The sequence below is a fragment of the Lissotriton helveticus genome, chromosome 12 (genome assembly GCF_964261635.1).
Source record: "Lissotriton helveticus chromosome 12, aLisHel1.1, whole genome shotgun sequence".
Lineage (NCBI taxonomy): Eukaryota > Metazoa > Chordata > Amphibia > Caudata > Salamandridae > Lissotriton > Lissotriton helveticus.
In genome coordinates, this window is record NC_136073.1 from 288,670,226 (window position 1) to 288,814,404 (window position 144,179).

The 144,179-nt window shown below is 43.6% G+C and overlaps 1 protein-coding gene across 2 annotated transcripts; it reads right to left on the reverse strand.

Annotated features, from left to right (window-relative positions):
* Window positions 1–1,555: 1,555 nt before the first annotated feature.
* Window positions 1,556–79,695, reverse strand: SIAH1 (siah E3 ubiquitin protein ligase 1). 2 transcript variants are annotated; one of them, XM_078671216.1, is made up of 2 exons: window positions 79,551–79,695; window positions 1,556–4,006 (listed from the first exon to the last, which is right to left on the reverse strand). In XM_078671216.1, the coding sequence occupies exon 2, from the start codon at window positions 4,002–4,004 to the stop codon at window positions 3,156–3,158; it is 849 nt and encodes a 282-aa protein (XP_078527342.1). In that variant the 5' UTR covers window positions 4,005–4,006; window positions 79,551–79,695; the 3' UTR covers window positions 1,556–3,155. The 2 variants fall into 2 exon arrangements, with proteins under 2 accessions (XP_078527342.1, XP_078527341.1); XM_078671215.1 differs by lacking the exon at window positions 79,551–79,695 and adding an exon at window positions 55,153–55,790.
* Between the last annotated feature and the right edge of the window lie 64,484 nt (window positions 79,696–144,179).

The window sequence follows — 144,179 nt, forward strand, 5'->3', positions numbered from 1 at the left end:
GCCACATCCTCTACCACGGAGGGATCAGGGCTCCTGGCCCTGGGCACTGCAGAGGCGCGGACTCCGGCGCGCCATCGTCGCGCCCGCTGCGCGCACGAGGGCACATCGCGTTTTAATGGTGAACACCCCCGAGCAGCTGGACCGCTAACTGCGGTCCAAGCAGCCTTCAGGCTGCACCCAAAATGGCGCCCGCCCTCCATTCAATCGGCACGAACAGCCGTGGTGGACCGGGGCTGGGGAGGTCACACAAGAGGTAACAGAGCACAAATTATAATGTTTTTAAAAGCGCAGCTTACAAAAACAAATCACAGATTAAAAGAAAGTTCGGCGCCTGCATCTAAATCATGCAGGAGCGCCGCTTATCATTGATTAAAATGCACAGTAGTAATCACTGCAGCCTCTCGCTGTCACAATGCCCCCAGTGAGGAACAGGAGCTGCCACCACCTGCAAAACCCACCATGATGAATGACAAAAGAAATGTTAAACTTTACTGTGTTTTGGGGCAACTGGTAGACATACCGAACATGTACAGAGCCCATCTATTCCACTTGTTGTATACAAGGAAATATTTGATATAGTTCCAGCATTTCAAATACCTTTTCACCCATTAGTTTATCGTTCACATATTCAGAATGATCAACATGTTAAAGTCTATGTTCTGATGTGGTAGGCCTCCATGCTGAAGTTAACAATGTGAATACTATGAAGTCCATTTTCCTCATGTTAATACCAATATCTGCATCACCATTAGCGTGCAAGAAGCAGAATGATGAAAATGCATAAGGAAGTACCAACAGTGGCCAGATGTGATTTTAAATTCTTAAATCTGCTATGCGGAGTTTCAATGGAAAAAGCTTCATCAGCATACAGCAAATGATGGAAAAAATATGCACCGGAATGACTATACTCTTAAAATTAGGGCACAAAATTAATTTAAACAAATTTAAGAATGTGCATTTGAGGTAGCCTCTTCATTTGCAACCTGCCAAACACAGGTTTCATTCTACAACAGACCCACACAATCTCTGGCAAAGTGCACAAAATAGAATAGCCGAGATCAGATACAGGCTATCATCAGATACAGGCTGTCATTTGACAGGCACATTCCAGTATTTAGTGTCATGTCCGAATGTACATGATCACTAGACAGATGTAACATTAATAGCTACATACATATTGCAACACTAAATTTGATATTGTGCAATTACTCATTTTGGCTAAGAGTAGACTTTTCCTGGAAAGGAAAGTGAAAAATGCTCAGAGAAATGTCAGTGGCTAAAACGTAACTGATCAATTATAACAACTGGAGGGGGGAGTGGACTGAATCTCTCACATTCTTTCAAGTAGAACAATACCTTTAGCGAAACCCATCAGATTGGAGAGAATAGCACCATGGGTTCTGCAGGATAGTGGTATTTTTACAAAGAATCTGAAATTTCTAGAAAACTCAAATTTACTGCAAAGTAATTTGAACGTTTTGTTTTTAATACAAATGAATAGCAGCCACCACTGGCAGCTAACTGTTTAAAGCCAATAGAGTAAGAATGTACTTCATTTTTAGTTAAATATGTAAAACTAGCTTTATTTTTTACAGCTTAAGATCAATCCCTGTACAAACCTTTGGTTCTTTGTACACCAGCCATTACAATATAACGTAGAAAAGTAAATAAAATCAACATTCATTCATGAAAATCCATAGAATTAATCATACAAAATGGTAAACTAATTGCTGGTCTGGTAGACCATGAACAGTCGTAATTAAAAGCCTGTGTCTTGTGCTTGTGGAGAGTTCAGAAAAATACCTTGGGAAACAAGATCTGGACATGGGCTAGGTAAAATGAAATTCCAACCATAATAGACTTCAAATAAAGATGTATTTAAAAAAAAAAAAATAATAATCTTAGATCCACTTTGAAAAAATAATAAACATTTACAATGACAATTATAATTGCATTATTAGTTATATACCAAGGCAAACTCAATATGCAACGTGCTAACAAAAAAGGTGGCAGTTTCAATAAAAATAGCAAATCCGAAGAACTGTTGCTTTGTTTTTAATCAGCGTAGTGTCGCTTTGAACAGCTTTTTTTAAGTTATGGTAATGAAGTGTTTAGGACTGGCTATAGAACTTGATATTGTACAAACTACTTTGTCGTAAATAACTCAAAGCTAAGAGGTAGTTTGACAGGTATTACTTTAATGACAAATATAAAAGATGTATTAATATATCTCACTTTTGAGACTTGATTTTTGATTCAAGAAATGTGGAAAGCAACGACTTGTACTGCAAAGCAATTGATAGAGGAACACAGCTATAATTTAAATCTTACTAAACCTCTTTGCAAACATGCCAGAACATTGTCAACACTTCTGCACAATTGCTTTAAGTTGTGTTTGCAGACAATAGATAACTTTTTTTTAAAAAGTATGGACCATCAATTTAGTTTTGTTGTGGCAATTTATCTGCCCTAGATGCTCAAACTTTCACAAATAACTTAATTTAGAAAAATGAGACTGAAAGGTATCAAATGAAAATAAGATTCGACTTCACCACAAGATATAGTTGATTACGAGGTACGAAGAACAAATCTTTGTGTGAAAAACCTGCAATACAGACAAGTCAAATTTACTGATGAAAAACTAGACGTTAATACAAATTAGAAATACACAGATTTTACACAAAACAGCAGCAAATACTATGTAGTGAATTACAAAAAAAAGAGAAGAAAAAGCAAATGGTTAGAGACCACTCATAATGGCTTGTCAAGGGGGAAAAATAAAAACGCACATAACAGCATCCTTTACACTGTACAATCTACAAACACATTGCAGAACTATTTTACATCATTTTAAGATTCAGACTTCTTTTTAATACAAAAGATGCCCATCTCAGGGTACATATATTTATATATATATATTTAGAGCAATATATATATTTCAGTGGTTTACTGTCGATTTAAATATATTAGTGTTACTACATGCAACTGGTTCCTGTACTTTAACCGTCTTACCTTTATTACCCTTCATACACCAAACGATCTAGCAAAATAGTTTGCGTCTGGCAGTAAATATCAGTAACGGTTAACTTTGTGTCGGTTGCCTTAAATGAAAGCAGTTAAACACTGGCCTGAAAGGAAAAAAAAGGACTGCCATTTCAGCACATGGATATTGTCACGTTGATGCCCAAGTTGCCATTTTCTGCAAAAAGTTGTGCAATGCTAGTATCAAAAACTAGACAGTCACTATTCATAATGGCTGTTGCAATTCCTTCATGAATTGATCGAGGAGTTGCTTCCCAAGTCAATCGTCGCCTATGACCATTAAGTTCCAACCGATAAGCAAAATTTTCAGCCTGTTTTCGTGTTCCTATAAGCTGGACGATGGCAAAAAATTGCTGATGTCCGTCATATTTCTCCTGTTTCTCCAAGACCAACATGAAATGAAAGCCGAAACAAGACTGCATCATAACCCAGTCAACTGCGCCAGGAAGATTAATGTCTGTAGCAAGAAAAACAATATCTTCTCCTTGTAAAGTTGTTATAGACTTATGCTGATGCATAAGATGTGGCATTACAGCATCCAAAGAACCTTGCCACTTGCAGGAAGCACCAGGGCAAGGACAGGAGTAGGGCCTGAACTCGCAGAGCTCTTCATGATCAGCTTTCTCTGTATGGGGCAAGGTCACCTCACATCCAGAAGAGGCATATTTACAAGGAAACAATACAGAATTGGCAACTTTTTCCATAGCCAAATTACGAATTGATCCCAAAGGGCCACGGCAAGTTGGACAACAAGTAAGTTTCGGTCGACAGTTGCTACAAACCAAATGGCCACTTTGACACTGAAGAATTGGAGGCAAGACATAGTCGAAACACACAGGACACTCGAAGAGACTGGCCAAGTCATTGTTGGATGCAGTCGTGCCAGTAAGAGCTGGAACCCTTTGAGATGGTGTACACTTTGAAGTACCTGTGGGAAGTGCAGTAGCAGTCTGACGGCTCATTTCTGTCAAAGAAATAAAAAAAAAACAGAATATGCATTTAATTCATACGAAGTAAAGCAGCAAAAAACATAAGTTAAAGGCACAACAGATTCTCATGGCTTCTGAGAATTGTTAAGAGAATGGAAAAAAAATTCAAACAAAAGATGTACAAAACATCATGTGCCTTCACTTGAACATTTTAAAGAGTTACATATTTTTAGTTAAGTAACAGTGATACTTGAGAATATAGTTGCATGCGTCATGCCCTTTGACTAACTAAAGATGATATAGTTGCATGCGTCATGCCCTTTATTGACTAACTAAAGATGACTAAGTTTTAAAAAGCCTGCTGAAGTTTAGTCAACACTGGGCAAGGATTTCATGGTTTAAACAATCCTTTTGATCAGTTTTTGAGCACTTTTAGGAGGGAGTCCTCTACAGAACACCCAATAGCTCAAATGGCGCAAAACAAGTCCTCACAAAAAAAAGTTATAAATGGATGAAGTATCAATGGAGAGAAATCAAAGTATTCAAATTCTGGCATTCACACAGTGAAAAGTTGTATTCAATGAGTATGCGTAACAGCTACACGCACAATAATCTACTAAACTGGTGTGAAGCTCACTTGACAATCCAGAAACAAGACTGGAGCCACGTCATGGATACACACCCGGACAACTGTATTTAAAAAGGAGTAGTTTCTGTCCTGTAACTCCAGTTCTGTAGTAGGGGTATCTCTGTTATAGTCATAATGTAGTGAATAGTCCCGCCCATGTGCGTGGACCCCGGCAATCAAAAATAATCTCTTAAGTTGTCAGAAAATTGCAGAACTGCAAAGACACTTAAGAGAAAATTTAAAGACTCTTAATGCAGCCTATATCCACAGGCTACACTGTCCAGTACTTCAACTAGAAAATTCCACCAAAAATCCACAAACAGCAAAGCCTGTCCAGATTTCCCTTGCTTTAACAGCAAACACCCTCAGATATGATAGAGAGGAAGGCATGGACAGACAAGCCCCATAGGCTGCCATTATGTGGCTTAAATAGGATACTGTGCCTTTAAGAGAACTTTCCAGAACTTCTCCCAGTATCCCAGAATGCATAGCAGGTCCCTCTCACTTTCAGTTCTTTTTGAAGGCGTAACACGCCAGACCTGTCGCATTCCTTAAAGGAACATCTCTCTCCACCGGGGAGGCGGGAGGGCGCTTATGACTATAACAGAGATACCCCTACTACAGAACTGGAGTTACAGGACAGAAACTACTCCTTCTGTAGTAGGGGATCTCTGTGTATAGTCATAATCTAGTGAATTGAGTGGCAAGCCCATCCCCACACCAAAGCGGCGGTGGAGAAAAAGAGAATTAACGCCACTATTGTGCGAACAAATTCCGCAGCGAAGCCTGCCCAACCTGAGCGTCTGCCCTGGCATCAGTGTCCAGGCAGTAATGCTTGGCAAAGGTATGAACCGACTTCCAAGTGGCCGCCTTGCAGATTTCTGCAATCGGAACATTACGGAGCAAAGCTGTCATGGCAGCTTTTCCCCTGGTGGAATGAGCCTTATTAGCTTTTTGGTAACATAACTGTATGCAGGACACAATCCACCTAGAGATAGACTGCTTAGAGGTCGCAAGACCCGTCCTGACAGATCCATAATTGATAAACAATTGGTCAGACCTACGAATATCTTTGGTCTTATCCAGATAAAATTTCAAGACCCTCCTAACATCCAGGGAATGTAACGACCTTTCCGCTGGAGATGAAGGATTCTGAAAAAACGTAGGCAAAGTTATGGTCTGGTTGGCATGAAAATCAGAAATAACCTTGGGAAGAAATTTAGGGTGAGTACGCATAACAACCTTAGCAGCATGAAATACAGTATAAGGTTCTTGGCAACACAACGCCTGAATTTCACTCACCCTGCGGGCCGATGTAATGGCCACGAGGAACGCCGCCTTCCAGGACAGGTGCTGTAACGAAGCCTTATGAATAGGTTCAAAAGGCTCCTTCATCAACCTGGACAGCACCACATTCAATTCCCACGAAGGCGAAGGAAGCCTGACACGAGGGAACACTTTCTTCAAGCCTTCCAAGAAATCTTTGATCACAGGGATCTGGAAGAAGGAAGTCTGCGAAGGGCATTTCCTGTAGGCAGTCAAAGCAGCAAGATGAACCTTAACAGAATGGACATTAAGGCCAGACTGCGCCAACTGTAGAAGATAAGGAAGGATGACATCCTCCTTACAAGTCGTCGGATCATAGTTCTTAGACTTGCACCAGATACAAAATCTCTTCCACTTGTAAGCATAGGAAGTCCTAGTGGAAGGTCTCTTAGACTCCTTCAATATGTCCATACAATCTGCAGGAAGATTCAGATGACCATATTGCATTAACTCAGGAGCCATGCCGCCAAACTCAAAGACGAGAGGTTGGGGGTGCAACATCAGCCCCCCGAACTTCGTGAGAAGGTCCGGCCTGCACGGCAGCCGAATGGGAGGAAGGAGAGACCGGTGAAGCAGGTCCGTGAACCACCACTGTCTGGGCCATTCCGGGGCATTCAGTATCATCCGCGCCCTGGACCGGGACAGCTTGATGAGAACCGTCGGAATCAGGGGAATGGGTGGAAAAGCGTACAGAAAGCTGTTCGACCAGTCGATCCATAACGCGTTCCCCAGCGTCTCCGGCTGGTAGTACCTGGAGGCGAAGCCTCGGCATTTGCTGTTTTCGGCGGTGGCGAACAGATCTACCTCTGGAGTCCCCCACCTTGCAAAGACTTCTCCTAGTACTTCGTCGTTTATGACCCATTCGTGGTTTTCCTGAATTAGTCTGCTCAGTGCGTCTGCCTGAACATTCTGCACACCTGGCAGATGGGTAGCCGTTATCGTCAGTCCTCGAGCCAGAAGCCAGCGCCAGATCGCCTGCGCCTCCTGCGATAGGGTGCGTGACCTCGATCCTCCCTGCTTGTTGAGGTAATACATCGTGGTCGTATTGTCCGTCTGCACAAGTAGAGTCGGTCTGGAAGGACGGATGAAAGGCCTTCAGCGCCAAGTGAACAGCTCTGAGTTCCAGGAAATTGATGTGGTACGTGGACTCCATCGGGGACCACGTCCCTTGAATCTGTAGGTCTTCGGAATGCGCTCCCCAGCCCTGGAGAGAAGCATCCGTCACGATAACCTGAGTGGGAATGTCCTTGTGGAAGGGAACCCCTCTGAGGAGATTCTCCGCTGAACACCACCACTTCAGAGACCGAAGAGCATGCAGAGATAGACGTATCTTGTCCCAAGATCCTCTCCTCTGATCCTCCAAGCACTCTTGCAACGGTCTCATGTGCAGCCGTGCATGTGGCGTCCGGAAGATACAGGAGGCCATCGATCCCAGTAGAGAAGACACCGTCCTCACTGTCGTGGATGGAGCGGTCATGAGAGCCCGAGCCTTCCGAAGCAGTGATAATCGTCGCTCCTCCGAAGGACACGCTTGCTGACAGCGTATCGATGGAGGCTCCCAAGTACTGAATGGACTGGAGTCGGAACCGACTTGGACATGTTGATGTGCAACCCCAGCTTGTTCAAAAGAACGCACGTCTTCTGGAAGTGTGCTTGCGCTACCGTGAAGGAGGAGGCCTTGATCAACCAGTCGTCCGGGTACGGGTAGACAAACACCTTGTTCTTCCTTAGGTGTGCTGCTACCACCGCCATGCACTTTGAGAATGTTCTCGGCGCAGACTTCAGTCCGAATGGCAGCACTGTGTATTGATGGTGATTGGCGCCGACTTGGAACCGCAGGAACTTCCTGTGTTTGTGTGCAATGGGCACATGGAAGTAAGCATCCTGGAGGTCGATGGCACACAGCCAGTCCCCCCGTTGCAACTGAGGATAAATCTGATGCAACGACCGCATGCGAAACTTTTCCCTGCGAATCCACTTGTTTGCTTGTCGCAAATCCAGAATGGGCCTGAACTCGTTCTTGTCCTTTTTTCGAACCAGAAAAAACCGGGAGTACAGGCCTCTTCCTCTTTGAGACAGAGGTACGACTTCGCTCGCCCTTTTCCTTAACAGGATATCGGCCTCCGCCTGGAGCTCTCGCAGCTGATACTGCGAGCCGACCGGAGGGATCGATGGAGGAGGGCTGGTGACCGAAGACTGTATCCATTGCAAACCATATTCAGCACCCACTTGTCCTGAGTAATTTTTCTCCACTCTGCCAGAAAAGATTGAATGCTTCCCCCCACCGGAGCGGGTAACAGTTGTCGGGGAAGTAAGTGCTCAGGGCCTAGACCCGGCCTGGCCCTTAGTCGCTGGTGCCGACTGATGGCCGCCTCTGCCCCTCTGGCGTTTCTGGAATGGTCTTCTGAACTGCTGCTGTTGTCCAGAAGACTGGCCACGCCCCCTGCCTTGACCACCGAACCGGCGCTGGAACGGACGGTACGTCTTCTTGGTCTCCTTGGGCTTCTCCAAACCCACCGCTGTGAGCGTTTCAGCTTCCGCCTTCATGCGGGCCATTTCGTCATCAGCGTGCTTCCCGAACAGGGTTTCGCCAGAGAATGGCAGATTGGGAACCCTCTGCTGAGCGTCCGTTTTCAGAGACGTAAGGCGGAGCCATGCATGTCGTCGCTGGTTTATTCCGTGGCAGAACCATGCGCCGCCAGAAGAGAAGAGTCGGCTGCAGCACTGATGACTTGATTCGCCACCAACATTCCTTCGTTAAGCACCTCCTGGAAGTCTTCACGCTTGTCTCGCGGAAGGAGCTCCGCAAATTGTTGAAGGGATTCCCAGAGGGCTCTGTCATACCGACCCAGCAAGGCAGTGGCACTAGCCGCTTTCATTGAGGTCGCCGAGGTCCCACAAACTCTTCTCCCAGATGAATCCAACCACCTAGATTCCTTATCTGGCGGAACTGTGGAGGAAGGCGTGGTGGCATGCTGTTTGCGCGCCGCCGTCACAATCACCGAGTCTGGAGGGGGCTCCAGCCTGAGAAAGGCCGGGTCCGAGTCCGGAGCCCGGTACTTCTTCTGCAGTCTGGAAGGCGCCGCCTTTGTCACTGCTGGAGTGAGGAAAAGATCCAGGGCTGGTTCTTCCAGGCCCGGCACCAGTGGTAGTAACGGCCGAGACAAATGCTTCTGATGGAGCGTCTCGAAGATGACCGAGGTCTTTGGAGTGGGCACCGTCAAAGTAATGCCCAATTTCGTCGCACCCCGTAACAGCACGTCCTGGAAGGACACCAGATCGTCGACCGGTGAAACCCTCGTGTCCGGCGAATCTGACAAGGTCGGGGAGTAGTCCCTGGTCCCAGACGACCGGGTCCGTGAACGAGACCTGTGTCTCCTGTGGCGCCGTCTAGATTGTGTGGAAGACCTGTGACGCGAACGTTCCCTTCTCCTGGAGCGGGAGCGTGACCTCCCAGCACGTGGGCGCTCCACCGGTTTCCGTGGAGGCGTCTTCCGTGGCCTGTCCTGGGGCTTTGGGGTAGGCGGGCCCTTAGGAGGTGTCGGAAGCAGAGGCAGCGACACCGACCTCGGCGGCCTATGAGGAGGGACCGGCGGTGGAGGCTGCCCCGCAGGAGATGGGGGAGGCAGGGAGGGGAGAGATGGCTTAGCCGGAGGAGCCTCCTTCGGTAGAGGAGGAGGGGTCACAGGCCTTGGCGGCGTATATACCACCGAGTACACCGTGCCCGATGACTTCTTCGAGGGAGGGGCCTGTGATCCAGATCCTCCAGAGCGTGAGCGACGCCTCCGACGTCCTCCACCAGATCCAGCGTGACTTTTGGCGCCAGAATCCCTCCTGCGCCTCTTAGAGGAGGTTGAGATCCTTGGTGACGCTGATCTCTTCCTGCTCGACGTCGAGCGCCGTTTTTCAGGCGTGGAACGGCGATCCCTCGACTCTGGCATCGAACGCCGTCTCCTCGACGTCTAGTGATTCTTCCTCGACGACGAACGTCGCCCCTTCGACGACGAGCGGTCAGACCTCGACGGCGAGCGTCGACTCTTTCTCCTCGACGACCGCTTCCTCGCGGTCCTCGACACCGAGGACCCACTCGACGTCGAACTGGTCGACGGCGAGCGGCGGTGTCGCTTCGACGGCGAGCGGCGGTGTCGCTTCGACGGCGAGCGCCGGTGTCTTAGTCGACGGCGATGCCTCGACTTCGACGCCGTCGGCGGTGACTTAGACGGCAGCCTAGCTAGGCCTCTCGGCGTCGATCTTCCACGCTGTCTCGACCCGGAGCCCCGGGGAGAAGGGGAACACACTGTCATCCCTCTCGACGTCGTCGATGCTATCGACGTCGACGGAGACCGGGACCTTTTGCTGGTCTTCCTGCCTCTGGGGAGCCCCCCAGAGGCCTCAGCCTGCCCAGACCCACCTGCAGCCTGCAGTCGCCTCCCTTCCAGGCCTTGGAGCCTAATCTTCTGCCTTTCCCTCAGGGTCCTCGTAGAAAAGGTCTGGCAGATGTCACAATCTTCAGGGACATGATCATCTGGGAGGCAAAGAATGTAGACGTCGTGTGAGTCAGTCTTGGCCTTCTTCCTTCCACATGCTGGGCACTTGTCGAATAAAGCAGGCATTTTAGTTCCCTAAAAGCCTGAACAAACACACAGAAGTGAAAAGGAAACACCAAGAATCAAATGAGAACACTTTTAAATCCAAAAAGTGTAAAAAAGTCCAATAAAAAGGAGAGCTCGATGCACAGGGTCCTGTAAGCAGGAGCCGGAAAAAAGAACTGAAAGTGAGAGGGACCTGCTATGCATTCTGGGATACTGGGAGAAGTTCTGGAAAGTTCTCTTAAAGGCACAGTATCCTATTTAAGCCACATAATGGCAGCCTATGGGGCTTGTCTGTCCATGCCTTCCTCTCGATCATTTCTGAGGGTGTTTGCTGTTAAAGCAAGGGAAATCTGGACAGGCTTTGCTGTTTGTGGATTTTTGGTGGAATTTTCTAGTTGAAGTACTGGACAGTGTAGCCTGTGGATATAGGCTGCATCATTTGTCTTTAAATTTTCTCTTAAGTGCCTTTGCAGTTCTGCAATTTTCTGACAACTTAAGAGATTATTTTTGATTGCCGGGGTCCACGCACATGGGCGGGACTATTCACTAGATTATGACTATACACAGAGATCCCCTACTACAGAAATATATATATATTAAAAGTTAAAAAAAAAAAAAAGAAAGAAATTTTTTTAAAAGAACTTACCTGGTCTCAAAAATTACACATTTAAACAGTATATTAAATATAGTTATAAAGTTGGCAACCGTATGTTGCAGTTAGTTAATTCCCATATTCACAGGCGATGAAGACTTGGGTGGGTCAAATTTCCCCTTTCCTCCCTCAACAAGGGAAATAATAGTATATTACACTACGTGTTTTATGTGCATTAAATATTACACTACGTGTTTTATGTGCATTAAATGTGTAAATAAAACAATAACTAGATTGTGTGTATGGATCAGTTGTCATCTGTAAAGTGATCTAAGAATAGAATAAAGACATTAATACAACTTAGCTGATGTGAGAAGACTGGGGGTAACATGGAGAGGGACCTTTGCACTGTAATAAGAGTGTGACTATTAGTACACTTTCAAATAACGGTTTATATACATATGTATGTAGTATGCTATTACCATAGTTGCGTGGGAAGAGAAAGCCTAGAGTGAGTCATGATTGCCCACAAGACTCAATGGTTAAAATAAACCAGGAAAAAAAAAACATAACTACACATCTGCATGTATTAGTTATGGCATGCTGATTTATACTTGTGCAGCAGTTATGAACAGTAGAATGCTACCAGATCCAGAACTAAAGGAGTTAAATCTGTGCAATGTGACAATCGTAAGTATGCTGTGTGGTTGGACCCAGCTTTCTTCTGTCAAATTATTCTAGAATGAAACCTGTGCGACAAGCCTTTATTCCCCTCAAATAATAGTGTGGTAATAAGTAACTTGACCTACACACCGTCGTAATAAATTAGCAAAAGTGTGTTTATCAATAAACAAAACCCAATAACATGCTTTATTTGGCCACATAAGCAGGCGTCACTGTAATTATGACAGAGCTGCACTGCATCATTGAAAAGTGGTTTTGCTTTTTTTAATAGCTCTGGTGGCTGCAGTGGAGGAAGGAAGAGCGAGGGTGGATAAAGGAAGCAGAGCAGCACTAATTTTAGTGGGTCTCTCTGCCGCCTTTGATACGGTCCACCATGCACTATTTATTAAGCGTCTGCATGCCTCAGGAACTCTGCAATAACTCTGAGGTCATTTCTGGCAGACAGAATACAGTAGGTGGAGATGGCAGACACAAAGTCCAGCCCCTTCTCACTCCCCTGTGGGGTGCCGCTGGGCTCGGCACTTAGTCCCAATCTTTTTAACATGTACGTTACACATTTCCCCTCCCCCACCCCGGTAAAGCTCATCCACAATTTTGGTCTGACCGTACTGTCCTACGCGGACGATACACAGATAGTGGGATCCATGTCATCACAGGCTGAGAAAGATGCAAGAAATGTTTGCAGCTGTATGGCGGCAGTCGCAAGTTGGATGCGGAGCTATTGCCTCAAGCTAAACTCTGACAAAACTGAGGTATTTTTGGGTATGAGACCTCCTTTTGGAATGCATCCTGGTGGCCGTCCGAGCTGGGCAACCTTCGGAAGCCAGTGCAGAAGGCAAGAAACCTATGAGTCATTTTTGACACAAAATTGTGTTTCTCTGCTCAAATTAATGCAATAACCTTAAGGGGCATTTTCATGTTGCGGGTTCTCCAAAAAGTCCACTTGACTTACAAAAGACTGCAATGATGGCCCTAATCGCATCCAAAATGGATTACTGTATTGCTCTTTATCTAGGCTCCTCCAAAGATCCGATAAAACAAGAACACTTCTGAAAATTCCCAAGTTCAAACAAGGTTCTCATCTATTGCATGGTCTTCAATGGTTGCCAGAGGAGAAGAGGATCTCTTTTAAAGTGTTGTGCCTAATGCATAAAGCTCTTCAAGCCAGTCTTACTTCCAAGAATGGCTCTCATGGCACACATCAAGCAGAAATCTTAGATCTAGCTCTGCGTCTATAGTCATGGTCCCTAGAATTAAGAGAGTAAACTGGGCAGCAGAACCCTGGACTATCGGGGGAAAGTTATGAAACTCCCTTGCCCTCCGCTCACAACTGACACTGCAGCTATCCAGAAAGCAGTTAAAGACCTGGCAGTTTCCACTTTAATTAGCAGAGTCACCCAATTTTCCCCCAGCCCGCTGCCCCTCTTTTCGTTTTTTGATCTGCTCAGCGCTAAGACACTCTAGGGAAATGCGCGCTCTATACAATTATTTCATTCATTCAATATTCCTATAATTGTGGACACTGTGGGTAGATTGCCAGAAATCTGAGAAATAGTTGCAGTTAGCTAAGGTCCAAAGTGCCAGGGGTGGGGGCATGAAGGGGTGTTGAAAAGCCAAAGTTTTCCCATTGTAGTTTCCACAGGAAGTTTTGATTGTGTCTACAGCAACAATCACTGAAGAGATATGCATCAAACTTAGTATGAAAGTGAAACTGTACTCCAAAAGCTTTTTCTAGGCTTATTTTTGAAAATCCATTTAGTATGTTGAGATGAGCAGTTTAAAGAATTGCTAAGCAGGCTTAAATGGGTAAATACTTGTATACCTGTGCATTTATTCTATTCAAAGTCAAAGTCAAAGTCAAAGTCAAAAAGCTTTATTTCGATAAAAATTCATTATCATAAAAGCAAAACAATAATGATAATTTTTACAATTTACATTATTACATTTTAAAAGAAGAAAAATTCTATATTCCTGGCCCGATTTAGAGAAAAGAGTTTACTCAATAACACATAGCCAGTTGATAACAAGAGTTTAAGACATTAGCAGAATAAATATTCTTTAAAAAAAGAATTAAACAGAGTGTTTTAGCTTTCTGGCTCGAATAGCCCAAGCCCAGAATAAAAATTTGGCTAGGGCACACACATAGGGTACATAGCTGTCCGAAACAAGTATCCTAATTGCCACATCATGACTCCTAGTTCCCAGCTGACGGCATAGGTTCTTCAACCACACCCTTCTTGGATTAGCGTATTCCTTACAAACAAATAAGAAATGGGCTAGTGTCTCTGGATAAGCTAGGCATGATGGACATAAATCGGTTTGGCCTATACAAGATTTCCATGTTTTGGTAAAAGTATTCAGTGGCAAAGTACCTGTTCTAAATCTAAAATACAAAGACCGGGCAAAAGGTTTCCCGATTATATCCAAATAGGGTTCTCGCCTGGGACAGTCTTTAAACATCAAAAAGTCCTCTGTAAGCCTACCAAGGGACGTGCTAGAGTGTCTTTGGGAGCAAATCCAATCCCGATAGAGCTTTTTGAGTGTTTGTTTTGGGGGTGAGGTTCTGCTTAGCCAAGAATCAAGTAGGCCCAATTTGGACAATAGATTTTTCATGTCTTTTAACCATTTGATTCTGGCCCAGCTAGGTGATGCCATTATTTCTTCGAGACCTCTGGCGTAGCCACTAAGTTCTTCTACCCGCCAAATACGGGCCCATAATAGGAGAGGGCGGAATTTCGCAATTTCGCCGATCTGGGTGCAGCCAAGGTCCATGAATAAAGGTAAAAGTGGGGTACTTTGAGGGAGGGACATTATTTGTCTGCAGAAATTATTCTCAGATCTTTGCAGAGCTTCAGTAGATGCAAAGCCCCAAAGTTCCGCCCCATAAAGGGCAGAGCTGACACCTTTGGCAGCGTAGATCTCAAGGACTGTTCCTATTGGTTTGAATGTACTGGAACGTTGCTCCCTTAAGAGGGCACCTGTAACCCTTTTGTGGCTCAGCAGCATCTTATCTAGATGGGGCGTCCAATCCATTTTGTCTGAAAGGCGTATCCCTAGGTAATCAAATACCTTTACCCTTTCCAGGGGCTCAGAGTTTAAAATAGGGGGACGCACCTGTTGTTTGGGGGGATTGAGGACCAGGTACTTTGTTTTATTAGTATTAATTACCAGGCCCCGATCAGTGCAAAAGAATTGGAAATTGTCCAAGAGTTTCTGTAGTCCCATAGGAGTTTTGGAGATTAAGAGCGTATCATCCGCGAAGAGGAGGGTCGGTATGCGTTCACCAGCCAGGGATGGTTCGTCAGATGGAAATTTAAGTAGGTGCTCAACCACCCCATTAATGTACAAAGAAAAAAGGGTGGGAGCCAGAACACATCCCTGGCGGACCCCTCTCTCGACCGGGATGCAGCCCGTTTTCTCCCCTCCAGAACCCCACCTAATTTGGGCAAAGCTGTCCTGATGGAGCCTGACCAGTAAGGATAATAAATACTGTGGCAGCCCCATGCTAGCCAGAACCTTCCATAATGAGTCCCTAGGGACAAGGTCAAAGGCAGTCTTTAAATCGATGAATGCGAGATAAAGACTGCCCTTGCCTATCACTACCACCTTCCAATATATCATCATAAGCCTAAATGCTTGCTCTATCGTTCCAGTACCTACTCTGAAACCAGCCTGGAAATCGGTGAGAATTTTGTTTTCTTCCACCCAGTTAAGTATCCTGAGTAAAAGAACTTTACCGACAACTTTTTGGCTGACATCTAGCAATTATTCTATTCACCGATTTTATAAAGTGCATGGCTACCCGAACATTGGGCTTCCCAGCACTATTGGAGTGGTTGTAGTGAGTGAATAAAAAAAATTTGGGGGGCAGATATAGGTTTAATATCGAGAATCATGATTCGAGACTCCTGTTATATTTTGAATATGACAAATGTGATTGGATGGATAAGAGCTTTGAAAACCAACCAAACGTTTGGAAATCTAATCAATTCCTATTCACGATTTTTGCACTATGTAAAAATTGCTTCCAAAGCCATGTGGGCGAACCTCAAAGGTGCCCAACTCCCTTGGGACTGTGGATGGGTGCCAGGACGCATGGAAAATAACAGACCCACCACAAGAAAGGATTTAAAAAAAAAAAAAAAAAAAAAAAAACGAACACTTTATCTGGCACGTGATTTAAAAAAAACAAGATTTGATCGTGATCGCTGAAAATCTGAGGATCAAATTATGTGATCAAACACAAAGAAGGGAGTGAAGCGATATCAGGCATGGACTCAATCTCCTCTATAAGTTACGAAAAAACAGAGTCCACTCAGAATTTACAAAACAAAGTACTAACCTTCCAAAAACTGACTAAACCCAAGTGAACCGTTTGGTTACTAGCATGGGATAGCAATAACGTTTTTTAAAATAACCCTCATCCACCAAAAGGTCCCTTGGTGGCATGCTTCATCATCGCGTTCTTCCGGCCCACTGCGGGGTGGGGTATGCTACGACCGGCAAATACGTGGGAGAAGTTTGGAGTTAAGTAAACTATGTGTATTGGTGTGAGTGGAAGGGTCAGGAATGAGCGAGTTTTAAAAAATACCTGACTTTATGGAAAAGCTAAACTTTAATGCTCCCTGTAGCTGGTATTGATAAAAAACTGGGGAAAAAAGAAGTGAAAAAAGCTTTAATGAGCAGCTCCCTCGCTGGTCGACATGTTTCGAAGCCTATCCCTCAGCTTCTTAAGACCAAATACAATGCTCCCGGTTACCACGGACTAATGCCTAGTGCTGTTAGCCTATTAGGTGTTTCAGATTAATATACTTCCGTGCAAGACATTAGTTCGATACCTACTTGGTAATATTCTTTAATAGAACGAATGTACAATTTCTTAATTTTGACAGCTGCGTGAGAGCCTTGCTGCCGGGTGCTGTCTTTTACTAGAAGATAAACCTCTCCAAGATGACCGCCCTCCAATGGACCCATTTCCTGGTTGGAATATATTTCAGGAAGTGTGTTCGTTGGTGTGTCGGAACACTATTGTGCCTTCCTATTACATTTCATTAAAAAAATGTAGCAGCGGTATTTCTACATAAAATAAAAACTATTATTGTGATTAACCTGTAATTTATGTTCAAAGAAGATATAAATCACAATTTTTCCTCACACAATTAGGGTGAAGATATGTAATACCAAGGAGCACCTAGACTACTAATTATAGTTGCTTCTACCCTTCCAGATTGTCAAAATTAATAAATAGTATATTTGTTGTATTAAGAATATTACTGAGTAGGTATCGAATGAATGTCTTGCACAGAAGTATATTAATCCGAAACACCCAATAGGCTAACACTAGGCATTAATCAGAGTGGTAACAGGGATCATTGTATTTGGCCCTGAAGAAGCTTAGAGGTAGGCTTCGAAACATGTAGATCAACGAGGGAGCTACTCAGTAAACCTTTTTTCCCCCAGTTTTATCAATACCAGCTATAGGGAGCATTAAAGTTGACTTTTTCCCATAAAGCCAGGTATTTTTTTTTTTAACTCACTCATTCCTGACCCTTCCACTCACACCAATTCACATAGTTTACTTCAATCCAAAGTGCTCCCATGTATTCGTTGGTCATAGCACGCCCCGTCCCGCAGCGGGGTGGGAAGAACCAGATGATAAAGCATGCCACCAACTGACCTTTTCGTGGGTGAGGGTTATTTTAAAAAAAACTATTGCTTTCCCATGCTAGTAACCAAACTGTTCACTTTGGTTTAGTCAGTTTTTGGAAGGTTAGCATTTTATTTTGTATATTCTGAGTGCACTCTGTTTTTTCACGATCAAATCATTTGAGATAGAAACATGTTGGCAATATCTGCAAATTTGGTGGCAAATGCAGTGAATCCATAATTTGGAAACCAACTCTGAAGCCATAGAATATCCGAAATCCACCGAACCTCACAATTGCCAGTTTTAGTACCAATTTATCAAAGAAACAAAAAAGGCCTAACAATTCTCATTACAAATCGGTGCCCACTGGTAGCCTGAAAAAGCCATTCTCTTTAAAGTGCGACTAACCGCCCAAAACAAGCATTGGCAAATCTAATCGGTTTTGCCTATACGAGATCCATTTGCTTTGTTAATTAAAAAAAAAAAAAAAAAACATGATGCACACTAGGGCATGGCCTGTCATTGTACATACCTGTCATATGGTATGGTTTGGCTGGTTTCGTACGGTATGTCTAGGTATTGTATGGTTTGGCTTATTGTACAACATGGCATGCTATGCTTTGGCTTGTTACTGTACAAGATGGTATGTTCTGTTATTGTATAGTGTGTTGTCATTGTATAGTATAATATGGTCTTATTGTACGATATGGTACAGTATTATAAGATGGTGTGGTATTTTCTGGTATAACCTGTCATAGTATAGTATAGTATGGCATGCTATGGTCTGGCCTGTTGTACATTGCAAAGTGTGTTAAGAGCCCTCACTATATTATACGGTATGACCTGCCATTGTATAGTATGGTTTGGACTTTTATTGTATATGGTATAACCTGTCACAGCAAGGTATGGTGTATTGTTATTTAACATGGTATGGTATAGGACTGCCTGCCACAGTATAGTATGATGTGGCCTGTCACTGTATAGGAAGTATAAGTTCTGCGAGGGGGTTTGTAGTATTCAGAAAAATAGGCGCACTACAGGTTGCGGTGAAGGAGTAGATATCAAAAAAGGTTCAAAGGTGCCGCTTGGTCAGAGGAAACCCTAAACCTCTGAAAAGAGTTGGAATAGAACCTCCTCTTGTTTAAATGAACAAAGTCCAGGGCACACTTAGGAGTACATTATACTGTGAGAGTAATCACATACGTAATGAAATGATAAAATCGTACACCAATTATTCTTTTCAAATATTATAGTTTTATGAGTCACGTATCCGGATAACTACGTCATAACTCTGAGAGACCGGCCTACAGCCCGTTTCACACAAGACGGCATTACCCGCCGATTCTTGGGGATTTTAACCTTACACCTCGGCTCCTGGCTTGACACTACGGCCGCAGTGGGCCCTTTGTTGGTTTTGAACACTACCCGACTAGGAGCGGGTTGGAATTATCACCGGTCCCCCGATACCGCCCCATTCCACGTTCTTCAGCCCTGAAGAGTCACGGGTATTTCCCGTATTTACGAAACACGTGTCGGCTGGTGCATGTTATTAGGATCTCCTGGACAGGAGTTCCTTTCTGACTCCTAAAACCATCATATTTGAAAAGAATCATTGGTGTGCGATGTTATCATTTCATTACGTATGTGATTACTCTCACAGTATAATGTACTCCTAAGTGTGCTCTGGACTTTGTTCACTGTATAGGAAGTACGATTTGGCATTATACAGTAAGGTATGGCATAAATTACCTTCATTGGCTAAAGTGTTTGCATGTTTACTCTGCTGTACCTCTTCTCCCTGCTATTAGATGAGCTATTCTTATAAAAAGATAAAATGGCATGAAAAGAAAGAAAATTTTAAACATTAAGTAAGTCCGTTGCTGCAGTACCGCCCTTGAGCTTTTAAACACCTAATATGTCCATGGCTATAGTGTCAAAGTGCTTCACTTTGAGAGCAAGCAGAGGAAAGACACTAAACAAGGAGACTAATCCGTTCTTGGCGCATGAATCGAGAAAATGAAACTGGTACTCGCCGACCCATGAGACAAGAAAATGAGTGACAAAGTGAAGACAACCAATGGCAAGTCCCTCTTAATTTAACAAAAGATCTCACAGCACATGCACATCCTCGGGCAAGAACTAAAAAATACTGTTGCACCTGCATGCATCTGTACTAAATGTAGTTAGGTAACCACAACTCAAAACACCAGCAGTGTCAGTGCACAGCGGCAGTTGTCTGCTCCCATCAATCAAGCAAACAGTGTCTAAAGGAAGGTGAAATGTTTGTCCAGACAGCATTAATATGTACAAATTACGAAATAATACATACTATTAAAGAAATGTGCTGTACTATGCAGCATAATTCAAGTGACCCTGATATAAGTGTTCAGAAGAAAAAAGAAAGGTTATAGTGATGTTATAGTTGAGTGAAAACATCGGCTTAAACAAGAGATTTTAAGCTTATAATGAAATATATATATATATTTGTTATAAAGCTCTCAGAGAAGGGCAGGGAAGGCTGGGGTAATGGAAGTTGCCATTTACAAGCAAGAGATCAAACAGCTCATACAGGTTGGATGCTAGGAGATATTCACCCCAGAAGCATACAGGGCTGCAGTACATTACCAGGATGCCATTCAGGCTGCCTTATGGAATGGTGGGATGGTGGGGCAGGGGTTCTGGGTCTTGGTAGATTGTGAGGAGTACAGCTTTATAAGAAAGGATCATCCAAGGGGGCCGGCGTATTGTGTGTTACCTAAAGTGCACAAAAGGTGCCACTAATCCTCCGAGGAGACCAATTGCATGCTCGAAACAAGGCTTCCTAGAAAATAAGGCAAGTTAAATGGACTTCTTCGCTTCCCCCTTTAATGCTTTGCCAGCATACTGCAGGGATAGTGGAGATTTCACTAAAATACATAATGTCGAGTGGGATAATCATGAGTGTCACGTAACGTACACCTGATGCATTGGGTAGTACAAGCATGTGCGCACTCCCTCAAAATTAGGTTTCAGTTTACTTGAACATTAAGCATTTCTCAGTATGATACAATACTGTTTGAAAGTAAACCTTTTTCTCCATTTTCTCAATTTTTCGAAAGAAGGTCGGGCACGCAATAGGCACATGCTTCACCCCCAGTTTCGCAATTCTTAAAATTGGCTGGTGGGAGGAGCAGGTGGTCTGGGTGGAGGATAACCAAAAATACATGCAGAATGTTTTGATATGGACTCCCTATAGCCACGATTTATATTTGCTTTGGAAAGGCCCCCCATGAGGAAGTGCATGCGTTTCTGAATAACAATTATAACCTATGGTTTACCACCACTTGAAGTACCAAAGAACCAGAAATGTTAGGCTGTGGGTGGAAAGTGGGAGAGTACATACCAAAATACTTTGCAAGGTAAATGCGTGTTCCACTACAGCAATCAATATCCCCAAAACTTGTTTAACAGTATCTCCCAGGGGTAAATGATACGACTTAAGTGTATGTAGCACAAACACAGAGGTCAGAAAACAATTGCTAGAACAGGGTATATACGGCCATGGTATTATGTTTGGCTGAAAAAAAGTTTAACTGCAGTTACAAGGAACCAACTATTATATTGGTTCCTTCTAACATGGACAGGAAGACATGAGGAAGAGGAAAGGGATAGAGAAAACGTGACCGAGGAGAGAGAGAGAAAAGAAGGAAGGGCACGAGCGACACAATAGGGTCACCAAGGAGAGATGGGTAGAAGCAGGGAGGTGGGAATGGACAGGAGAAGTGGAGCAGAGAGGGACAGAGACCCAAGGGCGGCTCCCTACGCTCTTAACTCTCACCTTAAAAAACACTTGAGCTTTGTGTCTCTCTTCCCGTGGCGACGGCCAGCAGGACCCAAAGCTGAGGAGTGGGGTCAGTGCTTTACATGGGCATGCACTGTCCAGTACCGAGTACCCACACTTCCTACGTTTGAAAGAACGAGCACAGTCACTTCTCAGGAGTGGCGCAATAAATCAGCGCTCCACTACATTTGGCTACAGCTGCGCTCACTGTACACATATCACATGCATCTCAACAGCGAACAGGCACTCTAAAACACTGGAAACGGTCACTTCTATATTTCCATTTCAGGCATGGTAAGCACTGGCGTAACGAAAAGTGAGGGGGCCTCCCTGCACGGTACGTAGGGGGGCCCCTCCAGGCTCAATCAGGAGCTCTCCCAGCCAGAGTTCTGTGCCTAGGGGGCCCCTTGGAGCTATAGGCCCCCCGCACCGCGTGGGCTGCGGGGGCCTGTGTTACGCCCCGGATGGTAAGGATGGCGGGGGGACGATAGAGCGCGAATGATGGAGTGGGGTGCAAGCACGTCTCTCACTCGAGCAAACTGCTCCAACTCAACTCGCCTTTTCCCTTCTCTTTCCATGCGAATATACTTCTCTCCCCTCCTCTTTCCCGCCTTCATTACCTGTCTACTTCCCCAGCTCCTTCCCCCTCCCCTGAATCTTTCCCCTTGCTTGATTTTCCCCTCTCGTATTTGTGCTTATTGTTTATCTTGACCTTACTCTAATAACTGTGTAACCTTTGTAACGCGTAACTATGACCTGATGCTCATGTAAAGCGCTCTGATACCTCCGGGTCTAGCCAGCGCTAAATAAAACCTTTAAAATAAATAAAAATATTTCAACGAGGACAAAAACTCCAAAGATTCATGTACAAGTTTAATTAAGACGCAAAATTCCTCCTCTAGTAGGATTAATAACTTCATTAGTAAACACTTTGAAGAAAGATACATTAATAGGCTCAGAAGTACCATCAAAGCCCTCCATTATATATAGAAGGAATAGTAAACTGGGGGACTACCTCACACATAGCGATCATAAAGGGACCCACACTGTCACAACACGGCTGACTAAATGTAATGGATTTTATAGATCCGGTCATTGTAAGGCTTGCAGACATGCATCTAATACTAAAAGATTCTTTACATCTGGAGGGGCAGAAAAGGGAAATCAAGTCATTGATTAAACGGTGCATCGGATTTCTGTATTCACATTCTTCAGTGTCCATGTTCACTCATATGTGGTTAGCACTTTATTCCCCCTCAGAAAGTGCATCCTGGAATACCAATGTGTGATCAGAAATTTCGATTGCGTTTCCAGTGACAAGACATTTCTCACAGGCACATGAGGGGCATGTCTAGATTCGGGTTCTTTGCGATTGATCTATTAGAGAACATACGAGTTGGAGATCAGGTGAAATTACTAAAACAGAGACTCAAAGTATATTTGCCCGTTGATGGAAATCTGTGGATTAAGCCAACAGGGGTTCTACATGGACCAAAACAACTTTTATGCATATGAAATGGACATATGTACCTGAGCCATGCAAACCGTGTTAGACAGATGTGTCATTTATACCAGTGAGGGTGAGATCAGGGCACCTGCCTGGAATAATGACCCCCCGTTTGTGATTTGATAATTGGGATATGCAGAAGTATCATTATCTTATATAACTAAGGTTCATCACGGATGTCATAAAGAAGAAACGGACACTTGGCCACCATACTTTAATCTGGATCCATTGTTGAATTCTGGAATAGGAGTATTTGAGCCTCCAAATTCATTTTAAGACGATCAACGGGTTTTGCATAGGTAAAATGTGACTACACTGTTACAGAATATAAATGAATGAAAGATATTTATGAAAATTAGCAGGCTGTTTAAAGCCGAAAAGCATTGTAGAAGTGGAGTTCAGTGTAACAAATCAATTAGTATTTTGCACACGCATCCTGGAGTGCTCGCTTTTTCATTTGGTGTTGACCGGATGTGTGTGTGGGTGTATACGAGAGAAATTAACTAAATTATATATCATGCCCTCACCTCGCACAATGTTGTCATCAATTATGTCATTTCGGATATCAGTAATGTTATCAATTATATCATACAACATGCCATGAGTGATGTAAAATGTGAGGCCACAAGTAGTGAAAAGCAAGGGGTGAGGTATAATTACTCCAGTTAACTATAACTGGGGAAATTGTGTTGTGTTTTTTTAAAGTTTAGAAATCTTTCGTTGAAAAACTCACATTTTCACCTAACGTTACTTTCGTTTTCAAAGAATTTCCAGTGGTAGTTTTCTTTAACGTAAAGCAATATTTTTCAGCATGTCTACCTATGCAAATCCCCGCCGCACACAGCCTTTGTCATTAATTGACCTTGAAAGTAAGTCCAGCTGAGCCACTTGCTAGTTACGTTTGCAACGGAGGAATACTATCAAGTGAGCTATCTATCCAGCTGACCAGGTGTGTCCGCTCCTATTTGCATCATGTATGAATAACAATTCACTCTTCGTTCTGATGAACATCTTTGAATCACACGGATGTTACAGCTCCATGTACTGTGTTACAGCAAACAAATGATGGACAGAATGCTGACAATGTAAACATTCTGCCCCAGTCAAAAGATCCGGGTTAAATCCATTGTTCTTTTGCCCACTTCACCACCCCAGTTTGGACCCAGCCATATGCAAATCAGTCTTGACCCTGAACCCCATGGGAACAGTCCAGACCGAACTGCCAGGTCAGGTCCTCCCTGGACCGGAAACAAGCATCCTGGGAACGGTTTCAGGGTATATCACCCATTTTCAGCCAGGCTAGCTTGAATCCATGTACAGCAAAGCCATCTTACTAACGTCAAGTAAATGACTGACATGTCCTTGTCCCTCGCTTCGTTTTGTCTGTAGGTGCTCGCAGTGGCACTGGGACAAAGTGCTGTGATGGGCCAAGTTCCCACAATTATTGCATCTTTTACTTCTTAACCAGGGTTTGTGTAGGGCATTCCTTGATTGCATTTGGGACGCCTCCCCCACGGTCATACAGTGTGCATGTAAAGCATCTGTGTACGAGACATGAAAGCCTCGACATTAGAATAAGCATAAAGCTCTTGATAAGTTTCTTTGTAATGGAATGCAGACATGAATGATCCTGCAGTTCTGAGTTAGGTGCAGAAAAACCTTGTTTCAGGCAGCCATCGAGGAGGTTTGTTTCAGGCAGCCATCGATGAGGTAGGCATTACTATTAGCTGAAGGAGGTTTTCATCCATTACGCCAGTGTGCCTGTGCCCCGATAGGTCAGGAGAGCCTTGAATGTGCAAAGTTCAGAGCTGGGCCATCGTTGTGATATCTAAATAACAGTTCAGCCCAAGTAGTCAGAAGTGGCGCATGGATAGGGTTGGCAGATAAGTCTTCAATGCCTGTTTAGCACGCTCGCACGCAGTCACATTGTGCTGCTGTCCGCTGGAAAAGCAAGTACAGATACAGATTTTAAAATGGGTAAATTAGTTTCGCTTACCTTACAGTACACATTTTCCGTAAAGAATGACTTATGATCTATTTAACAGTACAAATAATCTGCTTTTATAAGACTGTAATGATGAGAAAACAGTCAACTTTTGCGAATATAAGACAGCAGGGTGCAAAGAAAAATACATAGAGTTGTCCAGGAACTTGAAGAAGCTGCAAAGTCAGGATTTAAAGTTAGGTCTCCTTGATTGTAAAGTAGAATTTTCTTTAGGACGAGACTGGCACCTATACAGCAATGACTTTAGTGGCGTTCTATTGATCTCCAACTTCACTTCCTTACAACCTGCTCTGGGGGACCAAGAAGGGCCACTGGCACCAAGAGCCGGTTGAGCCAGAGACCAGTTGGGAGAGCTTTAAAGTGGGGCAGGCCTATTATTGGCAGGCGGCCTTGGGGTTTGCTTCTGGGCTGCCTTCTGCTCCCGGTAGCTGCATTGTCACATACATTGACAGCTCAGTAGTGTGACAACTCAGGAAGAGCTCACATGCACAGTTCTCAGAATAATCATGACAGCCAGGGGAGCTCAGAGCCATTTGCCCATGTTCCACCTTCACACCCCCTGCTGGCCCGAATTACCTACAACCGAGCATGCCCAACAATGAAGGTGTCGCTGGATGGTGCCAGCACTTGTGTTTTGGGTGTGTGGCGTAGCATGTAAAATTACACATCCACTTCCGCTACACAAAATGTATGAGATTAGTTATGAAGAAAGCGTAATCTTTTCCCCTGACTATGAATATGGGACTCCTAACCAAGCATCAGTGAAGGTGCAAGCTGCTTACGCAACATCACGGGCTGAAAATAAAAACTGAACCCTGGTGTAGAGACTACAAATCATAAGACGCAATGCGCTACTCCATGCTAAGCCTATGCCAGCATGACACTGCATTTTGATGTGGCGGCCATCTTGGGGTATGGAAAACCTTTAGGAGCCAATAGGAGTGCTGTGTAAGAGCCCTGCCAAGTACCCCGCATTAGAAGTTAGACTATTGCATTTTAAGGTGGTAATCCGCGCCACTGCATCATCACGCATTTTTAGCACCTATTTTCCACCTGCGTGCACTGAACGTGGTAAACTAAACAGGTAGGCACCACGGTTGCCAGGTACAGCAGCGCAGAATCTGAGACTGTGCTCAATGTCGGGCAGAACTGGGGCAGTGTCCAGGCTTGCAGCCGGCTCCGACTCCTGTGTGTCAGGCCGGCTCAGACTGGGACAGGACTGGGCATGATGTGCTCTGTGCAGAGAGGCCTTGGAGCTCAGCTGCAGCATTTAAATGGCTCAGAGTGATTATCTTGTGGCAGGTGCTTCCAGGCCTTTAATATGTTAGGTTCTACCAGCACTGTCCGCCACTCCCCTCCCAACTGGCTGCAATACAGTCGCATCCTGTCACTGACAGGGTACGGTACCCGTACTGTCCGCCTCGCCGCTGGTGCTCAGCTATGTGTGCTGTTGAACATGTGTAAAAAGGGTTAGACTACCAACCAGAATATAAGGTCCTTAAGTATTGCCCGGAGGTGTCGCCTCTTGAACCCACAAGGTATTTAAACTAATGAAGAGGCAGGCGCTGGAGACTGGAAGGCAGGAAACAAGGTTTTATTCTCTCCGGAGGAGAACACAGCAAAACAGACAGCAGGTATCGTTCTGAGGTGCTCTACCCGCATCTCTGAGGCCTGGCCTCTTATATACAAGTTAATTACTTTATTGCATGAAACACATTCTCGCTAATACTTTGATGTTCGAAAGACATCCCCGGAATCTCCCCTTCAGGTCCGTTCCCCCACATAGTTACAGTTGAAGTCCCCACCCCGGTCACAACAGGTGGTGATCATCGCGCAGTTGGATATTCCGCCGATCCATGGAAGGGGTGGGGTTCGATCGGATCTCGTAGGGTGGGGGTTTTTGATCGACCCGGGGGTCCGGCAATGGGGGGAAGCTTCCTACTGTACTGGGGGTAATAAACAGTATCCGCAGAGCCAGGTGGTGGCCTGGGAACGGGGAAGACAAAACGGGCACACAGAAAAGAGGGGGGTTTACATCAAAGGACCTGGGACCATGAAAGGAACGGAGGGAGGTGTCGTGCTGGGAACAGGATGGGATTCCGAGGCAGAGCTGCACCGAAGAGGGGTTTATGACCCGAGACATGGGAGAGCGAGGGGGTTGCCAGCATGCGGAGGGGGGGGGGGGGGGGGGGTTGGTGCCCGTGAGGCTAGGAGAGGGAGAGAGACGCACTGGTTATCAAAAAGGGGCAGGGAAACCATGGTGTTCAAAATGGCGGTTGTTTACGTGCACGAAAAAGGGGTCAAGAAGAGCAAGAGGGCGCCGATAATGTTGACAGTTTCAGCCCAACTTTCAACAAATGGATGTGCAGACCAGTGTTTTAAATTGAATCATTTTAGCAGGTGAGGTCTGTTTCAGCCCGACTCGACACTGCCTGCCAAAAGGTACTCTGCTGACTGTCGGTGTTTGTTTCAAGGGGGGTGCTTCAACAAGTGGGGTATGCTTGTGTAGATGGCGAAGCAGTGCTGGTGCAATACAGGGTGCTTTTTGTGTGTGCGCTGCCCTTGCTCCATAAATTAGGTTGTTGACATTGGAACGTGTCACAGTGGGACTGGGCTGGTCGGGGTGCACACTTCAAAGTGCTGGGCAGCGCATGTCTACCAGCAGGGGTGCCACCTTTTCAAAATAAAAACACTGGCCATTTGTTGAGGTTCAATAGTCTGCAAAGGCCCATTTGTGATACTAAATAGGTCTGTAAACTAAATCGTACGCATTACTTGTAACATGACTTTTCATTCTTTGTTTACTTTAACTATTAGTTAAGGATCATTACCCAGTTCTATGACATTTAAAAGGGCTTTTTATTTACAGTTGGTGTTCGAAGTACGCTCAGTTTGAGGCTCAAAATACCGACTTTAGGTGATTTTGTACATTTTTGCACCAGCCAGGATTTTAAAATATCGGTGGTGCCAGTAGCAAACCGGCAAGGTGGCAACCATATCTGCCAGAGACTGCATTACTCGGATGGACAATGTTGACCAGCAGCTGCCACCAAGGAGATCTAGTGCGGTGACAGATCAGCTGCAGTGTGCGTGCTGCAACCAGGCAAGAAAGCATCAAGCCAGGCCATAGTCAGCAGCAGGAAACTCGCACATAAGCAATTTCAAAACTTGAGAGCTATGATGTAATAAGCACTGTTTTTAAGTGCGCCACACATATTCTGCAGAAACACATCTTGTACTCCGTTGTTCACTACCTGTATAAAAGCACAATAAAACATGGTTTGGTTTAGCTGTTGATTACATAATGGAATGGTTTCAGGTCTTTCATTTGTGCACCCGCGATCTTCTCCAGTCACCCAGCACCAGTGGTAGAAGTGGGCGGGAACGGAAGGGCACGGCGTGCCCCTACTTCTAAAAATTATTTCAGTCCGTTCCCCTACTTCTTACTTTCAAAAAAGCATCCCGGGACGGCAAGAATAGTCCTACTTAAAAAGGATAACTTTTTTCATTCAGATTCCAGGGGCTGCAGAAGCCCCTCCCTAAGCGCGGTTTTACTAATCTAAGGTAGTGCAGAGGGGTAATATGCCTGCTGCAAAGAACATGTACCATGCATATCAAAGAGCAATATGTTATGTGCATAGTTCAGTGGGTACTGCTTTGTATTCACTTCCCGAATAAAAGGCCACTTGAATACATATGGCCTGGCAGTTCGGGCTGGACTGTTCACATTGGGCGCAGGATCAAGACTGATTTGCATATGGCTGGGTCCAAACTGTAATGGCACGGTGAGCAAAAAAACGATGCATTTAAGCCCAGATCTCTGAACTGGGGTGAATGTATGACATTGTTCTGCATTCTGTCCATCAATTGTTCTTTTTGCATTGTCACCCCGAGTGGGATAGGTATGCTCAAACATGAGTCCCATGCTCTCCATGCCACTGGAATCAAGCTATCCTGGGTGATGAGGGCTGAAAGCCCGAAACCGGTCCTAGAATGCTCGTTTCCAGTGCAGGGAGGACGAGGTCTGGCAGTTGGGGCTGGACTGTTCCCATTGGGTACAGGATCAAGACTGATTTGCATATGGCTGGGTCCAAAATGGAATGGCATGGTGAGCAAAGAAACAATGGATTTAGGCCCAGATCTCTGTATTGAGGTGAATGTATGATATTGTTCAGCATTCTGTCCACTAGTTATATTATGGTTGAGCAGCTAGCTGGCTGACATGAATATGAAGGAGCGTTTGTGGGTTTCTGTGAGTCTAGATTATCTGAAGAGTCCCTGTCTCTTTTGAGCCCTGCAACACATGTGTACAGGAGGAGCCCTGCATTCATGGCCTCAATGTTTGAGACAAAAATTAATCATGGATTTCTGAACAATGAGAGTAAAAGCATTAAAAGCATTCTTGCTTATATTTCACACGCTTTACATAAACCTGTATTCCCTATGTGGGTTTGCTTTTTCCTGAATTAAACCTCAAATAAACATGTGTATCTATTGTTTTAATTAAATAACGTTATAAGCTGTAATTGGTAAGTGAAATGCTAAACGTACTAAAAATTGGTATGTTTTGCTATTTCTAGCCACACCCTTGACTCCGCCCACTGATGCAATCTTTAGTTATTCCCGCCCCCTGATTCTCCACCCACAATTCCCCTGCTTTTATTCCCCACTTCGACCACTGCCCAGCACGCCCCCACATTCTCCAACCCTCTACACATTCGCGTCGGCAGATTTACAGACACACATTGAAACCCTGCCACAATGAACAGCGCATCTCCCCTTTCACCTGCAGGAAGAGCTTGCACAAGAGTTCCTCCCTCACCCGCGAGTCCAGATTTCCCACAAATAAGTTAGGCATGCCGCCAATGCGCCCATGGCTGCGGGGCTGGGGCAAAGGCGGATTAGGACTGGACAACTCAATGTCTTTGGCTACCACGGTTGGACTGCGTCACGTACGGATGTGTGTGTACAGGCAATTACAAGTCATTTTTTTAGCGGTTTGCCAGGAAACCTTTTTTTGTGGCCAAAATGCGAAATATTGCGGTCATTGCACTCCTTAGCCAATTTTGAGGTTATTTTGCGAATAGTGAAATGCTGGTAGGTCTGACTGAAGATACTATGACAACTTTTAGCCATGTTGTACAGTAGCTGCTGTGCAACATGGCAAAAACATTAACAAAGCGAATAGATCTTGCATAGACAAGACCTAATGGCTTTGCCAGTGACTGTTTAGGATTGCCTCCACACCAGCTGTACGCATTTTAATTTTTTTTTTTTTATTTAAGACGGGGTCACACTCCCTCACTAATCTACAAATAAAAACTCCACTCTCTCAGCTTGCCATTTCGGCTTTCGTTCATACACTGACCAGGGGAGAGGATGTGAATTACCAGCCAGCGCAGCAGACTCTGCAAATAGGAAACTAGGTCAGTCTCTGCATTGGCACAACATCTTTTTATTCCAAGTAATTCACTTTCCAAAAGGCTAAAAAATGTTTTTTGAAAAAAACAAAAACACCAAAGAAAATGTGTCCTTCTGTAACGTAACTGTGCTCATGTAAAAAGCGCTCCAGTACCTTCAGATCTACTTTACGCTACACAAAACTGCAAAGTAAAATAAATATATATATATATATATATATATATATATATATATATATATATATATATATATATATATATATATATATATATATAAATAACAATCACTATACATCCTTTGTATCCCAAAACTATGTATAGTGTGGCAGTGTACTTTTGGTAAAATACAAATTTTGATTAGTCTTGGCCAAGCAAATGATTTCTTCTTCGTTGAATAGTTTTTGAGAAGTTTTTGCTATGCGAAAGATTCAGCTTTTAGAATGAAACATTTGAATAATTTGTAGTTGAACGATATTTTTGGTCAACCATCTTCCTGCAGATACATGGTAATCCTCACTCTGCTCCAATATCCTAATGATTTGTTTTGTTAAAATGTTTTCTTCTATAGTTTTGGTCTCTGTGGGAAAAGAAAATGGTGAAATAGAGCTTATGCCTTAAGGACTGCTTTTTTTGTTCATGATAAGGTGAGAAAACCTTCACGCATTAGAATTCAGGATGTGTGCTGTAAAACGACTATTGCGTTTGATTTAATAGACCAATGTTGGTTCATGCATAATAGACTGTCACATGCAGGGTAGACTTGACAACTAACTTGTCTTCATGGTGGTGGGCGAGGGAAATAGAGGGTGGTAAGATATGCATTACAAGTTCAGACTTAAAAACATTAGTTTTAATAAAGAGTCAAAACAGACGACCCTTTGCTCCGCTCTCACTATTAATCTGTGGGCTCACGCACCTTTATTGCTTACCACTAGTTGGGTTTTATTGTCAACCTTGCGTTTGTCCCTCCCCTGGATCATGGCTCTTATCCTTCCACTGTTCACTTTTAGGGAACTATGTTTTTCTTTTGGCTTAAGAAATCCATGAAAGTGCATGCATTTTCCGGCTGTCACCCTAGTGTTCCTCGCTTTACCCAAGGTCTGCTAATCTCATCCATAGGCTTTTTCCGCTCCATGTTGCTCACCTGAGTGTTTTACCAATTGCCTCCGTGGGGTCGTAATCATAACTAAGTCTGTTAAGAGTTTATTGGTGCAAGTGTGATACATTTCAAACCCTGGAGTTAAACTGCAGTTGGACATGCCTAAATTTAACAGCTTAACCCCTTTGCTGCAGGGGTAATTCCCCAAGGCGCGGGGCAGGGGGGAAGAGCACGGCGCCGCGGTGCTCGTGACGAGCCCAGCTCGTCATGAGTCACAGTGGAGCACAGGACACAATGGGCGTGTTGTCCTTACAATATTTAGATGTCATAGCTAGGGATGTACAAATAGCGCTTTGTATTAGAACACGCTCCTCCTGTTAATAGTTTAACTACAAATCCCATTTTCTTAACAGCACAGCTGAGGTAGCCAGACCTCTACTATCCCCACCCCCCTCTTCTCAATCCTAATGACTACCTGAAATCAACAATATATGCCCCTAAACCATCACTGAAACACTGTTGACAGAGAATCATCATGAACAAAATCGAGTACATGATTTTTGGACTTGGAGACTGAAGATACAAAGTGTTCACTCAGTCGTCCCCAAAACCCTTGCAGCAAGTTCAGATGTCCTCCCCATCTCTAGCTACAATGACTCAGATGTGTAACCCCTTCACAGCTTCTGGAAACATGACAGCCTTCTAGTTATTCTTTATTTCGGTACTCATGTGAGCAGTTTTAGAAGCTCTCGCCCACCCTCCTGAGTTTGGGATGAAATTTTGCTATCTTGAATTGCTGGTCAGAAAAGGAGTACCAAACTGATAGCGGGATGGGACATGCCCTGAAGAACTTGGAAACGAACCAGAAAGCGCAAGAAATTTTAATGTGTCTTCCACAAATTACTAATACCAAGAGGATCAAAACCAAACCCAACAACTAATGCAGACACAAAATAAATAAATAAAAACCTAACAAACAAAAAACAACACAATCTACTGACAATTAACCTCGGGCCCCGTAGTAGAGTGCTACGTGCTGCAAAGCATTTCAAAGCCTCGTCAGGATTTTAAGCAATATACAATTTATAATAAAAAAAAATAAGAGTTAGAATGCAGATCTGCTTAAAAATCAAAAAGAACACTGAATACACCAGCTTAGATTAGCTCCGCAAACTTTAACTCGCACAACAGCTATGCAAACCATAACACTCCAGAGGCAATACTTATGACCTCACATTACTAATCCCAATAACCAATATAGAGTGAAGATAAACATTTCCAAGATTTAGGACCTTTGTAAAATCGAGTGTCACATCTCAACCCAAATAACTAACATATCCATCACTCGAATTACTTTCATATTTCACTATACTACTTGATCACTAATCTTTTATGGGTTCCGAAGTAGCGTGCCACCTACCGAAAAATGGCTTCAACACCCCATATCAAGGGTAGCAAGCACTATACAAATGCAAACCTTTCGCCCACTATCCCTCCACTATCCAGCTCAATACAACGTAATGACAAACATATCCACCTCTCAAATTACTTTCATATTTTCACTATACTAATTCACCACTAATCCTTTATGGGTTCCGGAGTAGATGCCGAAAAGCGCTTTACCGCCTTGTCAGGAATTGTTTAAGCGCTATATAAATGCAATTACAGTACAATCATGGGTGAGGTCAAGAGCCCTCCATTTGGTGCAAGTTTTGCTTTGCATGGATACAGTGCAAAATATAGACCTAGATACGACATTACTATGGTGGAGACAGCACCAGGTCATAGTTAATTTAGAGCTTCCACTGGAAAGGTGTTTTGTTTTTTCTTAATCACTTTGGTGCCATACAACGAATCTACAGAAACGTTCACAAAAACACATTTGTGGAAAGTCTGGTGCAGATCCATCCATCAAGCAGTGGCCCAAAAACAAACACATAGTTTTTGGAATAGTCAATAGGGCTCTCCTTTGGGACCTTAAAAGCTTTTAGCTAGAGCTACTGGCTTGGCCAATGTCTTTAAGCTCTGTTGTAGAGCAGAGTGGCTGTTGTGCAGCATGTTGAAAAGTTATAATAGTTTTAAAATGCACTAACCCCGCCCACAACCAAACCAATTCTAACTATATATACACACACATTTTTAAATGTGTGTGTGCTAGGTTTGTTGAATCGTTTAAGTTTTACCAAATAACAAAATATATTAAGTTTAGAAGAATGAACAGAAAAGGCCTACAAAGTGACCCCCAAATAGGATTTAAAGCAGGCCTGGGCGTAGTTCGCCGAGTTCAGTGAAGTGACAAAAAACCTCAGCGGAGTTCTGCAAGTGGCGGAGTGCAGGGCGAACTGATGTTCGCACTGGTCTTTCTGCCACTCTGGTAGAAATTCTATCCGAGAGGCAGCTCACACTCACGAACTAACCGTTCACGAGGGGGAAAACTCGCCTGCACTACAGACATTTTCAGCACTCTGCGAGCTCAGCGGAGTGCAGAAAACTCCGCGAACGGAGCAGAATTCACTGCCCAGACCTAATTTAAAGCGCTATTTGTAATTGACAGACACGCTAAAGGCCAAAGCATATACCATACAAAATAAAGAGCTTGGGCATTTGGTGTTGTAAACGTAAATTATCTTTTACCTATACGTTATGGTGTGGAGTGGATACGTGTGGTGTGTACTGAATTACGTGGTTTGGAACGGTTGTGGATTGATTTGTGTAGTGGAATTACATGGCATGGTGTACAGTGGAATTATGTGGGTAGTAGTTATGTGGTATTGAAATTTGGAATTATGTGGAGTGGTATTATGTGTCATGTAGTGTAAATATGTGGAATGGTAGTTTGTGCTGTGTGTTATGTGGTAGAGTTTAATTATGTGGACTGTAGTTGTCAACTCCATTTGACAGGAGAGGAATGCAGGGACGTTTGCAGGAGGCATCTAAAGAGAGCTAAAGGACACATGAATAATGGTCACGAATGGACTACAGTGAAAACACAAAAAAAACTTCAAAAGGTCAGGCACCAAACAAACTTTAAATCCTATACACACCGAGACTGTACATATATTTTGTACAGCATTGGCAGTTTACTTCAGAGTGAAGGAGTGATGGTGCTGTAATACAGATGGCAGTTTCAGTATATTACCAGATGAAAGCTTCTGCCTCCAGCAGCTTAATCACCAAACTAGCTTTATGCAATTATGGTTGTTCCTTCATCGCTAAATCTGCTCCGCTTCCTAGAAGTGAGCGGCAATGGAGATTGTGTCTGAAACCTGCGACCACCATGTGAACATCAAAACATAGTGTAACCGGATCCTACTCCATCCCTGCAAGCTTTTGCCTTCACACTAGGATTAACCAATGGTCCAGCCACATGCATGGCTACAGAACACTCCCTGCTGTTGGACGCAGTGCTTCACTCACCCGCCTACTACCCTCACAAATTCTTCCAGCAGCTTGCGCAAGTTTCTGCCCGATCGACCAGGACCCCCCCTAACCCGCCACATGCGTTGATAAACCCACGTGGAATACTGACCACATTGACAACATGGGACCCCAGAAACCCAATTTTCTTTTATGACTCTGCTGCATGCTTAACCCATTCTACCATTAATATAAATGGGGTAACCCAGAAAAACGTCAAAGGACCTGGATATCAATTGGTACAGAAAATAGGTCCTAGATAATATTAAATATTAATCAATATTGATAATTTTCTTTAAAAAACTATTAAATCCTGCAATAGAAAATAAGAACCCAGCCAAAATACATTCCTTGTTAATGAAACAGTACCCACGGATATAGTTATGCCAGAAAAACATTCATTTATTCGTAGGCAATCATCCATACCTCAATTCAAAACATACAGTTTACTAGCAAGGGGTGAAAAGAAAAGTGAAACGTTGGTGCTCACGTGAAAGAAGAGAATCAGAAAAAATTGAAAACAAAATGTATAACAATTTTTAGAATCTGCTAAGGCCAAAATCCTTGTTTAGCAGGCCTGCCCCTAATATCATTCAGGTCTTAGTTTGTTTATTCTTAGTGGAAGTACAGTGATGCAGTGATGTTTCATCTGTGACAAGGGTAGGGAGATGGGGCATAGAGTACAGGCCATGGGGGCAGGACCATTAGGGGGGGGGGGGGGGGGGGAAGAGACTTCCTTAATTTGGATTTAGTGTAAAGTCCCAGGAATGAAACAATATGCCTTTATTAACCTCTTGCGTGCTTGTGACGGACCGGTTCCGTCACAAGACTCGGTTGGGCTGTGCTGGTGACGGAACGGTTCAGTCACGGCCCACTCGCCACGCGGCACGAATTCCGCGCCTGCACTGAGGGTTCTATTGGGCGGGCAGGGCCGTGACGGAAGCGTTCCATCACAAGCACAGCCCACCCGAGGCTAGTGACGGAGCGGTTCCGTCACGAGCACGGGAGCGCCGTGCGGCCCCCTTAGCACTGCGGCGGAATAGTCGCTGCAGCCAAGTGGTTAAATCGAAGCGCATCAGTCACAGTCTGTCTTCAAAAAGGAAAAAAGCTTTGACTAAGAATAAATAAACAAGACTTGAATGATATTAGGGGAGGCATGCTAAACAATGATTTTGGCCTTCGCAGATACTCAAAATTGTTCTACATTTTCCAATTGTTTCCAATTCTTTCACGTGAGCACCAACTTTTGGTCGAAACGCAATCGACTATTCAGCGTACATTTGGCACCACTGGTCTACTTAAACTGTGGTCTACATAAATTGCTTTAAAGAAAAAACCCTCATTGTATTTGATATTTATCGTTGACCACATAATCTGTATATCATCCCTGCACTGCTCATGCTGTTTTTCTCACCCCTTTGTGCCACTGTGCCGTTCACTATCACTAAGCACATTCAGTACACAAATGGTGTGTTTTTGGTTACTTTTTCATAAACAGTATTGTAGTGCTGCTATAACTACGTACACAAAATAATTTATTTCTTAATGAAATATTCTGTGGTCTCCCTCCTTTCCTGAGTGATTGGTACTCTCCTAGTACTTGCCCTCTAAATGATTACTGGTTGAGATGTTATTCTTTCGGTACAAACTGCACCCAGATCTCAGCTGGGTTAACGGGTCTACTCCTGTTCTTCGACTTCATGGCTACAGAACAAAGCAGGAGTAGCACCCCTTTTTTCACATTGCTAACTTTCAAACACGACCAACACTCTAGAAGCCACTGTCCCAATGATAGCCACTGCCTTAGCTCGATCTCCAAATGCAGGGATAAGCCGATCGGAAAATCACTGCTAGTCGGGTGAACACGCACAGGAAGAAGAGGCTCAGCAGAAGTGTATGGATATTTATATTTTATTTTCCTTAAAAGTAATTATTTGAAGGGCTGGCCTAGCAGAAGTAAGTTAAACAAGCACAAATGAGGGGAGGGGCGTGTCAAGGGCAGAAAAAATGAACAGAGACAAAAGTAGATCAATCATTAGAATGATAAACAAAAGACGGACCTGCTGTGAGCAATATACAGGTTGGATATTGTCTTTTGAATGCTAACACTGTGTCCTTGAAGCTATCTGGTAGCCAAATGCAATACTACTCCTGTTGTGTGAACGCATTGTGATGGCTGACCAGTAGGAACGTAAACGTGTTGCGATGGCCAACCAGAAGAAACAATGAGTGAAATCCGATGGGAGGTAACATTTTTTTCTAAATGCTTTAAAAACGTGCTCTGGTTGGGCATAAAGGAATTACTCTATAGAAAAAGTTAAAGATATCCGGTCTAGTGTCCAGATAAAGTCTGCTTGTTCATGTTGTGGCCAATTAGGACTGACCAATGATCTGGCAGCCATTAAAGAACTGTGGGATAAGATCAATCAGTCATTTGTAAAGCGTACTACATACCCGCGAGGTTGTGTGTTCCCGTCTATTTTCACCCATCACTGGCGGTTTTTCCCGAGATGGCCTCGGTAATCCCATAGTAGGCATATTCACAAAACTCTCCTTAATACCAATCTCTCTGAATTGGAGATCAGACTGGTTCTATTGCCTTCTGTTTGACCATGGACCCCCCACCATTTTGTGTGTCCCTCTCCTTTCCCCTTTCACTGGTGGTTCTACAAGATGGCCCCGTATTCCCACTGTAGTTCATGGACACAAGACACTCCTAGTAACCACTTCTCAGGAAACTGAAGTTGGACTGCCTTTTTGCTACTAAAATAAATGGTCTACCATTTGGGACAATATATATATAAAAAAACTTTCACAAATTGATCTTGTTGCGGTGTACCTGATGTTTCTATTTGTTAACTGTTTTTGAGCATTAGCCCATTACCTATTTTGTGTTCCTTACATCAGATGTTTTAAATACTCTGACATTACCTAGGATCTTACATTGGCTGTTCTTTATAATCTGATGTTGTATACTCGAGGTTGATGTAATTATTTGTTAACGGTCTTTGAGCATTAGCCTAGTAGCTACTTTGTGTTCCTTATATTGGATGTTTTTATACTCCGACATTACCCATGACCTTACATTGGATGTTTTTTTTTTTTTTATAATCTGACGCTACCAGCTGCCATTACCCGGCATGGTCACTCCTCAGCTTGATTTCCTCCTAGTTCCAGAACATCACCCCATATTGTGCTTTTCCTCGAAGGCCCTCTTATGCAATGTTTATTGTCCTCTATGCCTGTAATTTCAACACTGCTTGAGCTACAGAATACTAAGAATATTAGTTCATTATTGCGGATATACTAGGCCCTCTAATGCAAATTCATCATTATCTATGCCTATGTCCAATGCTGATTATACCGATTTGGTTCCAACTGCTACAGCCCAAAAAAAACCAATAGCTATAATCATTGGAGAACTACCCCTCCCCATTGCCATATTCATAGTCCCCACCGAGCCATCTCTCCACGTCAGACACTTCCGACCTATGCAACTCCTACCATCCTAGTTCATCAACCAACAATCCTCCTCTCCACCTACTCTAATATCCCGGTTATATTGGGAACCAACCCAATCCCCTCCTCAACTCACCACTATCAACTCCTGCCCTCTCCCCCTCCCCCCAAAAAACAAACAACTCTTACCATCCCAGTTTATCAATCAACTTTCCTCTACTCCCCCACTCTAAGATCCCCGATCCCTGTGATTCTGGGGACTAACAGAATCCCCTCCTCATCAGTTTCTCCAGACCCTCCTCCTCTACTCACCACTATCCACTCCTGCCCATCCCCCAAAATCAACCCCAAAACCCGCGCTTGCGAACTGTAGATATGCCATCCTACATGCCACTGAAAATTCCGAAACTATCCTAAGCGAATCCATGGACATCGCGTTCCTCACTGAAACCTGGCTCAATGACCACTCAACGATCATAGTTGACCTACTCACCCCTCCCCCCCCCCCCCCCCCCCCCAACGCAGATACCCCATCCTTAGAAAAGAGACCCGAAAGAATTGGGTGGTGGTCTATCCATAATCTTCAAAAACGAACGGCATCTCTCCCTTGTTAACAATTCTGGCTACTTCACCTTTGAATACTTTGAAGCTGATCTAGAAGTACAAAGGTTCCCTCCCAATTCGCCTACATAACATCTACCACCCTCCTGGAGATACTCATCCCTTCATTGATGAACTATCCGACCTTCTGACACAATCCTCAATTTCCAACTCAAAAAATCTCTTCCTTAGAGATGTCAACCTCCACTGGAACGATACAAATCACCCATCAACCACTCTACTCACCAATCTTCTTGAGATTAATGACCACAAGCAACTATGCCATTCCCCAACCCACACCAAAGGAGCCATCCTGGACGCTATAATTACAAACCAAGATCAGACCTTCCTGACCATTATCATCGCATTGACTGGTTCGACCGCAACCTCATGCTGTTCACCATTGCTACCACGGCACCGACCCCCCCCCCCCACCCTCCCTAAAATCATTAAACCACTAAATGAAACATAAATCTAAAATGTATCCCCCCTTGATGAACTGGAGTCTAAACTCCAAGCTCAACTTCTCACTCGTCTATCACAAAACGCTAATGAGCTTACAGGACACTTTAATAAAGCAGTCCCTGTTGTCCTTGACCAACTGGCCCCCACCCCCTAAACTTAAAATCAAAGAAGTATCCCTTCTAGAGCATGGTTTAACTCAGAGCTCAAAAATTAAAGACGCTCACTAAGACGGATAGAAAGACCATTGAGACAACATCCATCTCCCGGACATCTGGCATTCCTCAGATTAGCCAGATCTACAAACAAGAAACACATTTTTAAACGAAAAGGCATCCTTCTGTACACAACTCGATCTGGCCAAAAATAGACCCAGAGAACTGTTCAACATCATTCGTAACCAAACATGCTCAGCACCCCCAAATCCGATGGGGTCGACTGCTAGATGTGAATAAATAGCCCACTTCTCTGGAAAAATAAATAAAATACATTTAAAAAAACTCGCTAAAATAGAGCAATCCTTTCTTTTAACTCAGATCCCTTTCAACTCCCAACATACATCTAACATCTCCCAAAAAGCTCCTACCACATTCCCCACCCCTCAAAAAACGTGCCCAATACTGTACCTCATCCTAACCATCCCTCGCACATGTCCACTACTTCACCTCCCCATATCTACTCCCCTCACTTACCCTCAACTACACTTCTTGAAACCAACCACCCTAACTCACTACTAAAAAACAATGCCTCTGGGGGCGTGGCTAGCGGCCGAGAGCAATGGCCGCAGTCTAGATGTGCGCCGAAAGGCCCATGGCACTGAAGAACGACACAGCCCACGGATCTGCATAAATTTCGGCGAAAATGGCGTGCCGCGCTGCCTGGCACCCCTGCGGAGCTCTGATGAGGGGTTGCTGAGCAGAGGACCCTGAGTGAAAGATCGGGGCGCCGAGGGGACAGGGGACCGGCCCACGCAAAATGGCGGCACCGGAGTAAGACGGTGATAGAAGATACGAAAGGAGCCGCCTGTTACCTGAAGCGGGCTTGCCCATCTGCCTGATCCCACTGACTCAGGTCGCTGACCGCGCAGGAGACGCGTGGCGAAGGGCTGCTGGAAACCCTTGGAGGTTTTCATCGGAGCGGCACGGAGGTGAGGTGGGGCCGGCCCTGGGAGAGGCTGCAAATTTAGGCCTTGGCTTTCAGGCCTACCGCAGGCAAGTACTGGGCGCGAGGCTCGGAGTGCCTGGAACCGGAGTGGTGCGGGCCATCCCTCCCCTCCCCCCTCCCCATCTTTGACATTATACCTGCGTGGTAGGGTGCAGAGATGCCCCGGAAGGCGCGGCAGGACCACGAGATTGGCTCCCGGTGAACAGAGGAGCCGAAAGTGAAGGGTAAACAGCGCCACAAAGGGACCCCTCCCAGTCTGCCTCTTACTGAACTTGCCAGCATGACTGCGAGGGGGAAAAGTTGTGGAGGGCTGCTGTGCACCCTCGGAGGTGTGCTTCGAAGCGTCACAGGGGAGGGGAGCGGCCCGCCTCGGGGACAGCTATAAATTGGGGCCCAGGCCTCGGGGCCTACTATCAGCAAAGTGCCGGGCACAGTGTTCGGAGTACTGGGGGCCAAGGTGTTACGTGCCATCTTTCCCTCCCCTCATCCGCAACTATCCCCATCACAACTGCGTGGAGGGGAGCGGAGGTGCCCTGGGCGGCACGGGAGGGCCTCGTGACTGGCTCCCGGTGGTGACGGAACTGGACAGAGGTGGTGGGACACCACAGAGCGACAAAGGATGTGAAGCGTACTAGCCCTACCCCCCTTGAATGCTGACACAAGGTCCGCCTGGATGCAGGATAGAGGTGGCAGCGCCGACAAAGACTGACATAAGGCCTGCTTGAGCTTGAAGCCCTGCAGCGGGGAGCACTGAACTGGGCCTGGAATATTGAAAGAGCGGACTGGAGGGTGATTGGGGACAGTGGCCCTGGGGTGAGGGTGCACCTCTCCCCCTTTCCCCTGTGATCGGATGAGACACTTCTGCTTCCAGGTGCTATTGCTGGGGTACTGCTGTTCAGTATCGTGATGGGTGACATCTTGGATGTGTGACACAGCGGTGAAGGGGACTGTAGACGCTCTTCGTGTTTGGGGCAGGGACTGATAAGGCCCTTGTACAGTGACAGAACCAAGGTACAGCTGCATGGAATCACTTTATGTTTGCGCTTCCGTCCCAGAGCCCTCCTCTGGGGGACGGTGTTGTCTAATGCATGGAACTGGCTGTCCCTCCCTCCCTGAAATGTGGCGTTTATTGCGGACACCCTGTTTGATCTTGACCAGTGACGTTGAGCTGATCTGCTGCCCTGTACCGAACAACCTGCTCTGAAGCGCAGGTGTGGCCAGTTTGCGAATGCACCCGGCATATATCGCTGATATATTTTGAGGTAAAACCTGCTATTGAAAACTGTTACTGAGCTCTGGAGCACCACGGACAGTCCGAAGTGCAAACTGTCACCCCTGGCCATCTGTAGGTAACATAGCAGGCTGCGGGAACTGTTAGTGTACGTGCTCCTAGTTTGCCCTATATGCCGTCGAAGAAGATGGCTACAGGAGGCAGAGGTTCCAAGAGCACCCCTCAGGCGCAATTAGCCAAATTCGCTTGAACCAAGGGAGGTGACAAAGGAGACTCGCCTAGACTGAATAAAGATAACGCTGCGGTGTCGCCATCCCCGAGTAAGGAGCCTACGCTCCACGACGTCATGGCGGCCATAGGAGGCATGCGCACGTCAATGGACTGTCACAATGGAGGTCTCCCTGCTTCGTGCAGACTTCAAACAAATGAACGAAAAAGTGAAGGAACTCAAGGTGGTAACGGCGGCGCTACAGAAGGATACTTCTGAACTGCAGCGACAGGTGTCGGACTTGGAGAAGAAACAGACCCGGATGGCGCAGCAGTTGGAGGATTATGAAGGGAGAGCTCGTCGGAACATACGAATTCTCTGAGTTCCGGAAAAAACAGAAGGGCCTGGGGCGGACCTCTTTGTGGAAGAGCTGATCACGAAACACTTGAAACCGAAGGCTCTCTCCACCTATTTCTCCATTGAACGAGTCCATAGGGTGCCCGGGGGTCGCCCCAAGCCAGGGGCTCAACCTAGACCCCTAATTGCAAGCGTTTTTAATTTTCGAGACAGACAACATCTTACAGGCGTCCAGAGCGGGTCCCCCGCTGAAGATAAGACAACTATGAGGTCACTTTCTTTCCTGATTTCACAGCACGGGTTCAGGCACAGCGGCGCAGCTTCCAGGCAGTGAAACAGGAACTGCGTAGCAGAGAAATCAAATACGCTATGCTCTTCCCGGCCAAATTAAGAGTAGAGAGGAACGGTAAAGCCTGTTTTTTTGACTCTCCAGAAGCAACCTGGGAATGGCTGGAGGGGTGGACGAGGGTCGGCGACATGAGGGGTACCTGCCGCGACAAGGCGGACCGGAAGGGAGGTGAAGAACCTGGTGACTCAGCGACTGAGAATGCGTTGGAGGCCAGTGAACTGGACGAGCAGGGATGAGTGACATTAATCATCTCCAGAAGGACCCACTCCTGAGGACACTCGCAAGTAATGGGCGGGGGATGAAGCTGAAGGGTCGGGGGGGGATCAAATGGAGGGGCATATCATTTTTAGGGGTGCCGGAACCCAGAGTTCCAGATATGTAACAGGTCAGATTTATGGTTTAACGTAGACATGTTATGATAATGTTCTAAAGGCTGTGTCTTATAATATCAAGTACTGTTCTATTGAAGCCACTGTAGGTGCCAATGGTCGGGTGAGCGCGCATCACCTCTGCAAGTTAGGCACGGGTAGGGAACATATAGGCACTCTGCCATGTTGGGGGATGGGCAGTTCGAGGTCCACGGGCAGGGGAGCAGGGTGGTGGGGAGTTGGGTTGGGGGGTTGAGACAAAGCAATCCGATGTTATTGACTCCTGTGAAAATGTACAAATTCAGATTAGTGTTGAAGGGGGGGGACGGGTTTGGTTGCACTCTGTTCTGTGCTTTAGTTTTGGGCTGTACTTCAAGGATACGGGTGAGCAAATGTGTGATGCAGTGTTGAGCTTTCAAGGATGTTTTGAACGTGATGGCAAACGAGGTCTTGGATGACAAAACAGATGATACCGCCCCGGTCCTGGCTCCAGTGTCCCCTTTAACCCTGGACACCTGGAATATACGCGGTTTGGGAGATAAAATTAAGAGGGGATTGGTGTTGCAATTAACCGTAGGGCAGCCCAAGCATTGGTATTGCTTCAAGAGACGCATTTGGTGGGTTCGACATGTAGGGCTTTGGATCGGTGGGGATACGCGATGGCAGTGCATTCTGAGTTTTCCTACGGCTCCAGGGGGGTGTGAATCCTGATGTGTAAACGCTTTGCTGTGATAGTACAGCAGGTATGGAAAGATGCACAAGGACAGTTTGCAGCGATTTCCTGCTTGGGTGAGGGAAAGATGTTAAATGTGGTATCGGTGTACCTGCCACCTGCCCTGCATTCAGTCACTCTCCCCGCCCTCGGTGCATTTCTACTGACGCCGCCGGAGGGCGAACTCATACTGGGTGGAGATTTCAATGCGGTTCTAGGCGAGGGACTTGACCGTCAACCCAGCAGGGTGACAGGGCTGCATAAAGCGCGGCTGACTGGCTAAGTAGAGGCTATGGGTCTTACGGATGGGTGGAGGGTCAAGCACCCCGGGGATCGAGGCTACACCTTTTACTCCGGGGTACACAATAAGTCTCTCACGTATTGATCATTTTTTTTGTCTCTACAGACAGCTTGCCACATATAAATTAGGTAAAGATAGGCCCGAGGGGTATCTCGGAACATTCCCCAGTCTCCATGATATACTCCTCTTATGTGAAAGCCCGGAGGCGCATCTTCCCAATTTCGCCTCATTATTTACAAATTCCGCAAATCAGAAAAGACCTGGTCACGACTACGAAATGCTACTACCAAGAAAATATCGCTTCCGTTGACTCGCCGGGGGTCCTGTGGGAAGCATACAAAACGGTGCTAAGGGGCCAGGCGATAGCCTCCATAACAGGTCATAAACGGACTGTACAAGAAGACCGTAGAGTACGACCTGGACGTTTTACAATCCAAACATGATCTTGATCCTACTGAGGAGGCTACGCGCCAGTTTCGCCTTAAACAGGCAGAATTTACGGAGTATCAGCAAGTGCAGGTTAGACAGAGGCTTATACGCACTCAACATATTATATACGAGGTTGGAGATAAGGCAGGGAGACTTTTGGCATGGCTGGAAAAGAAAGACAGGGCCCAGAGGACGAAAGTGCAGCTTCGCACTGCCGACGGTACGGTAAACACTACCCCTATGGATATAGTAGACACCATGGCCAATTATTACGAAGCGGTTTACACCCCCTCCTCCTGTATGTCCTCTGAGGAGGCACAGACCTACATTAAAGATAACCAAATGCCCTCCCTTTCGGACTCCGAACTGTTGGAGTCGGACTTTACGACAGATGAGGTCCTGGGTGCTATTCATTCTTTGCAGTCAGGCAAGGCCATGGGGCCGAATGGGGTCCCCATAGAACTTTACAAGCGCGTCTCTGATCACGCGACTCCGCACCTGTTGCGAATGTTTGAAGACAGCTTGGCTACGGGGGAATTGCACCGAGATCAGCGGACGGCTACGATTATAGCCATACCAAAATCTGGCAACCCTCCGGACGAATGTACATCATATCGGCCTATTTCATTATTAAATGTGGAGGCGAAAATACTGGCCAAAATGATAGCCGTACGAATAACCCCACACTTAGAGACACTTATTCACCCGGATCAATCCGGAATCATGCCGAACAGGAGCACTGCTCTCAATTTAAGACGAGTCCATGCGGTGTTGGCCCAGATCCCGGCTGTGATCCTTTCTTTAGATGCACGAATGGCCTTCGACATGGTCGAGTGGCCGTATCTATTTGCGGTATTACAACATTCAGGCTTTGGACCAAAGTTTTGTGCTTGGGTGAAACTCTTGTACGTGGTACGCGTCAGGGATGCCCCTTATCGCCACTGCTTTTCGCATTGATCTTGGAGCCGTTGGCAGCATGGATACGGTAGGACCCCATGATAAGGGGTCTCAGCTGGACTGTGTCTTGGGAGGACCGCATATCGCTATATGCCGAGGATATTCTTCTTTACTTAACTCTTCTTAGGCGTTCACTCATAGTTCTTCTTAACATTTGTGAGAGCCTCAGGATACACAATCAACTGGTCCAAGTCGGTGTTGTTTGTCCTTAAGGGGCCCCCACCGCGCCTTCCGGACGGCTGCCCCCTGGTGATCACTGATGGACCCTTTAAATATCTAGGGGTGTGGGTGACACCTAGTCAGGAGATCTTTTACCACCGCAATTTACAACCCCCACTTGAACGATTCCGCACGGATGTGAGGCATTGGCACACCCTACCACTGACCCGTTTAGGCAAAGCGGCATTGTTTAAAATGATTACATTACCACGACTGCTGTATATCCTGGAAAATAATCAATCAGTTTCTCGTGCCTCTAAAATATTTTCCGTCCATGGTTTCTGGTCTCCTTTGGGGGGGGGGGGGACACAAACCGGCACGCATTTCCCGGCAAAAGTTGGTACGGGGGTGGTTCGATGGAGGCATAGCGCTCCCAGATATCCAATTGCATTATTGGGCAGCCCAACTAAAGACTAAAAATCACTGGCTCCACGCTCCGCAGACTGAGCCAGCGTTCAAGGCGGATAGATACGACCTAGGGGGCAGAGGAGTGATGGCTGCGCTCTATGACCCTAGAGGTGCGGCGGCCCTGCTGGGCCCTACGGCTCACACAGTAAAGCTATGGTACCTGGCTTCTGCTCGCCTCAGATGTAAGAACACGATCACGCAGATGACGCCACTCTGGGCGTCGCGACGCCTCCGCCGTCTCTGTAATAGTAAGGGATTTGAGGCCTGGGACCGGATAGGCATATCGACGGACGGAGACCTCTATAGGCTGGGTGCAATCCTCACCTTTGACCAGCTAGCGGCCCAATTCAACTTGGTGAAGGCGGCACGCTTCCGCTACCTGCAAATCAGTCATGCCCTCAAGTCTGAGCTTCTGATTGAAGGAAAGCTACCAGAATCCACTAATTTAGAAGATAGACTGCTTACGGAGCACATGCTGAAAAAGGCGACCTCGCTGGTCTACCGTAAGTTGGTCAACAATATGCCTGACCCCATGGAAAGACTTAGAACGGCCTGGACTGCGGAGATAGGTGAATTTGATGAGCCTGACTGGCAGGCCGCGCTCTCCTCTCCTCATGAGGTCGCTGTGCCGTCGCGGCTCAGACTGATACAATTGAAAGTCTTACATCGAGTATATTATACATGGGTCACACTACATAGGATAGGTAGAATCACACATCAGTACTGTTTGAGAGGCTGCGGGAGGTGGGGACATTCTACCATACTATCTGGGATTGCCCATTGATTGTTTGTTTCTGGTCAAAGGTTATGCGGACTATATAACAAGTGGTTCACATTTCGCTACTCCCTGAACCACGCCGCTGTTTGTTGAACATTTGGGAGCCTAATTAGCTGAGTAACCCCCTACAAGATAAGGCAACGCTTGGTATTATGTACGCTAAACGAAATGTGGCTAGGGCCTGGGGGTCTCCCGTGTTACCGGCGCTTAGTGCCTGGAGTACAGATCTGGACTCAGTGATGGTTGCCGAAAAGGCAGTATATTTAAATCGGAAGTGTCCGCGAAAGTGGGCCAAAATTTGGGGAGCTTGGAATAAATAGAGGGCATATTTGTGAATCACCTCAGATGGATAGTGATACTGATTCGGAATGACAGAGGGGGGACGAGATAATCATGGGTGTTTATATCGTATAGATGTTATGATTGCATTACTGTTGTCTCCTTGAAATAATATGCTGTGTCCACTAAGTTTTGCCTTACTAATCGTGTTCTATTGATATGTACAATGTAAACCTTGAAAATGCCCATTGTTTACTTTTCACAACAATAAAAATTTTTTTTTTTTTAAAACAATGCCTCCTGGCATAACTTCCTCCCTGTAACCAAGCGCAAAGTTTTCAACATCTTGGCTAAACTTAAACCGTCCCCCCATCTAACCTTGTACAAGGCCTAAAGCACAGCATTGCCCCATCCAGGACCAGAATCATCAACACCTCCCTTGCCACAGGATGTGTCCCTATCTTCCTTCAACTTGGACAAATCACTCTCGCTATCAAAAACCCTAATGCCGACTCCAATGACCATAACAATCTCCGTCCCATCTCGAACCTCACCCTTCTTTCCAAAGCCCTTGAAAAATGTGTCCTGCTCCAATTAGACAAACATCGAAAATTTCAACTTACTGGACCACCTACAATCAGGCTTCAGGAAAGGCTGTAGCACCGAACTGCCATGCTAAACATTGTTGTGGTCATCCACCACTCCCTCGACAATGGCGAAACCCACCTACTTATTCTCCTTGATCTCTCTGCAGTTTGATACAGTCAACCACTCTGCCCTACTTAATGTGCTCAGAGATTGTTTCAGCCTCATGGTACTGCCCACAAATGGTTAGTCTCCTATCTTCAACACTGAACACAGCAAATTAACGACTGCCTACCTAACCCCACTCCGGTCTCCCTTGGAGTCCCCCAGGATCTATGCTCTCTCGATTTTTTTATGGAACCCCTCACCCTCATTCTAAAACAAGCTGGAATCAACTACCACGATGATACCCAACTCTACTATAAAATCAAAACCCATGCAGACATAAACCTTAACAACACACTCTAAGATCCAATCCCGGTTCCAATTAAATCATCTCAAACGCAACCCTAAAAAAAAAACCACTCTTCTCCACTAAAACAACCCTCTCCCCGTTCAAACGTGGATCCCCGACCTTATCGCCCTCAACTGCTCACTCTCCTTGTCCAGCTCAGTAAAATCTCTTGATATCTCCATCGATAATAGTCTGACTCAATGTACACATCAAAAACTCTGCTTAAGATGCCCTCTTAACTCGCCGACATCTTAAGACAATAAAGCCTTTTGAATCCAACAGATGACTTTAAATTAGTCCAGTCACTGGTCCTCTCGTGACTGGATTACGGCAATGCCATCGTCACCGGAATCCCCAAGGTTCACCTAGCTCCATTCAAATCTGTGCTCAACCTTGCAGCCAGGCTCATCACCAACTGCAAACGTTTCGACCACATCTCCCCAACCCTCAACTCTCAAATGGCTCGCCATCGAAGGCAGATCCGCCTATATAACTCGTGGAGGGCAGGAGTGAACCAGATGGCTTTTGTGTTGCTTGCTGTTTGAGATCCATTGGTGGAGGTTGCGTGCTGCGTTATTGGTGTTGGCGGCATAGCGGGATAGCTGATAGCCACTGGCCGGTATTCCCTGCAGCCCGTCGCTGGTGTCCCATTGAGGACCAACAACCACCCGGATTGCTTTACTTAGCAGCCGAGCCGTGCAGCCCACCACCCAGACTTCCAATTTCTACATTGACGGGGCACGTTGTAAAGTCTACAGGTCTTTTTTAACACGACAGGAACGCTCAACTGACGTCCTGCCGCACAATTTTGCCCTTCAAAAGAAGCCTCATAGGCTTTTGATGTAACCGTTCAGGACAAAAACTCAGGCAATAGTAATGTATATAGTCCTGAAGATGATCCCAGTATATAATTGGAGATAGGGATCGAAACGTCACGTCGATTGTGTTAACAGTACTGCATTTTCTCTCTTGTATTAATTATTGCAGTTACTGTTAGGTTTAGCTTACACAAGATTTGCATTGTTTTGTAAGCATCCTTTCGCTCCACTCTGTTTACCTGTCATTTTCCCCATGTACTGTCTTCACCCCTTCCATACTTGGTACAGGCTTGTGCCCAGTTTGTGATTTGTGTTCCCTTTCATCATTTGAATTCTTAGTTTATCTTAAAAAATAAAAATTTCCTCTGTCCGGCTGGACATTGGATAGAAAACATAGTTCTTATTTAAGTCTATGCTTATTACTCTTAACCGTAGGAGTTCAGGACCTTTGTTTTCTTGAATAATCATTACTACCCGAGGTCCTCAAACTACCTAAACGGGTCCCCTTGTTGTTCATAACACTTCCTCATTTAATAGCATCTATTTCTTCTTGTGCAATAGACACTGGGGATGCATCTGCACTGTGAAAATAAACATTCTGCATCCTGTAATTTAATGCAAAATATACATTTTTTAGCAGATTAAAAGCAAGTCACTTGGTTGTTCAGAATGTATAGTAAAATGCTGATAAAGGTCTACATTCTTACAAGAACTCCAGCGGTGCAATAAAGGTCTCCTTAGAGCAAAAATACAGGGGGAATAGTAAGAAAGCAGATACTCTACCAAACGATAGGGTAGAGCCAGAAGACACTGGTCTAAAGGAAAAAAGACACAACCACTTCCTTTAAAGGCAGAACGTAACAATTTAGGTTAGTGGCCTGCTTGGTGACCTGCATATAAAGCCTGTGGAGAATGTACAGTCCAAGGGCCCATATGGTTCGAATGCAAAATCTAAAAAACACTAAAATTAAACCAGCAGCCCTAGGTGATGCAACCACATTACCCTATCCAATTATACGAGATATCACTTATCACTGATATCAGGAGAAGAACTCATGGCCACCACAACCCAGATTCCACTGGACTCAGTCTGACAATATCTGGCAGACAATGGAGCAGACTGACCTCACACACCTAACTTGATTATGAAATGTTGCTGACCCAATGGCCATTGTCTGTTCCAGGTGACCAGTAGTCTCTGGCCATGGCTTGGCCTACTTTGACCTCCTACAGCAGTCGTCTCTCCCACAGGTCCCACCCAGTGCTTTGGGTGTCGAGCACCGCCTGCGCCCACAGCCTGTAATTATGGCACCTCTCCTTCAAAAGGTCAACTAGTTATAGCTAGGACCTGGGTGTAGAGAGCTTCTCCTACAGACTCTCAGCCTATTCCCGGTCGCTCTTCTAGAAATCAAAGCATACAGTCAAGTACATGCTTAACAGGTTCTCAACACAGGTGGTGGTCTTCAGGCATTCATCATCCTGTTCTGTGACCCCAGGATGCACTACACATTGAGCACAATCTGAAAAACCTTGCCATAGCGTCTTTGAATTTCTACCCTTTTGGTTTGTCCTTTCAACTTTTCATTCATTTTTCTTTCCAAATCATGAACTGTACTTGCAAATCACAATAGTTATGTAATTCCCTAACTTTGCATGCAGACTTATGCATTGTTTATGGTAATAAAGGAATTTCTTATCCTTCCATAAAATCCCTTAATGTCCCCAAAATCTTCTGGGGCTTGAGCATGTTCCTTGTCTCTCACTGAGGTGCCTACCACTGGTGCAAGTTGAAAATGGTTGTATTGTGCAACTTCAGCTCAGTGCAAGAATTCCAATCTGCAACAGATTGTGGCAGACTCGAGGAGCTTGTGCCAAAGTGCAGATAATCGGGCGCTAGCAAGTTTAGACTGCACACAAGTTGAACCAAACTTATTTCCAAACCAGCACTCAAAATATACAGAACAACTTTAAGGCGCCTTTTAGTTATGGAAATCTCTTATTTAAAAAATAGAAAAAAGTTTACTCTTGGGGACATTGAGTGTTTTGCTGTAAAGTCATGCCTACATGTCCGGTATAGTGTAACTCCACCCAGTAACTTTTTATTGCTGCAGCGAGTATATTTTTCAATGGAAATTCACAGGAGATCGCTACAAATAACATTCCATTTAGTATGAAATCTGAAAAGTAGAAGTCAAACTAGAAGGAGCAAAAGAATCAGATAAACTTCACATAACAGACACGTGCTGCAACAGTCATTAGCAAATCAAAAGATACTGCTTAAGTAAAGTCTGAACTCAAAAGTAATTATTTTCCATGCTTCAGCAGCATTGTACTGCTCACTGCCACATATTTGGGACAGAGGACATGGCAGCCTTTAGGCAAGGGGGAGCTTCAGAGACCAGATGCCAGGAGGTATACCAAGGACGCTGGTAGATGCACAGGTGGAAGGGGCGCAAGCTTGCTGTCATTCAAGAATGGCACAATAGCTTCTCTGTTTTTATCTTGGAACTAAAGGTAACCCAGAAGAACATTGGCAATTCGCCAACTTTACCAGGTAGAGTCAAATAAAAATCCAGCGGCTCTCGAGCCAAACAGGACATAGGGTTCAGACCATTCTACAATGGAGCCATCATTCAAAGGTATAGGAGACAGCCACTGCAGGTGAAAGGAGTTAATCAGATACCCAACCACTAGTACAGGTTGAGTCCCAAACAGCTTCAAAGCGTAGGACTTGACTTAGACTATTATACGCACCAGTTATAACATCTGGAGTGGAAGCAAAGATAACATGTCAACGAATATAACAATGCAGATGAGCACATGATAAAAAAAATGTTTTAAGTATTATGCAGGTCAGCTGCTGGAAATGCTAATAACACACATGCCTTAAAAGCAGAGGGTTGCAGCAAAATCTACAATACGTGAGGGAAGAAGACCACCAGGGGAGGACCTGCTTTGTGAAATAGCCAAACAGTTGAGATGCTTACGGCATACACCAATGTGTGATGTACAAGTACTGCAGAGATCTATAAAATGAGGATGGAAGTGGGGTAAGGACCCTCCAACAATTGTCCAGGTACTCATAGGCTGTCCAAGTAATGCACCCAGTAGACACAAAGTGCAACATTGTCTGTGGGTGGAAAATACTAAGAAAATATATTGGGGCTGGAAATGCAGATATTAATAAAATGTTATATAGCGCGAACGTGACCCACAAGGGTATCGGAGCGCTTTGCAGTATACAAGCATTTGAAATGTGCCAATACATACAAAAGAGAAATATAATATATAGATAACAAACATAGGTGACCCGGAATCAGCAGGACATTGCACAATAAACGGTTATTGAGCATTAGGTGGTTGTGCTAATAAACATACATATAATATACTCCTCCGATTCACCATGGGTATGAAGTATATGGATAATATAGTATATCCGAGGCCAACTAAGCTTTACGCTAAACAGTTATTGAGCACTAAGCGGCTGTGGTAATAATCATACATATAATAATCTCATTCATTCCACCGGAGGTAGGCAATGATATGCTGCTCTAATAGGTGACTCAGTGGCAGCCTAGAATTAAGACCTAGGAAGTGAATTTGTTCATTAGTAGTATTTTTACTTATTTTTGAATGCCGTAAAGGAAGTGATTCCATGCACCGCAGCAGGTAAGGAGTTCCAAATCTTTGGTGCAATCCATGAGAAAGCTCTGCAACCAGTTATCTTCTTATGGAAGGATTGTGGTCAAAAGTAAAGTACTCGCACTATGAAGTTGTCTGCAACCTCCCAACCTTTCTAGCTTTAGAGCCAAGTAACTGGGTGTATTGTTATGTAGAGCTTTATGGGTCATGCAGGCAACCTTTAGGTGTATACTAACCTCGTAAGGCAGCCAGTTCAGGGCTTTCAGGGTCGGAGAGATGTGGCTGTTTCTTTTAATTACTGATACCAGTCTAGCCGCAGCATTAAGTGATACCCTCAGCGGAGCCATCTTGTATTTGGGGAGACCGCCAAGAGTGGTGCTTCCATAGTCTAGTCTTGGTAGCACTAGGCGTGCACTACCATTTTTAGGTCGGCCTGAGGGAGGAAGGGTTTGAGAGTTTCCTTAGTAAATTCAACTTGTGATTGGCTCCCTTGGTGGCGTTCGAGCATGCTGCATTTATTGCAGTTACATTTACGCTAAACCTGTGTCAATCAAATCGGCCCACAATAGTCCAAATGCATCTTAAAGGAGATAGATTTCCATCCCACAAAGCACCTGTTCCACAGCACTTCTTTGAAACTAACCCAATGTCCCTTCTTTGTGCCTTACCTAGTATGATCCATGGCCCAACCCCTTTAACTGTCTACATAATAATCTAGCGGGAAGCAACTGTACATGTGTGCAGCTTTGTTTAAAAATAAAAAAAACAACTAGCTGATCATAGAACTTTAAGCTCTCCATTTTTAGGTTGAGCCTAGGTAGCGCATGTGTTGCTCTGCGAGGCATGCTGTATTCAGGTATGAACTTGCTTTTAATAGTAATGGCGGACAGAAACAGCTTCTTGAGTAATGGTGGCCACGTCAGCCTGCACCTTTTAATAAACATTTAAATTTACCTTAGCAGCGCTGTTCGCTTTCAGTATAGAAGCCGCATTTCATCTTATTTTAATTTAAGTTGCCACACGGTCCGCTTTCACTATAGCGGCCGCGCTACTTTTTCACATTTGTTTTTACCATAGCGGTCTGCTATAACTAAATTCGACGCCGTTTTTTGTTTTTATTGGAGCACTAGTCAATTGCGGCTGCACTTCTGAAGTGGAGAGGCGTACGGCCGTAATTGGCTAGTACTCTACTCCCTTATCTCCCGGATCAACCGTGCCATGTCCAACCCCATCTCACTTGCCTGCCCCCACCACCCCTCCGAGGTCAAGAGTTTAAGCTATTGGCATTGTAAATGACAATGCTTTTTATTTGAAAGTTTTCTAAACAAATTAATAAAAAGGCACTGCCAATTCCAAAGCCAATAACGTAAACTCTAGCAAATGCAAGACTTATTGCATTGCAAATGCTTGTAATACTTTGGAGTTAGTATTAAGCTACGATCAGCATTATGTTTGTGCTTTTCATCCCTTTCATTCCACTACATGTTGCAGTGACACAGGCATATTACAAGGAAAAAACCACACATCTGATCATCATGCATTGCACTAATACTTCACACATTGGCCACGCTACTAACACACATGGTTCCAACCTAGGACCACATACGGTGTAACATACTACACGTCCACCAAAAACACTTTGGTGCCTTGTCAGGGATAAGTAGCATATCTGTAAACAAATGCACAAATAAAACAAAAACACATTTGGTTGTGGGAATGAAGGATTTTACGCTGGTCTAAATAACTCTGTGCATTGTATTTTCTGTTAATGGACACTTTCCACGTACAAAGTTTTATTCTGCAAATCTTACTCAAAATATTTAAACTAAATCCATAAGTTAATTTGTTTTAATAGATGGGGAGGTAAAACTTTAGAAAGGCAATGTTTACTGGGAAAAGCACCCCGCCCATGCTGTACATACAAAAAAAGCAACATAGGAACAAACCTAGGGGACCACAAGGTATTAAGAGTGTTTTACAAATATTCCTGTGCAACTTGGGCGCATGAAAAGGCAACATTTTATAAAAACCGTTCTATTTACCCAAAAAAATAATGCGATTTTCCATATTGCAACACCAAACACTGATCTGGAATGCCATTTATTCAACAAACGCCAATCTGAAACGTGTTTCGGTTAATGTACAAAAGTAAATGTAAACATCAAGAACTAGTGGATTTGCATTGTATCTTCTTGAAAGTGGGATTTCACCAATTAAATAAAAAATGTAGCCTCTCGCACTCGGAAGAAATGTTAACCAGAACGTACAACAAATCTACTCTACTGGTTGGGAGGGGCGGACGGACACATGATCACCCACCGTACTTCCCAGTGCTGGGCATGCCCTTCCTCATCTCGTGACACATCAGTAGTGATGAATTGGCATGTCCGAATAGAGACGAGGGTGTCCGGTTACAAAAGCCTGTTTCAGTTAGGCAGCTGAAATAACATGCTTAACCGCCAAGAAGGTACGACCCAAAAGAAAAGCAGTTAACATAAAAGCCACAAACTGAACTTTATAATAAAAGGCTAGTCCATTTAACTTACATTTAATAAACTAACAATCATAAATATAAAAACACGTCAGCATTGTATACAAAAAAATAAACTCCTGCAAGGAGGATAGTAAAGCAGTGCTACAAATCGAGATTAAAACAAGGGTTACCTTTCCTTTTTCGGTTTTTACTTCCCGACAAACAAGTCAAAAGGATTCCCTTCCAAGAGTACAAAACACCTAGAGTAGATTTTCCCGTCATGAGTGCTTAAACAGGGCATTTCGTTTTTCCAGAGAAACTGAATCCATAACAGAAGTCCCACTTAGAAAACGATTCAATAATATCGTAGCAGTTGGTTGGAAAAGAAAAAAAAAAAAAAATCTCCTTTGCACATCTCCAAGACAAACAAACCGTGTGTGAAAAACTCCCAGCAACCGACGTAAAAGTGAAAGTCTAAACTGGTTACCAAAACAGGCTCAATCAAGAAAATAGCTCCTCAACTCAGTTTCAAGTTGTCCGTCGGCCGAGGTTAACATGGTTAAATTCTTTACAATAGCTTCCAAATGCACGCAACTCCCCAGCGGCGAAAAGTCTCGAAATCCATGGCACGGAGCCCTGTGCCAAGATACAATGAGTCCAGAAGAGTAAAAACCATTTTTGTGAGTGCTCCAAGTGCCAGTGGTAGTAAATGAAAGCGAGCCCGTCCCACGAAACGTTTAATGTCACGAAGCAATACAGGCAGCCACAAGTTGTTTTCCTCCTCGCGGTCTCCAGGCGGGCCAACTCCCTTACAGACAAAATCCCACACAGCTCCACCTAACGGAAGGAACTTGCCATAGTTTCCGTCGCTCTCCTTTCAATTAAAGGAATTTTCCACTAACATAATAGTAGAACAAAACGGTTAAACACACGATTGGTAACTAAGTAAGTTACTTGCTTGTAATCCTATACCTGCAGGATCCTAGAACACATGTTAATACACAGCTCCAAAATAAAAACATAATGTATTCTAGAAAACATGCATGTAAATCGGTATAGTTTGTCTTTTCTTTAACAGCCCAACTTATGCCATAGTATGGCATTTATGACTGAAATCACCACCAGATAGCAATATTTTATTTAAACAAAAAGCATGAATGAAACATCTTAGTCACTTCAGAAAAAGTACCGTTTTAGGATTTTTGGGCGTTCCAAGCAACAACAAAAAAGTTCCCCTCCCTCTTTGGAATAACTTTAAATGTATATTCAATTTTCTGATATTTACCGGTTATTAGCAATCAATGAATTTAACATTAAACTTTTCATAAATCGGAGCATGCAAAACAGCACAAACTGTTGAGCATCCGCAAGACAAAAGAAAGCTTGAACAAAAACCTAGATGTTCCTTTTTGTCATTTTGTTTTGCAACAACAATCTTTTATGTGGAATTCATCGTCTAACTATACTGCCTCAAATAGCGGGAAAGACATAGGATGGACGTTTTGGTGGCTGTATAATGGGCTAGTGCAGAATATTAAAATAAATAGATGCACATATCCTGCAACTGAAGCCTCATTTAAGGGCTAAGTGTTATCCTAACTTCCCCTTCACAATAGGTCTCCCTGAAACCTGGATAAACAGTGTCCTTATAGGTGAAGTAGAGAGAAAGCAGGCAGAAAGAAAGGTGAGGAATAGATGGTCTGGCAGAGATGAAAGGAGAGGTAAAGAGCAGTCTGATGCGGGAGTAGATGAAGGCAAGATACAGAGGCGAGATGAAACCACGACGAGACTCAAAGAGTTGTGAGGCAAAGCACAAGTTAAAAGAGGACCTAAAGAAATAGAGATGTAAAATAGGAAGAGTGAGAGGGGTTAGGGCTAGGCCATGAGAGATGTGGGGTAGAGAAGTGTATTGAGAGATGTGGGGTAGAGAAGTGTATTGAAAGGTCAGGAAGACACAGAAAAGGCAGAGATTGGACAGGGTAGGTAAATAGAGCTGCTGTAACAAGAACAATGTAAAGCAAAAGGGAAAGAGGTAGATTTGAGGTGAAGAGAGTTCTCAACTGAATTGCAATCAACTACGAGAGCATGGGTTAAGGTTGGTAAATTGCTAATTGTACACAATCCTTAAAGCAGCTCTATTCAAGAACTCTAGTAGAGGCCTAGCCCATCATGCCACGCAGAGATGGAAGAAGTACATTTTCTGAAGGTCAGAATGTCATAAGATCGAACAGGACCCCAACACAAGATCAAGAGCCCAGCCCACATGAATTCAGAGGTAACACTTATGATGAAGAATTCGGTTCAGAAATAAGCAACTTGGATTCATCGAGTTTATGAAGTCTGGCCCTCTATAGTATCTTAATGAACCACAAGAACTCATTAACAACCCCCCTGGACAGAGGAGAAGAGATGGAGTCTTGCCTGTAATGCACATCAACTTACCTGGCAAATAAACAAAACAAAAAAAAACACTCTACAAACACTAGGACTACAAGAACCGAAATTGCAATTGTGAGCAGATGTGGAGTATGTTTTACTGCTGCAGGATCTAGAAGACTCCCGGTAATGCAAGCACCCCATGAATTCCTATCAAAACCAACATATCACAGAAGGGAGAAAATAAACCAAGAAAGGCCATCTAGCCAACAGCTAAAGCTTAGCCAAAGGCTTATCTGGCAACAGGACTAGGATTTAAAATCACAACAGTAACTATACAACTTAAAGTCAGCATTCCAAAATTTTTCAACTTCAAGATCTCAAAACAATTGGAGAGCATTAGATGAAGGTAAAACCACACTCTTAACCCCTTCGACGCTCATGACGAGCTGGGCTCGTCATGAGGTAGCCTCCTCGCACGCTCATGACGAGCCCAGCTCGTCATGTAAAGTGCACTTTACAGATTCCCAGCGTACGGGCGGAATTCCGCCCGCACGCATGCGGTTAAAGGAATGAAATGTCAACTGTGAATTATTGCATACAAATAAATTACCTGCTGCAGCCATGTTTTCCTGCTCATTTTACCTGTGCTTAAAGTGCCCACCTAGGATGTTTCAAGCCTCTCCCACGTTGTGGCTCCCAAGACAGCTGAAGAGGTTTACATTGTTGTAACAACTTAAGGTAGTCTTCCTTTCTGCTGGTCTCAGATGCCAGCACCAGTGTACTCCTTTGTTTTACAGTACCAAGTAATGACCGCTGAATACATATATTTGTGCTTGCCTTTCAGCATGCATATTTTATGAGTGCAAAGCACTTCCAGGATGGCAATTAGTAATTTACAAATATTTATCTTTTTGCTAATATAAAGCCCTTCAATAATTGGTGAACATGCATATTTTTTTTGTAACAGTCCTGATGTGTCGGCGCTGGCTTGAATGCAGGAAGCAGAGTTGGACCAGGATCAACCACCCCAGGGGCTGGTGGACTTGGAGGGATGGCCTATTCTTCGACTCGCCGCTTAAAACAAACTGCACTAGGTACAGGTCTTAATTTATGCTATATGAAGTCTGATTGCTTTATCAACTGTATATGGTTTAAATACTGGAAAATTAATGGTTGTCTTGCGGGTTATGTAATGAAGTGGCCTGGGTAGTAGGTACATGGAGAAGTTCTGGAATTTCAGGAGTTAAGAGGCTTCTCTGGATGCACTGAAAGCTCCTAAATTCTGCTGGGGTCCCTATCAAAAACAATGCAATAGTTTTGTTGAGGCTCAGTCGCTGATCAATTCTGAAGTCAGGGTGTATGCATACCAAGGTACTGAATACCTCACCTCCTCTAAAGACTTAATCGAATCACAAGAATGGGCCCTTTACATATAGCAGGACCGCAAAAGGGTCTAATTTGGAGTGTGTGGAGGAACAGGCATGGTGGGTGCTTCAAAATTGATGCCCAATTACACCACGGTACTACCCAAGTAAGCAGAGACTGCATGATCCGTGCTTCAGGTAGTCAATGGTTTGCACTCGCCCCCCACCAACTGCCCAAACTATTGTCATTCTTATGTCACTTACCAAGCCCACAACATTTAGAAAGTGTGTCAGAACCACTCATGTAGCCTACAGGCTGTATAGAAAATGTAATCCCTAGATTTGTAAATTGCCTTCAGATAGGGAGTAATAAGAACCCTTACTGTGTAATGTGTAGTTCAGTAACTATACAAGGCTTTAGGAATTAAACTGCACTTTCATAGTACGTGCCACACCGAATCCTGTGCGAACCGGTTATGGTCACTGTGGAGGAAAAAGGAAACAAGCATTGGAAATGCAATAGGTCTCGCACCATTAGAGTTAGTGCTTTTAGAATTGTTTATGGGTTTTTTTTTGTAAATGTTTAGCATTTTTGTTTCCTGTAGCCAATGCTAAAGAATTACAAATAAAAAAAGCCATAAACATTTCTTAAAGCTGTAACTGAAATGGTCTGAGACCTATTGCACTGTGTGAGGGTGAGGGAGGGTGAGGGGTTGAGGGTGAGTGAGGGTGAGTGAGGGTGAGTGAGGGTGAGTGAGGGTGAGTGAGGGTGAGTGAGGGTGAGTGGTTGAGGGTGAGGGGTTGAGGGTGAGGGTGAGTGAGGGGGTGAGGGTGAGGTGTTGAGGGTGAGTGAGGGTGAGGGTGAGGTGTTGAGGGTGATTTAGGGTGAGGGGTTGAGGGTGAGTGAGAGTAGTTGAGGCTGAGTGAGGGTGAGTGAGAGTGAGGGTGAGTGAGAGTAGTTGAGGCTGAGTGAGGGTGAGTGAGAGTGAGGGTGAGTGAGAGTAGTTGAGGCTGAAGGTTTGAGGGTGAGTGAGAGTAGTTGAGGCTGAAGGTTTGAGGGTGAGTGAGAGTGAGGGTGAGTGAGGGGTTGAGGGTGAAGGTTTGAGGGTGAGTGAGGGTGAGTGAGGGTGAGTGAGGGGTTGAGGGTGAAGGTTTGAGGGTGAGTGAGGGTGAGTGAGGGGTTGAGGGTGAAGGTTTGAGGGTGAGTGAGGGTGAGTGAGGGTGAGTGAGGGGTTGAGGGTGAAGGTTTGAGGGTGAGTGAGGGTGAGTGAGGGTGAGTGAGGGTGAGTGAGGGTGAGTGAGTGAGTGAGTGTGAGTGAGTGAGTGAGGGTGAGTGAGTGTGAGTGAGTGTGAGTGAGTGAGGGTGAGTGAGGGTGAGTGAGTGAGTGTGAGTGAGTGAGGGTGAGTGAGGGTGAGTGAGGGTGAGTGAGGGTGAGTGAGAGTGAGTGAGAGTGAGAGTGAGGGTGAGTGAGTGAGAGTGAGGGTGAGTGAGAGTGAGTGAGAGTGAGGGTGAGTGAGTGAGAGTGAGGGTGAGTGAGAGTGAGTGAGAGTGAGGGTGAGTGAGTGAGAGTGAGGGTGAGTGAGGGTGAGGCTGAGGTGTTGAGGGTGAGTGAGGGTGAGGCTGAGGTGTTGAGGGTGAGTGAGGGTGAGTGAGAGGTTGAGGGCGAAGGGTTGAGGGTGTGAGGGTGAGGGGTTGAGGGTGAGTGAGGGTGGAGGGTGAGGGGGTGAGGGTGAGGGGTGAGGGGGTGAGGGTGTGGGGTGAGAGTGAGGGTTAGGGGGTGAGGGTTAGGGGGTGAGGGTTAGGGGGTGAGGGTTAGGGGGTGAGGGTTAGGGGGTGAGGGTTAGGGGGTGATTGTTAGGGGGTGATTGTTAGGGGGTGTGAGCGTTAGGGGTGTGAGCGTTCGGGGTGTGAGCGTTAGGGGTGTGAGCGTTCGGGGTGTGAGCGTTCGGGGTGTGAGCGTTCGGGGTGTGAGCGTTCGGGGTGTGAGCGTTCGGGGTGTGAGCGTTCGGGGTGTGAGCGTTCGGGGTGTGAGCGTTCGGGGTGTGAGCGTTCGGGGTGTGAGCGTTCGGGGTGTGAGCGTTCGGGGTGTGAGCGTTCGGGGTGTGAGCGTTCGGGGTGTGAGCGTTCGGGGTGTGAGCGTTCGGGGTGTGAGCGTTCGGGGTGTGAGCGTTCGGGGTGTGAGCGTTCGGGGTGTGAGCGTTCGGGGTGTGAGCGTTCGGGGTGTGAGCGTTCGGGGTGTGAGCGTTCGGGGTGTGAGCGTTCGGGGTGTGAGCGTTCGGGGTGTGAGCGTTCGGGGTGTGAGCGTTCGGGGTGTGAGCGTTCGGGGTGTGAGCGTTCGGGGTGTGAGCGTTAGGGGGTGTGAGGGTGAGTGTGAGTGAGGGGGTGTGAGGCTTCGGGTGTGTGACGTTGCTTGAGTGTGTGTGAGGGTGAGTGAGGGTGTGAGAAATAATAATAATAATAATAATAATAATAATAATAATAATAATAATAATAATAATAATATGTATTGCTATGGAGGGCACATTTGGAGATGCTTTCTGTTTACAGAGTGTCCTTTGCAGATAAGAAATGCACCAAACAGAAAAAAAATACAATGTATGTGTATATCTGATATTTTGGAAGGAGGGCAGCTAAGTGCCTTGCATTTTAGTACAGGTGTGATTTGAATTGCCAAGCTCTTTCAAGACAATTGGACATTATTGCAATCCGAGAAGCCAACCACACCCTTCAAGTGCAAACACTTGTTCTGCCTCCAGGAATTTCCAAAGACTGCTGAATAACCATTTCATATTTTAGTTAATGGCGGGGGCAGTGGGAAGTGTTTTCATATATTGTCCGAAATCACATTCTCACCCCCCCCCCCCTCAGTCCCAGCTAAATAAAAAAAAGGTAACAAAGTAACGAGCCCATGTATGTTTCTGTTCTTAAAATATTAAAAAAAACAACCTGGCCATATTAAAATGTTGCACTAAAAGCGTCGAAAAGCATTGGTGTGAGACCCATTTGTGCCTCGAAGCCTCGAAAAGTTGTAAGATAGGCGCTTGGGCTCCTCTGTAGGATGGAAGAGAGAATATGTGTCTAGGGTCCTCTTTTAAATTTAACATTTAACCCCTGATGTGCTTTTGAGAAGCTTTACCGCGTGTTATGTCATAGGTCACGTGTAGAGCGCCTGCGCCGCCTCAATGCGCTGCTGTACAAAAAACACTTCAAAGAGAGGGGCAGGCATGCTTCCCAATGAGGCTGTCAGCTTACCCTGGATGCTATAAACAAAGAGGGCGTTCGATTAAACCGCTGCTCCAGCACGATTAATCTACATTTTTTCAGCGCCATTAAATCGGATTTTCCAGCACTAATCGTGAAACCCCTGATACAGTGGAGGCGGATTTAATAAAAAACAAGTAAAAAAAATCAGGAAACCACACTAGAGGATTAAGAAGTTCTTCACAAAATATATATTTTATTGTATGTGGCTGGAGAAAAATGTAAATAATTAAAGGGTATGGTCTTTTGAGTAAAATTATGCAAGTACAAATGCTACAGGACAGTTTCCTCTGCTCCCGGCTCCCTTTCTAGTGTCGCCTTTATCGCTCAAACTCATTTGGCGCTGCGTAGGCATTTGAATTTGGTGAAACCCGCATTTACCAAAAATAATATGCATTTGCTTATGCATACGATAAGTAAGGATCGTGTGTAATCGCCTATCCTTTAATTATTAATAATGACCTGGCGATAATAAAGTGTCACAATAAAAGTGGTGAAAAGCATTACTGTGAGACCCTTTGTGCCTCGAAACGTTATTCGATAGGCGCTGGAATGCCTATGCTTACTTGGCAAAACAAAAACAAAACAAAGATGGAAAAGGGGCTTATATTTAAAAACACGTTATCAATTGCGTTCTGATATAATACAGGGAGCGATTTGATTAAGCACAGGGTGGCTTGGTGTGATAAATAGAATATCAATTCTGGATGTCATTTCACAATTGGAACACACGTATATTACTGAAATGAGCCTAGTCGCAATGCACGTGTCATAAGTCTATGTACTGAAATATTTTCCAAGTACTAATTCAAGAGCTTATTTTATTGCATGAGCTTAAAATAGTATAGAGTGCATTGCATGCGTGTTACTTCAATGAGACGGCCAAACAAAATGTGTACATGCTATAATGCCTCTTATAACACACTTTACCTTCACCCCTTCCATTCAACTGTGAAAAGTCTCTTCCGCGTTTTCCACAGGAAATGACGCACCTCCCTATCTTCAAATGATCCCTACGAACAATTGTCACGCTCTCCCACTAAAGCACTCCCATTTGTATGCAAGTTAAATATTTATTATATAAGAAATCTCATTTTCTATGGCTGTTCAAACGTAAAGCGCACTAACAACCATTAGATGGGCGGAGAAGCACAAGATACAATAAAGAAATCATAAGCATGAGCGTGAAAAAAAAGCGAAAGAGAAAGCAGGGTAACCTGACCCAGGAGGGGGGAGGAGGGAGGAGAAATGCGTCTCGGCCGGAGCAGGGGGCGGAGCAGGGAGAGCGGGCTTTGAAATGTACTTCACACGGCCGGCCGGTCGTGAAACTGAAAGCATGGCCGGCCGGCCGTGAAAGCCTTTGATGCCGCAGGGGGTGGAGCGGCACCAGCTGGGAGAGTAGGCAAGGCAGGCGGCTGGGGGCATGTGCACGCGCTTTTAAGCTCAATGCGCATGCGCATTGAGCTTAAATTTCTCGTGCACTGCAAGGAATCGCCACGATTCCTTGCAAGTTGGATAAAGAGTGGATAAGCCACCATAGTCTCGCTTGCTCGATGCGCATGCGCATCGACAGGCGAGACCTAAAAAACATCCAAGATTTGCACACTAAGGGAACTGTCGAACCAAAAGACACTGGACATGCTACCACTGCATCTGTCCCAATCAACCATACAGGTTCTGCACTTGCCGTGAAGTATGCAGAGGCCTCAGGTCTACCATGCTCGAACTGCAGCGTCCAGAAGTGCTCCTCTTGCAGCTACCCAGCTGTTCAGTTCATGTGATGCAGTCTATCCTGCTGCCAAAGGCAACAGCCTGCAACCCCAGTATTGAGACCCTCAATGTGTCTGGTCAACCAGCCCTCTTCGCTGTAAGCCAGATTGGTCAGCTCATTGTTTAGGCATGTCTGGAGGGTACCGGTGGCAGACATGAAGCAAAAACCTGCCTTGAGCACGATGCCAAACAAATCTTGCCTGTATCACGTTCAAACACTCCTATAGTGTGAGATCAGTAACTGCATAAACAACCCAGAATGTATACATTTTAATCAAGCATGAATCTCAATTTCCAGTAGTTTTAAGATTCCTGTAACTCTGAACAGGCTTACAAATTTGTATGGCTCTAGTGGGGCTATTTATTTTATTTTATTTTTTACACTTGTAATGCGCACAGATACCCACAAAGGGTTTCCCGGCGCCAAGGCTAAGAGAAAGAAATACAGAAAAGCAAATGCCGTCAAAGATCAACAACCATTAATTTAACCAATTATTTATTAAACAGCCAGGTTTTAACTTTTTTCTTGAAACTGGCGAAATTTTCCTCTTTACGCAGGGCTAAAGGGAGGGAGTTCCAAAGAACTATTCTGTTGCACATTCCTAGCAGAGCAACCTCTCATTCAAATTTCGCAAGAGGAAGGGCATTTTAGGAGAATAATGAGCATTTTACTGCATGCATGAATGACATCTCAAGTGTCCAGCACTTCCTCAGTGAGAAGATCCTGCCACCTGCTCATTAGACAGGTTCTAGATTTTCGCTGAGGGTAACAAGTTTCTGTCAGGCGATACATACACTTGTTAAATTTATGAATTTTAGCTATGATCCAACTGACCATTTTCTAGAGAACTATAATTGGTTGAATGAAAACGCTTTTGATCTTTTATTGTGGTGCTTTGAATTTTTTTATTTATACACGGGTTGGATTTTATGCTTATTGTGTTTTATTTTACACGCAGACAAACGCCATCAACAAAGAGCACTTTCTATAAAAATTCTAGAGCAGTAGGAACAGGATTTGAACATTTCTCAATGCTGGTAACACACCCACCATCCCATTCACAGTCACTACATCTCTAAACATCACTCACCTTTCACTTGTTCAGGCAACGTCCATACCTAATAATCATCATATCCACGGTGGCTGCTCTTACTTCTACTACAGATGGACTAGTATGCAAAGACCGAAATGACAGTGCGATCATGGGGTACAGTAAATGCATCTGGACTTTACTCTAGCAATCCGTCACTGTGTCTTTACTCCAGTGAACCCAATACAAATCTATCCTTCGGGAGACCTGCTGGGATGGAGGGAGTCACAAAAATTCCAGGCACTAACTGTGGGTGTAGAAACAAAGCCTCCCGTGTGTGGTTACTCAAGCATTGGTCTGGGTCATTCCTAAATGATACCTGCCATAGGACACACAGCTAATCATCACCCCTTCAATAAGAGAAGGCCAGAATGACTTCAGATACTGCTCATTTTTCTGCCATCTTCATTCCTACCTATGGAGTAGACCTGTTTAAAAGCGTTAACAACTAGCTAAAGTAGTAAACTCTATTTCAATAGCCCTTGCGCTGAGCTAACCAATTTTAAGCAGAATGAACTGCAACTTCCAGTCCATTATTATGGAATGTTTTCAGCGATTAAATGAGGGTGGCAAGACTGTTGAAGACAGTACAGACTATGATAATATAGACCAATATGAGGACAACAAAGATGTCGAGAATCTTCATTCCTCCACCACCAAAAACGTGTGTCAACCAGGACCAAATACTACTCCTTTCCGAAACGATTCACCAAACTTTTTCATGTAAGCTGTTAACACTTTTGCCCATTTGATCAGTCTGCTCAAATATGCCAAAAGAGCTGTTTGGTATGATAACACCCAAAGACTCAAATTTCACAAGTCCACCTTTGACTACTAAGACAAAATTGAGGCATCCTCTTCGGTAAAACCAGACAATAGCTCTTCAAAATGTTGTGAGCCATGCGACGTAAACTGTGCTTAGTACTACATTCTTTTTCATATGACTGCAATACAGACAGCTCCAATTGTTTTCTGTGTACCCAACATCTGTTTCACTCCAGCAGCTTTGGGTGTAGCCTGAATGAATGAATAAGGATTTGTATCGCGCAACATTGCCCTATGGGTGTCAAGGCGCATAAAAGATGGTACCACTGCTGTAGGTGTAAGGCGTGCGCCGACTATGGATAAGCTTCTAAGAAGAGCCAGGTTTTTAATGCCTTGCGGAAGAGCAAAAGCGATGTATGTCCTTTAAGCTCAGCAGGAAGCATGTTCCACAATCTAGGAGCGAGGGAGAAGAAAGCTTTCCCTCCCCATCTGGCTTTGACAACTCGCGGAACAGAAAAAGAGTTCTTGTTAGCCAAGCGTAAGGCCCTACTGGGAGCATAGGACACAAGGGACTCAATGTCTTCTGCTCCCGACCCATACAGGGCACTATGGGTGAAACATAGAATCTTGAAATGTATCCTGGACTGAATAGGAAGCCAGTGCAGGTTTTTCCTAATAAGAGAGCCTGAAGAGCGTCTCGGGGCGTCGACAACAAACCTTGCAGCTGCATTATGCACTGTTTGTAGGCGATGAACCAGCTTTTTGTTCATGCCTAGGTACAGTGCATTGCAGTAGTCCAGCCTTGAGGATACGAGGGCGACCGAGACCTGTTTTCGAGCTTCAGGGGTAAGATAAGAGTGTAATCTTCCTCAAGATTCTAATCACACCACAGCATGTTGACACCGTCCTACTAACTTGTTTGTCAAAGGAGAGCATGGTGTCTAAGATAACCCCAAGGTTGTGGGCAGTATGGGAGGGCAGCCTCCCATACTGAGGGCTTTATCACAGCAGCACAGAGCCAAAGGGGAGCAAAGCAAGAACCATGTGTGGAGGTAGAGCAATATCCCAAAAGCTACTAGATCAAATGGCTTATATACTAAAAGAGCTGATGGGAACATTTGGGTCTCATCAAGTACCTGGATCTCTTACCATTGAGTGAAATGCACGTTGATGCCTATTGACTGGCGGTTATAGCCGAGAGGTAACGTTTACTTGAATCCAGTTAAGACCCTCAAAATACACTAGGTCACAAGCGTACGGGGGGGGGGGGGGGTTAAAAATAAGCAAAATGTCACAAATCAACAATCCAAATGGCTAAATTTGTTCCTAGTGGGAGGGGTTTTCTGATTACACATGCAACAGTTATGTTGGATTCTGACAAAAGCGTTTCACAAGTCAAGTTCAACCAATTCAAGAGATGGAGAAACCTTTCCTGCTGCTGAATCAAGAGACCATGTACTTTAAGGAAGTTTCAGGCTTTTGTTGCAGTAGAAAGCCGGATGTGCCTCAGTCAAATGCAGAAGGGCGGGCTTCATGGGGATCTCCATGCTGATCCCAGGTAAGATAGAAAAAACTATGGACATTGACCCCATTTTCCTCTAAAGCAATTAAACCAATCCAGGAAAATCCCTCCGTTAGAAAATATATGGAGTGCTGCCATAACTCAAGAACAGAACTGTACAATCTACTTTCGCTCTGCACGAGTGTTCTCTCTTCCAGATCAGAAGTAATGGGCAGATGACATTCTGGGTTATCCCCAACTCATACCTGAAAGGCCAGAAGAGACAAGGATCCTGTTTGTACACAAAGAGCATGTCCGTGTATTTATTCTGTTTGTAAAGCATGCACTGCAGAACCTAATTGTATCTATAGGCTTATGTAGAGATTATTCAAAGAGTTACAACATGCTATGATATATTCTGTATGTGCCAGATGCTACTATGCAGCAGTTTAGGACACTGTTTGGCTGTACGAATTAAGATGGCATTAGTGGTGGCTTTTGGTCTATACAAAATCACCTCCAGCTGATAAGACATTTTGAACACTTTAACCTACTCAACCAAAACCAATCAGGTTTCCGTGCAGGTCACAGCACAGAATCAGCCATGACCATATGTTGACGACGCACTACAAATCCTAGATCAAAACGGAGTCTGCTTACTCATCTTACTAGACCTTTCCTCGGTCAACCTATCACCGTGGACTCAACGAAATCGCTGGGAACACTGGACAGAAACCTCAATATGCAAAAACACATCAGCACCGCAACAAAAGGAGCAAACTTTCAGATAAATACGTTGAGAAAGCGGAAACCTTTCATGCCGGAAAAGGACTTAAAGCTTGCAGGGCAAGCCCTGGTCACCCCAAGAGTTGATTACGGGAGTGTGGCTCACTCTGCGCACTACACAACGACACAACAGCCCCACTAAGAGCATAAATCAAGGCAGCAGCGAGACTTATCACTGGCTCGAAAAGAAGCTCCCACATATCCCCGGACCTAAAATACCTCAATTGGCTACCTTTCGAAGCCAGAATTAATTTGAAAATAGCATGTATGACACAAAACTATTCCTCACAATGCACCCAGATATCTGGCACAGAAACTGGCGCCCTCATGTAGTGTCCGATCTTCAAGAAGCACTAAAAACCTACTACTGAAACCGCAAAGATTCAACAAGAAGAAAACATATAAACAAACCTTTTCAGGGATGAAGCCCAGAATCTGGAATGCTCTACCCCCAGAAACTAGACTTATTCCCTCTACTGCATCTTTCGAAAAAGAAGTAAAGTCACTCCTCATGGCTAAATACACCGGAGCCTGGATTACTGATAAGTTACGACCCAACGTATCTTCGATATGGAACTTTAGAAGGCCTACTGTCAATCCAGATAGCGTAACTACATGATGCTTGTTATTTTAGGATAGTTTTGTTATGTACCATATAACTATGTACCTACGAGATTATGTCGATGCCATCTTTGACTTGCATTGAACCCCATGTCATTTACATGGACTAGGTAACTAAGACACTTCCCCTGTAAGGCGCTCCGATACCCGCAAGGGGCTTGTTCGCGCTGTAAACTCTAAATAAATGACCTCCGATCTCATGTGATATCCATATACCAGTAGTCCCTAACAAGTAGTCCCTAACAGTAATTAGTTTCATTATTGTGATGAAGGTGACTGACAGTCGTACCCCTTTCTACATTACCCAACACGGTTGTGTTGTCTAGGATAATCATACATTGTCCATAGTAAGATTTTAGGCCCAGAAAGACAGCACCCAACTCTAAGCAGATCAAGACAGTTGCTGAGGTCCTGTCACAGAGCTCTACTGAGGAGTTGGTAGTCCGAGATAACAGAGGTGCCAATTGCTTTAAAGGACGAGCCTTTACACCTCTTTTGAGCTAACAAAACAGATTTTAATAATTTCTCCAATATGTTCTGGGTCTTCCGAAGCAGATCCCAATATCAGGAATGATGAAGTTGCACAGCTCATTTTCAGAGTGAGAAGCGGGACTACGTGAATGCAAATGGCTAGATGTCCTGTATGGAACATACAAGCAGGCAATAGGCTTAAGACCACGGACCTAAAATCCATTTATGTATGTATACTATTTTTCAAAAATAGTCAGTCAATGCAGCTAAAGCGTCCTCAAAGATCAGACCATCTACCCGGCTCTTCCCATGACATATAAGTTGACAAATCCAAGCATAGTTCCTTTGACAGGGAGCGAAAAAGTAATAAAAATAAGGAACCAAACTGCTGTTTCGATGCAAAATGTGATTGTGCGCCTTCCTGAGCATGTCAGCATCAGTTTAACTCTTGTAGAAGTGTAGGAGCACCAATCACTGCTTTTTTGCCCAAAAGTGTGTAATTGATATGTTTCAATCAATTGTAATGGCCAACTCAATTAATATGGTTTCAAGAAGAAATGTTTAGGAGGGGGCGTGGCTAGCAAGCCATCATGGCGGGCGGAGGCTGCTAGAGCTCCAGTGCTGCCGGGGGAAAAATAATCCTGAATGCCGTAACGGAGGGCTGTCCTGCGACACTAAAGGTGGGATTCTGTCACTGGAGTCCCCCGCTCGACTTGACGGAGGTTTGGAGGCTCCGGGAGCCACGACTGCCTGGCGGTCCGCGACGGAGCATCTGCGGCCTGGCCCCGCGCTGAGAGCCGGGGCCTCGAGTGCGGACTGTGCCCGGGAAACGGAACGCTGCCTGCCGCGGTGACGGGGGACTGTCCTGAAGTGATCGGCTGGTGCGCCGCCTGCATACTAACGGAGCCCAGAGGGTGAGAGCTAAGACCAACCCCTCCCCCCCCACCCCCCGACACCCCTGATGCGAGGTTTAAGGGGTCTGGAACGAACGCTCAGAGGGGAGGGCTGGCGCACGGACAGAGGCCCAGCCTGCTGGAACCCCGGAGCCACACTGCATTGATGTCCACGACTGGAGCCCAGTAAGGCTACCACTGAGCCGGGGGACACACGGAGATACCGTGGGGAGCGCTGCACTGGCCCAGACTGCTTTCCCTCCCTTCCCCCCCCTCTCCCCGCTGCCATTGCTTACACTAGAGATTCGCGAAGGCGGGATATTGCCGGAGCCGGAGCTGCGGGGAGAGCCACTGGAACTACCCTGCGTGAGGTGGGGGTAGTGGAGGGAGGGGAACCACCGGCCTCGAACTGCACTACGCCGGAGGAGTGAGGGCCGGGAAGATAGACCCCGCACCCAGCGGAGACGCGGGAACGGCCCCATGGACGTATAAGGACGCAGGGGAAGCCGCCATTGCAGCCCTAGGCAAGGGGTATAAGATCGCCCACTCAGAGTCCAAGGTGACGGCGAAAATTGGTGCCCACCCCACGAACTAGTCCCTGACGCCCCTTGAAGTGGAAGACGGTGAGCGTGACCTGCGACCTCCCAAGTAACAGTAACCTACCTAGAACCCTGTCGATAGACCGACTATCTGTCAAAGTCTAGACAGACCGCAGGACTGAGTCAGGAGACCGAGTGGGGAAAGGCACGAGAGGGGAGATACCTGCCCTGCGACATAGCCCTAGCCATTAGGAGGACCTCTGGACGACAACCATGGTGCGGAAAGGTGCAAAGGCTACAGATGGCAAGGATGGAGCATCTATGGGGCCTACTCTGGACGCGAGTCAGGGAGGTTCCACACCTCTGACACTGAACTCTACCCTCTCAGAAGAACAGCGGGGGGACAAACTGGATCTAATACTCAAGGAAATCAGAGACTCTAGGGCCGCGATGGAGACACAAATGGGCACCCTTACCACTAATCTCTCACTGCTCAAAGCCTACCATAACAAACTGGCGGACAAAGTCAAAGACCAAGGGATGACACTGACGGACCTTACCCCGACGGTGGCGGAACACGCCGAAACTATCCAACACCAGGTGAAAACTCTTATGGACCGTGTGGAGGATGCGGAAGGCCGTATCGACGCAACAACATACGAGTCATTGGTCTTCCGGAACGCAGTGAGGGGCCCCACGTGACAGAATTCATGGAGCAGGGAGCAGTGGTTCCGAGAACGTAGCTGCGGAGGGACTTTCACCGTACTTCTGTGTGGAGAGGGCACACAGGATCCCCACTGGCCAACCGAGACAGCCACCGCGGCCACTGATTGTGAAGATTCTTAACTACCGAGATAGGGACACCCTGCTTAGACAGGCCCGGATGAAATCCATCATAGAGTACGAGAACAAACGTATCTCACTATACCCGGATTATACCAACCTGGTGCAAAAACAGAGGTCCTCCTACTAGGAGGTGAAAAAGAGACTCCAAAAGAGCCAAACTCCGCTATGCCCTGTTATTTCCTGCACGCCTCAAGGTGATCCACGATAATAAAACTCAATTTTTTTAAAGCCCCGCGGACGTGGAAGAGTGGCTAGAAGTCCTGGATATTGAGGAGAACCAGGCCCCAACCCAAGGTTCGACGGCCAGCGGATCCAAGGACGAATCGGATCATGCGGAGGACAGATCGGTTGCACGCAGCGCAGAACTGAAACGGCGCAAACCTACTGCCCACCAACAGAAACAAGGACAGGAAGATGCTATAGCACTGCTGGGCTCCTTCAGGGAGGAACGTGAAACGATAAATACGGACACTGAAGGCAGCACTGTACATTCGGACTCGGAAAACAGTATGGTGTTATTCCCGACTGTCACACCTAGAGCGGCAGATGACATTTTGGACGATGCCTAAGAGTGACTTCTCATGCGGATGGGACCTGGAACTCCAGGTCAACTTGGTATCCTTTTTCTTTTAATGTAACCTGATTGCACTGCCCAACCATGGTGGGAGAGGGGGATCCACAGACGGGGTACACGACTGTCCTTGTATAGTGATATGTCGACCCTTGAGATAACCGAGGTGAGCTTTCTATGTATTGTCTCTGACATAAGGACCTCACGCACCCCACACTCCTGTGCCACACAGGGATGTAGCATTGTATAAGTAAGACGTATGCCCCTCCTCCCACAACGAGGCTACCAGTGATAGACGATTGTATGCTACCTCCCCCGGTGGCGCTGCTGAGCCGGCGGCGCAGACAAGTATGGCTCTTTGGACACGGCCCACGCTTTGCCAACCCCCCAGAAGCGCATGCAATACAGATTGTTTGGTTATGTTTTACAGTTCCTTGTTCGGCACAGCAGGGTTCCGGGGCTGCGCCTTCAGAGTTTGTGGTTGGGAAGGGGAGGGAATCGTCTCCTGGCTCACACTGAAGATGTACACACTGCAATGTAAAATACTGCTCACTGTACCACCTGAATCTGGATATGGCTGAAGAGAGGGGGAAATATAGGCTGGTTACCTGGAATGTGCGAGGATTAGGGGCGGTACAGAAGAGACAGAGTGCATGCCTTTTTACTTCGCCAAAGAGCACGCATTGTATTCCTACAGGAGTCCCATCTGACACGGTCCGAGACACACACGCTACGGAAAAAATGGAGGGGGACCGTCTTATCCACTACGTACTCCGCTTTCTCCAGGGGCGCCACGATATGAGTGAGACATGGTACTCCTTTTGTGGAACTGGAGAGGAGGGTGGATGACCAAGGGTGGAACTGGAGAGGAGGGTGGATGACCAAGGGCGGTACATACTGGTAAAGGGCACACTAGGCGGTACACTGGTGGTCCTGGGTAGCATCTACGCCCCAAACTTTGATCAGGACGGATTCCTCACAACCGTCGGCCGGGCCTTGGCAGACTGGATAGACATTCCCTGGGTCCTGGGGGGTGATTGGAACATGATATTAGATGTGGACCTGGACATATCACACCTTCCCCTCCAGGCGACAGGGGTGCGCAAAGTGTCTGACTCATTTAGGACATGGCTTCAGGGATGGGGACTGTCCGATGTGTGGCGCTCGCTACACCCAACACAAGGAATACTCATACTACTCCCCATTGTATAACCTACATACCCGACTAGATAGATTCATCTGCACCACTTCCTTACTGACAAAGTGCACGTCCTCAGTATCTTGCCAAAACCTTCTCGGATCATAGGCCGCAAACACTAGACCTACACTGGGGTAGGATACCCTCACCAGTCCCCACCTGGAGACTCAACCCCTCCCTACTTGAAGACGGGCCGTTCCGCACACACCCGGCAGACACATTAACCAATTATTTCAGGGAAAACTGGGACTCCACGTCCTCGAACCTGGCGGTGTGGGATGCCATGAAGGCTGTGATACGGGGAGCTGCGATAGGTAGACTGGTGGGAGCCAGACAAGAAATTCATGGAAAACTATGTGAAGTGGAGAATCGCCTGAAAGAGCTAGATAATGCGGTGGGAATTGACCCAGAGCGCAAAGGCGAATTGCAATTGTGTAACATCGAGCATGTAGAAATCCTAGAAACCTTACGGGTTAATGATTATGGGGACTATCTGAGGCGACAGCAGGCGGAGGCGGATAGATCCGGAGCACTGCTAGCTCGCCTGGTCCGAGATACCCCTGAGATCCCAGTAATTACGAGCATCCGGGATGAAACGGGCAGACAAGTCGACACACAACTAGAAATTAACACTGTGTTCAAGACCCATCTAAAGGACTCTATGCTCCTCCTCCTGCAGATACTAGGGAGGACATGATAGATTTCCTAGGAGACTTGACGATCCCAACCCTGACCCAAGAGATTCAGACGGCTCTAGCCAAGCCCATAACGCAACAGGAAATAAAAGTAGCTATCCACACGCTTAACCGGGGTAAGACTCCGGGTATGGATGGATTGCCTGGGGAATTTTACCAAACCGATTCTGAAACACTGGCAACTGTCTTGGAAAAAATTTACAAAACTGCTTATGAAGTCGGCCATCTACCAGTCACGATTATGCAGGCCATGGTAATATCCATTCTGAAACCCGGTAGAGACACCCTTGACGTAAGCAACTACAGACCCCTCTCCATGCAGTCCTCGGAATATAAAATCCTTAGCAAAGCTATCGCCTTACGAATACAAGCCCATCTCCCTCGCCTGATCCATACTGATCAATGTGGCTTCCTCCCAGAGAGAAGCACTTCTCAGAATACGCGGCGTCTCCACGCCGTCATGTCGACCACCCCACACGGCCTGCCATACGCTGGCTGCATAGCCCTAGATCTCCGACAGGCGTTCCGACTCTCTGGCATGGGACTTTATGTTTCAAGTTCTGAGCCGATTTGGCTTCCCAGATGTTCTATCACAATGTTCCCGAAGAAGCCAACCCTAATGGTGAATTCCATACCTTAAAAGCTATGTGACAAACCAAAGTTGTGGAAATGTGCAGGAGAAAGGTACAGAGCATAAGTATATATATTTTTTTTTTGAATTTCAAAAAAACCTTTGAGTCATAGAGCATGGTACATCAATGCATAGACTTCGAATGATGACATTAAGTATTGAAAAGCATATATAGGTCACCTTCCCATGTTGTATCAAAGTAGGCATTAAACTAAATGGACATGGATAATCAAAGGTTACCTGAACCCCCTCCCTCCCTCCCCTAACATAACATGGATGAATTAGCAAGAAGCAAATGTCCATAGTAGTCCGGAAGCAGTCCACATGCATAACAGATGTACAAAGAGCAATGTAAGGGTGTCATCCATCTTCTGTACCCCACCCCACAGTTGCCAGTAAGGAGACACAATAATCAGGTCACGACCCCATCACAGGAATCAGTATTAAGCCCAGTTCCACATAAATACAGTGTGCGCAACCCATGCAAATACAACCCCAATAACCGGTAAACAGCAGCAAAATGTATACAGATAAGATGTTACTCAGATGTTGTAGTGAGCAGCTCTGCAGTGGGTAGAGCCTTCCCATCCTGAATGTCCTCGTCTTCAGCACTCAACCTAAGAAGATATGCCGTGAGTGGTGCCCATATGTCTTTCGGCTGTGAGGTAAGGGGAAGGAGCTCAGCATAGTCGTGAAGCCTCTCTTGCCAAGTAGACAGGGAGTGAAGCCAACACTTAAACTTGGGGGCGCAGCCTCTGCCCCAGCGGCATGCGAGTAAACGCTTAGCAAGCAGCAGACTTATGGCTAGAAACTTTTTGTGTATGGTGACTACAGATTGCGTTAATCCCAACAAGGCCATGAGGGGACAGGGGGCAATTGTCACACCGAGCATGCTCGTGAGTCCCTCAAACACCCGATCCCAGTATCCAGCAACTTGGGGGCAAAGCCACGCTAAGTGTATGAAGTCGGCTCCAGCGGCTCCGCATCGAAGACAACAATCATTGTCTCTTAAGCGAAACTTATGTAATTTGGCCGGTGTGTGATAGAGCCTGTGAAGAAATTTATAATGAAGCAGCCGCAGTCTATTGTTACTGGTAATTGCCTGTGTTTGAGAGCAGCTGGATTCCCACTGTTCGTCAGTAAGGGGCGAGTCCAAGTCTCTATCCCATTCCAATCTAGTTCTAGCAGGGGCAGCGCTGGGCGCATTCAGCGCGTGTTTGTAAAGCATGGATATGACGTGTCGAGGGGCCTCAGGCTGCACCAAGGCATGAATTGGGGCGAGTGTATCAGGGTCAGCGGGGAAAGAGGGGGTCAAAGCTCGCACATTCTGCCTCAATCTGGTAAATAGAAAAGTATCCATGAGCGAAGGTGTCACTTCCCTGAAAAACTGTTCCGCCATGCGGAATATACCCTGTACATACAAGTCTCCCCAGCAGCAAGTATATATATATATATATATATATATATATATATAAAACACCCATGTCAGACTTCGGAAGGTAAAAGCTAAACATTACCAATATTAAGAAACATTACATTGTTTTCACAGATTTCTTAACTTGTCCATAACAGCTCAGCTAGTTAACACACGAGTGGCAGTTGATAATCTGCAAAAATTAAAACGTTGATGAGGTGGCATTAAAAAGAACGAAAACATGTTTATTTTGTAACAAAATGATAGAGGTAAACTTGTATGTGTATATGGAAGATTAACCTAGAAGGAAAAAATGCCAGGTTTCTGGGGAACCAGTCAAAAAAATTAACTCTGGTATTTCGGCATTACACTTCAATTGATGTATAGCCATCCAGTAAAAAGACTGCTGTCATCCATGAAAAGCAAGGTGGCAGGATGCAAGACCTTTTTAAGATACATATTAACAATAGATTTCGTAAGTGCTGTGCAGGCGAAACCTAAAGAGGAGCCACCTTCCAAAGTCTATTGAAAGACAACCTGTCTTTCAATTTATAGATTGTTGCTCCCGTCAGTGTTTTGGCTGGCTCATAGCATTAGTTGATAACATATCCAATGTTTTAGCTATTCAGAACTTCTATGGGAGAATTTCAGTACTTTCTGCACTCGCCAGATCTGGTAATAGGAAGCTGGGGTTTGTGGGTCCAGTCTGTGCACCTCTCCCTTCATTCTGGGGGGGGGGAAGTGATTTGTTTAAACCAACTCTTATCACCATCAAAATCAATTTGTTCAAGAACATGCAATGTACTGCAAATTTGTCAAAACAGCCTGTATTCACTCCCTTCTGTATGGTGTAACTGGAGCAGGAATAACAAACCGTATTTGGTGTGGGGTTCTTGATATACCAACTTTACAAAGACTCAAAAAGCAGTGTTATGATCTGAAACAACACCAAGTGAGTTGCACAGTTATCTGCGTCTAGGTACTGCAACATGCTGAAATAATGTGAGACCATAAGAGGAACGAGGCGTCCCATATTTGCCATATCCACTAGCTGTTGTGGCAAATTTAATCAAATTTAGGTCATAACTAGATTTTCTGAATCGGTTGACAGAAAACAGAGGGTGGCAAGTTGTATGTATTCCAAGCCAGGACTAGTTAACAGCTCTTATCAAGAAGTCATTTAATAAACACATGGCGCAGGGTTTAAAAAAAAAATATGCATTTAATGTATTCCCTTTGTGCCTAGTTATGTCATTATGTGCCCTGGGGTCGATGTAAAATTATAAGCCACATTCCAGGTTTTTAAAAATGTCCTGGTTTTTTATTTTCAAAATCTTGTCACATTAGGCCATATCTAGAAAAATTATCCACGTCTGAAAAGATCTCAACCCACACGAGATACCAAAAGGAACGCCGCCTTCTGTCAACAATGCCAGAGCATCACTACTGAGTACATGGTTTTCTGTTCTTATTGTCTCGAAACATATTAGGCTCTTCAAAGACCATCTATTTCAGAGCAGCCTTTGATCTTGTCCCTAGACAGGATTTGTGGCCACTATTAAGCATCTATGGGGGCACTTTTAGACATACTGCTAAGACTACATGCAAATAGCTTTGCTCAAGATAGATGAGAGTTGGATGTGACCTGACGGATCTTATACCTGTAGAGTATGTGGTAAGCCACAAGACACCGTAGAGTATGTGGTAAGCAACCCCTATATAATCACAGCCGTAATTTTTCAATACTGGCCTCAAAGGGGTTGGTGATATGGCAGCGCTGAAACCCCTCATATTGGGCTAGACTGTGGTCCACACCAGAACTCCATCACTATAGGCCGGGAGCTGAGGAAATACTGAAACTGAGCAAAACACCTTCCACTGTGGTTTGAGTATGTCAAACCCTGTCTTAATCGCTTAGACCAAAGTGTTTATTGTAACAATATTTCTTTAATCAATTCTGGTTCAAAGGCCATAATAAAACATGTCTTTTGGAACAGTAACACCATCGCATATCATTGTAAGGCCAAATGCAGGGGTTTGGTGGATGTCTTTTTGTGGAGGAAAGACAGTCAGGACTCCAATAGAATATTGCACTACATAATATTCTTCACCACTGTCTTGTGCATTCTCCTCATCTTTGATGCAACGCAATGTTTCTAAAATCCCAAATCTCACCATTCTACAAAGTGACTGTACTTTCCTACATCAATAATGTGAAAGGGGCCTTTAAATTTAGAGAGATCCCATTCAATTCGCCTAGTTCTCACTTTGACCCAGTCACCCGTGTTAAACCAAAGTCATGTTGCAGAAAAGACAAGTACTTTTAGGCTGATAACCAGCTCTAGAGTTTAAGTGGCCACATTATAGCAATCGATTATTTGTTTAAGAAAGCAATCTGGCAATCCTACTAACGAGGCAAGATAGCAAAAGTTATAAACGACGGACAAGTGCACCCACAAGCCATGTAGGCTGACAACAGCTTTGCATTCAATTTGCAGAATTGAATAAATACACACTAAGTAAGCCTGGCAAACAGCGATCATCGAGGAACGACTTAGTAGTCATCGCAGATGAGCGAAAGCAACTCACTCCAGACAAAACCGAGATATTACTAGCAAGCATATGCAAAATAAGTCTTACCGCGTGACAGAGCACAAGATTGACAGTGTACAAGAAAAACGCGAACTGAAATATACATCCAATAGGTTATTGAAATCAATCCACGTAAGAATGGGCAAGAAAACATTGTGTACAATAATATGAACAGTTGAATACATTGTACTTAAAAGCATCTCACTGTAAATTTTCGACAGGGGGGCAAAGCTGTCAATTGCAACTGGAACAATGCCAGGGCAGTAACTGTGTGTGACGTTTTCCGTGAACACAACTGTGCAGTCTGCTCAAATATCCATGTTGATAATAAAATATAACGACTATCGAACAGCAATGCGGTTGATGAGATGCTAACACGTCAATCTCAAACTGATAAAATAGAGGTCAACAAATACGCAGGGCGGGCGATATCGCCACAATACAACATTTTCAGCAAGCAATAGCCACTGTAAAAAGCCTGTCCTCTGCTGTGTATAATACCGCTGCCAGGGCCATCCGGGGGTGAGGCCTTCCACATGCATTGTAAATGCACGTCTTAAGGAATACTCTAGGAAAGTGGTATGGTTTGGTGTCTACCCCCTAGCTGATGTGCTCCCATCCCCCACTGGCATCTGTTTTGTGCGCTCCCCTCCCCCAGCCGGGATCGCAGGCTGGCTACTGCATGATATCTGCAGGAAGCATGCCCCGGGTTCTGCAGGGCCTCTGTGAGACACGCCAGCCGCCCACACGGAGTCTCAAATTCGCTATCAGTTGTGTACTTCCCGGCCTGCAGGATGACGCGAAGGCCTGGACTCAACTTGGTGCTTCCAACTTAGGCCAGGCCTAGCGCAATTTTGTGTTCCTCTTGTGGTAGTACGCCTGCTCGTAGTGCGCTCCCTGTGTAAAAGGCACAGGAAGGGAACTACACTCTAGCTGAAACCACTGATCCTCTTTCCGGAAAGGTTGTGTATCGTCCCCCTTACCCCATAACACACAATCCTCAGTGTCGCGTGGGTCGGTACAACAAAGAGGATTGAAGATAGTGAGAAAGAGGGTTATGACGGAGTCAGATCATTTTGTACTCCACTATCGAGGGTACATGGGGCGAACGAAGATCACAACAAAGAAAATAATACGCTATCTACCTGCACTGCAGTCTGCGAACCCCCCCGCCACACCCACTGCCCAGGGCCCTCTCACCTGTCCGGTATCAGTCCCCAGACTAGGCCTGCCGGTAACGTTCTCTCGGTCTAACGGGGTCTCTGAAGCCTGCACCCCGCCGCCGCCTCCTCCTCCTCCTCCTCCTCCCCCCTCCGGTATCAGGGCTGCTCTTGTTTTCTCATCCGCACAGGCCGCGCGCGCGCACACGTTGCTATTCAGGAGACGCGAGGCCGCGCAACGGCTGTTGTGAAGGAGAAAGCGCGCGGCCCGACTCAAGAATGGGTGAGGAAACAGAATAACGCGATGACTGCTTGCACGCATAAAACGTAGAACATCACGTACGTCAGCGTACGTGTTATAGGCGATGCCGCGTGCGGAGCAAGGAACCTTGGGGAAACCTCCTACGTCACTGGAGTTTGATAGGTTGCAACCAATAAGGGAGGAGCCAAACGATCTTGTCTTTCGCCTATGGTAAACACGCATCCATGATAAACGTCTGTAAATCGTTTGCCTGATGCTAGCATGGTCGCAAGCAATACAATGTTTTAATGAAACGATTACATTTATGGAGATTTATTTATGTTTCATATTCGTGAGAAATGTATATGCGGCACTGGGGAATACATCTCATCTTTCTTCATGATAAGCATTAAGCCGTGCAAATAGTTTCCACGCCGGCCTGCCTCAGGCCTTTCACCGGAGCCTGGCCTTTGCGTGTTTTATGGTTTCACAATTTACAAGGTATTCTGCACCTTTTTTGCCCAGACCTTCTGTCTCGTCCGCCCTTCAATACAGCTCGTGACTCCGCCATCCAGACTGGGCAGTGAACTGGCATATATAAAGTGGCGGCCATCTTAGGGTTGGGAATCATTGGTTCCAGACTACAACCAACAGCTTATTCGACCCCTACATACGCTACACCATGTCGATCAAACTACATAACTGCAATATTTCCCAGGTCTATGCCTCACTTGTTAGACCAGCCCCGGTTTTTCATAGAACTCTAGGAGTTGTAGTCTTTTTAACAGCATAAATTAAAACCAGAACTACAAGTCCAAGAATTTTAAGAAAAAAAAGACAGGACTAGACTTACTATTCACGCATGGACCTGGACAACATGGCCCCTATGAAACTGGAGCAGCACAATTTAGTCTCCTCCCATATATGTCACAAAAATACAATTATGTACCCACATTTTTATTATATTATATTCTCTGTGTGCCTTAACTTTGTTAATGCTTGAATCATTTAACTATATTAATAGACTAAAAGTGTAGTGATTAGAGATTTATACACTTGTGCACTAATGTTTAGTTTAAACTTGTAAGCATGTAGTTTTTATGCACATTTTCACACTTATGCTTCAGGTTATATTTGTAAATGTAAATATGAACTCCTTTACGCACATTTTATATTTATTTTTCAAGTTTCACGGAAATAAAGTAACTAATTAACATACAAACACGCCATAACAGAGCCAGAATCTGCCGTGAGGGGAAGGCCAGCGTTTACTTTGCTCTCACCTCAACCTGCTTTCTTTCTTTCCCTCGAGGGCCAGCAAGTGCTCCTCCAACGTTGTCGAAACAGCGGTGAGGGAAACGGCATCGCCTACATTGCCCAGGAGGCCCTGTGAGGCGCAGGCCTGGTGACGCTGCCGGAGTGCGCCAGAGGCCCTCTTAACCGTCCCGGCCCTCCCGCAGCACGGGCGTGCCCGGGCCAAGCCCTGGCCCGTCCGTGCCGTCAGGGACAGGAAGAGGCAGGGCAGGGCCACCCCCCTTGGCTGCTGCCTTTCCAGGTGTCGTCGAAGAGCGGGTAAGACCCACATTGAATAACTTTCATCAATCACTACGGTGTACTACCAACGACAGATTAGCCCGTTTTAAGGCTTTGAGACTCCGAGACTGTGTTGTTATACGTTAAGGCACTAGACCCCAGGGTGATGGGCCACATTGATTGATACACGTTGTAACAGACATTGGGAGGAGGATTCAAGGAATTCGAAGGTGTAAGTCAATCTTGGGTGGACGGAAATGAATCTCCAATCAGCGTAATAGGACTTCCCTGAGTGTAAGGGCTAATAGAATAGAAAATTAGCAAGAAACTAGCATAGTTGTCTTTATTATAATCATTACACCATTTCACTAGATTCCTGGCTTACTAGTTCTCATCCTAAATCGCTGCAACATAGGTTGGTCCTGTAAGTTTCTGCAAAACATAGAAGGCAACAGATTAGGACTATGGATAAATGCAAGGGGGCAGTAGGCACTTTAGATGCTTTTCTAATCAGAGCAGAATCGCTGCTTACCCACGATATCCAGTTAACAGGAAGGCGTTTATCACTTGAACCTACTCAGTTTCCGCTGTCCAGAGAGGCAAATATACCCCTGACACCTAGAATAACTGTCCAAAGTGGCCACGATACTTCACCCTTGGTCAACCCAATCCCGACACCCCTTAGTCAAGAATGGGATGACAACAACAGCCCAAACTTAGGGGTTAGACCCGAACCCGAAAGCAAACAGAAAAGGCCAAAGGGAAAGTACCGAGGACAAGGCAGAAGTGTGCTAAGGGGGGTACAGACCACAGGAATATAGGAGGCCCAAGGTCCAATCTTCAAGTAACCCAACAAATAGAGGAACTAACAGTGGTAACACAAACAACACGTAGCATGCAGACAGAAGCAGATTTCCCTCTTACAGTTGAAAAAGAAAAAGAGAAATATGTAGTTTTTGAAAATATATTTAGAGGGATCCTAGATACAACTTTAGGATCAATGATGACTAAGATAAGTAGTGAAATATTTGGTCGTATGGAAGAAAAGATTGAGCTGTTGAGTCAGGTTGTAGGTAACATGAGAGACAAAATAGATAAAACTAAACCTTGCATTGAAGAAAGGGGTAGTAGCCCAAGCAACATAGAGGAGCCCCGGTCTTTAAGTTCTGTAAGAGAGAGTGGGAGGTTAAGGGAATCTCAGGTGCCCAACTCAATAACCAGAGACGCTAAGGACCCAAAAGTAACGGAGCACACCAGGGGGGATGAAATGAGTGGATCAGGGCCAGACAGAACAAAATATACACACGATAGGCCTTTGAACCCTAGCTCTGATACCCTAGGTTTACCGCCTGCTACGGAGGTCACGCGTTTTCTTTTCTCGCCCCCGCCTCATGGAATAAAATGCCTCTAAATCTCGGCATCATCCCTGAACACAGCCGTTTTCGCAAGAAGCTAAAGACTTGGCTTCTTGCAAATTAAACCACCTTGTTTCTCCTGTCAGAGCCATCTACAAGCGCCATGAGACTCCCCTGATGTGATTTGTGCGCGATACAAATGTCCTTGACTTGACTTGACTTGCTTCTTGTCCATATGTAATAATCTTAACTGGGGTGCCAGTATTAAAAAATTGACAGAGTGAATCCTGGACGACGCTCCGAAATAAAACCGCTGACTGGCTGATAAAACATAAAAATCTCAGACCTCGGAACATCAATGAAATTTTGATGGTCCGAAGAGTAGGGTGGGTTGGCGATTCCCCAAAGAATATAGACAGCGATTGCATAGTTGTAAACTTTCGCCGTCTGTAGTTGGTTCGATCATTATTAAACACCAGGGAGGAAACCTCTACCCAAAGTACCTGTATAAGTGCTCTCCCATTGGGGTTCTTCTACAAACCAATTGTCAGGCCGTGAGGTATATAGAATGGCTCAATTCTAACGGTAAACATATTCGAGGCACTATCCACTCTAGATGCCATGGAATGACAACAAACCTGTATAGTTAGAGAAATGCCCCGGTTGGGGGAAAGCATAGACAATATTCAATCTGGGCGTATTAATAGACTTCCTCAAGTGGAGGGACAGAGGGAGCCTTTAGAAAATAATATATCCAAATTAAATACAGCTACTAGGGACGAAGAACAAAAACGTCTATCCGCCATGTTTATAAATAGTACTGCAATAGAGAGTTTGGGCTCTGATCGTAATTTTGAATCGAATCAGGGTAGCATAGATAACGTCCCAACTCCAGTTCCCCCAGGAGGAGCTGTAGCACTAAGTACTGACAAGGCAAGATTTTCAAGTGCACCTGAACTTAGCATCGTTTTTTGGAACGTAGCAGGTCTGCGTTCCAAAGTTGCTAACGATGAGTGGCTTAGTTTTACGCGGAAATTCAACATTCTTTGTCTCCAAGAGACGTGGGCTGTATCAGCTATCCATCTAATTGGATTTAAAACTTATTTTTCGTCCGCAATTCCCTCCCTATCAGGGCGAGCTAAAGGAGGCCTGATTGTGTTTATCTCTAATGTTTTAGAAAATGGGGAAATAGTTCCCTTGAAACTGGAGTCAAACTTTCAAATAATCACTTTTGACATAAATAAATTCGACGTCCTAGTTAATTTCTATAATAATTTGCAAAAGGCCCAGCTGATAGCCACCCTAGAAGAGATTCGCCACATCTTAATGGAGATGAATAACAAGTATATAAAAAGAAGAGTTTCTGTTATTTGGGGGGGTGATTTTAACTTATCACCATGTAGGCAAAACGACAACCTAACTTGTGGTTTGCAAGTCGAGCATGTGAATAATCTGACCCATTTTCCACACACAATGAGTGGGGATTGTCTAAACGAGACATTATTCATTTTGGTATTGGTATTGGTATTGGTATTTATATTTATAGAGCGCAATTATCACCTGCAGGTCTCTAAGCGCTGTAGAAGGAGAGAAAAAAAACGGAACCTAGCCTCCCAGCACAGGGACAGAGATTAATCCGCCCCCCCACGCCTCTTTTAGAACTTGGACTGGCAAATGAATTAGTGGTCCTCCCAGTCCCACTTACCCAAACCTTTAACGGCAGAGGAACTTCTACTTCCATAGATTCTATATTTGTGTTAAGTAATGCAGCGTCCCACATCTTGAATTTTAAAACTCATGACAACGCTACCAGCGATCATTTTCCTAATAGTGTCACCCTCTCTCTCCCCACCAGTTGTGATAAGATTCACCTAGTAAGAACATACGGCCAGAAAAATTTGATTCTGGATAGGCTAAACGGGTACTCGCTCAAGTGGGATCGAGCAGATCCACTTAAGATCACAACAGAGAAAGTGAAGAATTCTATTACGGCAATAGAAAAATGTTTAGACACTTCCTCGACTCATCAAGAGATCCTAGATAGTTTTCCGGTCATAACAAATGCAGTAAAGGAAGCCCTGTGTATCTACCCGAAAGGGAACAAGAGGAGAACGAAGGGTTGGTTTAATAAGGCTTGTACCAAGCATATTCCAACTTAAAATCTGCGCTCCACAAAACAGAAAGGGACAAACAAGAAATTACTCTCCTAAGAAAGGTATATAATCGTGCAATTAAAGTAAGAAAAGTTGAATTGAAGCAGGAATTATGGGCTGACCGTCACAAGAGCTCTATGATGAATGATAGTACCACTTTTTGGAAGACAATTAAATCCCCATTCTTTTCTGAATCCAGGGATAGTGACAAAATTTAAATAGCCATAGATGAAGCACTATGGGCGGATCATTTTTCACAGATATTCGGATTAACTGCCAAGGAAGCAACTGATCCTGATAATATGGAGATGATGAGCCCCCTTCAAGGGAAACATCACTTACAACGAAACTTTTACAACGCACTACCATTACAACGCGGTCATTACAACGCAAACTATTACAACGCATTGCACTGGGGGGCGCTCTAGGATAGGGAATAGGTTAATTTACTATCCAATAACCTTCCCTAGTGTCCACGGGGACTGGAGTTGGAATAGTAAATTAAACTATTCACTATCCAACACCCAAAAGCGCTATGCGTTGTAATGGTATGCAATGTAAAAACCGCGTTGTAAAAGCATGCGATGTAAAAGCATGCGTTGTAACGTCATACATCCCCCTTCAAATACCCTCAAACTTCCCTATCATACTTGTCTTTACTCAGCTAGAAGTCGAACTTGCCCTAAAGGCAAGTAAAGGGGGAAAGGTGCCAAGCCCTGACGGGGTTCCAGTAGACCTTTTTAAATATAATATGGATCTGTGTACGCCAACATTGGTTAGGGTACTGGAAGCCACATGCACAGTGGGGCTGGTGGAATCGTGGTCAGACTCAATCCTGGTCCCGGTATTTAAAAAAGGAGATCGTCAAAGCCCATCCTGTTATCGCCCCATATCATTATTAGACTCTTTGGGCAAAGTAGTGGGGCGTATTTTTCTTGATCGCCTACAACAATGGGCCGACGATAACAAAATCCTGTGAGACCTCCAATTCGGGTGCAGGGAGGGTATGGGTACCACGGAGCTAGCCCTCAATTTGACCCTCTTAATGGGCAAATACGTGGACGTAAAGGGAGGGAATCTGAATATGGCTTACGTAGATTTAACATCAGCCTTTGACTGTGTAAGCCTGTGTTGCATTCTAATAGCAACAATCACATGGTTATTTTGTTCATTTTTTTCAGGTCTGCCCCTGATGAAGGCACATTGGCAGTGGCGACATGCATTGGGCTCTTTTTCAAAGAATGTATAATGTACAGCATTATAAAGCATAACATGAACTGATAATGTTATTGTTGTTTGTGATTATGAACAGTGTACCAGTTATTATAATGGAATACTAAGTGAATACGTTCATGAGTTTTAAAAACAAAAACAAGTAGATAGAAAATAAAAATACATATGATTTCAGAATCAAAAAAGGATTATCATTTGTTGAACAATGAAGTAGGCTCAGGTGCTTGGCACCAAGTGGATAGTGCACGGTTGTTGGGCCAGCATACCCAACATAAATGAGCTTTTCACAACAGGGGACCGACAAACCCGGTTAAACGTTGCACCATTCAGAGAAGATTCATAATTATTGTATATCGGAGTGCTCCCTAACCCCTGATTAAATTCGAAATTGTGGGGCATTTTAATAGAGTTGGGAGTTGAGCTTTCCTTGGTTAATTTTCTACGTGAATTGTATTCAAATGCCACGGCTAGGGTGAGGTTTGTAGTGGGAGGGGAACTGACGGCGCCGTTTAGGGTTGAGCGGGGTGTAAGGCAGGGCTGTGTCCTGGCGCCCTTCCTTTTTACTCTTTATACGAATGGCCTAGAACAAGCCATACTGGAAGGGTGCCAGGACCTACCCCTACTCCATCAACGCCCGATACCCGCTCTGCTCTATGCGGACGACGCCGTAATCATTGCATGTACTCCCCTGAAACTCCAACGTTCACTCAACAGGTACAATAGTTATATGATCAATTTAGATCTAAGAATTAACATTAAAAAAACTTTCATAATGAATTCAGGGCCTAGGCATAATAAAAGGAGAGATATCTACATTAACAATATTAAGGTGGAGAATACTAACATGTATCCCTATTTAGGAATTTTAATAGACGATAAGTGCACATGGAGGAAAGCAATTGAGGCTAGAAAGTTGCTATTCATAAGGGCCACCTCTGCACTAGTTAGTTTCACGCAGAGGCTCGGTAAAAGACCTCCGGTGGAGATGATCCAAATCTATCAAGCAAAATGCATTAGCACAGCCATTTATGGAGCAGGGGTGTGGGGTTATGGTCAGGTGGAAGCCCTTCAAAAAGTGGAGAACAGTTTCTTGAAGTTTCTCCTCGCTGTTCTGTGAGGCTCCTCGACCTTTAGCTACCACCTAGAACTAGGTTTGCCTTATATCACCGATATTGTAAAAATGCAACCGATCCTTTTGTGGCACCGCCTTTGGTCTTCTTCAAAGACAGTTTTTAACCAAGGCTTACTAAATGACTGTCTCTCATTTGAAAACTCATATAAGATTGGCTGGCTTTTATATGTCAAAAGGTTTTTGTGTGATTTGGGTTTAGAAAGATATTACCACAACCCCCCACTTATTGCAGAGATATCGAGAAAAGGGCTGAAAAAGCTATGCTTGACTCACTTGGAAGAACTGCGTTTAGTTACTGAGGTTAAAAAAAGCTCAGTTCAGCACTCATTGCTGATTCAATCTACCATGGCCATACAGCCCTATCTAACTTGTAACCTGAGTGGCTACAAAAGGTTTCTGTTGACTCGTTTTAGGATGAATATTTTCCATCGCCTGTTAACCTTTCCCAGAATCAATGATTGGTCGAAGTTGTTAACACCTTGCCCCTGCGATGAAGTATCAACTCAATCGTTAATCCATGTGGTCCTTTTTTGTAAATTGTATAAAGAACCGAGAAAGCATTGGATAATTCCAATTCTAAACATTTTAGGTCTACGCCAATGTCGTCTTGCCCTTATGGTGTTGCAACTCATGGAGACAGAATGCCTGGCGACAAATATTGTTAAATTTCTGAAGTTCTGTATCATACATAGGACTAACCTATAATAGGAATAGAGCTGTACATATTCCCTTAGGCTATACTGTCTTCTCGATTTGTACCCAAATGACCATATGAATGTTTTTAATATGATCTTTGAATACTAAGATATTTTTATGATGGTATGCTTGTATTCTAATTTTATATAACTATTTATTAATATAAGTGATTTTTAAATATGAACTCTTATGGTTTTCCTAATACGGAAACCGAATAAAAGAAATTTTGACATACAAATCATTTAAAATAACAGCTGTGTGTGCAATGATTAACTTAACATTAAAAGATGAAATGACACACATTTTGAATGTGCAAACTGCACTATACAGACATTAGTTTAGACAGCAGAAATGCTTGGGTGCAAGTTTTCTTTTAACTAGAAGTGAACTCCACAATGCTGAAATGTGCACAATGCAATTTAGAAACTAGACCTTAATGTGACACGCTTAGAAATATTCGTCATAACTGCAGAATGTTCCGGTTTAAAAAATGTATTATATTTTGCTAAGAAACATCTTTTTGAGATAACCAAACTTCCGATTTTCCCCATTTTTCACATAATGCTTGAATCGAATAGTTGTATATTTAATAAAAGGTATTTCTTGTTTGTATAAATGAAATGCATTTCTAAACAGCATTTTTGCCAGTTAACGTTTCTCTTCTTTAGCATGGTTCATTGTTTACGCGTAAAACATTTAATATTGGAAGGTTAAACTGTGTTTGAAGCATATGGGAACAGAGGCTTATAAATCGAAAAAGTCACATGATATCTGTAACAAACTTTGTGATAAAACTTTACAAGATGCATGATATTTAGTGGGAAAGGAGGAGCTGAACTCGCTCTCAAATTAGTGCAGCGGCGTGATTGGATCTGAAGAGAAATCTGCTACACATTTTGCAACATTATTTTTGCTATTAGAGGGCTTTAAACACTAATTCCACATAGCTATTCCCAGACACCCATTCCATTTCCCTTGTCCTCGACTTACAGCTGTGGCTTCCGCTGCTTCTGTTTATCCTTTGCCTTTTACTAATTCTAGATTTTTACAGATTGTTTCAGCACCTAACCTTAATTTGCTAACATATGCATCTCAGTAGGCACATAGTGCCGCCATGGCCAACAAAGTGATGTGGCCTGCTGGGAGGCGGTTTATTACTAGGTGTAGGTAGGTACTTACCACTAGTAATAAGGCCACAATCACAATATAAGGTCCAGTCAAGGTCTAATTACATTATTCCCTTGCTCATCCCTTGGTAGCTGGCTGCTAGCAGACAGGCTTAATTTAGGAGACAAGTGTAAAGCATTTAAAAACACAAATACATTAAATTATTAAGAGACACAACACACAATAAAAATCCAACACCAATTTATAAAAATAGGAAATATTTTTATGATTAAAATAATACCAAAATGACAAAAAGTTCAATGTAGGGACCAGAGAAATGCATTTATAAAGAATAAATACTCTCTAGTGCTTAAAAGAAAAAAGTGTCAACATGGGACATCTGGTCAGGCTTGACCTAGACAAAGCCAAAGATTCAGGCTGACAGCAATGGAGCACGGGTCGGATACAGTGAGCGGTAGGGCCTGGTCAAGATTTTACCTTCTGACTCAGTCACTTGTTTGGAGCTTTTTCTCTTGACGTCGGGAAAGTCTTCTCTGCAGGTCGAGTTTGGGTTCAACGATGGCAGCTTTCTTCAGCAGGATGCCTCAGTGGATCCTGGAAGTCTTGTTGTCAACGGAAAGCTCCAGAGCTTCATCGGGGCAAAGCTGACTTTCAGTCCAGGTATTGGTTCGACGTTGCTGAGTTGACTCTCCACGATGGGTCAGTGAGCTTATGGAGCTTTTGGGTCAAAATGCTCCAAATGATCTCAAACTTTTAGAGATGCCTCCAGAAGGTCCTTTTAGGTTCTTACTGGGTCCACAACACCAGCCAAGGTCCCAGAAGCTCTGAGTTGTTCCTTGGAGAGTTGGGACTACAGTTTCCACAATGCACCTGACCAAGTCCAGCTGAAGGTGGTCAGCTGGTTTCTTCTTTGTGGAGATTATACAGGCGGGGCTCTTTTAACCTGTTGCTTTCAGGGAGTTCGCTCCTTAAACGTTTAGTGCAAGGCAAATTCCTTATTTTGCTGTAGTTCCAAAGTGTGTAGCAGGTGCAGTCATTTAGAGTGCAGTCCTCTTGGTGCAGGCCAGGGGTTCAAGCAGAACAGTCCTTCTTCTTGTTTCTTCAGGCAGGGATCTGAGTTGCTGGGCAGCTCTTTCATATATTTATCCAGGCTCTGGGCTTGTAAGCACTGGGGCACCCCCGATCATTGGAGCGCAGGGTGCCGACCTCAATGATGTTATGTTATGTTAGAAATTTGGAAAGCGCCAGGTTACTCCAATATGGAGTGTCCCAGTGCTAAGTTTTCTCCTAATAGCAATCTATTCAATCTATTCAGAAAGCCAGCCATGACAATTAGATAACCATCGAGTGCCTGAAGGACCAGGTCTTTAACATTCTATGAAACATTTCTGAAGATTGCATATGGTCCAGAGCGAGGAGATTCCACATCTTTGGCGCATGAAGATTGAAGGAGCAACCACTCAAACGAGCTCTATGCATTTTGGGTATCATAAGCCTAGCCGTTCCAGAGGATCTGAGGCAACGATTTGGCGGATAAAGTATGATCAGGGGAAATAGAAATCCCGGACCTGTTAGATTTAGAATTCTGTGACCAAAGCATAGAGCTTTGAAAGCTACTCTGGCCTGAATAGGAAGCCAATAGAGCTTAGAAAGGGCAGGTCCCAAGGAGGAACGTCTATGAATATTTAGAAGCATTCGAGAAGCAGTGTTCTGCACCCTCATGCAAAAAGCGGGGACCCACTCTGAGGAAAATGCTTTTAGGTCTGGGAGAAGTGGAGAAAAAAACAGGAAATTCAATAAAGAGCTCCCACGCAACCTATATTTCTTTCATCAAAATTAAGTTAAATTCAGTATGGGCTAAGCAGCAGTATAGACATATCAACAAAGATGTACAGAGTGAACTTATTTTAACATGTCTGTTTATTTAGCGTCTTTTTAGGTCTCGCCTGAGCCAGTGCGAATGCGCTGCTCTGTGAGGCTTTTAGTAAGGGCTTTAGACTGGAAACACACACTCGTACGTGTGCTTTTTTAAAAATTCTCCCACTATTGGCCTTTGCGTGCGTCTTTCTAAGAAAGACAGCACGCAATTGGCCCAAGGCGGGTGCATGTCCTGTCTTCTCTGTCCCCTGGCCTAGGGTGCTCGGGAGCGAGCAGCAGCGCGGCCGGGTGCCAGTTGCATACCTCGCATTCCTTCAAGTGCACGCGCACCACGCTTATTTAAAGTATTGCTTTCTGCCGGTTTCCGACTTCAATCGGCACCGCCACCCCCTCTTCTTTTTATTTGTTACTCTTCCATAGCTGCACAGAAGAGCCTTGCATTTCCCACATTAACTTGTTTCATGGGGCTTCTCGTGCAATAGGTCACTCTGGGGCTCTGGACTGTTCCCATTGGGCGCAGGGTCAAGACTGATTTGCATATGGCTGGGTCCAAACTGGAATGGCATGGTGAGCAAAATAACAATGGATTTAGGCCCAGATCTCTGTACTGGGGTGAATGTATGACATTGTTCTGCATTCTGTCCATCAATAGTTCTTTTTGCATTTGTCACCCCAAGTGGGACGGGCATGCTCAGACGTGAGTCCCGTGCTCTCCATGCCACTGGAATCAAGCTATCCTGGCTGACGAGGGGTAAACCTCGAAACCGGTCCTAGGATGCTTGTTTCCAGTCCAGGAAGGACCTGGTCTGGCAGTTCGGGCTGGACTGTTCCCATTGGGCGCAGGGTCAAGACTGATTTGCATATGGCTGGGTCCAAACTGGAATGGCATGGTGAGCAAAAAAACAATGGTTTTAGGCCCAGATCTCTGTACTGGGGTGAATGTATGACATTGTTCTGCATTCTGTCCATCAATAGTTCTTTTTGCAACCATGAAACGTGACAGCGTTTGGTGCAACAGAGAGTAAACGCATCCAAGCAGGAAGCGAGCCCCAGTGCTTAATTTTTGCCGGTGCTTTCCGGTGCTTAGCACCGGCACTTAATTATCAGGGCCGGGTCTATGCATCTACTGCGCACGTTACACTTAGGTGAGCCCAAGAAACACTGAACTGTGAACTAAGGGCTGCGGCGCGCGGCCGCCATGATCAACATATATATAATTTATGAATCTGAGTTGGACTTGGGCCCAAGTCCAAGTCTGATTCATAAATTATATATATGTTTATCATGGCGGGCGCGCCCCACAGCCCCTAGTTCACAGTGCAGTGTTGACTGTTGCAGTGTTGACACTTTCCGGTGGGCGGGCCGCGGGACACACACACCCTGATGTATTTGGGCGGGCTGGATTTTGGATCTGATGGGGGGGGGGCAGGAGCTGTGTGCGCAGCGCGCGCAGATTTTTGTTACACGGTCACGCCCGCCCCAGCATAACCACCGCAGCTAACTGCTCCCCACGAGTCACCATCGTCGTTGGAGTCAGACGACCCCCGACCACATTGAGAGAAGGGCCGCCTGTGCAGCAGTGCGGCCAGTGCGTGTCTCTGCCGGCCTGCTCACCACAACTAACGGCGGTAAGAACTTAAACCTTTCCTAATCCTCTTTTGAAGGTGTCGCAGGCCTAGAAATGATGCAGTCCACCCTCCCAACATGATGAATGCTTCTCACGGAATATGATGGGCTCACCAGCTCTGCAAATCCTCCTCACTCTCCAAAAACTATTTCCGTTCTGTTGACTTCCACGACCCACCCCCGCCAAAAGCCCCTTAATTCACATTCCTTTGAGACTCGTGACGGTTACGAAGAGTCACTGAGCCCTGGACACTGGCATTTTCATATTTTCGAAGACAAATACCACACATTTGCAGGGCAGCTTAAAAAACCCGTACCAAAACCAACCTGCTTTTAATTTCCTAGATGAATCACTCCTCTCCACCTCTATGGACGAAAAGCCCCATCCTTTGATTTCCTGGCGGTGTCCAGACCGAGCACAGGAAGGGCCCTCCCACCTCTGCCCCACACACCAGTGAGTGCATGGATGTGCCCCGCCCCCACCCTTCTAGAGCGAAGATATGTTATATAAACATTCTTGGTTCTGAATTGTCTCGCAGACTGTGGACGAAAATATATCTATTTTATACCAGGCTGAGAGACAGTAGCCTTGACCCCGGGATGTTTCTAGTGTTCTCGCTTCAGAGGATGTTTGCAGTACTTTCTCTTGCTACACTCTACTCCTTCCACAGGGCCTCTACCCCCTCCGCCGTTATTTATTTAAAAAAAATGTTTTATTGAGTTTTATATAGCGCGAACTTGACCCGAATCGGGTATCAGAGCGCTGTACATAGTACCAGTGAACCAGTTAACTTTGAACTTCTCTTGCTTGTCTTATTTGTCATGGCATGTTTTCATGAGTCTCTTTTCTCTCCTGAATTTCTCCAAAAAGTCTACATTTTCTCTCCAAATAGTTTAATAGTCTGAACAGGCACTGTAGCTAATGTCACAAAGGTGTGTGCCAATTTCAGTCCACTCTTTTGTAATTCTTTGTATGCTCACATAACTTGTGTTACCACAAAAAAACACATAACAAGTTTTGGCAAACTAGGTCCACCACATTTCAGACTGCTGTGTAACTAGAGTCCTGGGAGCTGTGTTCCATTTTTATTTATTTTATGGGATGTATTTTTCGAGTGTCAACCTAGCTACAAAGGATAGCAGAGCGCTGAACAGCCGGAAAAGAAACCCAAAAGGACAGTCATGCAGACATCTAGGTATGTTAACAAAGAGAACAATAAGCACATACATCTTCAAAAGACATTTGAAATGTAGCATCAGAATAGGATTCACCAGGTAACTACTAGTCTTGAAAACGTGCATTTCCCCTCATTTCTCAACACTGTTCCTGCTGAGAGGCCTCTGCGTAGCGCTGACAGGAAGCCGGTTTAGCAACTCAGCTGTGCTAGTAGCCGCTGCGAGTTGCAAGCACTACCACAGCCCTGGGTAGTCAGCAGTGAGATAAATGCAGCAGCATGTCTGTGGTAGAAACCACAGACAGGCACAGAGCATCACCATGGCCCTGGGTACAGTCAGCAGTGGGGTCGATATAGCAGCATGTCTTTGGTAGCAGCAACAGGCAAGAACTGAGCATCACTAAATCCCTGGGGAAAAGTCAGCAGCATGTCCATGGTAGCAGACAGAGGCAGGCACCCAGCATCACTGATCACAGCCCTGAGGAATAGTCGGCAATGAGGTCGATACAGCAGCATGTCTTTGGTAGCAGCCACCACAGCCCTGGGGTACAGTCAGCAGTGAGATCGACGCACCAGCCCCTCTGTGCTACTAAGAAACGTTACCCTAGACCTGAGGACCTACCCAGCAATGGGAAGCAGCAACCCCTCTAGAGCATTCATAGAGGAAATGGAGGGATGATCAGCAATGGAGTGAAGGCACTGACGTCTTTCAGTAGCTTTGAAGGCAACAAACATTACCATACTCTTGGGTGAATAGTTAGCAGTGGAGTATATGGCAGCACTGCTGCAAGCATTGTGAATTACCAGAATCTTGTTCAGAAAGATTTGGGGTGTGACTTTCAGATTTTTCGACAATCACGCTGGCATATCCAGACAGATAAAAATAGGTGTGGCCTCCGACAAAGATTTGAGCACCTGCACTTCATATTTTACAAATTAAGCACTGGCGAGCCCTCATTCCTACAGGCAGCACACTGAAGCCCTCGGGACTGTTTTTGCCTCTATTTCTAGAGCCAACAACATTTTCCTCTGCATATATATATATATATATATATATATATATATATATATATATATATATATATATATTACCTACTGGCGGTCGCCATATATATTACCTACTGGCGGTCGCCAGTAGGTAGTTATAGTTAGGATTGATTTCCATAGGGAAATCGTAACATTCTATTGGGAATAACTCTGGCGCCGGTGGAGGAATCTGCCGGAAATTTTCCTCAACTTTGCCTCGCGGCGCTCCGCTCCTTCCCTGAAAGTGTGGGGGGCATTTGTCAAGTGGGGGCCGAGATAAAAGGGGGGTCCCAAAACGTGTTTTCCCCATGTTAATTTCCATAGGGCGGTCGAACTCACTTTCAGCTCGAACGGCTGAATGGATTTTCACAAAACTTGGCAAAATTGTAGGGACTGGTAGCCCGATGTGCCTTTGCTATGTCTCAAGATATGTGCTCCAGAGGATTTTGAGTAATTTAGGTTCAAAAAAATATATATATCTATAGCCGCGCCCCGGTACGCGCACCGGGGAGCGCACCGGGCGCGCTACGCGACTTGCGCACCGAAAGCTGATTGGCTCTCGGGTGTCTGTAAACATTCGAAACAGTCCGCAGTGGCCGCCATCTTGTGTCTCGGTAGGATCGAGACACAAGAGGTGGCAAAAACAAAGGGGGAAATGACCATAAGGTGGCAGGGTAGACCCCCCCTGACCCCGTAGGTTTGATGTGGGGGCCATAAAAGGGTCCAGCGGGACAAAAAACTATTTTTTTTCCCGATTTTCGCGGGGGAGCACCTGGTACGCGCACGGGGGAGCGTACCGGGGAGTGTACTTTGGTGAAAAATAGTGAAAATAATAGTGTAAAATAATCATTTTGAGTGATTACAGGTAGGGTAGCTCTGAAAAGAGATTTTGGGTTCTGTGGCTGTTTTAGGTACCTACAAGTACGTCCCACACACACCCACACGCACACAACCCCACACCCCACACCCACACACTCCCCACACACACCTCACACACGCAAACCTCCACCCACACCCAAACACCCCACACCCCCACACCGACACCTTACACATCCACACCCACACCCACATCCCACACACCCACACTCACACACACACCTCACCCCCCAACACACACACGCACACACAGATACCTCACAGACACACCCCACACATCCCACACACACACCTCCCCCCCACACACACACACACACACCTCACAGACACATCCACACATCCCACACATACACACACATCCTACACACATACCCCCACACCCACACACACCCCACACACACCTCACACACCCACACCCCCACCTACACCCAAACACCCCACACACCCACACCCACACACACACCTTACACACCCACATCCCCACCCACACCCACATACCCCACACACCTGCACACACCTATACACCTCATCCCCCCAGACACACACACACACACATACACACCTTACAGACACACCCCACACATCCCCCACACACACCTCCCCCCCCCACACATGGGGAAAACTCAGTGAAACACTAAAATATTAATTTAAAGTGCTTAGAGGTAGGGTAGCTCTGAATAGAGTTGTTGTGTTGTGTGGGTGATTTAAGTACCAACATGTAGGTACCAATGATGAGTCTTAAATTTAATGTACACCGTTTCCTCTGTAGACCAGGAAGACGGTCACCCAGGCCCTCGTCACCAGCCATCTGGACTACGGCAACTCCCTCTAAGCCGGAACCACCGCCAAACTCCAGAAGAGACACCAGCGGATCCAGAACACCTCAGCACGACTCATCCTGGACATCCCCCGCCGCAGCCACATCTCCGGACACCTGAGAGACCTGCACTGGCTCCCGGTCAACAAGAGAATCACCTTCCGGCTCCTCACCCACGCACACAAAGCCCTACACAACCAAGGCCCAGGATACCTCAACAGCCGCCTCAACTTCTACGCTCCCAAACGCCAGCTTCGATCGACCAGCCACGCCCTCGCCGCCGTCCCCCGCATCCGAAGAGCCACCACAGGAGGAAGGTCCTTTTCCTACCTGGCCGCCAAGACTTGGAACTCCCTTCCGACCCGCCTCCGCCTGACCCAGGACCACCTCGCCTACAGGAAGCAGCTCAAGACCTGGCTGTTCGAGCAGTAGCGGACCCCCCCCCCCCCCCCAGCGCCTTGAGACCCTCCGGGTGAGTAGCGCGCTATATAAATGCTTTGATTGATTGATTGATTGATAGATATCTTGCATGTTGTTACAGAAGTTATTTTGGTATATGGAATCCATATCATAGTCTGTCAGGAAAGCAGAAAGAACATGGAGGCAGGAGATGAAAAAGAGATGTCAAATACTCATGGAGATAATATAGTGGGAGAAAGGAAGTAACTATGAGCAAAATTACTATGTAACATAAAAAAGTTGCACAGTATACTATAAGTCAGAATTTACATTATAATCAATTTGGTACTAGTTTATGAATTACATATAAAAGTGAATAATGTCTCAAACAATTTTTGATTATTAAATATAAATGTATTTTTCTGATTCTTTTTCCAAATTTAACAGAACTTCTAACAACACATTGTCCGAAATGTCCTCATTTTCAATCAGCGAATCTACTGCTTCTACACATTGAACTAATTCATAGTCCCGTGATTCATCCATGAAATCTAAGTCATCATTGTCTTCAATAAATTTTTCAGCGTTGTTCTCCAGAACAATTTTGAAGGAAATATTCTGCTCTCCTTCCATTTTCTTGCTGTAATTTGCATAAAAAATAAATATATCAGTAGAGATAGGGCACTGTTGGGTTTAAGTTCAGACAGGTAGTTTTGATTTTTTAACAGTGAAGTTATCTTTGGGCAGTGTATGGTATCAGGCTGGAAGTAGAAATATAAAAAAGTGTATATCATAAAGCCTAAGTAAATTGATAATTATACAAGAGAAGCCTAACTCCATCCATAACTATAACAGAGAAGCCTATCTCAATCTATAACTATTACAGAGGGATAGTATATAACTATCAGAAAATGTTTTCCAAATTAACTTAAAGTGCACAACATACTTCAGCTTTCAAAATAACATCTTACCTTTGAAAAAGAAGTTTAAGTTCTCAGTGAAAATCCTTTTGAAATGTACTTCAGGAAGTAGTAGTCAAAATGGCTGTGTTTCCCTCTCTTTCTTTATATATATTCGTGTACATAACCAATCAAATGTCATGAAATAATAGTAGAAAATGAAAGTAACATTTTAATTGGTTGTAAATTCTAACACTTCAGATGTGTTTTTGTCAAGTAATTCACCTCAGGATATTTAAAGAGGGCTACAGGCCAAATGGCTCAATGGAATTCCACCAAATTTGGGAAAATGGTAGGGACTGGTATGTAGTATGGCCTATTCTATATTTTGTGACAGTGGTTTTTATGTAAATTAACTTTTAAAATTTTTGGGAGCGCTTCCCGGTGTGTGCCCCGGTACGCGTACCGGCAGCGCTACGGGAGTCCTCCATTTTGTGTTTTGGTAGATTTGAGACAGAAAATGGAGGACAAACAACGTTGGGAATGGGTATAAGGGGGCATGGTAGGCACTCCCTGACCCTCTAGGTTTTCTGAGGGGGTCTTAGGAGACCCATATAGGCGAAAAAAAAAACAATCTTAATTTTTCGCGGGGGGAGCGCCCGGTACGCGCACCGGGAAGCGTACCGGGGAGCGTACTTTGGTGAAAATTTGTGAAAAAAGTTAGAGTAAAATAATCATTGTGAGTGATCGGATGTAGGGTAGCCCTGAAAAGAGCTTTTGGTTTCTGGGGCTGAATTAGGTACCTACAAGTAGGTTCCAATGCACAATCTTAAATTCAGGAGGAATATTCTATTCCCCTCATCTGAGAAGTGCACACCATCTCCTCTGTAGATATCTTGCATATTGTAACGCAAGTTGTTGTGTATATTGAACCCATTCCATAGTCTCTCATTTAAGCAGAAACAGATTTATTCACATGTTTCCTTGCTTTCTCAATCTGTGGACAAAATTGGTTGGACCAGTTCCATTTTTGCCTTTGGCATATATTAGAAAATACCAAGGCAGTTTTTGGAAAAAGTGACATCAATTGCCCAAAGATGTCCTTTAAAAGCATTTCCAGACCTACCCCAGTCAAAGTGCCCAGGTCATTTCCACCACAGTGCACAATTATAAGGTCAGGGTGTGGAAGATGCATAAAGGATTTTATCAATGGTATCAATTGGTGACTTCTTAATCCTCTCTGTCCAATCCACACAATGTCCACATATGGTAAATCAAGGTTGTAAATACCTCTGCTAGCTGCGTATTTTTTACTCCAGTGGACCTAGCTATGACCCACAAACCAGACTTTTTAAAGTAAAGGTAATTGGCCTTTGAAGACGGGAGCAGTTAATAAAGGTTATTTTGCTACTTAAAAATATATTCTGAGTAAAAGTGATCCAGGTAATATAAAAAATTGACTTGTCATATAGGTACTGTAAGTGGATCTCATAGTATGTGATATTAGTATTATACAAAATGATGAACATGAGTGAGTCAGAGATGGTTTTACAAATACTTAAATATTGTGAAAATGTTGTATGAGCCTTTCTTTCAGAACGTCGGAAAAAAGGTAATTTCAGAGTTTCTTAGAGTTAATTTGAAAATATACTCATACATCTGACACTATTTGGCCAAAAGCAAAGGTACAGGAATGAGTAAAGAGTCATGACTGAAAAAAAGAAGTATATGAAAATAATGAAAATATTTCAGATGTTCTTGGAGCTTTTCTTCTAGAAAGTCGATGAAATGGATTTTTTAGTGAACAGCAAAGTACTTTGCAATGAGAAAAGGACCTCCATGATATACTATTTGGCCTCAAGGAAAAGTAAGTCAATCAAAGATTAGTGTACATTTGTCATTTGTCAGTATCTAAGGTTTTTTTTAAAACACAATCTTTTAGATTGTGTTTTTTTTCCCGCTGTCATATGATGAGTAATTTGAACTCACTGTTTTAAGTGAAATTCAATATATTCTGAGAACAGCAAAAATAAACTATGTAACATGTTGTACAAGTTATACTATAATTTGGATTGTGTAAATTAAATTGTATTCCCATTCTCTGACACTCATTTTCCTTTTTCCTCTCTCACTCTGTTTCACACCCATTCGTTTACTGCACTTCTTTCACAACCCCTCATTCTCATTTCAACTGTCTGCCTCCCCTCTCTCCCTTGCACCACTTTTCAGCTTTCAGTCTCTCTGCTTTACTTCCCTTTTCCGTCTTTTCCTCCTTTGCTCTTTTACTAATTCCTCTTTACTCACTGAGCAGTAGTGTCGCACTCTATCACTATAACTCACCCACTCTCCCTCGCTTATCTTTGTTTGCTCCTTTCTTTTGACCTCTTTTCTCTATTTTTCGTTCACTACCTCTATGTCCTCAGTGCCTCACTCTCCTTGTGTTATGTTCACTTGTGTTTATCTACCTTCTATCATTTCTTTTACAACAACTTCACTGCTCCTCTCTCATCGTTCTTCATCCCATTTCTTTTACTCTGGTTCCATTACTATCCCTCATTTCCTTTCTTTCAATGTCCTTCTCTTTACTTTCATCACCAAATTATTTTCTCTCAGTACCACTCTTTTAGTCGTCTTCTCCACTCTTTCCTTTTTTTGCTCCCTTACTCATTTCCTTTTGTCACTCATTGTACTCCACCTCACTCAGTTTTTCTCTTAGTGTGTCTGTCTACTAACTTCCTGACTCCATTTCCCTCAATCGTTGTATATTATCCTCTCTCCCTTCATCCCTTCACTTTGACTGTTCTTCACTTACTCTCAGTTATCTTCTATTTCTCAATCTTCTAAATGCATCCTTAATTAGACTCTTTTCCGTCTCTGTTATTATCTTTTTACTTACTACTGTTTCCTGACTTAGTTTTGCTAACTCACATTGCTTTAGTATCTTTCTTACCTTCAGTTAATTTCTCTGTTCTTCTCTTCCTCTGTGTCAGTGAATCTATATGCCTTACTCTTAGTAATTTGCTGTCATTCTATTTCTTTTTTTCTCTTTTTATCCTTCTACCTTACTTTATTTCCCTTTCTGTGTCCTTCACTCTTACTTTATTTCTAAATACACTGTTATGATTTGTAACCTCTTCATTTGTATATTTTAATTTAAAATACACATTTTACTAATTATAACTTATTTTTCTTCTCTCTCACAGATACAAAGTGTAGTAAAAAAATGTAATTAAAGTTACATTTATTATATGGTAAGTATGACTACAAACATGTATTTTGTCATCACCCTTTGCTTTAAGCTCACTAATATTTTCTCAACCAACCTCACTCCTGTGTCTTTATTCTGCATCCCTCACTTATTCTTATTCTCCATGTTTACTCCAATTTCCCTATTTCCCCTCTCATATTCAACTTCTTTCAATCCCTATTCTTTACTTCATTTACCCTCTGTTCCCTTCCTTTGCTTCTTCACTCATTCTGTTTTTCTTAATTATTTACCTTACTCCTACACACACACCTCATCCCTCTCTCAATACATACACACACCTCTAACATACACCCCACACACACACCACACACACACCTCATACACACAAAAAATGCCCCCACACACACTCTTCACATACACACACACATTCCATACACACACATACATCGCACACATATACACCCCACACCCATACACTCCTCACACATACTTCACACACCCTCACCTCCACCCACATCAAAACACCCCACACAGCCACACCCACAGACACACCTTACACACCCACACCCCGACCTACACCCACTGACTCCCTATAAGTCACACACACTGCATTACTTATCTTTCTTTGCTGTTTCACTCAAACCCATTCAGGTACTGTTTTCTTTACTCTCTTTGTCCTTTCTCTTTGTCACTCCCCATGTCTTATCCTAATTCAATTTTTCACCCTCTTTCACCCCTCTTTACTTACACTAACTGGTCTTTTCTTACCCTCACTCACCGTTCTTCATTTATCCCGGTTACGCCACTACCCTTCATTCTCAATTATTTACTGTCCTTTCTTTTTCTTTCAACACCCACTCACATTCTCCCACTATCTCTACTTTAGTCTTCTTCCTCTCTCTTCCCTTCTTTCGCTCCTTTAGTCATTTTACTTTTCTCACTTTCACTCTATTACACCTTCTCTGTTTTTTACTATGTAATAAACAATCCCTCTGTGTTCATCCTGTAGCTGTCTTTCTCTTAACATTACTCTCTTTGTGTTCTTCCCTCATGCTAACTCCTTCATTAAATTTTTTTTCCTATTTTTGGGGGGCGCGCCCCGGTACGCGTACCCTCAGAAAAAAAAACTGACAGAGATTCATTAAAAATATAGGGTTATTTTTATAAATAAAAGGTAGTTCTAAAAAGAACAGTTTTTTTTCTTCTTTTTGTTGTTTTATATATTTTTTAATGTTTTTTTGAACATTTTGTATTTTTTTGGCTTTTCAAAAGTTTTATATTTTTTTTGTATTTTTTATAGGGAAAAACAAAAAAAGGGGAATTGAAAATGGCTCAACTGGAGCAAAAAACAAAAAATGAAAAAAATTACTTTTCTTTGGGGCATTTGTGATTGTCTCCAGCAAGGTCGACGAGCTTTACGCTCTTTTCACCATAAGAGATGAGCTTGCCACAATCAATACATGTGATTCTAAATTTTGCAAATCGAGGTTGAATACAAGGCATCGTCTCCGTTGTTTCTGGTCCCGATGGACTGGGTTGCTTTCTTTTGGAGGAGGTCCTTGAATACTGGGGCAGGTTACTGGCCAGTTCCCTGATCTCTGCAGCAGAGTAGTTGTTTGGATGGTTGCGTGTCATATGTCTGATCAAGGTATTATTACCAAAGGAATATTTTTTGTTTGGGTTGCCCCTTGAGAGTTGTTCGCCACAGATTAGGCAAGTTACCCTGGCCGCATTCACTTTTTTTTTGCCCTCTGGGATTGAAAAAAACTCCCATACAATGTGTGGCCTTGGCTGGTATGGGGTATTGTCTTCAGCCAGCCATCTTCTCCCCTCCTCCTCTTCCTCTTCCTCCTCCTCCTCTTCTTGACCACCAATGTACTGTTGTGGTGGTCCTCTTGGTGGTGGTGGTGGTGGTGGTGCAGATGCTCCAGCTGTTGCAGCTACAGTAGCCACTTGAAAGTACAAAATAGTTCTCTCTATTGCTGAAACAGGTCTTCCTCAGTCAAAGGACTACGTCAGAATAAGGAAAGAAGGTGGGGTCTTTCATCATTTGCAAAAAACAAAGTGTCCTGAACCAATGAGAAGTGTTATTTTCAGGTCATATGACCCGGGCTTTACTCATTTGGAAACCAAAACTGTTCTGCACCAATAGAAAGTGTTATTTTCAGGTCACATGACCCGACACGCTTACGCTACGCGCCCCGGGGTGCGCCCGTAGTCGTGCTCCGGGGCATTCCCGCGGGCGCGTAGTGTAAGCGCGTCAAGACTTTGCGCAATCGTATGCGCTCGCGTGCTTCCGGGTGCGCTTACGCTGTGCGTCATATGACGCATCACGCGTCTACGCGATACGTCACGATGTTGTTTTCGTTCGCGAAAATAGCGCTAACGGGACGCTCCCCGCAACATTGCGCTGACCGGGGCGCTCCCCTGTACGCCCCCCGGGGGCAAATTTTTTTTTACATAATTATACAATATAAAATTCATTATAAAAAATATTTCTTTTCATACCTATAGAGATTTGCTATTAAAAAACCTATGAAATTCACTGAAAAAACCATAGGTTTCACACCAGTTATAGTTAGGAATTAGCATTTAAAAAACCTATTAAATTCACTGAAAAAACCATAGGTTTCACACCAGTTATAGTTAGCTGGAAATTTTACTGGCATAAAACCAATGAAATTCCCAGGATGTATGACGTTACAACGCATACTTTTACCACGCATACCTTTACAACGCGGTTTTTACCACGCATACCATTACAACGCATAGCGCTTAGAGGTGCTGGATAGTGGTAAGTATAATTTTATATTCCAACTCCAGTCCCCGTGGACACTAGGGAAGGTGTTGGATAGAAAATTAAACTTATTCCCTATCCTAGAGCGCCCCCCAGCGCAATGCGTTGTAATGGTATGCGTGGTAATACCTGCGTTGTAATGGTAGTGCGTTGTAAAAATTTCGTTGTAAACGTTACATACCAAATTCCCACGTTATAGTTAGTTGGACTCACTATAACTTGCGCTGCAATGCACTGCTGATGACGTCACATATTACATCACTCATGACATGGTCAGTGACATCACTCATGACATCACTGATGACACCATCCTTGTGACAGAGTGACAGACCTCCTTTCACCTCCTTTCACTGTAATGTAACCCTTGAAACACATATTCAAAAATAGAAACTAAAATTTTCAAAAAAATGGAGATACCCATACCAGTTACAACAACCAATTCAGTAATTCCACCATCTATATACACATCCACTCATTCACCAACAGTTCTATGTAGTCACTCATACATATACTCACTCATCATATGTAGTGATACACCTATACATCCTGTTACACACCGACAGTCATCCAAAAGATACTGTCACACATACTCACACATGCAAACAAACTATTAAACATTTATTTATTTGCATATACAGTTATACACACACTACCACTTTACTTTTAAGGAAACTTACACATACTTACTCTCTTAAACAATCACCTATAGAAACACATACTAATTTAAACAGGAACTCTTACAATCCCTCACTCTCACATATACTCACTAATATACATCAATATTCACATATATTACATTAAAACATATGTAGTTACTGATAAAGACACTAGTGAGACAGCCATTCACTCACTAACATACACATATACACACTCATCCACCCATACAGTCCTGAACATGTGCTGTTTTCAAAACACATACAAACAGAGAGTCAGTCATTCATGCATCTATGTGCTAAGTAATACCCCCACCAAACCATACAAACACTTATACTGATACTAAGAAAAACATCTAATAACCCATATACCTACACATGTAGCTACTCACCAACCCATGCAGCCACTTATACACAAATTGAAACATTAATAGATATATTTAAATATTTAAACATTACTCACTAATATTTATTTTTCAGAAAGACACACATTCACTGGATGGTGTCATCAGTGATGTCATGAGTGATGTCATTGACCATGTCATGAGTGATGTAATATGTGATGTCATCAGCAGTGCATTGCACGCGCAAGTTATAGTGAGTCCAACTAACTATAACGTGGGAATTTCATTGGTTTTATGCCAGTAAAATTTCCAGCTAACTATAACTGGTGTGAAACCTATGGTTTTTTCAGTGAATATATATATATATATATATATATATATATATATATATATATATATATATATATATATATATATATATATATATATACACGTATATATATATATTACCGCAACATTCTATTGGGAATAACTTTGGTGCCGAATGAGGGATCTGCCTGTAATTTTCCTTAACTTTGCCTCGCTGCGCTCCGCTCCTTCCCTGAAAGTGTCGGGGGGATCCGTCAAGCGGGGGCCGAGATAAAAGGGGGGTCCCAAAACGTGTTTTCCCCATGTTAATTTCCATAGGGCGGTTGGACTCACTTTTAGCCCGAACGGCTGAATGGATTTCCACCAAACTTGGCAAAATTGTAGGGACTGGTACCCCGATGTGCCTTTGCTATATCTCAAGATATATGCTCCAGTGGTTTTTACGAAAATGAACTTTGAAAAAATATATATTGGGCTACATTGGGCTATATGTATGTTAGAGCCCAAATGTAGCCCAATGTAGCCCAAAGATGGCCACCAGAGACAAAAAAAGCAAATGTAGCCCAAATATCAGCCAGATGTAGCCCAACTATAGCCCAATGACAGAATGTCCCAGAGTGTTCTAAAGAACAACTAGAGCGCTAACAGTCTTACTTATGACAAAAGTATGGCACACCTGAAGTCATCTTGATTGGAATAAAGTGTTAAGACTTAAAACATTTAATTTGCAAAGGAACAAAATGAGGGGGTTCATTTTGCCATAGAAATTATGATTAGTGCTGAAGAAAGAAAAATTAGGGCACATTTTGAGTGACTTCTCAAATCCTCTTATATTTCATTAAAAAAATTCTGATATGCAGTCTCCCAAGATGGCCACCAGAGACAAAAGAGCCCAAATGTAGCCCAAATATCAGCCAGATGTAGCCCAACTATAGCCCAATGGCAGAATGTCCCAGAGTGTTCTAAAGAACAACTAGAACGCTAACAGTCTTACTTATGACAAAAGTATGGCACACCTGAAGTCATCTTGATTGGAATAAAGTGGTAACACTTAATACATTTAATTTGAAAAGGAACAAAATGAGGGGTTTCATTTTGCCATAGAAATTTATATATATATATATATATATATATATATATATATATATATATATATATATATATATATATATATATATATATATATATATTCACTGAAAAAACCATAGGTTTCACACCAGTTATAGTTAGGAATTAGCATTTAAAAAACTTATTAAATTCACTGAAAAAACCATAGGTTTCACACCAGTTATAGTTAGGTGGAAATTTTACTCGCATAAAACCATTGAAATTCCCACGTTATAGTTAGTTGGACTCACTATAACTTGCGCTGCAATGCACTGCTGATGACGTCACATATTACATCACTCATGACATGGTCAGTGACATCACTCATGACATCACTGATGACATCTCAAATGACATCACTGATGACATCATCCAGTGAATGTGTATCTTTCTGAAAAATAAATATTTTTTATATATGTATATCTAAAGGTTGATGGAAGAATAAATGGGTAAATAAATGTCTAAATGGATGTTTTTTTGTGTAAAATTGATTGGTTAACTGACTTATTAAATATATCTTAGTGAATACATATATTAGCGAGTAATGTTTAAATATTTAAATATCTGTATCTGTGTCTCACTTTGTGTATAAGTGGCTGCATGGGTTGGTGAGTGGCTACATGAGTGTGTATATGGGTTATTAGTTGTTTTTTTGAGTATCAGTATCAGTGTCTGTATGGTTCGGTGGGGGATATTACTTAGAGCACAGATGCATGAATGAGTGACTCACTATTTGTATGTATTTTGAAGACAGCATGTGTGCAAGACTGTATGGGTGGATGATTGTGTGTATGGGTGGGTTAGTGAGTATGTGTTTTTATAATTGATTGTTTAAGAGAATAAATATGTTTCCGTTTCTGTAGAAGTATGTGTAGTGGTGTGTATATAGCAGTATAATCAAGTAAATGTTTTTTTGATAGTTTATTTGCATGTGTGAATTTGTGTGTGAGTAACTATATGGATGAGTATTAGTGTGTAACAGGATGTATAGGTGTATGAGTACATATGATGAGTAAGTACATGCATGAGTGACTATATAGAACTGTTGGTGAATGAGTGGATGTGTATGTAGATGTTGGAATTACCTAATAAGTTGTTGTAATTGGTATTGGTTTCTCCTTTTTTAAGAACATGTTAGTTTCTATTTTTGAATGTGTGTGTCAAAGGTTATTTTATGCTGATAGGAGGTCTGCCACTTTGTCACAAGGATGTTGTCATCAGTGATGTCATGAGTGATGTCACTGACCATGTCATGAGTGATGTAATATGTGACGTCATCAGCAGTGCATTGCACGCGCAAGTTATAGTGAGTCCAACTAACTATAACGTGGGAATTTCAATGGTTTTATGCGAGTAAAATTTCCACCTAACTATAACTGGTGTGAAACCTATGGTTTTTTCAGTGAATATATATATATATATATTGCAGAATTCATCAACGTTGGGCAGGCAACATAATATATTTCAGAGAAAAAACGACACCCTTGAGAGAGTTTTCTCTTTAATTTAATTATCTTGTAACCTACTAAAAAAGCTTTCATCGCCTTTACAAGGCGCCTGGAACGTCTCGCTGCTCGTCTTCCACGTGACCGACAGAAAGAACGCTTATGAGGCGTCACATGAGGACGCGCTTTTCATTATAGCTCCTCTTTCAGCCAAAGTCTAACACTGCATTCAGATATATTTATTGAACACCCAAGGTTGAGTGGTGGATCAATGGTGCCTTCCCACTCCTCACTCACTTTAGATGTGGAAACTGCAGGCACAGACTGTTATATGATTTGTAGCTGTAAGAGACTCCGATTTCGACACGAAGACGCGGCTGTGCGCTAGAATGTGTTTTAATTTAATTGTATTTAGAATTTTCAGTATCAAAGGTGTATATCACCTTGCCCCCAGGCTAACAGACCATAGTAGGCAATACAGCACCCACAAGGACAAAGGGTATGTTGCCGAAAATAGTGATCATTGACTGAATCAGCATATCAAACATCCATAAGCAATTCTGCATTGTCGTCAAGAGAAAGTAAAGCAAAGATCGGCAGATAGTCTAGGACCTAGCCGCCGCCACGTGCACTACCTTTGCGAAAAGGGATGGTAGAACGTCCCCATGTTTTTCCACCATAGTAAACACTACAATCAAACATTTAATGCAAAGCTCATCAAAATCCTACCCACTTTAAGACACACCCAATGCCACCGATGCCGAAGCGAATTATTATGCCTCTCTAATTTTGGCAGATCTAATTAGCTGGTCTAATAGCAATAAAATCATCCCCATCAACCAATCTGGTTTCCGAAGAGGCTCTAGTACCATTACAAACATATTATAGCTACGTCTGATGGCAGAAAAAAGTTTACAATGGCAAAATAACTTGTTTTTATGCTTCGTTGATTTTAAAGCTGCCTTCGATCGAGTTAATAGAGGCATTTTATGGAAAAAGCTAAAGCTGTGGGGTCTGCCAGATAGAATATTAAAACCGATCATGGAATTATACTCGGATACATGGATGCAGGTAAAAATAGTTGATGGGATGAGGCTTTCAAGAAAAATCTATACGAAGGAAGGACTCAAGCAAGGGTGAGTCCTAGCACCTCATTTATTTAAAAACTTTTTTGGGATAAAGACATAAATCTGTACAAAACGACTATGTAAAACTCTAAAAAATGTAAAGTGCACTGTTAAACTTACAACCCCAATGTAGAGCGATAAGCATACAACAAAATATTCATACATAATCAATCAAAAGCCATCCAGACACATACATCATTCACACAGGCATATAAATGTGGGTAAAGGGGAGACATAGAGTTGCAGGGTCTCCACAACCATATAAGATGGATGTGTTCAGCAGAATCTGAACAAACAAGGTCGATGCATGTTTCGGTGCAGTACAAAAGGTACCATCCCCAGGACCTTTCCAGATACCACAAGATCACAGAACACACGGGCGATACACAATATAATAATGTAAGCAATACTTCAATGAGAGATGGCCACCACGACGCTGTCATAATGTACAGCAATGTCCTATGATGAACGATATTCTAGAACACTCACAAATAGTGTCCTCTAGACTGAGGTTTAGATTTCCAGATATATTAGAACAGCATTCAGTTGTATGCTTATCTGTCTACATTCGGGGGTTATAAGTTTAACTGTACACTTTTCATTTTCTAGAATTTTACTCAGTAGTTTTGTACATATTTATATCTTTATCCCCAAAACATTTTTCCAAAAAAGGAGAAAAAGATTATTCTATCACATATGTGTACTTGGTTTTATATAAAACATTAGACAGATTAATGGAAGTGTTGATATATATGCTTCCAATGTTAAACAGAGATTCACAATGCAATAGGTTTTGCATTTACGCAAGTTTAAGCTATTGGCATTGTAAAAGACAATGCCTATTATTTTATGTTTTTTAAAACATAAATTAAAGGGATTGTCGTTTACAAATCCAATAGCTTAAACTCCCGTAAATGCGAGACCTATTTCATTGCAAATGCTTATTTAAAGGAGGCCTCAAAGTGGGTCTCTATTGGGCTCTGCTTTTACCCTGGCACAGGTGGTCCATTTTTTCCGGACTGCAGTGACAGCAGGCACATCGATGTGCGCTGCTCACACTGCTCCCTTCTCACAAGTGGAGAAGTTATGGCATAACGTCATCCCAGGTCAGAGTTGAATGGGAAGGGAAATCCTTTAAAGAGTGTAATTTCCCTTCCCTTTTTGAAACTCGGGAGCAGCAACATTGTCGTGGTGTCAGCAGGGCTTTAAGTGGAAGCTTTTTCAATATTATATACAAGCCATAGTTGCTGCTTATTTATTGTATGCAACTAACAACCATTGTCAAAGCCAATGGTCCTGACTTTTTGTAGGTATGATGTTACTTGTATCATATATCTGGATGCAATGACAAAAACAGCAAAATACAAGTTGAGCGGCACACTATGCGAAGCACAGACTTTTAGCGTACGTGTTTTTAAGCCACGCCCTTAAGTACATTGGCCATGCCCCTTTGAGAGACCCCCCAGTTTTTTCATCCCACTTAAAGCCCTGAGCGTGAGGTCTCAGGTTCTCTGTGTCAGCACGGTTTACAGTGTACAGATTTGTTTTTAACATTAGGGGTTGTGCTGTGGATGTAATCTGCGGTGCATGGCTGTTTTTTTTGCAGTGTGTTAGCCCCGCCTGCTCGCCTCTGTCGGGATTCAGGACAGCTTTTCAGATAAACAGATATCCTCAGGAGCGAAGAGAGAGCCCCAGCTCTCCCAAAAGGTATAGCCAACTCTAGCCACACAAGGGTTAACAGAATACTGACTAATACCCCCTGGGAGAGAAGAGACACTTCGGGACCACCAGGAAGAAGTTCAGCTAGGTCGGCCAACGGCAGTAGGAAAACCAAGGAAGGTGTATCCTCGGCCCTGCAGGACAGCAAAGAAAACAACAAACCAAGAAAGGAAAAGGGTTAATTCACTATCCCTATTCGTAGCAGTGAACTTTTAGCCGAGGGCAGGCTGTGTACAATCCCAAACTTACCGTATGTAGGAAGTGTCCCTGGATAATGAGAGGTATCTGGCTTCTTAAACATAAATTCAGGGAACTGGTTTATCTTAAGTCAGCTTTACGGATTTCCGAAATAACTGAGAGGCATACGTCTGCCCAGGAGGTAGATACCAAATAACAAAAACAGCCGAAGGAATATAGTAGAAGTCCAGTCTTTACACACAAGTATATGGTTTGAATGCACTCCGTGAACAAATATTGCCAAAGGAGCTGAACACGTGAGGCCGTAGAATTTCCTATATGCTTCTAAACTGACTTCAAATAAAAAACAGAAAAATAATGCTCCTCGTGTTCAACCGAGGAAAAAAGGTATAAGTACTTAAGTTACAGCTCTACAGCGCGCTCAATAGGGGTTGTGCAGCAAAGTCCATGCAGCTGTAGGCTGGTGGGAAAAAACGTGGTGAGAGCGAGACCTCGCGCTGAGGAAAACAAACAATTACAGCCAGGAGACAAAGAGAGTCACTCGGCAGTACCATATCAGGCTGCTTTCCTTTCAGTGTCTGATGCAAAAGGTAGTGCATCCTCGTACCAAACAACAGCGCGTCCTCGCACCAAACAAAAAATAAAACAAATGGAGAGCCAGCAGGAAAGGCAGCAGAATCCCCAGCTGCAATGTAATCACTCATCAAGGAACGGTCAAATCAAAGGAACGAAGGTGTTAAGAATATGGTTTCAAAAGAGTTCCTAAGGTTGCGTTAAAATTCTTTACGTTGCGATAGAATTCGCTACAGATGCGTGAAAAGTTCACAGTTGCGTCACAGTACCTTTTAGTTGCAACAAAGTTCCAAAAGCAGAAGCTGGTGTGGTGGAAAACAAGCGATGCGTTGCTCCTGAGACCCTGGGGAGGCGTTTGCGACAGCCCCGCTCCAGCAGCGGGCGTGTTGCGACGAATCCGGTCTGTATGGGGAGGAAGGCCACTTGTATGGATTCCGGTGCGTAGGTTCTGTAGGAAGTCTGTTCTCGCAAAGGCACGATGCGACGATCTCATAGGGGCTGCGACGATCTCGTAGGGGCTGCGACGATCTCCGGGGTGACGATGCGCGGTCCAGCAGTGATCCTCTCTTTTGCAGCTCCTTGATGCGATGGTTCTGCGACGATGCTCGCAGTGACGTGATGCGGTCCGCAAGCAAGCGGTGCGGCGATCTCACCCAGCAACGACAGGCTCTGCGACGACACTCGCAGCGATGTTCGATTTTCCCCCACCGGTCTGGTGCGTCCCGCAAACGAAGGATGCGACGGCTCTGGCAGCGGCGTCAAGCGCTACGACGATCTCGGCCTTCGTAGCGGCAGGAAACTTCTCACACTGTCGGGGATGCGCTCCGCAAGCGAGCGATGCGACACTTTTCAATTTCAAAAGGCTCTCAAGCTTAGTTTCAAGCTTCCCAGCCCAGGTACAACTTCCAGAGGCCCCACAACTGGATCAAGCACTCTAGGAAGGACAGAACTCTCTCAGCAGAGTTCAGGGAAGCTGGGGGTGAAGTCCTTTTGTTCCTGGGACTTCAAAACAGGGAGCCAGCTCTTTTCAGGCCCTTGGAGATTCCTTCAAGACAGGGTACACAGCTCAGCAGCAAATTCCTTCCCCTCTCCTTGGCAGCAAAGCAGCAGGTCAGTCCAGCAGAGCAACAGCAGGACAGTTTTCCTTCTTCAGTTTCAGCTTTCTCCTTGGCAGAGGTTCCTTCTTGATTCCAGGATGATCTAATTTTCTGTTGTCAGGGGTCCTGTACTTATACCCCTAAAAGTCTTTGTTCTCTTTGTGCATGTGAGCCCTGAGCCCGGTCTGAACCAGTTCTGGGTGTTTCTTGAGCACTTTGTTTTCCTGGCTTCTCCTTTCCTTTCAGAGTGAGGGGCAGGGTCGTCAGCCACCCAGCAGGAGGTGGAGCCAGCATTGTGGAAGGCAGGCACAGCCCTATTCAGGCCCAGGTGCTATCTCCTCCCACCACTCAAGTTGCAAATGCAGTCATTCAGCCTAGGGCTGACTCAGCCAGCCTCCTGGGGAATCCCCAGCCCCTGTCACTCTCAAACCAGACAGTCAATACACAAACAGGCCAAGGCACACAGGAAGGTCAGACAAGAGAACAGCAACTTTCTAAAAGTGCTGTTCTCAAACACAGGATTCAAAAACAACCTTTCCTAAAAGATGTGTTATTAAATTCTGAGTTCAAGGATACTAGACTCTTATGTCCTATCTTGTTCCTATGGGAAGAAATGCTGGTAGCCACTGTAGCCAGCATCCCCCATGTTAACCTATGGAGCAAGATAGCCTTACAATAGTGAAACACGAAAATGGCTGTAATTCACTGCCAGAGCATGTCACCTGCACCAGTACATGCTCTACCTTTCACATGCACTGTACCCTGCCCAGGGGGGTACCTTGGGCCTTCCATAGGGGTGACCAATGTACACAAAAAGGGAAGGGTTAGGCCATGGCAGTTTACAGACTGCACACAGGCACTGCGGTGGCAGGCCTGAGACACCATTTTAGGGCTACTCATGTGGGTGGCACAATCAGTGCTGCAGGCCCACTGGTAGCATTTGTCATCACCAGCCCTGGCACACCCAGTGCACTTTACTAGGGACTTCTTGGTGATACAAATATGCCAATCACAATAACAATTTACACAGAGAGCATATGCACCTTAGCACTGATCAGCAGTGGTAAAGTGCGCAGAGTCCTAATGCCAACAGCCACTGGTCAGGAAAAATAAGGGAGGAAGAAGCAAAAAGTTTGGGGATAACCCTGCAAAAGGGCCAGTTCCAACAGTTATTGTGTTGAGACCAGAGATTAGTGTGCATATACAACAAAGTGTAATCTACTGGAAGAATAAATCACTTGATGAGATCCTGAGGTATGCAAAATATTCCAGTGATGCACAAGAGATGAAGCAGAAAAAGCGTAAAAAGAAATTCATGGCTCAGACAATGTCTGCTCAGAAATGTTTTCAGAGTTCTTTTTTGCAGGAAATCAAGGAGGTATGCAAGGTGTTGTTGTTTCATAAGCAGGATTTGAGGGTTACTCAGGAGGTTTTGGTGTTTCACAAGGTAGTGGCCAAGGTTTTAAAATTGAACCAAGTTCAGGTATGGATAATGCCACGCTGAAGAAGATGAACCCTTGTCATATTTGTAACAGGATTGGGCATTGGAAGAGGGAGTGTAGGCTTAATCCTGATGCCGTAAATGAAAATGTACAAATACAGAGAGCAGTGCAGATACAGAACATGCCAGTACAACAGATGCAGACGCCAATGCAAAAACAAGTTCCGATGATGCAAGTCCTTCAAACCCAAATGATCCCACAAAATATGGGAAACCCATGATTTACTTTAAACCAGATGCCAAAAGCAAACATAAACCCTTTCCAGAACCAAAATCAAAATACATTCCAGCAATTTCCTGTTTTCGATAATGACAGTTCAGGCTCCATATTTTTCAATGACGGTGCCTGAGGGGGGAGGAAGATTGCGAGCTTGCAGCAGTCTTAGATGTAGATCAGAGTAGTTCATTTGGAGAAGGTGAGGTGAATGGCCACCTCGTATCATCGCCTATTGATACTGGTGCAACCAGATCCACTGTTAGAATTGTGGAAGTCCCAGATTTACCCCTCTTGGGAAAGAAGATCCCAGTTGTAGGAGTTTATAATAAACAAATCACCAGTCCAGTTTCACAAAAAGTTCCTGTAAAAATAGGTTCCATTGAAGAAAATCACCAGTTTGTTGTGTGTGTTATGAGCCCTGTAAACTGTTAGGGAGAGATTTATGGTGAGTTTCAGACTCATGATGAGATGTAGAGTTTGAAATGTTTCCATTAGTGACAATTGAAGAATTACCCTCTGATTTGAGAGAAACTGTGAACCAACGAGTGTGGGATCTGTCAAAGAAAAATATTTTACTCATTAAAGGTGTAGAACCAGTCCAAGTTACCTTAAAGGCAAATGCAGTATGTCTGAGAACACCACCGTACCATCTGACACCAAAGACAATTGCTGGAGTAACACCTGTAATAGAAGACATGATACAGAATGACATTTTGAGGGAATTGTTCAGGAGAGAGTCCTTGTAACTCTCCGATCATGGGTTTACAGAAACCCGAAGGGAAATAGAGGATATAACAGGACCTTTAGAAAATTAATGAAATTGTTGTTCTATGTTGTACCATGGTACAGAGTCCAGCCACTATACTTTTTCAATTCAGTGTACTGCAGAATGGTTTACTGTTCTTGATTTTGCCAGGTTGTCTTCTCAGTGCCGTTGCACAAGTGTAGCCATTACTTTTTTTCCTTCGTGTTTCAGCAGATAGTTTTGGCATGGTGCCGAGTCCCGCAAGGGTATTCAGAGACTGTCTATTTTCAACCAGGTCTTGAAAAAGAACCTGAAGTCATTTCAGATGCCCTACAGATCAATACTCATGCAATATATTGATGACCTGCTTTTGGTGTCAGAGACACAAGAAGCCTGTAAACAAGATTCCATTCTACTATTGAATCGTCTGGCTGAGAACGGACATAAAGTACTATCAAAGGGAAGTTCAATATCTGGGACACATAATTGAGAATGGTGCTACAAAAGTGTCACCAGAGAGAGTAGTGGTGGTTCTTCCAATGAATCCATCTCAAACTCAGAAGGAAGTTAGAATGTTTTTGGGAATGGTTGGCTACTGTAGACAGTGATTACCAACTGTTACTAGTGGAAAGCCTTTACTGAGGCTGATGCACATGGAGGTGTCTGATCCGCTTCCTTGGAACAACGTTTGAAAGCTTTCCCAGAGCTGAAAGAAAAAATGTGTTTTGCCCCAGCTCTAGGAATGCCAGATTACAGTAAAGAGTTTACATTGTTTTGTATTGAGAGGGAGGACAGCACGCTCTCAGTGCTTACTCAGATGCACAGTGATGCTCGGAAACCTGTGGCATACTACTCACCACTCTTGACCCTGTTGCCGCAGGATTGCCCTGCTGCCTTAAAGCGGTTGCCACAGTGAGCACAAGTCTGGAAAAGAGTGAGAGCATAGTAATGGGATATCTTTTAACTGTAATGTTCACTCACTCTGTTGAACTACTATTGACACAAACCAAAACCCAATACCCAAATTGTAATCAAGGAAGATTGAAAAAGAACATATCAGTTGATCGGATTCCATCACTTATCCCTGCGGAGACAGAGTCAAGTGATAAAAGTGATACAGCAGGAGATAAACAAAAACTGAGAAGATCAAAAAGAGCAAGAATGCCTTGTTGAAGGTTTCAGTACATTAGTGGTCTTACTATGTGGCCTTAGTATTGAACATCACAGTAGATGAGTTGTGTGATGTGAAATCCTAACTGTTTGAGCCTCCATGACATCACCACAGTAATTATTGTTGGATACTAATGTTTGACAAGAACAAACTCTGCAATTACAAAGAGGCATCAGAAAATCTAAAAGGCTGTTTGAAAAGTGTAAAGAAACTGATGCTAACTAATTCTCATTTTTTATTTTAAAGAAGATTTACTTAGTCCTGAGTCTGCATTAGAAAAAGAGAGATACTATTTTTAGAAGAACGCGTAGTAAGGTTAAGGTTAGTCTATACAAAGATTGCTTTGCTAAAAGCTAAACACATTAAGAAGCTTCTTACAGAACTGTGCAATGAACTTTTGAACTTGGCTGTATACAATCTGGTTCTAGACAAACATGTGTTGCCTTAGAAATAAGTGTAAATATATTATGTGTTTATAACCGTAAGAATAACTGTAATAATGATTACAATAGTGCTAGTAGGGTTTTATTTGACTCCCAAGAAAGACTTTAGATCTGCAAATGCAAGTAAAACACATACATATATAAATGATGAAGAGACATTGAAAGCTTACTTGACAGAATACAAGAGAGATGATTACACAATTAACGTTTATTCTAGATTAGTACAGGAAAATACATACACCAATGGACTGTTATGTTTGTGCTCATTTACCATCATCAGAAACTTAAGAAGTCACATATTATCTCATAACATTATCATATGCAATTTCCTGTAGCATACTGCTTTCACTTGTATATAGACGAGAACATTATGAATATTTCTATTCCAACTATGATCTAATACTTTATAGAGTGCCTCTAACGTAAAGCATGCATTTGCATCCAAAAGAAAAAGAATTGGGCACAGCCTGGTACTACTTTATGCCATGTAGACCTATAGATAGTGTTAAGACTTATCAAAACTATTAAACCTGCTTAATGAGGCCACTAGAGAAAGTTTTCATTGTGGATGTAGAGGAAAGAAACACTAACATATCATATAGTAAAGATAAACATAGTGAAGTTTTAAAATAATGTTTGGAAGAAAGAAGGAGATGAATTTAGAGAGAAAATGGTTTACCCAAAATTAGGATTAGATAGTCAACATAAAAGAAACGTTTGCATTTATAATAGAAAAACATCCAAACCAACACAACATGCAGGGATTGGTAGTTGTGAACCTACATTCAAATTAATGGGAGGAACATGGCAAATTTCACAGGGAGAAGAATCCGCAGTTCCCGGAATTTATATTTTGTTTGTAGGTACTATGCTTATTTCCAGTTACCTTAACAAATAAAGACCTGAAAGTGAAAATGTTAGACCAGAAAGGGTGTTGCAGGTGTAACCTGGGAGGTAAAGGAGACCTGGTACATATCCTATTGGATTGCTTGACACTACTGGAACAGCGGAAACGGTGGCTGCGCCCTGTGTTCCTAAAATATGATATAGAAACTAGGGCGCAGGCAGTGGACCTATTAACTGAACTTCCCTCCATTGATATTGCAATTGCACTTGGGAAATACATAAAAGTGGTACTGAGTGATTTAAGAAACCAGGAATAATCTGCAGGATTGTATGAATTTTAAATTAATGTAACTATCTTCAAATAAGGGAAATGAATAGATTTTAATTGTAAATGTAAAGTGTTATTTTAATTGCAATCTTATTGGCGCTGGCACAAGTATAAGGGTATGTAAGAGATTTTAACAAATACTGGATCAATTTTATAATGTTTTATCGTTTATATGTGAATATTTTAAACTTGTGATATTGACCCCTGCACCTGTTTAAAGACTATGGTCATAATAAACTTACTTTTGACTTGACTTGACAGTTACCTGCTGACTGGGAGGGTATTTGCATACATAGATGTACTATTTCCTAAAATGTACCATGTGTATATTATAGATGTATTAACAATGACACCAGCAAACAGACACACTCTCATTACAGAAAATTGAGTTCTATTAGTGTGACACATATTTGATGCAATCATTCCATCTGTAGGAGTCATAATAAAAGGCAGAAATACTAGGAAACTGTCATCTGTAGTCAGCAAGCTAGCAAGCAGTACTTCTGGAGCTTTATTAGCAGTAAACACTGAACTTGTAGCAATTAGATCCATGGTTTTGCAGCATCACTTAGCATTAGACACTTTACTCGGCGAAAAAGGCGGAGTCTTCAAGGTGCTCGAATTAGGCCACTGTTGTTAATACATACCTGATGAGAGTAAACAAATAGAAGAATTTACAAAGAATATTTCAGACATAACACCTGAATTGGAAGAGTTAGAAACACCCAGCATTTTAGAACATTTTGGAAGAGGGATTCGTATACTTGGGATTACAATACAGGAGGAGGTATTTTGAGAGCTAAATGTACGGCAATACTAATCATAGAGCTCTGTTTATGATTTTTATTTGCTTTATTTAAAAGCTGTAGATATTACTCACACCAGAGATAGGGCAGAGAAAGGAATAAAAGTTTTGAAGGATTAGAATTAAATAATCTCATAAATGATGATTACACAAATCATTAAAATTCCAAAGATTTCAACAAAAATGACAAGATTCAACTAACGATGAAGGTGCGCTTTGAGCATAACTCACTTGTGACATCAAGATAATGTGATGGTTAAGTTAACCATCAGATGGGGGAATTAAATAAGCTATATAATGACAAGATGAAATGAAACACATTATTAATGTGCAAACTGCACTATGCAGGCATAGTTATTAGTATAGGCCGCAGAAACACTTACATGCAAGTTTTCTTTTAACTAGAAGTGAACATGATAATACTAAAATGTGCACAGTGGAATTTAGAGGCTTGACCTTAGAAATATTCATCATAACTGCAGAATGTTCCGGTTTAACAAATCTATTACATTTTGTTAAGAAACATCTTATTGTGATAACCAAACTGCCTATTTTCCCCATTTTCCACATAATGCTTGAATAGAATAGTTGCATATTTAAAAAAAGTATTTCTTGTTAGTGAAAACAGTAGTTTTGCCAGTTGATGTTTTTCTTCATTAGCATAGTTCATTGTTTACGCAATGAAACATTTAACATTAGAAGGTGAAACTGTGTTGGATGCCTTTGTGAATGGAGGCTTATGAATCGAGAAGCCACATACGCAAAATATCTGTAAAAAACTTTCAGATACAAATTTACAAGCTGCATATTATTTTGGAGGAAAGCAAGAACTAAACTCTCACTCAAACGAATGCTGCTGCTTGATTGGATCCGAAAAGGAGAACCCTGCTATACATTTTGCAACATGTTTTTGCTTTTTATGTTAGTGCATGTTCCTAGTGTAGAGGGCTCTCAACACTCATTTCACATGGCTATTCCCAGATACCCATTCCATTTTCCTTGTCCTCGACTGACAGCTGTGGCTACCGCTGCTGTTTATCCTTTGCCTTATTATTGATACTCGATTTTTACAGATTGCTACTGCAATTGCATACTTTTTTGCTCGAATTAATGAGACTCGGCTGAGTTTCATGAACTATTCCTAATGGGAAGTGCTGCTGCTTTGATTGAATTTCTAGCTTTATATTTATTTTTTCTCTGCTCTTTTCTGTTGAGGTTATGCTCTTCATGAGATCTACTAACAAGATTCTGCTCCTGTTCTTAAGAATAGGAAATGTTTCCTTTATGGAACTCGCTTGATGCATTATTTGCTGCTTTGTTCTAACCATACCTTTATGAGATTTATGTAAACCTACATGACTTTATTGATTAATCTGCTTAACAAGAATACAATGAATTTGGCTAATCTTTTAATGAGAACTAAACTTTATTTAACTAATTCAAACTCTCATCATTGACTCAATATAAAACTGTGTTTGTGATTTATCTTATTATAATGATATAGCTCCTGACAACTCCTAGCAAAGATTCGTCACCTGAAAGCGAGTTGTACTCAGAAGCCAGCCTGAGAACGGGGCTTAAGCCTGTAATGATGGTAAGGAAAGGTTTACCCATATTTATTAAAGTTTGCTCCAACTCTGCGCTATCACATGTGTGCATGTCTAACCATGTATTTGAAGTGCATATTAAATGCTTAGTTAAACTTAGCCTGACTACAGACCATAACTTAAAATCATTTTGGTTTGCCAGTATGTGCTCTCTTTCGTTGCAGGTGGATTATTATGACTCTTGTTAGCTAGAGAAAGGCTTATTGTTTGTATAAGACTGTTGATTGAGAGGCTTATAGTGAAAAATGTGGCAGTGAACGGGGAGAATTAATAGTCAAAAGAAGGCTTCTGTTCATTATGTAGCAGGACAGAGTGATATTCAAGGTTAGGAACTGCAATCCCAGTTCAATGGGAAACTGAAGGGATGTTGCTGATGCACTCAAGTAACAATTTAGTTGGTCTCTGGTGGTGTGAAAGGAAATAAGGATGTTTCTGAACTCTTGTTACTTTTACATTGGTATTCTCACAGTTGGAAGAAGCTTAGATTTCCTTTAGACTTCGAAAAGTACAGACTTCTCTGCTTGTCTATTCTTGCAAGTTCGAAGCTTCATGACTAACACCTCTTTCCTCTGTCCAAGACTTCTAAGGAAGTCAGATCATGCTGACACCTTCTACACTCCCAAATTAGAGACCCTTGTTAGAGTATGTATGTTGGAATAGCGAGGGTATTTACCACAAATGACTTTAAAATGATGCTGGGACCAGGACAGAGTCTTTATAGCTAAAGTCTTTACAGCAACTTTTTTTTGCTACAAGTATGCCTTTACCACGAATCCTTTATGTCGAAAATGTAAACTCTTATTTTATATATCTATACCTTCATCTATCTATCTATCTATCTATCTATCTATCTATCTATCTATCTATCTATCTATCTATCTATCTATCTATCTATCTATCTATCTATCTAACTATCTATCTATCTATCTATCTATCTATCTATCTATCTTTACATATATATGTGTGTGTGTGTTTAATGTGTTCATACTTATAAAATACTTACATTTCAGTTGTAAAAACATGCATGGTAAAGGCATATGTGAGGTAGAAAATGTACAGATAAATTTAACCCAGTTTAATCTAATTTCTTTTCATAACACACAGAAATATTTTACGATATATATATATATATATATATATATATATATATATATATATATATATATATATATATATATATATAACACACACCAGATTCCCGTATTGTAGCCAGTACCCGCTCACAAAAGGGTCGTTGTCAGGGTCTCGGAAACCCAATATTTCACACCAAAGAGTTCCTCGGTAGAAGAAAACGTGCAACGACACACCAGGAATTGCTGTGCTGTAAAGGTTTATTCGGCAGCAAAAAAACAACAAACAACGCGTTTCACCTCTCGGCTTGTTCACGTTTGCCGTGGACCCAAAACAATAGTCCTTTTACGTTCTCAGTGATTTGGTCTAAACATAGACAAAGGACTTTTTTGTGCACACCCTTTAGTGTCATAAGTGTAGCGGACATATTGGAGTGGAGATTTCAGCATATATCACGTACTTCATTAGTTAATTTCATGTCTGATCATGCACTTAGGTTATGGCAACACATATCAAAAAGTATTTGCGATTTATGTCTGAAGGATAACTTGTTCAGAGCCAATCATTATTTACATGTATTAACATGAGTTGTATATAAATGTGCACACCCCTCAACGACATCAGTATAACAAACTTGTAGGAAAAGAAATTTCAGTGTATATCATGTAGTCCATAAATTAAATCCATGTCTGATCAGACACTAAAATGTGGCAATAGGTCTCTGGAGTATTTACACAGTCTATATTATGATTGGCTTATTAATAGTCAGTCACTATTTACGTGTATTTACATTAATTGTGTGACAAATACATGAGACAACCAAACTTCAAAATAAATTGATATTACTAGATGCTACATTGATGTAATAGAGCTATTACATCAATGTAGCATCTAGTAATATCAATTTATTTTGAAGTTTGGTTGTCTCATGAGGAACTAAGAATGTTTTGAATGTTCAGTAAGGCTGATGAAAATGTCATGTATATGGTGAGGGTGGTGTTTTTTCTTTAAATATTGTTTGTTTAAAATTGAGAAGGATTAATAAGGTAGAATGCCTTGAGAGTTTTTGATCAATCAGTTATTCAGTATCCATGGAGTTGTTTAATTACCTAGACACTGCACATGTACACTCACAATCAGGCAGGCAGAAATGATATGGTCATTCAACTAAGGAGGCACTGCTTATACATTCATCTAATCACCCAGACAGTAATCATTTACTTATGCTATTAGCAATGCTGTAACTATGGAGTCATTGTAACACTTGCACAGAAGCTATGCAGTCATCTAAGCATACACATACAACTCATGTAACCATTGAAATACTGAGGCACAAGCATGAACTCATGCAAACACTCAGGAACTACTCTTTAAAAAAAACCACAATTTTTATTAATTTCCATTGATCCAAGACGGGAAACAAAAGAATAGAAAAGGACAATAGGGGGTTCAGTTACATACCCCAGTTGTTTAGCAGAAACACATGGCAAATCAGGTTATTTAAGACACATCTATTGCTCCTTAAGCTGTCCATGTCTACAGCCTGTGCACAACCCATGAGTAAGTTCTTTGCAATAGTCACTGTCCAACCATTGAAAATTCCCATCCCCAATTACCCCCACCCCTCTTCCTTTACCACCCTCCCAGGCGTGTCACTTAAGTGGTGGCTGCAAAAGATCAGGAGAGCTAATGTCGCAGTGTGGTGACTTATTGGAATGGGAGGACGCTGAGTGAAATCAGGCTTGCATGTCGAGCGCCACTACTAATCGTGAGGAGACAGAGCAAAGTGGGTTTAAAGCTGCCTATGCGTTAAACTATGGCTACCACAGGGTCATCCCACTCAGGAACTACTCGTGCAGTCATCTAATTATGTAGGGAGTGATGCACTATTGTAGTAAACCTGTTATTCATCCAGTAGCTACGTACTCATTTAGTTACTGAGGGAATACTCACAAATACCATCACCCCAGAAGTACACTTACTTTCATCCAATCTGTCAAGGTTTAACAATGGAGTCATGCAATCACACAGACACTAGTCATGCACTCATATAATCAGCCAGACATTACTCATGCACTCATTGAATTATCCAGGCACTACCCATGTAGTTATCTAAACACCCAGCCTCAACCTGTTTACTGAACCAAAAACACATGAGCAGCAGCCAAGTAGTTATGCAATCGCTGAAACACTACTCATTCACTCAGCCAATCTGCTAGGTGCTATTCATGTACTTAAACAATCATGTATGCACTATCCATGTACTTTATAAATCATCTATATACTATCTATGCACTTCTGCAATCATCCAGACACTAAAGTTGCACTCATTTAATCATCCAACCAGTATCTATGAATGTATTGAATTATTGAGCCATTAGTCATGCACTTACCAAATCATTCAGGCACTACTCATTCACTCATCCAAACACCAGATAGTAGTGATATACTCATCTAAACATGCAGGCAGTAACAATGCATATATGGAACGACCCATGGAGTTCTGATATACTCAGGGAATCATCTAGGCAGTACCTGTGTCCTCAAAGAATCACCTAGGTACTATGTATGCACCAATCATCTAGGGAGTATTCCTGTATTCAACCACAATTTAATTTTTTTTACAAGTTTTACTGAAGAATATGTAGTCCTTTGGAACCATCTGGTGAATTATGTTTGCAAGCTGTGACATACTCTTTTGATGTAGTTGCAAGAATTAGTGAGGTATATGCTTTGATAGACATTAACGTTCAGATTGTTATATGCACTATTTCCCAAAATTTAAATCTGATACATTTAAGTAGAATAGTACTGAGTTAGTAAAGAGACCACTAACACAGTCAGAGAGAGGCATCCAATATCTCTTACGTTGCGTTTTTGTATTTATAGTGTTGAGACACTATATGTACTTGTACACTTGGGGCTAAATTTAGAAGAAAGTAATGCAGGGCGGAGCTGCAAGAAATTTGGCTGCGCCATGCTGCATTACTTTCAAAGCACAGGGATGCGTCATATTGACAACAATATGATGGATCCCTATGCTCTCCCTGGTGTTGGTGCAGAACTAGCTGCCATGCACCAACCGAGGCACCCTTCCACCATGGTGCAAGGGTGCCTGTGTATTGGGGATGATTGTTTTTGTGCAAGAAGCAACACTTTCCTGTACAAAAAACACCCACAAGAGGTATTTAGCTATTTGCATGTGTGCTGTAGAATGCAGCATGCATAGAAACAAGAAGTAATGAGGAGAAAGAAAAGTATTTCTCCTCGTTGCATCTCCTGGGGGTGGGGGGGGGCGGGTTGTAGGATTCTGACACATTGCCAGGTTTACAAATTGTTGTAAATGTGAGTATGTGGCAGAATCCGTGGGTGTTGCACCCACAGCAACATCCATGGCATGCTTCTTTCACACAAAGTGCTGCCTGAAAAGTGCCTGTTTTTATAAGGCCCTGAAAAGCTATGCAGAGTGGCTTTACATGGCTTTGTAAATATGGAACACCAAATTACGGCGCCGGTGTGTCAAAAAAAGTGATGCTCCGGAAAGTGCATGGGGGTGGAAAATATGCCTCCTGGCCTTGATGTTCATTTTAATATTGACTACAGAAGGGATACACTGTTCGTTCACTGTGTCTATGTGAGAAGCGAGATATGCTGTAGCTGTGTTGTACAAGGGTGTGCTAAAATGTTAAAAGGTAACTAATAAATAAATGTTTGTGTTTTGCTCTGGGTTTGTTATATTGAAGTAAGTGTATGTAGTAATATTTCTAGGTTCATCTGTAGATTTATTTAAAACTGCAACATAACATGAAAACTGTTTTTGTATTATGTGTAAGTCAGTAGTAAAGTAGTTGGTAGATTGGCAGGGGTAAAAATTAAAATATAGTTGTTTTTATTTACAGAACAATATATTCATAACTACACGCAGTTACAATGCTTACAAAACCTTGGACGAAAAAGCAATAGAAGCAACTACAGTATGTTTACAGAAATGAGTTACAAAAGGGGCAAAATGCAGAAAAAGCGGTCAAAGAAAAGGAGAAGGAGAATCAAACCACTTTTGTTCAATACATCCTAATGGGTGATTTTAATGTACATTTATGTAATCTAAACTGCCAATATAGTGACAGTGATGCCCCTGCTTTCTTAACCCCTCAACATTTTGAACATAGCTCCAAAGGGGAAGCATTGGAGGCTCTTTTGTCCAATAATAATTTGTTTGAGGCAGGGTTTATTGATGAGAATAACCTTGTTCCAACATACAGAGCTAGGGACTGTGAATCTATAATAGATTACATATTTCTATCCCCAGGACTTTTAAACTACGTTATTTTTTATAATGCTATACCCTCTTCTTTTAGCGACCACAATCCGGTAGTGATCGAACTGGATAATGGTCTTTCCATCCTGAATAAAACACCACTGATATTAGTGCAAGTTGACCTAAAAGTAAAAGATCAAGGGAGAAGATTAAAATGGAGTAAGGTTACTCCTGAAGATTTTCTTCACACAATTACGACAAAGGTTGAGTCGGAACTAAACATATGTGCTGACCCTCTCACTTTTGGGGGGGGATGTAATAGCTTCATATGAAACTATCTGCCAGCAAGTGGCTAAAGAACTTACAATTAATACCGAAGTTAAAACTAAATCCGCCGTTGGCTGGTTCGATCACAAATGCACTAAAGCACATAATCTACTTAAAGAGGCTCTTAACAAATCACCTAGGGATAAAAGTCTTGTAGCTCAGCTAAGGAAAGAGTACTCACAAATAGTCCAGGCTCGAAAAAATGAAATTAAACAAGATGCTTGGGCAGCATTAATGGAAAAAGCAACAATGAATGATAGTACTAAGTTTTGGGCAATTGTTAACAATCCTCTGTTTAGTGGTACCCAGAACTCCGTATTAGAAGTCAACATCTCAGAGGAGGCTTGGTTAACCCATTTTGAAAAGATCTATGGGAGTAACATTGAGCTGGAATCCTTTGAGGCTGAAATTTCTGATCCACCGCTGTCACCTATCAGCTTTAATACGACAGAGGTTGAGAAAGCGATAGAGGGAACGGCAGGGGGCAAGGCGCCAGGCCCTAATGGCGTGCCTTCGGATATGTATAAGACTAATCCCAAATACTGGGCAAAAATATTGACAAATGTTCTCAACACATCGGCCGCCACAGGGTTCCCAAAATCATGGTCACGATCAATTGTAATCCCCGTATTTAAGAAGGGCCAAAGGGGAGATCCCAGATGTTATAGACCAATATCTTTAATAGATTCTTCAATTAAAATCTTAGGGAAGGTTATCCTAGCAAAAATCACAGACTGGGCTACGGAGAAAGACATCTTATGTAACGCCCAGTATGGCTTTAGATCTGGGAGAGGGACGGAGGACCAATGTTTGAATTTACACCTAATTATTTCCAAATACACGAAGGCAGCTGAGGGTTCAATCTTTCTGGGCTTTATGGATCTGTCCACAGCCTTTGATCTAGTCAATAGATCAAGACTGTGGACCATGTTTCTGGACCTCGGACTTGACCGGCCTCTGGTGTACTTTCTAGCCGAGCTACATAGAGACTTGAGAGCGTCAATAAGGATGACGCAGGAGGGGAAATGCACTGCAAGTTTTAAATCAGGCAGAGGGGTGCGTCAGGGATGTATCTTGGCCCCCATGCTATTTACCTTATATTTAAATGCCCTGGAAGAAAGCCTGTTAACGGCGTCATTAGATATTCCGCGTATGGGAGGAACGCCCATTCCTGTACTCCTATACGCGGATGACGCCGTTCTACTGGCACGGACCCCCCTTGGCTTACAAAGACTATTAGACTCTTTCGGGGATTTTATGCAATCACTGGACCTTGTGATTAATAACGGTAAATCTCATATCATGTCTCTAGGCAAGAGGAAAAATAACATCAAATCCTTTTATTGCAACAAGGAAGCAATCTCAAGAGTGAAAGTGTTTACTTACCTGGGTGTCGTCTTTGACGACAAAGGTCTTTGGACACCGCAACTCTCAACTAAAGTCAAAGCTGTGAGAAGCTCCTCAGCGGCAATACTAGGTTTTGCCAAAAGATTGGGCGGGAAACCGTGCGAAGCTATCCTAGCAAAGCAAAAACAATACCAATTGCTAGGTACGAAGCCGCAATATGGGGTTATATCAAATCTGACCTTGAGTTGGGGGTAGGCTACATTTTAGACATAATAAACATGGCCCCAATACTGCTCTGGATTAGAATCTGGTTGAATTCAAACCTTACCCTAAATCATAAGATCCTGAAGGATTGTATGAATTTAGATAAAACGAGGGATATCCGTTGGCTGTCCTATATTAAAATGATAACAAGGAAATTGGGGCGCCCAGAGATTTTCTCCAATCCTGAAGGTCTATGTAAAGCTGACCTCAAATGGGTTAAAGTAAATTTCATCAAGCTCAGTGAGCTAGAGCGGGAATCTGAAGAGTTAACTAAACCCATAGTCAGGGCTCACTTCTTGCTCATCTCGTCATTAGCCATGCAATCGTATCTTTCCATTGCTACGATCCCTTTTCATAGATGGCTACTGACAAAATTTCGTTTCAACCAGATTCATTTGTTATTGGGTGATTCAAAGGGTTGGAGTAGGCCTGAGGATATGGCTGTCTGTAAATGTGATGATTTCTCCCCTCAAGATACCATGCATTTTATGCTTTTTTTGTCCCCTGTATCATGAAGCTAGAAAAAGGTTTATCTTTCCAGTATTAAAAGAGAATGCATGTATACAGTCTAAACCTGCCTTATTGTTTTTACAATTAATGGAATCCCCTGTAACCATGTTTGGTGTTGCAAGTTTTCTTGTCGCATCTATTAGAACTAGCAGGATCAGACTGGCAGCACAACAGGAGATGGAAAACTAGCTTATATAATTTTAATGACAGTGATTAACTGATCTTTACAATGAAAGTGTTTTTCTACTGTTTTTAATGGAATTTTATGTTTTGATACTATTTGTAATAGAAACAAAATTGTATAGCATACTTTTATGATTTTTATTAATCGAATAAAGTGGTTTTGAATTGAATACACGGAGTTACAATGCTTACAAAACCTTGGACGAAAAAGCAATAGAAGCAACTACAGTATGTTTACAGAAATGAGTTACAAAATGGGCAAAATGCAGAAAAAGCGGTCAAAGAAAAAAGAGCTACTGGTAAGAGGACAAAGTCATGTCTTAAAAGTATATGCACATTTGCAAAGATTACAAAATGAAGAACATTAAACTATGACTATAAGAAAGAATAAGAGTGGACAAACTGTACATTGCAAAAACAGAAAAGATTGTAAAATACATGGGTGCACCTTAACCAGGAGACGGAAGCAGTTTAAGGAAATCAGACCCAGAATGATTCATACTAGAGTTGTTATAAATCTACAGAGAACTATGAAAAAGAATAGAAGAAGAAAAGAGGCACTTAAACAGAAAGAACAAGTTGAGAGAGTAGTTGATAAGGCCTTTACTTTGAAGAGGAATCTTTTCATTTTGATTCTAAATAGAATGAAGACTCTTGACAAAATAGTGTTGTGCATGAAGAGACAAAACCAGAAGAAAAGATTAGTAAATTGAAGTAACCATTGTACAGTTTTTAGTGGAGAATGGATGCATACTTCTAGTCCAGAGCCTTTCTTTAATGAAAAACGCAAACTCCAGGATAATAGATTAGTTCATGCTATTGATGAAAGTGGACGATGTTGTAAAATGAAGAGTGGCAGTCCTGTAGCAAAAGAGATGATGGTACTTCGAAATGTAAAAGACATTATTACAGAAGAGGTACAAGGTAGGCGTAATCAGGCCCCTCTATACAAATGGAATCGTAGTAGTGTTTGTAGTATTAGACAGCAATCCATTGATATATTAAGTATATTCTTGCATATATATCCAAAGCGAAGTTTAAAACACAAAATAACTTCACATGGTTTGGATCCTTGCTAGCTGAGAAAGCATACACATTTGCAGGGATACACACTAGCATGTTTATCAAAGAAAGTGTGCCAAAGCACCTTTCATAATTTTAGGATGTTAGCTGTACACCACTCAAAAATGCGAACTTTAGTTAGGAGGCTGTATTATGTGAAAACTCCTGCATTATGTGCAGGAGAAATTAATAGGGCACTTTTGCATGGTTTTGTCGCAGAGGTAGAAAAGGTTTGTGATGATGTGCAGTTTTGTTTCTTTGGTCCAGAACAGGACTGTAGAGAAACTGAAGAGTTGATAACAGGAGTAGTTGTAGAACAGGACACTAGTACAACAGTTGCTACTTTTGAAGCAGAAATTACAAAATTTAAGACAGTGTGTGCTGAAAAACAGAGTATGTTTGTAAATGCTATAGACTCACTCACTACAAGCATCAAACGTGGACTGTTGACTTACATTTAAAAAGTGAAATAGAGGATAATGATAACTGGCAAAAGTTTGCGCTGTACTTATTTGTAGAAGAAAGATTTGACTCGTCCACACGACAAGTTATATGTAACTACTGCTGCAATAAATTAGAGGATAATAAAATGCCTGCTAGAGCTGTGCATAACAAGTTAGAACTAGTTTCCATTACAGAAGCACTTCAAGGTTTAAATATTTATGACTCAATTTTTATCCAAAGTATACATCCATTTTAGGCTATAGTACATATGGAGCCAAAAACAGACAGCCCCCAACAGAGCTGCAAAAAGGTCTAAAAGGTAGAGTAGTGTATTTGCCATTATAGGCCAAGAAAAACACTGAAATGGTAGGGATAGATAGAGATTTAGAGGAAGGACTAGTAATTCTTGTAAATGGTGTGCCTATAAAAAACAAGAAGCTACGGCAGGAGTTAGTAGATGTTACCAAAGTTAAAAAAACAACTTTATATCTGGTACAATGTTTACTATAGAAATGTGTAACGCCTGCAAGATATCACACATATGGAGAATCAAACATTTCCACCAACAGGTTAGATTGAGAAGGTGGATCAGTCCAGGACAGAAGAAATTCATGAACATTATAGCATTCTAAAGAGGTTATTGGTGATGCCATCTAGCTGTTGTAAATGAAGGAAGCAAAATGAGCTCTGTTAAATGTTTGGGAAAAACATTTAGAAGCTTGGTGTTTCCCAAAACATTTTCCTACTCAAGTAGGTGGCAGGTATGATGATAGGCCTTTGCAAATACCTGCAGCTGAGTATAGATGTAGTAGGCTTCGTTGAGACGATCCTAGATTTCGTCATTGTATTCCATATATATTTCACCTATTATTTGAGAGTGCCATGTCTGGCCTCTCATATGCTGTGAATCATATTCTAAAAACAGGAGTTAATTTGCATAACATTTCAGCAAAAAGTTCAAGGAAAAGACGAGCACTTAGAATACATTTTAATAAACCTAATGGCATGTCAGCGTGGGACTAATGAATATTGGTATCAACGTCATGGTGAACTCAAGTGCATGTGGATGAACCTTGGAGCTCCTACGTAGTTCCTGAAGCTGTGTTGTGCTGAATAAGCATGGGATAACCTGCTAGAATCCCTACAGGAGGCAAATTCAAATATAAAAGACATTAATTTGAAGACACCAGGAGAACTGTGCTCACTAGACCCTGCAAATGTTTGCAGATATTTTAATCACAGATTTCAAGCAATGATGGCTTTCATCTTGATCAAAACAAAACCTTCTCTTGGTGTAGTGAATCATTTCTTTTGGTGTAAAAAGTACCAAGCCAGAGGGGCTTCCTATATTCACGTGCTGTTGTGGGTAAAAGATGCCCAAAGTTTGGAACAGACAGTGATGAGTCTGTGTTGTATTTTATTGAGCAGTATGTAACTTGCTCTATCCCAAAGGAGAATAGTGACAACATATTAAGAAAACAAGTTCTACAATTCCAAAATCATAGATGCAGAAAATATTGTCAGCGAAAATACAGAGCAAAAGGTATATTTTATACAAGATGTTGTTTCGGATTCCCATGACCTGTCATCTCAGAAAGAAGAGTCAACAGCTTTTGGTGTGCAGTCAGACATACACTTACAAGGAAATCACTGAAATATACACACAACCTAAGAAGAACAGAGGCCTCAAAGTACATTAATGACTACAACCCTGTGATTCTGAAGATGTGGAATGCAAACATGGATGTGCAGTTTGTAGCAGACCACTCCATTGCTGTAGCTTAGTACATTACATCTAATATAACAAAGTCAGAGAAAACTTAGATGAAAGAGATATGGGAGGAGATTTCAGCAGAAAAGTATCTTTTGAAGAAAGTGAACAGTTTTAGTTTGAAAATGCTTTCTCAGAGAGAGATAGGCTCCTATGAATGTGTAGACCGGTTAAGCTCAGCTAGTTTATTTTCTAAATCTAGAGGAGTTCTGTGGGTGAGTTCAGGGCTTGCTAATACTCATAACAGAGTACTGAAGTATATTCCTGAAATTCAATATCTTGCAGAATTTGAGCCACACAATACAGATATTCTGAAGAGAAACAAACTGGAAACGTACTAACCAAGAAGAAGTCTTCATCTGGATGTGTCTTTATGAAATAATTCAACATTATACTTCCAGAAGTAATGTCAGTGAAAACATAGATGAAGGTAAATTTGCTGTGGCTGGATATGAAGGATTTCTGGTGAGACATTTTTTTTTTTTAAATGTTGTGGAAGGAAAAAAGAAACAGACACAGATACATCTCAGTGGGTCAATAGAAGCATAATCAAAATGATACAAAAAAGCAAGATTTAAGACATCCGGGCCTAGGATAGAGAGGCGATAGGCACCAAAAAAAACCAAAACCCCAAGTATCTTAAATACATATTACATGAGTGCTTGAAAAAAATAAAAACAGTCAACCGCGGGCTAAACAAGAAGAGAGAGAGGACATTCAAATAGGAGTATGCACTGCTTCACACTCTGTTAAATCCAATCTGTGATGGGGCCCAGATTTTCGCCCCCCTTAGTCTCTTCCTGTTCCCCTTGGTCTTATAAATTGCAAATTCTAAATTGTACATCAATAACAGCCTAGCCCTCCAGGAGGTAAATAAAGGAGGTTCGGGAGAGATCCAATCTTTTGTGATACAAGCGTGAAGAATCGCCATAGCAATGAAGAGCAGTGCAGTTTTAGATTTAGAACTTATATACGTATCTGATTCTGATTTGACTCCTAACATTACCAGCTCTGTTGTGATACACATTGGTGATCCTAATATTGCTGGAAAAAAGGATTGAATTGACAAAAGAAAATCTCCCTATTTGGGACATGAATAAAACATATGCACAGCATCTGCAGCAAAGAGACTACACCTGTTACATTTAGTTCCACCTCCTGTGCCCCATTTAGAAATTTTTCTCGTGGTGTAATATAAATCATAGATGGCCATGTAATGCTGTGCCCGCATCCTACCGGTCAGCAAAACTTAATTTGCCAGGGCTATGGGGGTATTCAACACTGAACCGTCTATATTTAGCTTTGTGCCCATTTTTCTTGGCGTTAATGAAGGTCATCTGGCAGTAACTTTATCAAATTGTTATATAAGAAACCAATAGGCATCCCTTTCCCCAACGCCTCTATTAACGGGAATTTTCTAAGCTGAAACAGGGCATCAGGGCCCAGCGAACTCAAAAAACTACGAATTTGCAAATATTTAAAAAAATCATGCTTTGATAACTCATATTGTGATTGTAAGTCTGCAAAAGATAAAATGTGTCCCTCTGGGCATAATTCACCTAGACGATCAATCCCCTTCTGCCGCCAATTAGCGGTGGTTTGGTCACGAAAAATAAAAGGAAGTATTTCTGCGGCTTCGAAGGGGATGTAAGCATTTATTTTAGACAGCCCGAGGTGTCGCTTCACCTGCCTCCACACCGTGTAGGCAGCCTTGTAAATGTTAAACTTGTTTTTTTTAAAATAACTAGGTTCCGAAAATGTAACCAAACTACTGTTAGCCTCCTCCCCCAGCCCAAATGCATATATTGAAGGGCTATGGCAAAATAAAGGGGTAGCCTTCTCGCCGATGACAAGTGGGGAAATAAATTGCAGGGCTGAGGCCCAGTAATAAAACAAAAAATGCGGGATCCCCCAACCCCCGCTAGATCTTGGGAGTATCATCTTTTTATGTGCTCTCCTCTGCCTTTTGTAGCCCCATAAAAAGCTAGTGCTGATGTTCTCAAGTCTTTTAAAACACCCTGCTGGAAATTCAAGTGGGATAGATCTAAACAAATAAAGAAACTTGGACAGCACAAGCATCTTCAACACATTTGATCTCCCATGCAAAGATGGATGAAGGTGATTTACTCGCTCCAGGGTGGAATTTACTTTATCTAAAACTGGACTCATGTTGATTTCGGTAATCTTATTAATTGGCGAGCACAGTTTTATTCCCAGATATGTTGCTTCAGGAACGGCGAGGATGCCGTCCGGAGGGTTACCCCCAACACAGATAATCTGTGTTTTGGTTAGGTTTAGCTTGTAGCCAGAAAAGAGCCCAAACTGTGATGCGAGACTTTCAGTAATTGACAGGGCAGAAGGCAAATCTGTAGTAAGAATGACAATGTCGTCCGCATATGCTAGGGCTCTATACTCGATACCACCCGCTATAACTGGTTTAATATCTATGGACTGAATTAATTTAGATTAAAAAAAATAATATATAACGCAAAAAGTAAAAGTGAGCTCGGGCATCCTTGCCTCGTTCCTCGACTAATTATGAAGGGCTCTGACTCTCTGCCAGCCAATCGTATACGCGCGGTAGGTGAATGATAAAGAGATTTTATTGCTTGAAGCATGTTCGGTCCAAAACCCTTCAGCCGTAAGGCCTCCCACAGGAATAACCAAGACACCCTGTTGAATGCCTTCTCGGCATCCAACAGGGTGATTCTGATGGGGGTCCTAGTGGCTTCCGCCCAGTCCCATCAATGCTATCACACGGTGCACATGGTCGGCCGAATCCCGGCCGGGTATGAACCCGTGTTGTAGTGGTGATACAAGAGATGTGATAATCCTAGACAGACGGGTGGCTAATATTTTTTAGAAGATTTTGCTGTCTGCATTAATTAATGATATTGGTCTGAACGAGGATGGTAAAAGGGGAGGTTTGTCTTTTTTCAAAAAAGCAGTTATTGTTGATTCGCGCCAAGACCTTGGGGCTAGTCCCAAACTTTCAGCATTTGCTCTTTTAATATCGCTGAGAAGGTTCTCAAAAATTCCAGCGGGATCCCATCTGGTCCCACAGCCTTTCCCACTGCGAGGGATAAGATTGCTGCGTCAACCTCCTCTTGAGTGATATCGGTCTCTAGCTCTTCTTTCTGATCAAGAGTTAATGTAGGGTACTCAAGAGCCCCCCAAAACTCTGCAATTTTCCACTCTATTTCAGTGTTATCCTCGTTTAGATAGAGCTGGGTATAACATTTTTTGAAGGTCTCCAATACTTTCGCGGGTTCTGTGAGGATTTGCCCCGTCTCGTTCTGAATTGAATCAACCCTTCTGGCTACCTCTTAGCAAGTAGGCGACCTGAGTTTTCCCCCACCTCATACAAATCCGAGCGATGTACTGCGATCTGAGCCTCTAGTTTGGTGGCAAATATCTGATATACTTTCATTTTCTGAACAGCCACGTCTGTCATTATTTGATCACACCCCAGAGAAGAATTGAGTGCAGTCATAAGCTTACTTTCAAGAACTCGTAGTTTATTGAACTCTTTGTCCTGTTCTGCTCTCATTCTACGCTGTTTATTGACAGAATAGCTTAAGGTCTCTCCCCGCACCCCAGCTTTAAAAGCGTTCCAGACCATATTAACTGAGGCAGAGCCAACATTGAATTTGAAGAACTCGAGTATCCACTTAGCCATTTGTTTCTGATAGGCGGAATCAACTAATAACTGACGTTCAAAAGTCCAAGATTTTCTAGATGTTCTATGCAGCATTTCTATTTCTAGTTCCAAGATTATCGGATTGTGATCAGATATTATTTTTGGGAACGTATCAATCCTAGCATTTGTCAATAACTCTATGGGAGAGAAAAAATAGTCAAGTCGAACATGTTTCTAATGAGGGGCAGAAAAAAAGGTGTAACCTGGATCGGAAGGTCTTTTTAACCACCATACATGCACTAAACCAATATCGTTAAGAAGGCCCTTGGTGGCTCTAAAGATCTTATTCTTTTTCCTTAATAAGGAACATTGGTACGAAGGTCCACATCTCCCCGGGTATGTAGATTGAGGTCCCCACAAAGGATTAAGGGGGATGGCCAGGATGCAAGTTCAATACTAATATCTTTCAACATGTTGGGATCATCTGAGTTGGGGGCATATACTGAGCATATAGTAACTATAAGGTTATCAATCCTCAACTCAATAATCATCCACCGACTGTACTGATCCACTTTAACACATTTACATTCACCCCATCCATATTTCTTCAGGATAGCCACCCCTCTTGTAGTCGTACCTTGTTGTGTGCAACACACAAGTTCAAAACCCAGGTCTTTCAGCCAGGCCCTATTATTCCAGGCAATATGAGTTTCTTGCAGACAAATCAATTCTGCACTTATTGTTCTAAGAATCTGAGCCGCAATTCCCCTTTTTTTCCTATTATTTAACCCACATATATTCCATGAACAGATAGAGAATTTACCCATCATTAAAGAAAAGTTGTTTTATCATATTTAAGAGAGCCATACATTTTCTGTCCCCACTTGTCAATAATGCAATTTGTCGTTAAAGACTCACGAAAACAATATACATATGCAAAACATTTATTATAGCATCGCTTGCTTGGTGATGGAGAGAAAGGAGGAAGCACTCTCCCCACCCCCCTTCCCCCGAGTACGTGCTCAGATAAGATTTACTAAAGAAAGACTACAGTGCTAGCACTAAACCATGTTTCCCTTACAGTGTACTCAAAAATCCCTTGGCTGCTATTTCGGAAGTAAAGAATAAGGTCTTCTCTTTAAATATAACTTTGAGCTTTAAAGGATTTAGTAAGAAAGCTTGGGCCCCTTTCGCTTGCAGTGGCGAGATAAGTTGGCGCAAGTGCCACCTTGTTTGTACAGTGACCTGACAAAAGTCAGGGCGCACAAAGCACTCGCAGCCCTTAGCTCTCCGCTTACGATCGGGCCTTGCTAGGTCATAAAGGTGCTCACGGAGTAAAAAATTGCTCAGACAAATAAGGATTGGCCTTGGTTTACACTCTCTCCCTCGAACCCCACCACGGGCATGAAAAGGGAATTTATGCACTCTTTGGAGCTCACGCTCCTATTTCCAATAAGTTAACTCTGGGAAAGCTTCAGTACAGAGTTCAATTACAAATTGACGAATGTCTTTCCCTTCAAGCCCTTCAGGGATTCCAAGTATCTGCAGGTTGTTCCTCCTTGACCAGTTCTCAATGTCAATTAATTTCCAATTGATGTCGTCCCGGTTAGAGTGCACGGCTGAGATATCTGCCTTCTGCACAGTAAGGTCATCCTCCATTGAGGAAATTCTACCTTCCGCTTCTCCTAATCTCCCTTCAGCTTCTCCAACTCTAGCCGATAGTTTATTACATGATTTTACCATGTACCGCACCGTATTCTGGAGTTTACGAACTGCCCCCTGGACTCGTAGACTCTCTACCTGTGTCTCCTCTCGATGTGACGTAATGGCATGATATATAGCTGTGAGCTCTCACTCTGCTGCTGTTTGATCCACCATCTTCACTTATTCTCGGGAGATCTAAAAGTGGAGAGCCATCATTGCTTATTGCCTGGGCTGATACTGCGCTGTGTAAGCGTGGCGGATCGCGTGGTTTACGAACCGTGGTTTGTCTGCCTGTTGATAACAGGCAATTCTCCTCTTCTTGCAGAGGCACTGAACTAGCTAGACTTCTATCGTCTGCCCAGTCAAGATCCACACTCTCCCGCTCTGAGCCCACAGAGACATCTGACATAGAGTAGACTTTCCCCCCTGAGCCATAAGAGTCAACCTCGGTCGCCATTTCTACTGAGGGGTTCTGATTCTCCGGTGTAGTTTCAGGAGTAGGAAGATGAGAAAGTACCAACGATATGGAAGGATCCAGTTCTTCAAAAATAATCATCTGTTGGTTTCCGCTATCTACCTGTCATGCATTAAGTGAATCACTAAAGGATAGACTGAGGGGGGTGATTACCCCAGAGCTGGGTTCCTTTCCTGGTATGGCAGAGATAATGCTGTTTGTTTCACTGCAGCTACTAGGGGGAGGTAAGGTTGATACATGGTCCTGCTTAAGTTTTACAGTTGTTATTTTTTTAAAATCCATGGAATTACTACCCCCTTTAAGCCTTGAGGATCACTTATCACATGGGGTACAGCAGCATCTAAATGTACCTTTGGGATATTGATTGATGTATCCGCAGCTCCTGCTCCTGCTTCAATTGTAGACACGTTCCCCTGCTCTGGGGAATCTGCGGGAAGCTACTGGCTCCTTGCGCCTAAGAAAAAAGGGGGGTCACGGGTGAGGTACCTGCAGCTACTGCTGCACGAGTCTTTGGGCCTCTGGCAGCCGCGTTGGAGCTCCCGTTCTTCGGCTCCATCCCGAGTGAGCTCACACTCAGCTCCGGGCTCTCGGCAGAGCTCCAAGACTGACTGCGGCTCCCAATCTCCTCTGCCGCTTTCCCGTCCTGACACCGCCGTAGCCTCTCCAGACGCCACAGACTGATCGCCGAGCTCCCGCTATCTGGTGAGACATAACAAAGGAAATGTAATCAACTATCGAAAACTAAGTTGCCAAACTCCAGACAAAAGAGAGTTTTTCTATGTAGCTTTTGTTAGAACTGGGGGTCTCTAGTTGGCAGAGGTAGGTACTTTTGACCAAATAGGGACCCTTGCTTCTAGTCAAGGTAAGAGGCTACACTTCTAAAATATCCCCTGCTCACCCCCTTGATAGCTTGGCACGAGCAGACAGGCTTATCTCAGAGGCAGTGGGAAAGCATTTGTGAACGCATACAGTAATACAGTGAAAACACTACAGATGGACACCACACAGGTTTAGAAAAATAAGTAATCTTTACTAGACTTAACACAAGACCAAACAACACAAATCCACAATACTGTAATCCAAAGAATTCTTTAAAATGGTAGAAATAGCTTAGTTCACTTTCGATGCAAATGTCACACCTTTACTCTCACAGTACCTGCGATGTGTATTGCAAAACACACAAAATGGTCGCTGGGAAGGTGATGCGTCGGTTGTGGGATGTTAGATATCGGTCTATAGTTGTCAGGGAGGGTGGGATCTAGCGAGGGTTTTTTTTTTAAGATGGGGACAACTTGGCCCGCTTTAAGGGAGTCAGGAATCGATGCCTGTAGGAGGGATGCGTTGATTATAGCAGTCCAAGAGGGGATGACCGCTTGAGAGACGGCAGTTAGGCAGTTAGAGGGAAGGGGATCATTGTAGTGATTGTTCGGGTTTAAGGAGGATAGGATTTTTGAGACAGAGTGGTCATCATAGACTTTAAAGTTGAACCAGTGTGCTAGGTTTTTAGTTGAAATCTGGGAGGGCAGTGAGGTGAGAGGAGGTATAGCCTGCGTAGTAGTTTGGGAGTGCTTTGCAGAGTTGAGTTTGTTTCCTAAGGCTGTGATTTTGCTCAGGAAGAAGGAGGAAAATTCCTCGCATGAAATTGGCGATATAGGTGTTTCTTTGCATGTTTTAGCCAGTTTGTTAGATTGTTGTTTTATGCAAATAGAATAGCTTGCGAGGTCTGTTTTTGGCATACTCCAGCTCAGTTCTGAAGAAATGTTTTTTTGGGTTGAGGATTTTCCTATTGTTGGCGCTTCTGGACTGGCGGAGGAGTTTTAGATTGGCTGCTGATGGGTGCTTTTTCCAATTACGTTCTGCCTGCCGAAGGGATCTCCTCTCAATTTTGAGGGATCCATTGAACCAGGGGTTTCTGTCTTTGATCTGGGTTCTTTTTAGTTTTAGCCTGGCAAGATCATTGAGAATGTTGGAGATAGTTGTGGAATAATGATCAGTGAGGTTGTTGACTGTAGAGATATGAGGTGGGGGGAGCTCAGCCTCACAGCGGGCAGCCAGTTTCCCATGATCAAGGTTCTTGGTGTCTCTAACCCAACGTTTGGGAATCACAGGTTGTGGTGTCCAAGTTTTGTTGAAGCCCGGTAGAAGGCAGGTGATGGCATGGTGGTCAGACTAATCACAGGGGTCTATAGAGATGAGTTTAACCGCATATTCCCTTGCTATGATCCAGTAGAGAGTGGCGCCTTTCATGTGAGTTGGGAGTGAGCAGGCTTGGGTAAGGGCTTGGTCAGCCAAGAAGTCTCTGATGACGGTGACCTGAGGGTCTTTGGGATCGTTCCATTGCAAGTTGAAGTCGCCAAGGAAGATGTCATTGGAGTTGGGGAGGTTTTGGCTGTGATGATTTCCATGAGGAGGTCAGTGAAGGTGTCATTCATGCCTGGGGGGTGGTAAAAGATGTGCAGTCTGCATAGTTGGGTGGAGTTGTTGCATATGGAAAGTGTCAGGTATTTGCAGGAGTCTGTAGGATCAGCCGAAACCTGTATTTAAAATGTGATACAGACAATGTATAATACACTTTGAGACAGTGGTAATTCATAATTGAGGTGTAATAGAGGTAATTAATTAAGTTATTATTTCTACAAAATAGCAGCATAAACTAGAAACTGTGTATAATGAACTTCGTGATAAACCCCTGGAGAGACGCTGCGCTGTGAGTGTATTGTCCAGCAAGGAGAGCAGAGAGGCTACGGGGCACGGACTACCACCCCCAGGAGGCCGCAGGGGCGACGCCCACATCACCCGCCCCTCCCACCTGTACCGGGGATCATTTTAAACCTCTTGCGTCTCCCGCTCCATGGGAGACGCTGCGCTGTGAGTGTATTGTCCAGCAAGGAGAGCAGAGAGGCTACGGGGCACGGACTACCACCCCCAGGAGGCCGCAGGGGCGACGCGCACATCACCCACCCCTCCCACCTGCACCGGGGATCTTTTTAAACCTCTTGCGTCTCCCGCTCTGCGGGAGACGCTGCGCTGTGAGTGTATTGTCCAGCAAGGAGAGCAGAGAGGCTACGGGGCACGGACTACCACCTCCAGGAGGCCGCAGGGGCGACGCGCACATCACCCGCCCCTCCCACCTGTAGCGGGAGTATTTCATCGAGTACTTGCTCCTGCCACGCGGGACGCGCGTGGGCGCGCGCCAGGCGAAGCCCAGGCCAAGCGTGGGCCCATCTGAGCCCATGCGAGCACGAACGAGGACGGGAAGGGACCCCCCTCTTTGATTTTCATCGCAGACTCGCATAGTAATGTCAGTTTATGGCATTACATCTTAAAGACTCTTAGTGTACCGTATTGTCGCATTGCTGCTGGTAAAATCTGTTTGGGCTATAGAGTCCTGGAGACATTGTGTTATAATTAAACAAGGATATGGCTTTAAGTAGTACGGGGAAGGGGAGAAAGTCAACTACTGGAAGTGTTGTTGGGACAATAGACCAATTTTTAACCAGGGCTACGTCCATGTTACAGCTTGAAATAGACCTTACTGAGAAAAGGCTATCCATGGATTCTATTTTTGACAAGCGGTCCTCATTGGGTCGACTGGCTAAGGCCCTATCTCCGATGCGTGTAACTTTGACTCAGATGCAATCGCCCGTAATGCAAACAGTGGCTGAGACTGCACCTGTTGGACCTGCTGGTGAGGGTAATCAATTTGTTGAAGCAGCTGGTAGGCCACACAGTTCTCCAGCCATTGTGGCACCATCAGTTATTGATCCACCTACATTCCCCCAAAGTCCGGGGACTACTAGATCGGGATTGTCGATCCGGTCGGTCTTGGACACGAATTCAGGGGCTATTAGTAAAGTGCCCGAACAAGTAGCGAGAAGAAAGCGTGGAGGAACTGCACTCACGAATAGGAAAACAAAAATGCAGAAACGTGTTAATACAGAGAGTGTTCCAACTGTAGTTGCCCTTGATGGACCGCAGCCTGTAGTAAATGAGTCTTTGACCATTGAAGCTAACGAAGATACGACCCCTCCCGAGAGTGGGGGTGTCTTTTGGGCCAAAATGGAGCAGATATTACAGAGTCCTGCCTCCCCATCCATGAAAGACTGAACTCTATTGAGTAAAGACTATCACGTTTGGAATCATTGTGTTTACCAAACAGGGTGGGGAGGTTATGCGGGTTGGGGAGTCTGTGAGTAAAGGTCGGGGTCCCCTTGGTTTTAATCAAGAAGGCCTCCAGAGTACAACTCTGTTGGCCATAAATGCAGAAAGAGTCATACCAGTCCAACTAGATATAATGGGCAATCACCCAATCTTGCAGACTGACCCAGTCGTACTTGATGCATCAGCAACTACAAGGATTGGGGGGGTAGGGGGAATATGGAGGCTCGAAGCTCTAATCAAACACCAAACATGGGAAATAGGTTGAGAACCTCAGGCACTAACAGGCCCCCGTTACCTCGCCTAGATCTGCCCCCAGAATCTACACCATATGTGGTGGTTCTTGCTGGGGTCCCCCCCTTGAGCCAGGGAAAGATAGAGGACTACAGTGATCTAAAAAATAAATGCATCCACTGGTTGAATCATAATAAACCTCTTCCAAACCGGGGATCAAGTGAAATCCTATTTGTCAGAAGACTAGACTGGGTGGGGCTCCGGGGGAAAAATATAGAAGGAGACTGTGTTGTGATCAATTTTAGGAACAGTTGGACAGTCCAGCACATATGTAACCTGGAGACAGGTAGCCTATTTCTATAGGGGTGCTCATTGTAATGTATATCTAGCACCCAATAGGGGAGGGAGGACCTGGGCGGGTAAGGAAATCCAGGGAGGCAATCCCTTCTTGGGAAATGCCAACTGGAATGGGGCCCAAAATTGCCCTCTGACACTTGACATGTTCCATCACAACAACAGATATAGTACCCTGGAATCAGTAGACTGACTGCTGAGGACTAAGAAATCCCCACCCTCCGCAGCGTATAGTATGAACCTACTAGAAGTTAAGGCTAGCTTTGCTGAAATGAAGTATACTATCATCCAGGATGGCCTTATGGGAGATGAAGGTAAATTAGGGGACAAAAAAGACCAACAATATGGTGATCGAATAAGCAGGAGTGGTGGGTGCCCAAAAAAACAAACAAAGGTGGTAGGAGGACTTCTAGAAAACGCAGGTGCTGGAGTAAGAGTATTTGGGACTGGTGAGGCCAGTAGTGTAACTGGGGGAGAGGGAACTGTACCAACGGGCGACCCATCATTACGACCAATTAACTGTGGTCTAAACGCAAGCCCCATGTATAGGGAGGCAAAAGGGAATATCAATATACTCTCCTGGAATGTGGCAGGGTTAAAAAACAAATTGATATCCGAAGATTGGGGCATGTTCATGGATAAACATGATATTTGCCTCATTGCAGGAGACGTGGGCCCTGAATAACAACCAGCGGTGTGGATTTGCAACATTTAATATTCTTGCAACAAAAGGAGGCAGGGGAAGACCATCAGGTGGGCTTAGCATCTGGGTTGCTACTCATCTGGGAGCTAAAGCTAAACAGTTGTCAGCAAACTCCCCTGATATCCAATGTATTTTGTTAACCCTGCCAGGGAATAAACACATTGCCCTAATAAATATCTATTCTAGGCCAACCCAGAGCGGGGTAAGAGTCAAAGGTCATTGAGCAATTGAATGAATTCATACTGACTCTTGACCCAGAGTATGGTATAATTATTGGGGGTGACTTCAATTGTCAGTTAGAACCCCTTAGTAATATGGGCCTAGATGACCCTGACGAGGAGAACCAGTATTGGAACATCCCGGAATCTTTGATTCCACCAGTTAAAGCATGGACCCCGCTGGTCCTACAAATTACTTCCCTTACCTTGTCCTTATCCTTGAGGTCTTGTAACGGGCGATTAAAATCGGATAGACCTGGCCATGCGACCTTTAACAGAGAAGGGCAAACATCGATTATAGATTATATCATGATTGAATCTAGATCGTGGGATAAGGTTCTGGATTTTCAGATTCATCAACGGATGGACAGTGACCACAATGCCCTGGTGATGACTTTAAAGCCAGGGAGTTGGGGTCTGTCCAACAATCAGACTGAGCCGAATCATGTCCAACAGCCTCTCCTTCTCCACAACAATAGACGGAGAGTAAAATGGCCCCATATAATGGGCTCTCCTAATAGGCAGTCTCAAATATACCTTCAGGTTCTACCTTACCTCAGCGAAATGGCTGAAGTAGGGTCATCGGGTTTTAAAGCCGGGAGGGACAATAGGCCTATTGAAATCCATAACCAACTAGCCTTCAAAATGTTAGAGGTATTTTTTTCAAAAAAGACTTATAAGGAAAAACCAGTCAAGACTCACCCATGGTACAATGTAAATTGCCGCAAAAACGAAAGGGACTTGATTAAAGCGATTAAGGACAAGGATAAATCTAGGACTAAGGTACTTTGGGTACAGTACAAGCAAGTGATAGAGAGGGAAAAAAGTCCTGGGAGGCGGATAAGTGGGAAGAGCTGAGGTCAGCCCTACAGCAAAGAGACCTGAAATCCTTCTGGGCAATTGTCAGTAACGATGGGAGGGAAGAGAAGAACGCAGTGAGCCCCAATATAGCTCCAGCAGTATGGGAAGATCACTTTGGTAGTCTATACGCTCGGCCGAGCAATGGCGATTCTGCATCGCTGTCCCCGTGCCTCCTCCATGAGTATCGACTGGGGGGGGGGCACAGGAGATATCGATATTAGAAGTGGAATCTGCCATTGCCAAGTTACTGCCAAATAAAGCGCCTGGGCTTGACAAAATCCCCGGGGATTTATTTCGGTCAGAACCGAAAGTATGATCCCCCTATCTCTGTGTCGTGTTTAATTCAATCTTAATGGGGATGGACCCGCCAGACACTTGGCGTGGGGCAGAGATAGTTCCCATTTTTAAAAAAGGGTGCCCTCTGCAACCCTCGAATTATAGGCCCATCAGTCTGATAGATATAGCACAGAAGGTATTGGGACGAATAATCCTGGAAAGAATCCAGACCTGGGAAGAGGAAAACGAGATCCTGAGTACCTTACAGGCTGGTTTTAGAACAGGTATGTCAACCATCGACCAGATCTTCCGACTCCAGGTTCTTTATTGGAAAACAGTGAGTGTGGTAGCCTCTACCTCATTTTTGTGGACCTGCGGGCCACGTTTGATCTGGTCCCCAGG

What these genes read in the sequence shown, in the direction of transcription:
- SIAH1 (XM_078671215.1), bottom strand. Translation starts at nt 55,243, where the DNA reads ATGACGGGAAAATCTACTCTAGGTGTTTTGTACTCTTGGAAGGGAATC. An exon ending in TAAAAACCGAAAAAGGAAAG is followed by an intron (nt 4,007 to 55,152) that starts GTAACCCTTGTT and finishes TTTCTTTGACAG; the next exon opens with AAATGAGCCGTCAGACTGCT.